Here is a 137,134-nt window from a genome sequence, read left to right on the forward strand (position 1 = left end):
TATCGGCTACGGGGATAATGGATTTCACAGGCGAGGCGGCGGCGTCGCCGTAGTCGAAGGATGCCTCGTTGCCGGTCTCTTGTACAATCCGACAATTACTTAGCGAACAAAACAGGGTTGATCGGTAGTTCGGTCTGGTAAAAAGGGGCTCTCGTCGAAGGAGCATGGTCGGCATAAAAATCGGTTCCGTGCCGCAACTGGAGAAAACGATCACGACGCATCGACTATACGTCTAAGCGGCAAGAAACGAGCGAGGATCAAAAGGCGGCTTTAAAGCACCCGCGCATTCTCTCCAGGCGCAGCGCATCCTTGCTCAACGAATGATCCTGCATCCTGCGATCATCGGGACGTCCTCGCTGGCTTGGTCCCCGCATCCGGGCGACTCCCGGATCCACCGTGACGTAAGAAAAAGTCGAGTTCTCTCTTTCTCCATATTTTTCTATCCTTTTTTCGACGAAACACTCCAACGATCTCGACCAATCATAGCGCAGCCTTCGGCTACCTTCGCCGATCAAAGCGATCGGCTATGCGTTCGGAGCACTGTTAGTGCAGTCGGTTTATCGTATCTTGTAGCTCAAAGCATGGCAGGGTCATATCCAGAAACCAGGCTCATGTTTTCACTAGTTTTCACTTACATTGCATTGTTGGACGGTGACCGCAAGATTGCCGATCGTGTCACGTGTTCACTGGTTTTTACTCTTACTTAACACTCGTCGGTATACCGAGCGAAAGAAGCTTCTCTTGATATGGATGATCCACCCACTTGCATTGCACGCTTGATTAACACCTCAAGGTTGATTTCATTCATGGTGTTCATTATCCACCGTCAATATATATATATATACCGAGCGTCGAAAATTCGGCACGATATGCCCGAATAGGAAAACTCATGCAAGGCAAATTACACAAAAGTGTATGCACATACCATGCCACATACCTACCCAGTAACCTATTGCTAAATTGTGACGTAAGATAGGCGTAATAGTCTGCAGACGCTGGAAGTTTGGCGATATAATTTCCGAGAGCAAACCCGCCGAAACTCGTGTATAAACTTTACTCGTGTGATGGTGATGGTGGTGGTGGTGGTGGTGGTGGTGGTTATAACATAGTAGGTACAGCTTGGAGGTAATTACGACGTCGCGTGTAATGCGACTGTGTCTATACTGGCAGACGTTGCAAGCCGCGTGGAAGGGTGGAGTTCCTTACGAGCGGATGATTATTATCCTGCACGGTTGAGATGCTCCGACTCTCTCGACAGCCGGGCTCAGCCTCGGCACAGTAATGTCTTCATTTCGTACCGCCCTGTGCAGTGCATAATATACACCCTGCCTGCCACGGGACTATAAGCTAGTCGGTACCATACAAGGAGCGTAAGACGCGATGCGTTTCATGCTCAGCGTTCAAAGAGTTGCAGAGTGTGAAGCTGCGGGGCCGCATAACGTGCAGTCTGCACCCCATATGAAGGACGAGAGACGCAGGCAAGTTTTTTCATTTCGACTTGTTCAGCTCCTCGACGTCGATTCCGCGGCTGAGTCTAAGAAACTAGAAACGGTCGAGACCTTTAGTTTTGTGAGACGTCGTCGGCAGTGCTGTAAAGTGAAATTGATTTACCAGGAAAAACTTATTCTTTAGTCTTGCACGCTGGTTTTGGAAACCGAATGGAATTACTTCTGCAGTGGGTGTACAGAGGGCAATATTTCACTTCTGGTTTCAATAAATTTAAGGAATCGATGTTCGTTTGAAGAGCCCGATTTCCATGCACATATAAGAGGGTTGAAACTGAGGGGTTGTGGATCGCCGTCCGTCGTCTATCGGAAATTCAACGAACCGAGTGCGCAGCGTGATTTGAAATTCGAATATAGGTATACGAGTATGTATAACCACCTGATCCCGAGTGGAATACGTGCACACCTATATACATACGTATGTACTGCACCTATATGTATATATACAATATATCTCTCTATATACATACATACATACCTATATTTATAGAGGCGAACACTGTGCGGCGTCGCTTCGGGAGCGTCGGCGGCGGCCATTCGTAACCGAATTAATTAGGCAAATCGGTGGCCGCGACGCAGTTACAATTAATCTGTGCCCACTTTTAGCGTATTATATACTAGGTATACATATATTTACGCATATACGACTTGCACATAGGTATATACATGTGTATGAACACCACGCACTCGATGCCTGTAATATATGTTATATTCCTCGTATGATATCAATGCTCGATATCGAATGTATGGTGTCGGGTTTCAATTAAAAATTTATGCAATCGTTCTTGTATTGCGTTAGATTTATTTGTTTATTTATTTATTTTGTCGCGGTACATATGTTTCAACGAGAATTAAGATATCTTTGAGCAAAACATCACAGTTAATTATTCACGTAAAAAAATTGGGTTATTTGCAATGTGACTATGGAAATTCCCCTGATTCAGAATTATTTTTATAACTAGCTCCGTTTAGTGGAATGTAAAATGTACAAAAATAGATAATAAATTATATATATATACCTATCTCAAGAAGAGGAAAAGATTTTATCTCTCTTTTGTAAACGTCATGTTTGAATGTTTGTTTGAGCTAGAGTTTAGTACAACAAGTTTAATATTATCGACGATAATCATTATGCTAATTAAATAATATTTCGTGTTATAAGGATTTAAATTAATAAAGCGATAATAATTGATGCATAATCTGCTTATCTTCGCGGCGTGACACACCGAGTGTTACATTAACAAGCGCATGTATAATACCTACACTAATAAATTCTGACATCAGATCCGCGGATCGCAGCAATCTCACATCGATAAAAGGCAAAAATGAGGGAACGCCTATACAATACAACCGTGCGAAATATTTATACATGTGGTAACAACTCACCGATGTATCCCAAATTCAGCACACGATCAAGTCGTTAGACCGGTTAACAATTAAAAATTAATAAGCAAGTCTATACTTATTATACTTACTTACGCATATATGAAGGGTTGCATTGCAGATACCGGCGCCGGAATTCGATGCACCTGCAGAACTGAATCGCAAATGTCGGCAGTTCCGGAGCAGCTTGCATACGTATAGCTGTTGCGGGGAGAATGGCTTTGTTAAGCGGCTTTCGCGGACATACCGCACGTTTTCGTGATTTGTGGCGAACTCTCAAGTCCAAATTGCTGTCAGCCAGCCAGCGTAAGTATATGCCTGTATAGTCTCTGCACAGTTCAATCAGTTCCGCTGATAAATGACGTTGTATGGCACTCTGGCACTCAAGCAACTCTGACTGAAATGACAAAATTTCGATTGATCATAGCCATGGAAACTGGGAATAATCAAAGTCGAAATTGATTAAATTTGTCAAAGTTTTTCAGTATCGAAATTTCAATTATTTTATCATGAAACTGTCATTCAGCAGTAAATCAAGCCAAGTTGAAATTAAGTTAGGTTTACATCGTAATTGTTGCGTTAAGATTATAATAACCGAAGTTTAAGTCAAGTTGATATTTGATTTATTTTTCAATCACTGCACAAAAAATTTACTGTTCACAAACAAAATCTTCCGACAAAACCCATCGATTTTATTGCAGAAAATAAAATTATCCAGCCTGACATTTCGCTCCGGTTTTATATTGCCACCTTGCAGCTCGAGCTTTACTGCAGTTACAATTGTGCTTTCGTATTTGAGCTCGAGCTTGAAAGAACACAGTTTCTAACGATGACATCGAGATGGGAAATTTCATCGACTTATAGGTTCCGGTACGTTTAATATTATTTCCGGTTCTGACGGTCAATGAGCCGTTTCAAACTCAGCCATAAATTTAAAAGTGAAAGAGCACCAAACAGGTGCAAGTGATTTCATCACATCCTGCGCGTTTGTGATTATCTGGAAAAAAATCGTATTATCCGACCAAGTCCGATATCAAATGACAAAATATTTTTATTCATAATACGCGTATAGTCTATTCCTGTAAACCTTTTCTGTGCAATTTAAAACAATGGAACAGAAAATCGTTATCAAAGGGGAAAATATTTTTCCCGAGGGTAAGGAATACTGGATTTACAGTGGAATGATCCCGATCAACCCGATCCACCTGCAGTTACGTATCCATGGATTCTCGTATTCCACTCGACGCAGTCGAAGAAAACCGAGCGATATATTTTTCTCGCGTTATATTGTGCGGGGTTATATTCAGAATCGAGTCGCCGCTTATCGAACCGTGAATTCCTTGAATCCCATTTATTCAAATCAAAGAGCTGCTGCTCCACATTTTCCCGCACCGCTTCGCGTGTATCCCCTGCACATATATTGGTGCATTTTATATATCGACGAGCTACGACTCCGAATACAATATTATATCTTCACCCGGACCCGTTATTTGGATTTTTCAACTCAAGTTCGAAAATATTGCCGACTGTGTAATGATTGTCGCGTTTTGAATTTTTCTACCTTTATTTAAAGAACTCGCAAATTATACCTAATAACAAAATTATCTTTACATCAAGTACATATTCGATGAAGAAAAATTTATTAGATCGTTTGAAAACTTTGTTATTTAATTTTCATCATTTCATTCTTTGGAACTCTTGCTCTCACGTATAGACGAAGGAAGTTTTTACTCACATAATTGAAATTGCTTACAAAATTCTACGTGTATCTGTGCAAAATTACATATTCTATTAAAATTTAAATACCCATCAACTTCAATATTGGTTTAGTTAAATTTTTTGATATCTATATCTACCTACCCACTTAAAGTTCTTTGCTTCCTTTTATACTTGGTTATCTTCTTTTTTCCCGTTTTTCTGTTTAACAAGATTTCGCTTTGAACGACCTAATTCAGAGATAATTTCAACATTAAATTTCAATTCAATGTAATCGAATGTTTATTTTTCTACTTTCCTCCCCCCCTTTTCCACAATTATCATTCAACTTTATTGACATTAATAATGAGTGACTCCGTTTAATTAGAATTCTTATAATTACGTCGCGCCCACCACCCCCATCTTATATAAAACTTATCAGTCAACATATTTGTCAGACCGTCTTCTTTCATGTAAGTACATATATTATAATATTCCTACTTGCGAAAACAAGAACACGAACCGTCGTTGATCCAGCTAGCAAACCGTCGGCCTCTGCACATTTAATACAAATCGCAAATGAAAATGTTACATACAGGAGATCAGAGTTTTTTAATTTGCCAAACAGGGCCGGAGAAATATTTTTCTCATCTACAAAAAAAAGTCATTCGTTCAACAAAGAATTGATCAGAACAATAATTAGAGTAGTTAAATGAATATCGCATTCATTTCAATATACATACAAAACATGTTCTTACATGTGTAACTTCAACAATTCTTTGTACATAGCAGCTGAAAACAGTAAGAACGAGAAAAAAAAGCAGCAAAATGAAATCGAAAAAATGGAAAACCAGACACATCATTCGATTCGAAAATAATCCAGCGCGACATTACTGGACACACTGTACCTCCTTATATTCAAGAAATGCATTACACCGTGCAAATCAATTTCCTTTTTTTCGCACCACATCCTTATCACAGGCCCTACGAACCTGAACCGTAAAGCATCGCAATCAAATTCGAGTGCATCAGTAAAATAAAGTATTTATTTCAAACAAATTTGAAACATCCAAGCCAAGCGTGCTGCAAATATAGAGTCAGTCTCATATGTGTCGTAGCTACTTGTCGCCGAAAACCGACGCCAATCGAACCTCCTTATGACATGACCTTTACCGAACAACGCAACCGACGAACGAGCTTGCAATCCTATTTTCGGAACGTAGGAGCTTAATTCAGCCACTTGCACGCTGCCGTGCCAAAGCTGTCTGCTGAACGAACGGAGTTCCTCAGCTCGATGTTCCAGCCAGAGCATCGAGTGAGCAGCTTTTGCCGGGGGGGGGGGGGGGGGGGGGGCAAAGTTCGTCAGGCGGGGGGCGGAGTCAGGGGCGCCAGCACCGCGAGCTTTTCCCAGCAGCGCTGTGACGGCCACGCCCCCTCATCCCTTCCGCCGAATCCCCTTCTCCACCCCCCCCCCCCTGCCATCTGCCCCTCGCCGTCCTCCAGGCCGCCGGCCGGGCTTTTTTTTCATCCCAATCCCACTCTCTCCGGCGTTCCTTCTCCTCCTCGTCTCATCGTCAACCGCCGCTTTGCCGCCACCACCTTTACTTTGACGATGTCTACTCTTCGCGGTCTTCGGTCTTCGGTTTTCTCCCCTTCCTTATTTCTCGTGAGTCTCCACTCCCCTCTCGCCGCTCTCCTTCTCCCCTCCTATTCTCAAGCCATTTCATTTTTATTATCGCTTTTAAAACAACTGCGCGCGGAGCCCGCGCGGCGAAGCAACGAGAGTGTGAGGGCATCAATCTATATTAGTCGCTAATTTTATATTATTACAGACGCGCGGTGAGGTGTGTTCTTGTGTAACGGGTTGCGGACAATTTGAGAAAATAAAACTTGAAAAAAACAACAAACAAAAACAAAATAAAAAAAAAAAGTTATTTTCTCGTTTCTCTCGTTTTTTCGTACCTAGTGTGTAAAATTTTCTTAACACTTTTTGTTTTTCTGGAGAACGAAAGATTCTTTTCTCCCATCGCGTTATAATGCATATTATTAATAATATATAGGTATAGTGCAGTCCTGCATCCAACTTCGTTCACCGAATTTCCTGCGTCTTCACCCCCGCCCCCGCGGCAGCCGCCACCGTTCCAACCCGAAACGAATTTCTAGCTTAACACGGCCCTCGGTAATTTAGACAAACGACCATCTAATCCTCAAGACCAAAGCTGCGCGGTTCATTATCACCGTGTGCACGCGCCTGTTGTGCAGAAATGGCAGCAAATTCGTGGGTGCTAATGTCGCTGGTAACAGGCCCGCGGGTTTACGCGATCGTGTTGATGTTCTTGTGCATTTTTTTAAAATTTTTTATTGCAGGTACGCATTATTATTATTATTATTATTGTGTACTGCAATATTTCTTTACCACCTTTTGCTGGTACGAGTCTGCGGGAACTCCATGCATGCGGCGCGGCGGCACTATATTAGATACAATATTCACAGTGTGACGCCTTTGTCGCCGATTATTGCGAAACGGACAAAGACCTAGACTTCAGAGTACTTTATTATTCACGTAACAATGTATACGATGGATATTCTTTGAAAATGTAATTATATGCGAAATGTGCATTTCTGCTTTGATCACTCGACGGTGCTTTTGAATATCCCGTATATATCTATATATCTATACGATACACCACCTTTGCTGCAAGTAATTACGATCGTTATTTATGGATTAGTTATATCGAGGGGGCTACAGCCTGTCGTAGGTACTGCAGTAAGTAGGTATCATTAACAGTGAAGGTAAATAATATAATAACATACATAGCTGTGCAATTTTCATGTACCTACGTCTCTGACATTGCTGTGAAGCTGGGACAGGTATAAGGTAGGTACACACCTTATATGTTTGATGCATAATATACCCAAAGAAAAAGCGTAAAAATATGAAACCGATAAATTGCAGGCTGCGCTATTACCACTTTGCAGTTATGGTGCAATGCCATGTAGCAGTAGGCTTTGATCGGTTCTGTTTGAATAAAACGCGTAGGTTATGGGTTTCGTTTCTTTACCTATTCTTACTGAGAATTATGGCACCCACCTACTCGGGCAATATGGTGTATCGCCTCTGGCGGTGGCGCACAAAAAGCCTCGCATCGTGGATGCAATGGATGCACTCTGCGGATATGGGTACAAACGAATCATCCTGCTCAGCATGAAGTTATGGCTGGCTCGCAAGCGTATATATACACATTAGAAGAATATCAAAAGAATTGACGATTTTTTTTTAAGATATACTGGAAATGTTGTTCTAAATGACGAAAAAAAAATTCCGTCCAATTTTTAGCTCTTAATATTAATATTTAGAGGTGCCTCATCGCGGTTTTCTATTTTCCATAAGAATAACACGGGAAAAATGATTTTTGCTCCTTCTGATTTTTTATAACCAGCCAACGACGCGTCGTAAAGAAAATTCACAGACATATTTTTGTAGGGAATCGAACGCTCTACAAAAAAGATTTCCTGTCATTTTTTGATAAATCTATTCTTCCAAAAGTTATTTGAGGTTAAAAATCAACAATCAATCATTTTTCCCGTGTTATTCTTAATGAAAAATAGCAAACCACGGTGAGACACCTCTAAATATTAATATTAGGAGCTAAAAATTGGACCACATTCTGTTTTATGTCATTTTGAACAATATTTTCAGTATAACTTAAAAAAGAAAAATCGTCAATTTTTTTGATACAGTCTAATATATATATGTATGTATACATATATTCACAGGGGTGATTCAATCCCCTGGAACGATGTCAGAACGATTTCGTTCTCGAAACTACCTATTGAATTATTGTTAATTAGTTAATTGCACCAATGTAACGATCAAAGCTTTTTCATGCGCGGGCAAACCATCAGCGACCTTTTTTTTTGCTCCAGTTGCCCGGGGCTTTTTCGATCGCTAAGAAATAGGGGTAATTAATTTACGACACGAAATTCGCCAGTCGATTAATTGCCGGATACCATTATCCATTAATCGATTTATCAGACTTGAGAACTGCTCCCCGAATTGATTCATTTTCAAACATGGTTTATTGTATGAACGCACACACAAATCGATATAAATCTATTCCGAGAATTTGATCGCACCTAAAATTTTGATTCGAATTCGTTTGTGGTTTCATATATAAATTGAAACGAGACAAAGAATATTACTCCATCTGACCGAAGATAGATTTTCTCTAATTCATTCTTATTTGCAGCCGTCGTTTAGAAAAGTATCATTGAAAATGATATTTCATCTGCAGTATATAGTTCGAAATAATTAACCATCGTAATTGACCTAAAGTAAAGTAAAGTAAAGTAATGTAAAGTAAATTGAACAGAGTAGTGTACAAAATTAGTAACATAAGAACGCAGAATCGTAGATTAGACAACAGAATCCTATATAGATTGCAGCAAAATATGTGAACCAAAAATTTCGAAACGATTTTCTTTTTTTTCCTCAGATCGGAATATTTTTCTCATTTAATTTTCTATAAATTCATGGATCATTCCAGTGTAAGATTTCAGCGGAAATGAAGAAATCATACATCCATCGATCGTTAGGAGATCGTTGCACTGCACACCGTGGGAAAGACAATTTGTTAAGAAACCAAAAAAAGAGTAAAAAAGTACGTTTCATTTGTAGTAACTCTTTCCCAATTCCCACATGCTCATCTAGTCGCACAGTTATTATTGCACATATACAAAAGCATCGAAAATTATGGTTATAAAGAGAATGGTGTAGGTACAAAACGACTTTTTCGAAAAGCCTTGCTGATGCCGCCCAAGCATGATCACCGCGGCAGAATAACGAAGGCGACAATTTTTCCACCTGTCGAAAAGCAAACTGTCCATTAAAAGCAAATAAGTCTCACCACCTAGTTGAGCTGTCTAACACCAAGTGCAGGCGGTGTCTGCGGACTGATATTCCTCTTAAATTAAGTAACACCTATACATATCGACAACCCCTGCATGGGTGTCAGTATCCACGCGGTGTTTCCATGATGGTGTGCGATGGGACTTGGGAGCCTCTGCAACCTACCCCGTTATTTCAGGCAGGGTTTCAACAGGGACCATTAAAACGAAATAAAGTTAATAAATAGTCTTTTGCCACCTCGTTTGAGCCGCCTTTAAATGTGTATGATCGTAACGACATCACGTCAGCCACCCTTTTCCAGATGTCGCGTCTCGAGGTGTGTTATTACGCCTGCATAGAGAATAGCCGCTCAGTCTTTTCCCAATTTTCCCAACCTTTTTTCTCCCTTCTCTTTTCCCTATATGCACCCGGATTTGAAAAATCCTTACCTATTCTAAAGCAGAACCGGAGTAATATCTCTTCTGCTCTTCGGCTGGTGTTGCACATTTAGAGCGTGGAGCATGGCGGCGTGGTTTATATGGGAAAATAAACGCGTTGACGGTAAAAATACAGTCGGACATATGACGAAGACGAAGGATGATGGTGAAATAAAATATGGCCGATGCACGTGCGTACGTTCCCTACGACATATATACATACACATGCATATTCATCATTGCATATAACTTGTAGGAAATGTGTAAAAGAATTCCCAAGCGAAACAAATGACGGGTTACATCACGTGACGTGTACATACAATCCAGGACATGTATTAACAAGGTGAAACGAACCGGACGTGCGTAAATACTGTAATTTAATTGCCACAAGTGTTCCCGAATAAATATATACGCGTACAGATTATACAGGTGCTTCGTATTGCGGTTGACAAATGTGACGCGGCTAACGAGGTCCGATTTCTTCACGCTTGCGGTGCATGCCGCTATATGTATAGCAATATATGTGTATATATATGCAGGCTTTTAGTTGTGATCTGTCGAGTCCGCTTAACATTCACTCTATTCACGATGAAAATCACCGCCGACTAATTATTTCATTCCGATTTACGTAGCGAACTGTATCAGATTTAAACGAAAATGAAATATATACACACACACACATATGTATTAATTCCTATAATGCAAAATATTAAAATAAAATTCTGACGGCGAGGTGAATCACTTGCGAAAAAATATAATTCTGATGCAGTAACGCTCCGCACGCATATGGCTCCGGCTTCGTATCAGCTGAATGGATATCTGAATCATAGATAGCGATCGAGAATTAGCATTTATATCACCCTGGCGAGAGATAATGGGAGCTGGGGAGGGAAAAATGGGGGGAAGGAGAGGGAATGCGGAATGCGTAGATACCTACTAGATACGCTGGATAGAATTTGCTTCTATTAGTGCGAATCGGCGTTGTGCTGCAGACGCGAGCAGCGGGGCTGCGATAACTGATAGATAAGCCCAAGACACGCGAGCAGCTGCAGCCGTGGGGCTAATTCTCGGCGATCATGAAACCGGAAGTCCTCCTTCTTGCAAAGAACGTTTCCTAAAACTTTCATTCACCTCGCTAATGGTATTTATAAAAAATAATAAACAAATATTATAACACGAGATTCAATCTTGCACTTGGTTCGAGATTTTTTATGTAATTTATAAGATTTATTAAACTTCTTTAAGTATATTTTCGCAGCTGCAACATATAATATGAATTTAGTAATGCTTAGACTTATTTATATTTTTTATATAGAAATGCAAATCGGTTACACATGAATTAATGCACTAACGTACTTATCGATCGTTTTGCGATATTATATTGCAATTCCTCAACAAACGTACCTTTTCTACACATCTCTGTGTGAGTCGAGCGCTTTTCACGAACTCAAAGAGTAGCCTTCAGCCTGTCAAAAGGTGACAAAGGAAGATAGCGATCTAGGCGCTGCAGGGTTAAATGGCTGACAAAGAGTTAGCACCGGTGTAACACAAGCGACTGAAAATGGAGTCAGCGTGGTTAGGTGGTTGAGGTAAAAAGTACAACTCACGTAGGAAATGAGGATGGCGCGTTTACAGGGCGGGAGAAAAGGGGATGGAAAAAGAACGCACAGATCGATTTATCTCTCCGGACAATCGGAAATAGAACCGGCAGCTTGCGCGACGCCGTTTCCAGGACTGCACGAGGCGTTTTACACGCACGTGCAATCGCGCCCTCTCACCTCACACACGAAGAGAAAAAGAGAGAAGGAGATAGAGTGAGAGAGAGAGAGCAGTGTTTTCGATTTTCGCGGATGCGCGCGTTAAGTAACCGTAACACGTGTCGTTGTCCAACGTCTGTAGGTCTGACACACAAGCGGCTTTGGCGAAGGAGGGTTGTTTCGTCACCGGGCACCCAGGTCCTCGGGGAGAACCAGAGGGATGCAGGATGCATCAGCGGCGCACCAAGATGGAAAGATTGATAGGGCAGATAGTCACTTGTTTTTGATCGTTCGCCATTCTGCATTACCGAACGGCACCCACGTCGTTATGATTGCTGTGTCACTCGTCACTTATTATGCCTCGTGTATATTATGCCCATTATATTCAGTAGCAGAGCCACAGTTGGTACACCAGTATACATATGTATAAAGCTGTGACGAAACCCGACCGGGGTGCGATTCTCGTTAAGCCTTTATTTTGCAGCCACCATCCACGTCGTTACTGTTGTTCCTTTCGTCAGGATATATGTTTGTTTTTCCATGCTGTTCCATGCAGGCGAAAAGCAAAATTGTATGAATTATATATACTTTTGTGCAAGTTTTTACATTTTTGATTGAGTACATCGAGGAGAATCGACGCAAGAACGAATCGTGCAGAATTTAGCACAGAGAAAATAGACGAAAAAATCTGGTACAGTTAATATTGCAAGTCCTGAGTATCCGCGTTATGCAATTTTTTTTTTTTTTTCTTTCTTTTTTTTTGTACTGCGTGATTTATCACGTATAACGTACAAAATTTTGAAAATATACTTATAATGTACCTGCATAGTTACCGGTTTTCCGAAAACACAAAGTCTGTCAAGAATTATGTGTGAATAGCTATTTTTCGACAATTTTTGTATTTCGGGTACGCCGATCGGCAAAACGACAAAATTTGCTCTCGCATGCATATGCAGTCTTATGGCGATGACGCGTTACGAAAGCGCGGGTTTAATCATCCGTAAACTTGACCATGATGGTCAAGCTCCGGAGCAGCCTCAGTATTAGCATCAGCATCAGCAGCAGCAGCAGCAGCTGAAACCGTATCAAATGGCACATCAAGCCATTAGGAATTGTTATAATAAATATGATGATGCGAGGATAAACGATCGTCGTCGAACCGAGAGAGAATAATGTTTTTAAAATGTTTCACTCGGTTGATCGGAGTCGAAGAATGAGGCCCGTTACCACGGGGCATTTCCTCTCATACAATATATCCGAAAATGAAAATCGAGGCCGGTTCTATAATCGCAGTTAAATATTTATCGGACCTGCATAAATGGGGTGCACTACCAGACGCAAAATCTGCGCCTCGAATGCACGTCTCCCCGCGAATCGCAGCTCGGGACCCTGACAGATGGCGTTTCCTGCCCTGCAGCAGGTTGGTCAGGTTGGCAACATTTCGTGGTTCATTTGCGGTGCCCAGGGGTGTCATCTATTACCGCCTAGGGTGTCTCCGCCGCCTGCCCTCGGTCCTCAGGCCTGCATTCGCTTTCTGCAACCTTGATTCTGTGCTCATGGCGTGTTATGGTGTGTGGGTATCATTGCTTGTACATACCTACGCTAACTTCGGGTCTGTAAGTAGATGCGCGGATGCTGGTATTGTTTCTTTGCAGTTGTAACGCGTTTTATACGCCTAATCACGTCTGCAAGCATTATAGGGGTGCTCCAACCTAGGTTTATACACTATATAGCATATACAGACGGTTCAATTTAGTTCGATGATTATTTTATAACGAGGTGTATTTTTTGTTGGTCACTGTGTATGCAGGTTACGAATCAATGTAGATTTTCAGGTATGTTAAAGATTCTAAACTTTATTCACTATACCTGCACAGTTTGTCTCTTATATGGAAACCAATAAACGTTTATTCGAGAGTATAATTATAACACTTGCATCTAAAAAACGCTTGCGATTGGGAGAAAATTGAGAAATGATAAATTCACGTGCTTTTCTGTTTTGTGGAAAATCAATAAACGTATGAAATAATCGAAATCCCAATAATTAGCAGCTTCAAATTTTCATTTTCAAACCTTGTGCAGTTGATTATTGTGTGAAAATTTGAAATTTTTCACTTATTTCCGCAGTGGTACATGACTTTGTTCTCAAATCCTTCTACTTCCGCCAAATGTCTCGCCGCGAATCGAACTACAATTCAGGTTCTCCACGTGACTGGTCTTTGAGTAAGACGTTTCCTACCTGTATAGGCCATTGAATAAGCCAACCTAACAAGACGTAAAAATAAATAAAAGACACACAAGATTAATGAAACAAGCGGCGAAGCCTCCTCCCGGGCAAATGAGTGGTGAGAAGGAGAGAGAGAGAGAAAGAGAGAGGGACAGAGAGATGGAAGAAGAAAATGATGGAAAGAGCGAGAAAAACGATGAGGAAGAGATATCAGAAATTAAAGGAGGCGAAGAGACGAGATGAGTGCGAAGAAATAAAACCATAATACAACTTAATAATGAAAAGTAATCTAAATAAGAGAGGGGAAAAAGTATAAAACATAAGATTAGAAAAAAATTTCAAGACACAGTGGGAACGAAATATATATAATAGGTGCTACGTATGAATGAAAAAATCGAAAACGAGGATGAATAAGATTGAAGTATAAAAAAGAAGGAAAGAAACTGCGAGCTGCTTCGGACGAATGTATAAAAAGGGCAACGAAGAGAAAACGGGGATACGAAGTAGGACTGCACCTATAAAATTTCAGCAGCCTGATCCGGGATTCGTCAGACGTCCGAGCCGAGACAACTGAATTGGCCTAATTTACTTAAATTTAATTACCGGTCTGTAATCATCTATCGCCATCTTTATCCGCTGCGGGATCCAAACTCAGCGTCTGAAGGCTGCAGGCATCACGGACATCAGCGAACCAGTTATTCAATGAAAAAACCCCGGGCAGGTATATATTCGGTATTTTTTATTCAATTTTTAATCTCGTCTTATATCCCCTTCCGCCACCCTCCTCGCAGCGTCGTCATCATCGTCATTATTATTATTATTATTATTATTATTATTCACATACACCGCACTGCACGCGAGAATATTTTAACCCGGCGGGTGAATTCGAGAGCGGATCTCAGCCATTCCTTTTCCCTCTTCATATATTTCTCGTCCCCGATTCGCCACAGCGTCCGTCCTATTAATCCTCGGCCGTATCGTAACGGCGAACGCGTTGATTCGGGCACGTGTGCGTCGGTGTTAATTAACGAAACAAATTGAACGAGCGCTGTCAACCTGCGACGGACTTGAAATAAGACTGTAAGTAATTCGAATATGGTTTCCCGTCTCCCTGACGCGATTCTATGTGGGGCAATTCACGAAGTAGCGAATAAAATCGGGAATTGATATTTCCGATTTGAACCGAATTTTTATCTGCGAAAATATTGGTCAGAAAATAGAGCTCTGATTTTTATAAAAATTTTTCAATCATCTCTATCCAACCACCCATTTTCCAAAATCTGAAAAAATTCAGAAACGTTCTAGGAATTTGTGAGAAAATTTTTGAGATTTTTTTTCTTACCTATGGCGCAAGGAACTTCCTCGTTCGTTTTAAAATGAACAATGCATTTCAGTAGTAATATTTGAAATCCAACTTTTGCTGTTGATTTCTCATATTTTCCGACAATTTTCTGATGTTTTTAGATTTTAGAAAATGGGGGGTCTTAAAATAGTATAAATATCTCAGGCACGAGTGATAGACAAAACTTGAAAAAGTCAGGACTTGGTTTTTCGACCAGCATTTTCGCAACAAACAATTTGAATCAAATCGGAAATATCAATTTCCGATCTTGATCCGTACTTCGTGGAATGCCCCATATAATTTATACAAAATAAGCGATACACCGACATCTCGGTGCGATGTCGTAGCTTGAACAGTCCGAATAAGATCGCGAATATAATTAATGTCAATGATTATTAACCCTTGGTGCTATCGTTGCATCGCTGCACTGTTCGGCGAATTAATATGTAGGTATACATATACATTATACATGTTCCGTAATGTGCAAGATACGCGGAAGGCTGCTTGAAAATTCCTCGGAAATATACATATATTCTCATTCATTCGTAATCATGTGTTGCACGATCGTCGACCGAGTTACGCCGGGGGCCAAATTTACTTCGTATAACCAACATCGACGGTATTGTGTTTAATTATAATTTATCGTCTGAATACTAGCCAAAGTTAAACCGGCAACTGAAAACACTTTACTACTTCAAAGACACGAGTGCAACTTATACTTTTGATAAAATGGCAGGGTGAAAATGAATGCTGCTGCTACGGTGAGTTTAATTTCAAGTGACAAAATCAAACGAACCACCTGAAAGCGATTCTAATATGCATATTCATAGATTTATCTTGTAATTAGATATGCTAATAAGAAAAATCGCCATGACATCGGTGCCATCCATTAATTTAGGACTATACAGTGAAAAAAGTGTATTTTTCGTTCGCGAACTAGAAACGAGGTGAAATAAATTAATCAATATTGTCAATTCATCATCGTTGTATTAATCTCGAAACTTTCGTCCAGCAAAGATCTATATAAATATTACCAGAAAGACTTTTCGAAATCCCATATAAACCAACCGTCCAGCTATAACAAATGTGTCAGAAAATATTTCAAAAATGTTTTACTGCAACCTTATTCACCCCCGTAGATAATCCACGTGAAAAGACGTTTTATAATTCGCTGCGCACATGCGGAAAAAACCGTTCCAAATTTGAAAAGAAAGATTCAGAGTCTGGGTGTATCTTCACATGCGTTATAAACACAAGCCATGTATTACTTTATCCGGGGCAGAAGAACGAGGGTGCAGGGCACGGTTAGCTAGCGTTAAATTAGAGCCATCATGGCGTCGAGAGCGAGTCGCGCGACGCTTTCGAATATTTAAACTCCGGAGCCCCCGAAATTCGGAAGTACCTCGTTTGGGGGAAACTTTCGGCGTTAAGGGAACTAAACTCAGGTGCAGGGTGAGGTTGGGTCGTGACCCATCGGGCGAAAGGGGGCGGAAGGATCTGGGCGCGGGGATTCCCGACTCAAAGGAGAAGAGTGAAACGTTAGGCCTAAGGACTGGAAGCACCCAAAGGGGACCTACGAAATTACCCAGAAATTAAAAATTAACCTTTATTCAACTTAATCTCGACGCGGCTGCTTGCCATCTTTCACTTTTCTTCCTTCCCTCTTTCCTTTTATTTTCCTGATTCTCGCGCGTATCACTGGCGATCTTGAATTACGATATACTCGAGCTATTTCCAAGTCAAGTATGTCATTTTTGCGACAGTTTTGCACAAGAGTCTGGATTTCCCCATTTTTCAAAGCTATGAAGAAAATTTCTCCACGTATCGCTTGATCGGAGCAACAGAATGAACTCAATGCTGATATTGGATAATCACTCGCTTACCGGCTTCAAATCACGTTTCAATTTTCTCCTGGAATGTACTAATACTTTAAATCCGAACACGTAGTCCACGTGCTGTTTCCGTCGCTGGAGAATTATGTGCTCACTTAATAATTTTACAGTTTTTAAATTCTTTACTTCTGCTAGGCAATCCAATTAAACTTTTTGCATGCTGTTACTCAACTCTTTTCTAACCATCCTAGGCTAAAACACAACTGTAAGTATTCCGTTTAATATAACAGAATTTGACAGTGTATAAAAGACTATGTATCTCATAAACTGATTTAAATAAATTATTATTACAATACATGAAAGAACGCGGAATTCAATGCAGTTCTCACAAACCCTCAATTTTCAATTCGAACAATCGCGTAGTTTAGAAATGTGCAAAAAACGGAATATAAATAATAAAAAATGGACACCCATGACATAGAGGTTATTTGTGGGCAGATGACAAGCTCGTCAAGTGTAGCTATAAATCTGGTTTCATTAAACCTCAAAGTGCTGAAGCCTGCAGTAGGGTTGCAGGGAGCGACGTGCAGCAGCTGTTGCATTTTTCCCGAATTGCAATTTTTTTCCTTCCAAATTCCAATATACACCAGCGCGTATATGATACGCAGGTACACCTGGGCCCGTGCAGGGGATAAAAAGCCATCAGATGTGATACATAAAAGTTGGATAGATCACTGATGGGCATGAATATTCATGCGTGTATCGAGGGGTGGTTCAGGGCTGGACGCCTACACGCACACAGCTGAAACGCTGATGCGTTTTCGCCATAAATAAAAGCTCGCGGCCAGCGCGGATAAATAAGTGATCAACGTAACTCACAATTACTAAACACGATATACCTACACGCCTGCCTTATATTCGCCAACGCGAAACATGTGTAAAAATATCTGTGCACGTGGTGCAGCGTCGATGTCACTTTTAGTCATTATTTTTCCATAGTCGATGCTCGACAAGCGAAGCGAGCCATCGTATCGTCCCCGAATTCATGCCTCGATTGCAAACTTTGATTTATTATCACGTAATTCGGCGCTGTTTTCATGTCTTTATTTTTATTACTTGATTACAGTGCATATCACATTTTCCATTTTCGAGCCACGCGGCTTTTCGAGTTGAAAATGTGAAGAACGGTGAGAATCAAACCATTCACGCTCAACTTTTGTCAGAGCTTTTTTCTAAATTTTCCGGTAATCGAATCTGGCGTTACATTCATTTCCTCTTAAAATCTTCATATTTCCAAGATAATATGAACGAGGAAAAAAATTACCACGGAAAGCACAACAGTTAAATATTACAGAATTAAAACGACTTTGCAAATTTCTTTCACTTCACTCGAATGTCTCTTATTATCATTTGTCCGTTTTCTGTGACCTGTTTTCGTAAAATCGAGTTGCACGCAAACAACCGCAACTAGATGATGAGACTACCATCGGATCGTGCTCCGTTGAACTTAAATTCAAGCCGAAAACTAAGTTTTCTCGGTGGAAAGTTGGCTAATGTATAATTCGAAGCTGCTCCCCGGGGCCGCGTTGGTGTGATATAAAATCAGTAACCCTTAGTAAATTTCGTTTAAACAATCTAGTAAACAATTTTCCGGCTACTGGCTGGCAGAGTAACGGTCCCGATGCGACCCCTCCAGCCTCGCCGGCTCTTCGACACGACGCGACGCCCCCTGCATCCCCCCTCATCCCCCAACCTGCAGGAACTCGAATTCGCGGAGCGTGGACGTTTCAAACATCCCGTAAAATGCATCGCTTGCACTACGATTAATTCTCACGAGTTTTCCGCATTTTTCAGATTATCCGTGACGGGGTGATAAAAAATGAAAAAAAAAAAAAAAAAAAACGAGGAATACAAAAGCGAAAAATAATATTCACCATAAGGCGGGTGACGCGCAATTCCGGATCCTGTAGTGCACACGTGTGCAGGTAAGATGGCGCATGCATGGCCGAGTTCGCCGACGCGTCATAATGTCGAAGGAATCACCTATAATTTGGGGTAATATATTACGGAGTATAATACGCGGCGTATATGGGTGAAGCCTCGTGTATGCATGCATACATGTACGCACGCAGGGTATTTACGCACGTATATAGACGCGCGAGATGCAATTATGAATAATAACCTCGCGTATATGGCTGCCGCGACGATCCATTCGCCACATGTCTCAACTGCCCTTATGAAACGTATCCGTGTTGTCAAGGTGTGTAGGTATACGAGTGGATGCACGGCTGTCTTATTTAATCAGCCCTTTTAATTCCAACCTGCAATTAAACTGCCGTTTGAAAATAAATTACGGTGATACTGTACCATAATTGCTTTATTTTCACTGATCACCGCTATTATTAAATGCCCACCTATACCTATAACGCAGTGTTGTTATTCCCTGACCATTATAATGACCATCGATGATCGATCTTTCGTGCCAGAGTTACGTGAGCACCGGACCTTGTCAACTGCGAGCTTGTGCATACGACCTATATCCACCCACTTGAGCCGTAATCTTCGTCGATCGTTCCAACCCTTGTGCAGACCAATTAGGAGTGGAAGGTAAAGTAAAAAAAAAAAAAAGAATCGAAAGAGGGTATATAAGAACGGAAAAGGGTGATCCGGTCGGAGCGGTTAATCAACGAACCGATGCATCTGCAGTCCTTGTGATGACGACGTAATATTACATAGACAAACAGCTACGTGGATATTTCGTTATCTGATTATTGGTTAACTCTTTCAGGTTTTTCGAATTCAATTCCACTCTGATCTTCCGCAAAATCAGTTCAAGTACTTAGGAATATAAAAAATAGCGATCGGAGTTTCAATCGCCTCGTGACTGCAGACTTCGAAGCCTGCGGAGGGTAATTCTATTAGAGAGCGGCGCAGCATCGTAAAGGGTTGTCTCTGCCGGGATGAGCGGCTAGGGGCTGAAAGGGGTCGGGGTCGGGGGCTGGGGGCCCGGGAGGCTGACGGCCCCCTGGGGCCCCCTCGCGCTAACTGGTTGGATACGCGGGTCCGCGCATGCGGGGAAAACCGACTTAATTTATGCATCATCTGAGAGTTAAGTAATTTCCCCCGGCTGAATTATTTCGCTCAGGGATGCACTAATTTCGGGGAAAAGTTCACTCCCCCCCCCCCCCCCCTCGCCCTTCTAGTTTTTCAAAACGTGAGCGTGAAAAATGAAGGATACGAGGGCGTTTCAGTTTAGTTTCGAGGAAAACTTGTGCAGCAAGACTTCGTGTTATGCTCGTATACATCGTCACGTGAAATTAACGGGGTGAGTTGGGGAGGCATCGCAGAGAGACGTTGAAATTCCTTGGCCTTTTGTTGGCAGGGAAGTTTTACTCTCCCCCTGACGGTCTTCGCGGTGAAACTAATTAAAAGGTAGGAAAGTTCGGAGGTCCGGCTCCTGGGTAGTCAAGTCCGCAGTAAATGAGTTTAAATCAGTTTGCTCGAGGTGCAGGGTGAGTCCTTCTCCGTGGTGGCTCCCTCGCGAACCGTTATTCTCTCCCCTCGTCTCTCAGTTTCCATCCCGACTCCTCTCCTCTCCACTCCTCTCCTCTCTCTTCTTTCCGTTTTACCTCTTTTCTCCTACCCCGTCTCAATTCTGTTTTAAGTAATCCGTTTTCCACCCTGCACTATTTGTAGGTATGTCCGACGTCTATCTTCGTTTAGCAGACTGAAAAAGGAGAGATCCTGATCCTCGAAGACTGGCTTTTCATCCCATAGGATAACCAGCTGGTGGAATTAATCGGCTGCGCATTCACCAAATTTGATGCCTCATCTACTCTCCTGTTACTACAACCAAACGATTCAACCCTTCTGCTCTCTCAGTTTGCCCAAGAGCGGACAAAATGGGGGTGGATTTTACCCATTCATCTCTCTCTCTCTCACTCTCTCTTTGTGGCTCGACTCTGACTCTCGTAACGTGCTTCATTACCCGCGAAATTTAATTTCTTCTAATCAAATCGAGTTGCTCTACTCTACGCAAGCTGTGAATTCGATTTAGGGATAACAGCTGTAGCTTATTTCCATTTGAAACGTTTTCTGCACTGTTTTAAGCGTACAAAATCGTGGCACGTTTTTCGAAAACTGAATTCTTCGTTTCAACCGATAAAATAGACTTTTTATCATCATTACCGTGATTTAACGCCGATGAAAAAAGGACCTCTTTGTACCTTCACTAATCCTAGTCCGCATATTAATCCTTACCGTAAGCTGCGAAGATAACATTATGCGCTGGGTCGCATCGATCTAGAACTGTGCGATTCGAGCCGGAGATCGAGTGGATCCTACGTGTGCAGGGTAAAAAGATGGAGTCTATGATCCGGCGATTTGGCCCGGCGTCATCGCAGACTGGCTAAATCCCGTGCGAAATGATGGAGCCGGAGATACCTACCCTGTGCACTCTCGGATTCGTATGATAATTTAACGCCCGCTGGATGGGGTTGGCCGGCGGGATCAAGGCAGTATATTTCATAGGGATAACAAAATATGTTCCATAATCCACGCTCACGCCCCTGTTACACCCCTAAGGGAGTTCGGATTACCATCTGATATACCGAAATTTTAACATCTTTCCCATTCCTCGTCGCGGTTTTCGGATCATATTGTTATGTATGTACAAGCGAGTGCCTCGCGGTGAGAACGTTTTCGTATTCTGCAGAATTGGTGAGAATTTTTGGAAACCGGAAATAAAATCAATTATTAAGGTAGTTTCAATTCAAAAAATGTTGATGAACGTTCTCTTTTCTATGGAAATTTCTCTGAAAAACGTCCAAATTTAACATTTAAAACTTCGATTTAATAATTATCAGATTCACTTGAAACAAATTAGGAATAGTTTACAGATTTTGGATAGTTTTCAATAAAAATGTTCACTTTGTCGATTTATTTTACAATTTTTGATACAATTTATCTCGAAAAAGATTGTATAAAGTTTTTCAAGTAAAAGCCTCTAACTGTCTCTGCTAAAATTTTCTGCCAAATTTTGGATCTTCTTATTATACCAATTAATTTTATCTCGATCACTACAAGTGCAGTGCGAGTTTGCTAATCAGGCCGAGCACTACTGCAGCGGCTAAAACTAACGACATACAGGGTTGAAAAAGATTTTCCCTTTATTCGCACTTCACAGTAATTTCACGGCGCGTTACTCGACGCAGGGAGAAAGGCAAGGCGCAGGCAGCTCCACTAAATTTCGAGACGACGCTGCGTAGCGCCACGCCAGTTCGATACTGTATCATCACTCCTAATTCGGTCTCTAAACAAACCACGAAATTGCTTTATTTTTTTCGCCAGAGCTCCCGAGTATCCAGCCAACCGACGGCGGAGCTTTCCCGAGGGGTTGCGTCTCTGCGGCCCAGTTTTTATGCGCCTACCTAACGTCTATTACACACCTCGAGTGCTGCGCGGCCGAGGGTTGCGGGCCCTAATTTCAAGCGCTACACCTCGCCGGGAAATGAGCTTTTTAAATTGGCTTATTCGGTGTCAACTGTATCGTTCGCTTTGCATAATTGAAGCTGAGCTGCTTGAATTTGAATTCCATTCCTCGCTGAATTTAGACTTGAGCGTCGATGACTGTATAGAAATTTCTTAACCCCTTTGATAAGGCGGCGGCGGCGGCGGCCTTTTGACGGAATTAATCTTGCCTTTGATCAATCCAATCGAATATCACTCGCCGTGCGAATGAATCGACCTGAGAGATACGCGCCTCGCTTCTTTGTAACAACCTGGTGACCATTGTCATCCGGTTTGATCACCGCCTGCGATAATTTCCATTGTTCAATAATTATATTTTGTAATCTAGATTAGGTACGATGGCGTCGAAAATTCTCTAACGAATCCTCGAACGTTTACCTGCAGACTTCCTGCGATAAACTCGGGCAAATGAGATCCAGTCGTTGGATGTATTCCACCGAATCGTTGACGTAGAAGCGTCTGAGCGAGTTTAGGAAACGTCGAGGACCTTTCGAGTAGGTGTTTACGTAGGTGGGAATCTCCCTTTGTTGGCTCGATGTCAGATCCTTGAGGGGAGAACTTCGTCATCCCAGCAACCCCGAGCACTCGACTCGTCGGACACTTAACTCTCGCTCTCGTTTGACTATTTCCGTTTTTGACGCGGCGGTTGTCCGTCACCGACGTCGCGACGCCCTGACGACAACAATAGGCGTTGCCACTTTGCCGCGACAATGCTGCCCACTTATAGGCACGTCCGCCGGAAGTCCAGCCTAATGTGTTTGATCAGGAGCCGAGGAGCTTCCGGGATCACGATATTGAACTTTTATTACCGATAACTTGTACGCCCATCGATTTATTCATGCTGCTGTATAATCGACAGCAACGAATCGTCGAAAGATGATTAAGGATTTAAAACTTTCAAAGCTGACATTCAGGGACATCTGTGTTGATGTATTAGTGAAAAATTTTATTCCGAGGTAATGCAAAAATTTCTGTAACTTCAAGTATATTATGTGCCGAGAGAATATAATAGATTTTCACGCTTTTCATTTACTGATGGCAGACTAACTGTTGCACACTCACTTTTTGTCTTACCATTAGTTTGAATCTCGTCAAAATATGAATACATTTATTTTTCAAGCCATAAAAATTAGTAAATGTAAAGTTGGTTATTGATCAAATTCAGGTGAATTAAAATAACGAAAATGAAATAAAATTATTCGACGTTTTACGATGTTTTCAAAAACTGTAGTAAGAAAAACTGGCAGATTTCATTGTTTCTTCCGATTGCAGAACTATGCAAATTCCGGAATAATTCGCCGATTCATTTTGTCAATATATTTTCATTTTCATGCACGTATGAAAAATGCGGTAGTAACATATACATAAGACGATCCATGGCACAGAGTTTTCGAAGTGCAGGAAAAAGGATTCGCATAAAATTGGGTTCATTCCTCTTGGCAGTGGGCAATCTCACGGGCTCTCATCTTTATCGTACACGCGGGAAAAGTTCGGGCCGTATATCAGCCCGCAATATTGTAGAAAATGTCGAGCCTCGCGGCATTTGGCCAAGCATCGAGTATCACCGAGCGACCCTGCGTGTCTGTCTCCCTTCCGCGCTCCCGGGAGCTGCTACATTCAATGTCCCGGCCATATATCTCGAAACGGAAGACACTTTAATGAAAAATCATACGGCGAATACGGGCGTATCTCGAATCCCATCCACTTTGGGCTTGATATTTTCCCGAGATGAGTTTTTGGACGGCGAGAGCAAAAAACACTCAAAACACCGGGCTGCGAGAGAAAAGAGAAGAGAAACAGCTCCGGAGGAACTTTGAACCCCGCAAGATTATTAAAAGCTCCGTAGTATCCCGTTTTTGGACTCCCTGGGGAGGATCGTCGCCTCTTCAGCGGCACATCGAGGAGCGATTAGCTTGTTTATTGGTGGACGGTGGATAGTCGGACTGAGACTGCAGCGTAAGCGATAGTGCGGGAAGCCAATTATAAATTAACCGTCCGTCGCTGCTGTGCCGCAGGTCGCTTATCGCCTACCGGGTGAGACAAAAACTCTCGTCCTAACGAGAACAATAATTCAAACCAATTAGCTCGGACATGCCTCTTGTTGTTATACAGTAATTAGCTGCGGAATTAATTACTTCATTATCTCCCTTATGCTCTCGAGATATTGTACAGCCTGACTTAACACTCCGGACTGACGCAGCCACCGCGTTACGCATTCCGGACTACCGACAATCACAGCCGTTGGCTTAGCGATTATTACGTTACAATTACGCTGTTGCGACGAGAGCTTTTCAATTGGTATTAAATTCAAAGCAGTTAATAATTCCGTAACCTTCTGTCCAGTTTCACGCCTTAAAGGTTGAAAAAAAGTCGATAAGTCTCGGTGATTCATTAGAGCAGTCGATTCTATCAAAACTGATTACGTAAAGAGTGAAGATCGAATTTTATTCAACCAACAAAAAACAACTGACGTAAAATCTTTTTCTTGATGGATAAGATTCACGCTTACAGTGCGGGATCAAGATTTAAAATTTTAGAAAAACCAATTTACAGAGGGTTGAAAATTAAAATCCTGCTTTACGTTCATTTCTACGAAATTTACAATTTCATGCCGATAATATACGTACAATTTTCAGTTAGAATTCGCGTCTTCCATCCAGATTCGAATTAAAAAGTTATCCACGAGTAGTGAAATGGTCGACAAAAGCGAAGCGCCTGCGTGTGTAAAATAATTTCCTTCAGAGGATTTCCTTTTCGGTTCATTTTCACGAATCAAAATACACGACGGGGTGGAAAGGGGAGCGGCGAGCAGTGTTTCACTTTTATTACGCGGAAAATATAATTCAAATAAAACTAAGTTCGTCCCCAGCGCCGGGGAACAAATTCAACTTGTAGAAATCCCAGCAGATTGCCTGAAGGGGCGTGAGCCAACGGATGATCCGGGGCCGGGGTTCGGCGTCGCCTGCAGGGGTGACTTTCCGGGTCTCTCTTTTTCACGGCGGTTTCCTCATAAATAAAAATAACCACAGTCGCCCCACGAGATCCATACCTAATATCGTCCGACGCCTGGTTTCATTCCTCTATCCCACAACCTTCGACCCCCGATTCGCGGACCCAGCAACACCAACCCTCAATTCGGCCCGGATTCGGGACAAACTGATCGTTCTGAATCAGAACAGGAATTAGCCACCAGATGTTACGGGCATCCCATTGTGCTCATAATAGTACGTGACACGGTATTAGCTAGTGTTCCGGCTGCATTTGCATCCAATTTCAAACTCTATCGCTCAATTATATACCGATGATACGGTAATTGCCGAAGAGACGTCGTGGCGTCGTTATTAATAACTTCTAATCGTCAAACCACATCATTTCTCACAGGTTCACAACTCACGTCGCGTGAAATAAAAACGCTATCTCGTAGTGAGGATAAAAATATAGTTGATTATTTATTTGAATCTAATGAAACTGTATTAACAATAAAATTTACTGGTCCAGGGGATTATTTTTTCTTTTTACTATGGGAGATAGAATTTTATTTCACCTCGGGTTACTTTAATTCTTTTTTCTTTCTTCTGCAAAAAAATTGCGTGCTAACAATAAGTAGATACTAATGATTTAACCTGTTAATCAATCGCTGAGTAAGTTACTGTCGAAAATACATATCATTCGTTCGTTTCTTACGAGCCGAAGTGATACCTACGACGAACACAAGTAAGAGGGTAAAAAAAAAAGAGGGCAAAGAACCAAGAGTGCCGAGGGCGAGGAAAAGTAATGGGAATTTTCCCAACAAGTAAATCCGAAACAGATTCTCGCCAGCTTAGCAAATTCGTGGCTTTACGGGAGTCTGACCGTGCGGCACATCGGTATCAGGGTGCAGATCCACCCTCGCTCCCGAAGGACTATTGCCCCTTGGTCTTCGTTCGCCGCGCGAAGTCTATTTTGTCCCCGATGTGTAACGCGCGCGGGAGTAAAACAGCCAATGCGGAATGACCGCCTGCATGCCTGCGGCCTCAAATCCCTGGTGGCCCATAAAGGGCAGCCATACCCAAGTTGCGTTATCAGCTGCATACGCGCGCAGCATATGCACCACCCTTATACTGCTGACTGCAGTCCCTGTAGAATCTGATTCGGTTTGAGACTGAAATTTTTTTCACCGCGAGACGCTTCAACGGATTTCGTGTAATAGAGCGAATCGAAAGTTACAACACAAAAGTGGACAGGAATTCACAGAACTTCTGATTATTGTAGTGAAATTAATTATCTACCAATCTTAGATATATCTGCATCAGATTCGTCGATCGATGATTACATTTTTGCTTTGATCGGATCAGTAGTCACATTTTCAAATATTCAAATAACAAAATCCAATGAAAATGATATCTTTAGAATGGATCAATCGAGTAGAATAGAAATTGGTAGCGTGAAGTTTTTTGGGTCGCTCATCACGAATCTGAGGTCGGATTTGCAAAATTTAGATTTAGCGTATTCGACAACGTGAAACAAAAAAACTATAAGCATTAGGATTTTGTTGAAAATTCGTACTCATTGGTTTGTCGGGTCGCTGATGACGAATCTAAAATCAGATGGCGAAGTCCAAAATGGCGATTCAAAAAATTTGGGGGCAAAGTGTTGAAATTCGTCAAATAACAAGGGATAAAATTAATCACCTCAACTTTGTACTAAATATGAATTATTCGGAAACCATAATTACTCGAAACATTTTATTCGGATTTTAGGCATTATTTTCTTAAGGGGCCCACTTTGCACCACCCCAACCTAATTACTCACCACATTCTTTGCAGTTCGACGTATTCATCCCTTAAAATTCTAAAAACAATATCTCGCAGAGTCTGAGTTCGTGTCGAAGGGTCCAGATCAAGCGACTCGGTTCGGTTTGACCGCATCGGTTTTGCGGTACCCGGTCAAATCGTGGGCGATGTATCTTTGGCCAGGAGGCTTAACACCCCTCGAGGGTCCCCGAATCTAGTTTGAGGGCGACCCGCTAAGCTCGCTAACGAATTGAGCGATAGATGAGGCTGTTGTCTAGAAGCGCCACGTCGCCACCCTCCGATTTCCCCACGTCACTGACGTCACTAAGACCCGCACCTTCAACGTACCAGAGGCATGTACAATCCCGCATTAGAAACGGATCAACAAGCCACCCTTCCGCGATCAACGCGTCACTCCGAACGATTATCATATATATTATGTCAGCAACTGCGGAGGTCATCTCACAAAAGGCTCGAGACTCGGCGTCATCTGTGGTGGAGAAAAAAATTTCAACAAGATACAAAAGGGGGCGAACAACTTGACGGATAAATAACTATTAATTAGTCAAATTTCTTATTGCGCATTTTTCTTTCTTGAATTTTATTCAAGAACAAAAAAAAAAAAAAATAGACCACCTGTCGAATCTTGGACTAAAATCAATTCCGAATATAAAAGAAATGATTTGAAACGGTATAAAAATTTTTACCAAGTTTTGGGAGTTTTGAAAAGTTTTTTCATTGGGGTAAGAAACTTTTTCCAGCCTAACAAGTTGGAAAGAAAAAATAAATGAACTGTTCGACGGAAAGAAGTCGTGGTAAAAAAGTCTATCCATTGCAGCTTGGCTTGATTCGATAATTATTATTTCATAGGAATTTCGGTGTCGTTATAATAATACGCCCGGGGGTGACATGTGGCTTATTTGTCGTTCCTGCACCGTTCCAGGCAGGCAGAAAGGCCCATGTGTCGCACCCTCGCCTCGCCTAGACTGCCGGTCGGATCGGAAGAGGGAATGAATCAGTACCCAAGGTGATCGTAAATTTCACCCCGTGAAACTCTGGGCAGAAACAGGACGGGGAGAGGGTTGCAGTGATGTCATAACGCGGGCAGACAAGTGGCGCTATGGCGTTCGGCCCGACGCGTAAGTGAATGCTGTGTCTTTAATCGGAAAATACGAGCTCAAATGGCGGCCGCCACCCGAGCTTCGGGCGGTATTTTTAAGCCGAGGATAGGGACTCCGCGCTCCCTTTTATGACCGAATTTGTAACTTTAAATTGGCGAGCGCAGCCCCCGATCCCGCAAAACAGGGCGCGCCGCTCTCACTCTCTTCCTCTCTCTCATTTTTTCTCCTCTCCTCCCATCTACACACAGTGAAATTTTCCACACGATTTTTATTTCGTTTTTATCGCCAATGGGGTTGTTTCTCCTCTCCACTCGACGCTCGACTTTATGAATTACGCAATTCAGGATTAATCCTGGCAATCCTGAACAACAAAGCGTCTCTTGCTTTGTCCTGTTACTCTGATATTAGCGAATATATATATAGGCGTCATGTTAAATACAGATTATTTTTTTTCTCTCGTTTCTCAAATTACTGCTGGAGACACCGAAAGTGATTTACGAAAAATAATCGAATCTCATTATTATTGTTAGTAAACCTCGTATATAACTACTTGAGAAAAATATACTTTAGATAAAATAATGCTTAAGAGCTGAATGCGATAATTTAGACTGAAAAATATAACATCAAATTCATTCCTCCAAATTGAGGTTCACCACACCTTCTGCTTTTCAGAACCGCGTGAAGTGATGCGAAATAAAAGTAACAAGAAAATGAAAAAACTCTTGCGAAACGGCCGTGGCCTGCAGCCAAAGGTACCGCGAGGTGTAGCGATGTCGGGTCTGCAGAATTCGTAAGAACTATTTCATCAGTAGCAAATTACGTACAATCGGGCCATAAAAATTAGCCCATCATTTTTGCGCTCGTAAAGCAGGAACGAAGCCAGCTCGTATAACTCGGCGTTGTGCCTTGCGCCTGGATATCAGGCTACAGGGGCAAATGGCGGCGCAGTGCGCAATTGGTAATAATACGCAGCTCTCGGAGAGTTGCAAAAACTGCAGAAAAGTGTTCGCGTCCAGCCTCCGACGCGCCAGTTTTCGCGCTTATACGTCTGCATGTACCTACACACCCACGTGCATTATGCATGTGAGGGAAAATAAAAATTGGCAGGGAGAAAGAAATGAAAAAGTACCAAATAACTCAATAAAATTCCAAAACCGTTCAAAGAGGCACGCTTTCTTACTGCCGTTTATTTTAATTTTACAATACTCAGGAAGCGGTGCTCCCATGCCCTGCCATGCCGCCATACCTGCTGCTCTCTCGCCTTTGTAATGCTGCGCGCATGCTCCTTGCACACGGCATTAAAATGTAACTCCTTTTTTATCAGTCGCCTCTCCAGGGATGTAGGCACCTGAAATTTACTCTAACTTTTCAGAAGAATATTTTATGTTATTTTATAACATCAAATGCCTGAAATTACCGGGTCAAATCTGATGTCTGTTGAAGACTTGACGAGAACTGAGAAAATTATCATTTAGTTTAGTTCACCGTATTTTTAATCGTTTCATTTCAGAATTTCCCCCCCCCCCCCCAGATTTCCTGCAATTTGCGAAATTCATTTTAGGTTTCTCTTTTCCCGGAGAAAGTCGGAACTGAATCATAAGAAGCTTTCCTCAAAATTTTTCCGCACAAGAGGGAAAAGTAACGTGGAGAATAGCGAGATCAGAATTTGGCTGATACGTCGCTGGTTCTTGAGTCCTATTTTAGCGCGCTGCATGGTGTTCAGATGCGGGCATAAAGCTACCGCCATGGTGTTGGCTGGTGTCGGCGGCCGACTCGTAACGTTTAACATTTAAGCCTTTAGAAGGTTGTAAGGTTGGCTCCCTGTAATTATCGCGAAGCGCGGCGCCCTGAGCTCTTCATTACTGCTGGATATCCTCGTTACTTTTCTGTGCCCACCTCTAACTACCCCCTGGTTCGAGTTTCCGTGCGTCCAAAACGCTGTAAAATAGAATCGAAAAAACCCGACCGCAGCTGCGATCCGCCCTACTTGGGGATATTTTCACGTTGCATAATTTGTCTTCACTTTGGTCTCTGAGAAGAAAGAAAAAATTTCGACAACTTTGAACCGAGCTTCGCAATTTTTTTACAGCGTCATCCGTCATTTTTCCGCGTTGCAACGGGGTTAGAAGAAGCAGAAGCTTGCGCTACCAGCTGCATCGTCGTTAACATTTGAACCGCGCAACGTTTCGTTTCATTAATTCCCATCGTTGATTCACTCCCGGGGAATGCAGGCTGCGCGCAAGTTCCTGGGTAAAAAACAATTCCTGGTGCATCCCCATCCTGTGGTGCAACAGCTCCGCAATCTTAACATCTCAACCAACCGTGAGTTGAAACGGGGAGAAAAAGGGAGCAAAAGGAGCAGCGTTCGCGAGAGCAAGAAGAGTTATGTTTAGCTGGAAATAATAAAGACATTTACGGGCTGGTTATTAAACCGTCTCGGTATTGGTGCCAACCAGCCATTGCCGTCGGCCCGCAACGCGTGTACACAAAGAAAACCGCAGTCGGGGCTCGCGGGCAAACCGCGAATCGCAACGCGAGTTTTGTTTCATTTAAGAATAAAAAATGAAAATTATTTTTACAGACGCCGAGTGTGGCTTCGATGAGCTAAGAAAATTTTTGAACATCATAGGAAAAAATTACTATTAGAGAAGCTGGTTTTATTTGTGCATAAGAGCTAATGTTCCGGTGCTGAATATAAAACTTTAGGCGGATATTAATTGGTCTCGCAAAAATTCGAAACTCGAAACAATTATAAGTGATTTATCAGAGGAATTGTAGTTGTAAGGATTTAAAAAAAATTGGCTTCACTTTTCTCTTTTTAATTTCTGGCTGATGTTTTTTCTCAACATTATTGGGGCAGAAAAACATGTCAAGCATAATCATAAAGTCGCAATTTTGGTTTTTATAATAATTTGAATTCCATTGATTATAAAAATCGCTCGGAGTAATGCTTCAAGCTCCTTATTTTTAAGAATCATCATTAAAGAAAACATATTTCCTGCTCTTAAGTTGCGGACAAAAACTCGACGTGTTCAAAAATCCAGCTAAAAGAGCGGAAGTTTTATCTCTACTGCAAATTGTGTTCTATACAGATGTCCGAAACAAGCCATCCGAGAAGCTTTATAAACGCGTCGTCGCTCTCTCGCGGCGCAATATCAATTCGAATAATTCACTCGAGGGTCGAGAAGCTCGGTTGAATCCACGTACACACGTCGAGATGAAGATAAGTCAAAGCCCGTCGGTCAAGATGAAAGTCAGGCGTCCCGCGGTGCCCAACACCTTGTTAGACGAGCAGCACCTCGCCGCAGCAACCCCGCGGTGGAAACAACCATTTGTTAGAAGCACCCGTCACTCGGGTTGCCCTACGGGACTGACCTCAAAGGAATTGACCAAATCCAGGACCGTTAATTGAGTAATTAAATTCATCACCCGCGCGTTATTACACCTCCAATTTTCAATGCCGATTCTACCGTCCGTTCGAAGCACCTCCGCGTAACCTGATTCATCGCCGCGGGACATCCAGCACGCGAAATGTCTTTATATGTCGCGCCTTGCTGCCACGCAATCAAATCTTGCGTAATTGAAGGTGTTGCTGTGCTTGTAATTCACCCGAAGGTCGATATTATCGTCTCAAGGAGTTTGAGTCTATTTTTAAGAAACCTGGCGATCTGTTGATCCATTTATCTACTTGTGAGACTGACACTGTTTGAGTAGAAATAGGAAAGAAAGGTGAGATAATTAGATGTAAAATGGAGAACAATCGATCCGAAGATTAATTGGACGACAACAATTACAATTAATCAGGATGGTTGAAGGTGGCGCTTGATAGTAAAAAGTACAGACGTAATACGCGTTAGGCGAGGGCGTCGTTACGCAAGTAATTGCTTGAGTCGAGACTCGCTTAAGGTTATTAGTACGAAGGTAGTGGCTGGCAAGGTAGGGATGAAGGAAGGGAGGGAGGGAGGAAGGGAGGTTGTGGCGGTGGACGAACACGCGTGTACGTCGGAGAGATGCGTTGTATAAGGCCGGCGAAATTCTAGTCCGAGGCTAGCGTGAGCCAACTGAAAATTTATGATGCCCAGTAATGAAATGATCCCCAGCAACAATGGGGGCTTGGTGTTTGAAACGCGGGGCATTGAGAGCGAGCGCCTTGCAGCTATATAGGCGAAGGACCGGGCCCGTGTATCTACAATCTCAAGGGCCATTGTCAGCGGGCGCAACTTTCATTGTTACAACTTAATTCCGAGTCTATTAACTCGTTGCCGTCGACGAAATTACAAGGAGGAAATTAATACGCGTCTCTAATTAGCCAATTAGACGAAATTGAATGCGATTACCTCTCCGTTTTGTCCGCGTTGCAACGCGGCCGGTTCTTCACAGCCGCAGAGACGAGATGAAACCGAGGCGATGGAGTAAAAGAGGTAGGAGAAAAAGCTCGAGCTCTTCACCGATGTTTGCTCAACGCCTCGATGGTCGCGACGACGGCTTTTGTGCTAAACCGCAAGACCGGAAACTCTCGGTTCCTCGACGATCCGACCGATCGGGTTTGTTAGGAGAACGAGATTTCGGTGAAAGACCACGCGGCGCATTCCAGGGTCCTTGACCACCGATATGAAGTTCGAGAAAATTCCAACGACGGGCCAATTCGAATTGTAGGTACACACGTGTGTACGTAGACCGCGCGCTGCAGATAATCCCGATGGAACGAAGTTTCAACACAAATCTTCGTAAAAGGTCTTTGTGTGGCATTGACTGGAAGGATGCGTTTCCAATCAACTATAAAATTAATTATCCCCACTGATTAAGGCCGGGAACGGTCGAGTCATCGTTTCGATCAGTGTTGAGGTGTCGATACAAGGCATTCCCTGGATTCCTTCGTTCTCGGGCTATATACAGTCTCTCTTTCATCCGTACACGCCCTTGCCCTCGAAGGACAACAATGCCAAATTGTCGAAACGAAGTCTCTTCTTCTCTCCCGATCCTCTCTTTTATTCCGACTGCCAGAATCCCAAAAGAGTTAATTCGATTTGGATTCATTTCCATTCAGATCCACCGGGCTCAATTGGGATTCTCGCATTTAAATTAGCCCTGCTTTGGAAGCCGCTCGAAATTGGAGGCAATAATTCAAAATTTGTCTACAGTCGTTGTACACATACGTGTATTTGTGTGTCGGTAACTTTTCCGAAACTCGTATAGGTAAAAAACGACGATGCTGAGCGCTTATTGAAGAAGCTGTGCCGGAGAAAAAGAGAAACGAGAGGGGAACAAAATTAGAGAAAGGATTTTTCTCAGCCCAGCCTGCATCTGTCTGCATGGTTTGTATGTTCCTCGCGTATCACGAGGTGAGAAAATTGAACTGGCATCGGAACGAATAACCTTTGCATTATATTCATTGACGTACGAGTCTAAGAAGGCTTTTACGTCGAGGAGTTGAATGTGTGGATGAAAAAGGAGACGAAAAAAAACTGGTCAACGTCAAGTAATTATCACCTGGTTACAAGACCAAGGTGAAATAATTTTTCTAAACTGCATACCCAACGAATCGTCAAAACGAATGGCAAGTTCACGCGCTGCAGGACGTGATCGTGATCACCGTCGTCGAATTGTGGGCAACGAGAGATCGTTTAACAAAAACGGAGAATCCGAACGGCCATATTTCAGTTGGAATGCGAGGGTCGCATTCGATGCCTGACTGGGGTTGCTATGACGATTAATTACCACCATCCTCCTCCCCTCCCCTTTCACCCTCTTGCCACCTCTCTCGCTCTCTCCTCGCGCGCCAGCTACACCTAACGGGTGTACGAAGAACGAATATCAACCCCTAAAGCGGCTTCAATTTTACCTCAGAACTGCCCTAAAAAAATTTCAATGCCAAATCTGTGGTAGTAGATTTTTAGTCGTTATCGATGTTTTTAAAACAACGAGGGAATGGATCAAGGAAATTGAAGCTAGTTCTCCGCTTATGGGAATAATTCGATTCAATCAAGCTTGAAGTATCCTTCTTCGCGAAAAACTACTTTTGTCAATCTTCAAGTTCGAGGCTGATTGTTTTGGTTCTCGTGTTCTGACCACCCGGTAGGTGAAAAGCGGGCAAGATACAATCCCAGCGTTTCCCGCAGCGGCCACTAGAGATAATAGTGCAACTGATAGTACTGGCTAACCGGGGATTCCCCCTCGGCACAGTTGTAGGTACCTACCGAAATACGCGCGGCGTACACTTGTGATCACCGAGCCAATGAAGCTTGCAGTCAAACAACCTGCAGCCGACCAACAACGCCGGGATGCAGAAGTGGCCATTGTTTAAATTCACCATCGAAACTATCCTCGTCCTTTCCAGGATCCGCCAGAGTTTTCGGGAACCCTTAATTATGCAATTTTCTATCTACGCTCCGCGTGATCCACCGTGCAGTCAGAATATTCGCGAAAATCACAGACATTGTACGAGTTTGTCTTCTGTGTAGGTATTTTTCAATCAAAGCTAAAAGAATCCTGTCTCTATTGACGAGTTTTTTTCTTCCTCTGAGGGATTGGCAAAAAATTCGTTTGAAATAAATGAGATTTTGTTTTATACACACTATAATAAGGAAGAGCAATTGCAAGGCATGAAATGGCCGCGTTCGATCTCCGCCTCAACGAATCGATTCAGTTTCGATTGAATTTCATTCAAATAAGACTATCCTTTCTGTGGGTCTTGATTTTATCGTAAAGGGTCACGCATGCGGCTCCACCGTCATTGTAAATAATTGAAATGTCGGTATTTATAGGTGCAGCTAGAGGAAGAATTTCTGAACAATAAATATATACACGGTCGAAGATGAACTAAAAAGAATTGAAATTATTGGACGATTCTACATTCACCGCATCGCGTTGCGGCGCGAATGAGCGACTCTCGTACGACCGAACGGACATCCCGCGGTGTTTTACCGCGGGTGGTTCAACGCGGATGCGGGATAAACGTAGTCGCGTTATTTATTAGGCCTAATATATGCCGGCGCATAATTTATCAGGTGCTAATGAGATTGGCCGATTCGAGATGCTGCAGGACATAATCTTACAGGTATAGGCGTATACCTGTAGACACAAGATTCGCAGATTGGGAGAAAAGTTTCCGAAATACATACATCCGTGCGGAAGAAATTAATCGGAGAAACGATTGCGAAACGACTGACAACGCAAAAATACAATTAATGCCGCAATTAATGTCGGGGACGTTTTTGCGCGAGTTTGCGAATCCTTTGCGAAAGCAGCCTGCGCGGATGACCGCAAATTACGTGAGTACAAAATACTGCCTGAAAAGGCAATAACTCGAAAAGAAATTGCCGTTGTGGCTTGTTGCTGAATTTATGATGATTAAACCATCACCCCCGTTGCATGGTCCGGTGCATTGCGGCCCGTGACGTCGTTGACCTACCCGCATATGATGCATCCGATACGTGCAACGCCTTTTCCAATTAGATTAGAAGCGTTATTTTTCATCCTTCTATTTACCTCTTCGTAATCTTCTTTTCATTCGCGTCCATATGTAGAATATTAAAACAGTATCGCGTATGTGCATAACTAACGATTATAATTGCCGATATAATTGCAAGGTGTTAGTCAGCATTGAAGAATTATAATTTAGAATTCACACTTGAAATGAGATCAGACTGTAGATACTTTGGGAACTAGTGAAATGGTCAAAGCGTTCCGAGAACCGAACAAACGCCCCTCGTCTCCACAGCTTCCACTCTTCACCATTTCGTTTCATTTTACTCGATTTCTTTTTCTTCGCCTCGATCCTTTTATTTGTGTGTTTTTTTCCTTCTCCTTGCTCTCCGTCTCTTTTCATTTCTCGGCTGTCGGCAGAACTCCGTTTCTCGTTCTTTAACGCGGCGTGACCGCCGGAGAATTTTTCATCGTCGTAGTGGTGAAAATTGATTTGATCTTCACGTTAGCTGCAGATACGTACACGAGGAATCCTCTGAACGTGCGTCGTACAGTTTGATTAAAAAATTCGGTTTTTTGAAAAAAAAATAAAGCTTTTCCGTCACATTCTCTGTACAGAATCGTCGAGTCGTAAACGCGCCTACGTTATACTGACGCATAAAATAGTATTTTATTAACGAGTGCTCTCAAGAGTCTTCGTGTTGGTACCCCAGTTTACTTGGTGCCCAGCTGTTTTAGGACAGTGACGATGGGCCGGCTCGTTTCGTTCATATTTATCGAAACGAAACACACACGTCTGTAATACTAAATTTTGTATTCAAATATACAATCCGAAGAATTTATCGAACCTGATCGTTTGACCGGGGCCCGATTAACGTCATTTTCATGCGTCTTTCGCGTGGCCAGAGACTATACCTACGAGGCTGCTGCATGACCGCGACGGGTGATGTAGTTAACGTCGAGGATGTTATGTAAGTGCGACGATGCCCGCCCCCCGGAATTCTCCTCTTTGAAAACAAGAATGAGAAACCGAAATTCCCGAGATCTCAACTCTCGAAGCCCGGGTGACGGAAGAAATATGTACTCGTAAACGCCTCGGCTCCCCGGAATCCAGGGAAGAGAGTAAAGCGGCCCGAAATGGACCGACTCGTCCTGGTCCCCGCGGTTATCGACGGTCCAGTGGGTCAAAGGAACGACGGGGGTTCTCCAGGTACGCGAAGACAGCCTCGAGCCGAGCGAGATTAAAAACGTCGGAGGAGCTTCATTATTGTATCGCAACTGAGGGCCGCTCGGTTTCGTGTCTTATCAGACTTCCTCGCATGGCGACTGAATGGCCTCTTCTTTTCAGCCTCCGTTAATTTCCTCTTATTATTGCTGCCGACCCGACACGATCCTCGCGTTACTCGAGCCTTAATTTTGAGCGATGATACTTTATGCAGCCGAGGAGTTAAACTGATTTCTCAAATCCCGGGGAACCGGCACTGGAACTAATTTCACTAACTAGATTGGTGCCGGCTCCAATCAGATCACAGAATCAACTCAATCTCAACCGAATTATCCCAATTCGACACGGGGAGTGACAGTGTCGCACTCTCGAGTGCCTCGAAGGAAGAGAAGGAACAACAAAAATTAAAAACAGATAAACCCACATCACCGTGTATTCACATTATGCTTGATGATGAAAAGTAACAAATCTAATGAAATTACGAGGCATGTCTGGACAGAAATCGGAGCACTTCGGTAGGTACATGACGTCAGAGGGAATCGTTTTTGGAACGAAAGGTAGGTAACCGAGAATCCTTGAAAAGATTGAATAAATTCCTCGAGGGCCCGTCAGTCATCCTCTCATTGTCAGACCGAATCTCGCGAGTTTCCAGTTTCGTTTATTGCCGCCCGTTGCCAAGTCTAGTAAGTAATAAGGCAATCCTGCGATGAATTAATGTCTCACTCCACGCCTTAAGTACGTGCGTGTCGAGTCTCGAAGTTTGAGATTGTGTGCGCGACGTGTCCGTGCGGGAATAAGTAATTTCAAACTACACTACGAGATGATAGATCCCGCAAGTAGCGACGACGAGAGGCTGCTTCACTCGGCGAACAAATCGACCGGTAATTCAGTTTGCCTTAGCGGTCCTTAAGAAAAGTGGAATAATATGGTATGGATAAAAATTCATTCCCCTCTTCCAGAGATAGCAAATTCGATTTTGATCGCAATTTTTTTATCTCCTTTCTCGCATCAAACTGTCGATACTAAAAAACGTTACGCAGGTGATTCAGTTTCACTGTGAAGATATTACGGCTTCTTTTTGGGGATTATTAAATAGCTGTTTTCTTTTTTTTTGTTAAGTAAACCTGATTTATAAAGAAATGCACGAACCTGTTATCTTCGGTTCACTCTCTTCTCATTCCAATCGCACTATTCAATACTGTCGAGATTGTTCGCTCTCAAAGGGATTCGAGTCCCTCGCTCATCTGGCCAGACCATGTCTAATATATTATTATGATTGAGTCGTTTTCTTTCGGGTGTGGGTGAACGAACGAAGAAACGAAGGAACGGATGAGCGAGCGAGACGACGAGTGAGCGAGCAAGCTGCCAGAGCCGGGTGTGCGTCGTCTGACGTCTCCATCGTCGGTAGGTATGGTTTTCGACGCCGCCGTCGCGGCGCGCACCTTGTTACATGTATTTGGGCTTAAGGAGAATGGGTGCCGAGGATCAGCCATGGATTGGAACAGTGGCGGAGCAATTAGGAAACTGGCAAGTGGAGGAACGGAGGTAAAATCTTACAGATCTTTTCGTACGAGAGAAGAATTGAAGTCAACTCCTCGTGTCACCTCGCGTCAGGATCTTCGACATGTTTGAAATCCTGAAAGTCCTGAAAGTCCACCTGTCGTCGAAAAAAAAAAAAAATACACGACGTCAGATTTTTTCTTCACTGTTTCCTCGAGGTGTGAAGTCGCCCGAGTATCCTGTTGGGCCAACACAACGCGTGGATCGAGCGTTGTATCAATCTAAATTACAAATTCCATCGCACAATAGCCAAGCTGTGGGCGAGAGATCAGACCATCCAGCCACCCTCCTGTCTCATCCACATCCAAGAAGGACGTGGCGTCAGTGAGCCTCGGGAGTTCAGGACTCACCGGAGAGTCGAGAGTTAATATAACATAGATTCGAGATTATGTTCACGGCACCACGAGCAACGAACCCGTATTAACTTAATTCACCCCAATCTCATTTCCAGTCAGCTCCGACCGTCAGACCAATGCACAGAACACATCGTTTGCCGAGACCGGAAACTCCGGAAACCAACTGATATCTGTCTAATTTTGCGAAGCGAGTTGACGCGGAGAGGCTCGAAAAAATCGAACAACTCAGGCTAATTCGGAGGAAGCTCAACCCCGGAAGGACCAAAAGTCCTTCTGCAGGGTTAAACCAGCAATTGGGAGAGTCTGTGCGACACATAACTAAGAGTGGCACCGGCTCCGGGTAGACGAGTACGTATTACAAGTCGTACAAGTAGAATTTACCCCGTGTTCAGGGTGAAAGTACACTTGGGGTGGAAATCGGAGCGGTGTGTGTGCGGGTGAGTATGCTGCCGATGACTTTTGTGATTCCAGGGTGAGCGAGCACACAGGCTCAAACCAGGCCCATAAAATAGGGGCAGCTACATCCCCGTGGCCAAAGAGAGGGAGTCGTCGCCCCTTCAGAAGGCAAGTCCACGTCCCCCAACGAGAATTATATTTGGATTACAAGCATTATCGCCACGAAATAAACTTAACTTTTATGGAGGTCAAATTGTATGGGATTTGTTGTGGTTGTTGCAGGGGTGCCACGGGGTGATTTGGTATCACGTCGAGTCCTTCGAACCGGCGACAATCATTGACGGATTCCTTGGAGCTTATCTGCTGTGGTATAAAAAACGGCGGTGTTGAAGCTGGCGGAAATTAGTCAATGTAGACATTCAACATCTATATTATGGGCACTGCGTTGTCAAATCGTAGTCGATAGAAATCCAGACGACACAGAGATTCTTCTTCGCAGTTTACTATCGACCTGGAGGATTCGATGAACGTATAAAAAAAGAAGGGTTTTCCTGCAGGAGTGAGTGAAACTCGAAGCGAGCTCCTTTGGAAGCTTCGGTTAATTTTGGCCGAGGGGATGAGGCCTCGAGGTTAACGAGGACGTTTAAGCATAACTTCTTGTCACAAAACGTAGTTAGCACGTCGGCGTTTCTACGCGGGGTGACGGCGAGGGGAGGATATATAGATGAGGAAGGTGAGGAGGGAGGCAGCGGGTGGGTGGACGTTGAGGGATGACTCGATGCCTATACTCGCCCCTTTTTCTCTTAAATCTCATTCAATGTCTTTCAATCAGGGTGATTGATGGTGCCGACTACGTGGCGCGCGTAAATGTAACTATATAGGTACGTCGGTAGGTACGAAGCCGTGTACGCGCGGTGCATTGCAACTTTTAACAGGTACGCCGCACGACCTGCGAGGTGCAAGTGCGCTCCGAAACCACTTATGATGATGAGGCTCAGCCCCGTGCGCATGACCCCTTAAAGACCCCTTCGGAGTCCCCGAGTATGGTGCTCCGCTCCTCGGAAAGTCAGAAATGAGAAATGAGAAACGAGAAACGAGAAACGAGAATCGAGGAAGTCGACAAGCCGCGGCAAAGTCAGGGGTTAACCGGCCTCACGTTTAAAGGGCTGCTAATGAGATTCTACCCGCTCTTTCACCCTTCCTGATTCTTGTTTGGATTTCAATATACGCGTTTCGTTAGTTCTTAACACAATTTTGTCATTCGTTTTTTTTTCTCTCTCTCTATTTTTTGCTTAGGTATTTTACAATAAAACATTTTTATATTGCAAGAGTAATTATCAAATTTGTACGCACGACTTATGATTAGATGCAGAATGATGTGTTTGCTATTTGAAAAATCGTTTCCTGATCAAATTACATTTTTTCAACGCACTTCGATGAGCGGATTAAAATTAAAGACTTAATTTTCTTGTTCGAATAACGAAAAATATGAATTCGATACTTGTATTTTTACAGCGTTTAAAATTTGAATTAACACGAAAACTATTCGCGTATGTACGACGATATCGATCGACGAGTATCTCACTCGATCATTTTCACACGATTGAATGCTCTAAAAGTTGGGTTAAATAAGACAAATGTTGCACGGGGCAGGGGACACGTCGACGTCCCGATCAGGCATTCTTACAGTAATGAATTCAAGAGAAGTGTCAAAGACGTTATATACGACCTGTGAAACGTTGCGTCGTCGACGAGAATGCAGGTACGTCTCGCAGGTGAGAGCTCAATGGCAGTCGGGCATTCAGAAATCGTTATTTCAAGTTATCGACAGCTCTTCTCGATTTATAAGAGCGTCAATTACGGGATCAACGGACCGAGTGCAACTCCATCAATTTCCTGGTTCTACTTTACACAAGTAAAAAGCGTTTCTATTTCTATATAATGTAGCAAACATTTCTGTCTGGAAAAATCTGGAACCCCTTCGCCTGGAAGAATTCACCGTGTATGAAAACTTGAGCGTTAGGTTACCGGAGACCAGGCGATTAGCCATCAAGATTTGAGCGAGCTCTGTTATCAGGGTAAAAATTCATTTCCCTATTATTTCGTCCCGTCGAGCATCAGATATATGAATTGGGATACAGGAATTGTTTTGGGCGAAGGCGTAAGTGCCGAGTTTATCGCGATGCGGGGAGGCTGAAGGTTCGGCCGATCTCGTGCTTCTCGGGATCGTCGAAAGATGAATGAATTGTCCTAATATCCTGAGTATGGCGCAGGGTGCGTTGGCCGCGTGGCTCGCATCTATCATCCCGCAGGATGTAAGCGGGGATTTGGAGGCGCCGATCATCGTCCTGCCCTTAAACTGTATCCCGATGCCGTTTCGTTTTTGCGCCAAAGCTCGGTATCCGGATCTTAAAAAACTCGGTAATGTTAATATTTGAACGAATTTTCAGGGGGGGTGAAAAAAAGAAGCGACAAGTGAAGACACGAACCTGGATGAATTTGAATCAAGAAGTTCTCCAAGTCTCGGCGGCGCTGCCGAGTAGGTTAATTCGGGATTAACAAGACGAATCGCGCCTCCAAGGATTACGTCTAAGAACCCATCATCGGCCTGCTAACGGATGATAATAATCACGCGTACCTACGTATGTTAATGTAGAATGGTATAACTAGACGCGATTTGAATATACGCTTATAATACCCGCGCAACTCACGGACGTGCACAGCTATTTATGCGTGTCAATATATTACATCGGGGCCACTAAAATCGCCCGTTTTATTAACCCATCCACACGTTTGTCAGTGTCTCGAGGACCGGTTGTGGCCACTGATAAAATTATGCAGATAAGTTACACGCAGGTACGTCCCTCCGGTGTATTATACGTAAAATTGTATAACGTCGTTTCTCGTATTACCGTAGCCAGAAATTCAATGCTCGAGATATCGTGAACGAACCTGCTTCCTCTCATATTTTAAATATCATCTTCATCGATCTTACTGATCCGGGCTAACAAGATTTTAATCATTACACATTATACCTGCTGCCATACGTTAAGCGGAGCAGTGGATACATCATTCCGCTGGGTTGTCAAGAAAAATTGATTGCTTAATCGAAAGAACGCAAAACTGTCGTTTTTTATCCTCAACAACTTGTGTATACGCAGTGTATGACGATGACTTTGATGTAATAATGGTTCTGCGATTTCCAGTTTCATAAACACAATCTCGTTACAAAGTTTTCTCATTTCCAAGAGAAACGGAGATTGGTGATTCTGATAAAAATTAAAAATAGTAATTATGAATATACCTAAAAGCGTTGAAAATTTAGCTTCCAAGTTATCGCTGAATCGAAATTTTGCGTTGTTTCTGCAGATACACACAGGAGTCCTCGTATAAAGTCATCAACGACGTTTTCCGGGAAGTTGAAATCGTGAATATGGTCCGAGAAACCTGTAACTGAGCGATTTTACAAGTTCTGTAAAAAAATCGGAGATGATCGAGGAGACGGAGAGAGGGAAATAGAGAGAAACGGTATGCATGACGGTCGATTAATAAATCGAGCCTGACTGCGGGCGCTTTTTTAATCGGATGGCCGGGCTGGTCCAGCGGGGTGAGAGCTGCGAGGCTGACGCAGGGCAGCCAACCGTGAGGCACGGCACCCCTGGGAGAACCGCGTGTTCGCCCACGGTGCTTGTCATTTTAAATCACTGCTGGCTGACCCTCTTCCGGTCCTTGCGTTCGCTGTCGCGTTACACGCCCTGAATGCGGTCCTCGGCGTGAATTTAGGGCCGCTAATCAACCCGCCCTTGCCTCCCTCCTCCTCGACCTTGAGGAGTTTCGCGGCCTCCGGAAGCTCGTTCGCCAACTTTCCTCCGTTCGCGATTGACACAAAGTATGTGTATCAAAAAGAATCAAAAAGGAAACGGAGAAAGAGGGCGAGAGTCGAGATGAAACAATGGACCACTGTTACAGCCGGGTGTTTATGCATCAAAGCGATAAAGCATCTTCGTTCCTTTGGACGTGTGATCTGTATATATGTATAATACAACGCATAATGTTCCTGAGTCAAGAAACGTGGGTAAAATATAATATCGACTCGAGCTAAGAATCCATGAATGGCGGGACTCGATTATACCGGGGTAAAAATTTCAATGAATGAACAAAGTCAGGGGTAGAGACTCGCGGATGTCGGTCGAGCGCTGTGTTATAAACTGCAATCGCACTCGTTGCCGCTCAAGCAGGGCGGGAGATAATATTGTACGCACAAGTATGATAATCTGGAAGCTTCCGCAAAATAGAGAAATTTATGTACTAGCTTTGTGCGTCATAAATCGAGGGAGAAATTTATTGCGAGAGGAAATATCATTCATCCTCGGTAAAATTATTATTATTGCAGCTGCAGCGCGCGGTTCATGTTATGTCCGTGCAATGGAGTATTATAATAATAATAATAATAATAATCTCTTTGACTACGTGTACCATATTTACATAATACGTGTACTACTTTACCACTCGCTTATACTCTCGCATTGCACGAGGTACTTTTATCCTCATTCATTATTATATAGCTTCAACTTCTCTTCAACGAAGGTCGATCCATTGTTCTCGAGTCATTTCTCATCTCTGATGTGTATATTAATATGAAGTAATGAATTTCAAGATATCCGGCGATCTCTTTTGTTTATTATGCGTCATCCCAATGCCGTTTTCAATCTGTTCATTTTGCCAGTTTTATCACGAGGCATTCAGCACGCAGAGAAATTGTCACATCAGGTATTCGGTAACTCAAACACTGAAATTTTGGAAGCTTGCACAACGATTGAGGAGTGAAAAGTTTAGAGACTGGTCGAATTCACTGCTTATAGAATTAAGTACAGAATATTCAAGCTTAGTTAAAATATTTAAGAGTTCTGATCTTTCAGCAAACGAACCAAACCAAAAAGCACAAAGCTTTTTTGGATAAGAAATTCGTCATCATTTTCGTGGGGAAAAATATAATCAGAAGTTAATAAATACCAAATATATACCTATTAAAAAAGCAGACGACCAGAGCTTTTCGGATCATTCGGTTCACTCACCTATACCGGAACTGCACGGGGGCTTTCAAAGGAGGACGAGGATTAGCCAGGACGATGATTCGAGTTTAGCCAGATCGGCCGGCCCGCGAGGCGGCAAAACCAGAAGCTGAACCCTCGGGCGTCGGACGCGTCCCGGGGGTGTCGTGTGTTTGCCCGTTGTCAGGGGGCCTCGGCGGGCGTCGCGACGCTCGGCGTCGAGCGGAGATATGCCCCCTCCGGCCTCTTCTGGCCCCAAAATCCAGGGAGCAGCTCTCGCGTAGCTCAGCTTGCTGGTCGACCCGGCCAGATTACATTGACGCATGACTCTTGCATACGTAACGCGATGCGCGGTGGAGCTCGTTGCTCGTTGCTCGTTGCTCGTTGCTCGTTGCTCGTTGCTCGTGCTCGTTTCGCCTGCCTGTTTTGCCTCGCGTTCTGTACACATAGCGGGGAAAACGCGGCTCGCTTTTTGCAAGACGGATGGCGTCGATTCACCGGCCCACAACCTGCCGGGCTTTCGCGCCTTGTAATTACCCTCGGCATGAGCACGCGTGCGCCCCGAGATTACCATCCCGATTACGGTGACAATCACACTCACAATTACCAACCCCGATTACTCTCACAATTAGAATTATAAATCCCGTTTACATTGGCCGCAGTCTCTCTTAACAGCCCTTCGCATTGACCGGCGCTGTAAAACTCGACTAATTCTATACGATTGCGAAGATTATCTTTTAGGCTTTTTGGTATTTTTAACGAAAATAAGGGGGGAAAGTTGACCCGGTGAATATTTCGTGGTTCGTGATTAATTGAATTTGGTTTTTCTCATTTTATTGATATATTCGAACCCCGTATACGGTGAGGCAAACTAAAAGCAGTCGATAAACCGCGATAAAGAAATTTCATCTACTCCAAGAATCCATTGAATTAAACTTGACGAAGATTTCTTCCTACCAACGTTTTACCGTAAATTTTGATATACGATTATCGCATGGGATTATCCATTTATTTATTGGACGCCGCGTGGTGAAGGAATTTCGGAGCGATTATAATGGGAATAGCTACAGCTGTAATTACAGGAAAGAGTTTATAGGATGCAGAGGATGCAGACTCGCTAGCATGCACGATCTCTTTTCTCCGATTACATCTGTCAGCTGACGGAAAATGGATCGTTCTTCGGTCAATGGAATATGATTCGAGAATCGAACTGCACGTGCGAGCCGCGAGTGATTCGTCCTCGTTAATGATTGTAAGTACAGCGAGGGTCGACCTCACTTCCTTTGATAGCGGCGTCTCATAGTCTAAAGAGTCGCTCGCTCCACATACAAGACTTTCTTACAGGTTTCTTGTTGTTTCGTTTTTTACCAACTCCCTTCACTTCGCTCGGCGCGAGTTTACTCTCATTTTCCTTCAGCCGCGCAACTTGTAATATATATATATATATATATATACATTATAAACTATCACGAGTATAAATACATTATGGGATATTAATTACGAGCGAGATAAAATTTGTAATATATGTATATGGATACATCACGATATACATATAGATATTGCGTACATATTATACGAATGGGAATGCCGACGAATTGTTAATTGGTTCATAGATACGTTTGTCGGGGCTGTATATATAACAGTTCCTGATCTCCCGTTCTCAGCATCCGTTCAGATTACGCTCAAACGACCGGAAGCACGGTTACGAAAACGACTTGAGATAATTTTAGAAAATATCGAGTTTGCCGTTGCGTGTCGCAATAGAGAGAAAAGCAGTAAAATTATAATAATTTTGGAAGAAATTTTTCCTCATTTTTTAATCCACGACTCATATAACAAATTGAAATTTTCACACCTGACTTTTATTTTCCTCGATTTATCATAAAAAAAAAAAAAAAAGTTTTGCAGGAAAAATCAGAGGGAGACTTCTTTTCGGTACGTATACGAGGTGAAAGACGAGATAGAGATAACGAGGAAGTCGGGGAAGGGGAGGGATATCGGTATGGGTGGATTTTAGAGGAGTTCGAGATAGGATCGCTGCAAACAGAGGGCTCTCGAAAAGAGCAACAAAACTGTTGCCTTTATCAACCCATCGGGAGTAATCCTATAGGTGCTTAGCGTGAAATCCCATAATCGATAGTTTGCTCAACCATCCGCCACGCGGTGCCACGTGGCCGGCTCCATTAGGGTCATCAAACACCATGGGACCAGGCAAGCACACGAGCCACCGCTACCCTGAACAGTAACACCGCGCCACCAGTACCAAGCCCATGGCTTAAAGACCGTATCTATGTTAATATGCCGCCACCCTTCGTCCGCAGCGTCTGGGACCGATGAAATTCGTCGCGAATTCGTCGCGCCTTCGCTAAATACACCTGGGACATTTTTTTTCTCTTTCTTTTTTCTTTTTATTCCCACCGCCATACAAAGTAATTGCTCTCATTGTGCGGTTGATTGTTCTGGTCATTCATTTGACCAGTTGTTGCACCGCACGCTCGAGTTAATTTAGGTACCTACGTATGCCGGCAATCATTCCACGTTCTTATTTCTCACGTCTTCCGAAACGGTTTGTTAAGTATTCGTTGTTGTTCGTTTTTTTTTTTTTTCTTTATATTTTTATTTTTATCTTGCCTAGATGTTTTACTTTCCCTTACCGATTTCACGGTTCGTCGATAACCCGACGATTTTTAGCTTAAGTTTGTTACAACGATCGCTTGGGAGCCGTTTTGAATTAGTCAAAATGACGATAGTGATTTTTTGCCTCGCGTTTATCGGACGGAGGTTTATTTATGAATTTTTAGGGGCCTCTGCTTCGCTTTCAAAACAAATATATACAAACGGGGCTAATATGCCGAGACTAATACCAGCGATTCGTTGATGACCCACAGAAAACAGTTTTCACGCCGATTTAAATCAGGGCGATTAATACCGCGCACAAAGGGTTTCCCACGACGACGGGGCTGAGGGTGCTAGCTAGGCTATACTTGCATGGGCGCTAGGCGTCGCGACGTTCGGTAACCGCGACTAATCGCGTGGGCTGCGGTACACCGAATTTGACACGGATATTTCAACTGCTAAATAATTTGGGAAAATATAGCTGGCTTCGTGATATTCTCATAGTATCGCTGCGCAGCACCTTCACCCTCCTTTTTTTTCTCTTGTTAATTTTTTGCCATGCGTATTTCACCCTCCTGCTGCGTTGCTGCATTCGAAAAATTTTTGTTCACTTTTACTTGATCGGTGAATTTCTGGATAACTCGACGTGAAAAAAAACACGATGAAGGCTGTACAGTTAATTACATACCTTCTGTACAAATGTGGGAAGTTATCGCGAGTAAATTGTTTACCTTGGATTACTTAGAACGCCTAAAATTACCATCGATTGTCCTGAAAACGCAAGCTTTTTTTTACAGAGACCTGTATATCAGCGTTCAGGTATTACACATACAAGCAATATTCATAAACTTATTCTCTCATAATCTCTCTGTGGTTCGCGGTTACCCTCGTAAAATCTTGGTGAAGGAAATAGTCGTAAGCAGAAGTTATGAATCACGAAATCTCTTTCATTTGTCAGGAAACAAAGCCTTATATAGCCAGTCAGGGGAGTTTCTCAACACGAAAAAGAGAATAAAAAAAATACGCAAGAGTTGACTACGTTGTTTACTCTTATTATTATACATTGTTTTTCGTAACTATTAATTATTTACACATTCTCTAAACGTTAAATTCTAACCATACCGTATTTTGCAACGCATATTATTTTTGCCCTGTCGTTTATTCACGTACGGCTATAAAACTGCAATATAAATCAGCAACCGTATATGTATACATATATATGTATACCTATACGTATTTTTGGCTCGATAAAATACGGCGCCGTTTTAATCACGTCGGTCTTTTAATCGGCGCCTAAACGTTTTCTGATTTAATAAATTAATTCAGTTATTGCAAGATGTAGGTACAGCCGAATTTGGCAAATAAAAATAACTCGATTCGTTTTTAATTAACGTAATCCGTTTACACTACGTTATCAAGGAAAAAAAAAACCAGTAAAATAAATTTAAAAAAAGAAAAGAAAAAACAGTCCTCGAATTTCGTTAACGCTTCGACAACTATTCACTCAGGTCACGAATTATTATTCCAGACGGAATTATTATGTGTTAATTTATAAAATCGCGCTGTCGGTCTGTAATAATGTTGCTACTTGATAATCGGTAATTAACGCCTGTTTATCTCGCCTCTCCTCAAATTTTCCTCCAATTTCATAATTCAACTCCTTTATCTTCTGGTTCTTAGCGCCGTGCCGCCGTCCAGATATAATATTACACAGATTCAATAGTTATTCATTAAAGTTGAATCGAGGAGCGCAGGATGCCGAGGTCAGCCCCTCTTCGACCCTGCGGCAAAGCTCAAAGCCCTTATCTCCAGGGCCTCGAGCTCCCATATTTCACATACAGCTTCACTTCATTACACGTCCGTATCTATAATAATATTTCTTTCAAACATCTCGTTGCGTTCTCGTCGCGTCAAAGTCAGTTTACGTAAGATCGTTATAGTTATACATGTTTAAAATTAGCCGAGCGTCAATTTCTGACGTAAGAATTCCGTCGTAAAATTTATTCACCGTCGAACAGACACGACGAGTCACTTTCCCAATCCTAGACGAAACTCGAGTGCCTGCGCGCGGAATAAAATCCGTCCGTACAAGATTTTCAAACCATCCCAGGCGCCAGTTTTTACTTTCCGTAATTTGTACGACAGAGATTTTTACACTTGAATTCCTGTTAACACTCATCGTTCACTGTAACGCGTTGAGAATCAACGACGTGTGTGTATAGTTAGTGAAAGAAAAACGGTTACCGTAAGATCACAAGATTTTATTGACCGGAGGGTACTTCACCCGAGGATAAGATACCCGACCGAGAATCGAAAAATAGGGAAATTGAAAGGTGGGAAGAAGAGGGAAAATGCCAACTTTGTTTCTCTTTTAGCTATAACATAAAACCACGATAATCGAGTAGATATGCGAAATATTCCGCGGCGCAATTAGGAATGACAGGGCAGAGTCTGCCCGGGGGTGTAATCTCGGGGAATATCGTCGTGGACGTCATCGTCGGGCTCGGTGAGACTCTCCGGGTCTGTCTAAGTATACATTTTACCTTAACGTACTCGCGATTACAGCGAGTCGGATGTGCGCGGGATGGGGGGTGGGGGTGGAGGTGGGGTGAGGGTAACAATTCCGATACCTGCGGTAACGTAATGCGATGTGTGAGCATAAGGTAAGTGGCCATCAGCCAACATAAACAATACGCCAACTAAGTATACCCTTGGACCATGTCTTCTTACCCCGGCTCCGCACCTCCGTCCGACGCCCTTAGGTTCCGAGAGGGCATTCTTTATATGCACGTCTTGTGTGCCTGCTGATCCCCCTCCTCCTCCTCCTCCTCCTCCTCCTCCGCGAAATAGTCAGCCTCGATTTTTGCGCACTCCGACGAACCATGGGAGACGATCGGCGCCGCTCTGCGGTAATAGAGCCATTACCCCCTTGGATAACTTCATCATCGTCCATTGGCGTCGACTTGCACGATTCAAGCGAAATTTTTCATTCTCTGAACGAGTTTCACCGCTGCGTACGGTGATGTTTAATAATTTCATTTTTTTTGGAATATGTATTACCAATAAGCGAAGATATTTAGATTAGTATGATTATATTTTTATTTCGAACGACGCTGATCGATAATTTAGCGATACTAATTTTTTTACCTTCTACTTTTGTAGTGAAGTGGTCTCAAAAGTCTTGGCAGAGTCATTCGTCGCATATTCTAGGATTTCTTATTTCCTGTATCATTCTCTGTGATCCTGTATGCATAAGGGTGGATTAAACTTCCTCACGATATTCAATATTATATACGAAATCATATAAATTGAGCGATATTCTCCGGCCCCTGACGTACGGCACTGCTATAGTAATCAGAGGGCAATTAAACGCGAGGGTTTGTAATTACGTCAATTTCATCCCGCGACTACTCTCGAGGCCCGGTACTTATTTAATCGTAAATTAATTCCAGCCTGGGCGGAACGCCGTCCAGGTTTCTGCGGGTAGGTATCAATTAATGGTGCAAGAGGCACGCATAATACACCGAACTGCAAGTTGCATCGCGAATCGCGAGTATTTTACTGCACTGCAACGACTCCCGCGTCGATGTCTTGAAATTCCGCTAAAAAATTTCAATTTTTCAAATACACCCTTCCTCCTTTCTTTCTCCCTTGTCTTTTACGGAATCATACGTACTATAATAGCATCGCACAAAGGTGCGACGCGTGTGTGAGAGGGATATTGATATAAACAGGGGGCGGTGCTCGATCACTCGCAAAGCGTTCACTTGTAATCACGCATCGAGCCCTCGTATTACCCTCCGCTCTGGCCAATCTTCGGCATGTATATATAAGTGGCGTGAAGAATCAACGATGTAAATTTAGCTGCACAAAACCAAGGAAAATAAAAGTAAAAAACACTTTTACACAGGTTGTATGTTATCTCAACGATATTAGATAAACGCGTGAATTAATGTTTGCATTTTCTCTTACATGCAATTACAATATATGTAATATAATTTTCGTTCGAAAGAAATTTTAATGAAAAAATTAGAGAGATTGATATAGAAAATGATGATTTTTTTCTCTCCATGCAGAGCTGGAGAAGATAAAAAATTTCGATCGAATCCACAATTTCGAGCAAACCGAGCAACCCGTATGCACATCGCACAGAAATGTGGATATGGCGGGATCATCGCATCGTCGGGTTATATTCGCTGGGTTATACAGACGTATACAGGTACCTATATACATCTATATATACATATCAAATACGCAACGATAAAATTGGAGAGCTTCGCTATCCCTTCTGATCAAATCACGAGCAATAATTTGATGCTCCAATAAAACGGTCGCGGAGGCGTCAAAATACAATCCAATCCGAGTCGGATTTACCGGGACTAAACCTTTTCCAATGTCCCGACACTATTTTCAGTACAACCCTGTGTCTTTCTTCGCCCTCCTCCTTCCCCCTCCCCCCCCTGCCGATTCCTCTCATACGTGTTCCGCGCCCAGACGTTCAGACGAGGAAACGAGGATCGGGACTCGTCGAGATGTCGAGGTATATCGAGGAAAAGGCGAGAGTCAGCAGAACCGAGGAATGGCCAATGAGCTTTCAAAGAAACAAGGGGGCGACGCGCGTCAACTGTATTGGCTATTTTATTTCCCAAGCTCGACGCCGAAGGGCCCTTAATAAAATGACCATCCGCTTCTTCTTCTCTCCATGGTCAGGGTACCGGGGTGCAGATAACACCGGAAACGGTCGACGTCAAACGGGCCGTAACCGCAGGTCGCAAGCAGAAACGTCAAGCCGTTGCTGCTGATGCTGGCTCAATTTTCTAATTTTATTATACGCTTCGGTTTATTCGCTACAGTGTTCGTGTTGTCGATCAGGATTAGGTATAAGGTAGGTAGGTAAGGTACCTACTGCGTCCCGGACCCAGCGCTCGATTTGAGTTTTTTCCACTTTCATTGCAAGTGATTTTCCAACGTGTAACACGTACGACGGGGAGACTCGAGTGATGGACGGTTTTCCAAGGAATATGATATGGTGTATACCTACCTGCGTGAGAAATCGCCATTCTGAGACGAATTATCAGGCTCTACTTATTTTTAGCACTGTAATAACTCACACGGCGTCAAGGGAGTGCAGCGCCTCATAATGCGCCGTAAGATTGGTTAATTGCAAGACAAAGCGCACGGGTGGTTGAGCAGGTTGCGGAAGAAAGAGCGATAAAATAAGGGCATAAACAGAAGAGTTGTGAAGGCATAGAGGAATATGGGGACGGAGACACGATAGTTATTATGTAAAATGAAATGGGCGTAATGGATTGGCGGCGGCGGCGGTGGCGGCGGCGGCGGTGGCGGCGGTGTGAAGTGGAGTGAAGTGAACACTGTGTACACCCATATACGCCTGCAGAAGATCTGGGTGGCGCGTTAAAGTCGACTCTTTGAATTCTCAGGGAGGGTGTTTTGCAAGTCAAATCAAGCCCATAAACAAGAGCCGGTGGAACCTCGATGTCTTTTTCACCCCTTGCCAAGGCTATAGCTTTGGCGTGCACCTTGCGGGATATCGGTGCATGGCGTACGGTAGGTAAGGCTGGCGGGAGAAGTTGGCACGCCTGCGATAAACTGCATGCTGCATGCTGCAACCGAAAGAGAAAAGACGAGAGAGACGTACGCCGGAGAACGGGGTGAGGGAAAAATAGAGGAGAGAGAGGAGAGAGGAGAGAGGAGAGAGGATGGAGGATTGAGGATTGAGGAGAGAGACGCCGGTCCACGGCTGAGATAGGAGGAGATACAAAGATGGCCGCGAAGCGGAAGACGGGCTCATTCGTTCGGTGGCTCGCACATGCCGCTCTCCGGTGCTTCTCGTCTTTTGTGTCGTTCTTCCGAATGCGGGGCACGCGGCCGCAGTTAGTTCTGATTAGCGCGGCGGCGAATGACGTAGCACTGGCGAAAGCTCGTGCTTGGAATGCCCGAGTGGACGAGCATCTCGGCACTGCCACCCTGCGCTCTTCTTCGTCTTCTTCTTCCTCCTCCTCCCCCTCCTCTTCATCCGCCTCTCTTCTCACGCCGCGCCGCCAGCTACGAGGAATCCGCACCGCCCGGCAACCCTCAGGGTTGATGGGAATTTATTTAGGGGTGGCTTGGCCCGGACCGAAAATCCGACGGCTCTGCAACGAAATACTCAACCGCCTCGCGTAAGTGTGAAAAAGGAGGGAACCGAAACGGAGAATTCATCAACCTAGTCGATCCGCGACCCTCCCGATGCCCGGAAATGCTTCTGCGAACTTATTTCGACGATTCGATTCGATCAATTTTCATACTTGCGCAGCATTGTTACACGGAGAGAAGAAAAATAGCAGAAGAGACACATATCTCAAGGTTTTTGCATGGTAAAAAAAATTCCCATGTCAACTATGTTTTTTGTACTATAAATGTAGCAGATTTTACTATGCACACTATAAATTCTGCATTTTACGAAGTATATTTTATTAAAAAACCTGATATCTCCCTCTTTTCCTAAAGTTTTGAGTAAAATCTTAATCCGGCATCCATTCCTCGAGAAAGATTCATCCATTTCGGAATATATTCTGACAATTTATGCAGTGTACAGTTAAATCGTTACATTCGATTCAAGTTACCAATTCCTGCCTTGGTTTCTGCCAAATTTAAACTCCTCCATTAATTTAGAAAGGGAATTTTTAATTGATTTTTGAAGATACAAAATTTTCAGCCAATGATCGAAATTTTATAATCCTTCAACAATGGTTTCTTTCACGAAAAAAGGAGGACAAATTTTTTCGTCTGTAAATTTTAAATCTCTCTCATCTGTTATCTATACCAGAAATTTACGAAGAGTTGTTAATAATCGATGGACATTAATCTAAACTGCTTAAATATCATACGAAAACCGAAAACGACGCTAATACTCAATAATCAATGTATATAAAATTCCCCCGAGCACTTACGCCTGAAATAAGTTATGAAGCGACACAAGACGTAAGAGATGTTAATACCCTTGTATAAAAACTTACGGCTGTTGTGCATAGTTGAAAACACGGTCTATGCAGTAAAGAAGAAAGCATCCGAGTGGGATCAAGTGACAGAGACTAGGGCGAGTACAGGTGCCTATAAGAGAAGAGAAGCGAAGAGAAGAGAAGAGAAGCCGGGGGTCGCCGTTTAAAAGTTAAGGAGGACTTAAAACAAAGCACTACCGAACAAGTGGAATACCTCCGTGGGGAAGTCGGAGGGCGTTTATCCTCCTAAATCAGCTCCGAGGAAGTAAGATGGCCGACAAGTCAGCGCGGCGGCAGCTTGAACCCCGCTTACAGATCTCGGCTCTCTGTTAGGCTCTGGGGCTCGTCGTTATCACCGTCGCTCATCTATAGACTAGGCCGAGAGTCTATGCATGTGCAGGCCACCCACACACGGCTCGAATCCCTCGACACACACGTTCCACGTCCGTTTGGCCCCTTCATACGTATACATCACGATCTCCTGACGTAGAGACACGTCAGTATCACAGACGCGGATTGCACACAACTGATCGAGAGACGTCCTCGTACCCGTTGCAACGCATTTTGTCGTCGACGCGATAGTGCGATAGCTAGGGAACCCGAGCCCTGCACACACCCGCGGGATAATATGGACTCGACTTGATTTATGGGTTAATAGTTAACCGGCCGTAAATAATGCTAATCACACTCTTATTGTACGTTCGACGGCGGGCCGTCCGGCGGCGAATGTTTTGTCCGAAAGGGTTTCGAGGAGATTGAGATTGAGATTTATGCCGGATAGCGCGGCACGACGATCATGGTAATTCCGCGATTCGCATTGCCGCTCTGCCGCTGTTACAGCCATGTGATTTTCTAATTACAACACCGCGATATAGCCGCGTAGCCGATCGTATAAATTGAACCGTTCACCCGCGAGTATCTCGATCCATCCGCTCTTCGCGCGACAACGGATCGCATTCGATCCTCGAGGCTGGATCGGTTTTTTACAGCATTCTTTTATTCGTTCACCTTCGAAGCGTAATTGAATGCTGACTGAGTTGTGTTTGTTATCGCGCGAGTCGAAGATCCGCAATATGTAGAGAATTTTACATCTGCTTCATTGCCGATATATATATATATATAGATACACCTACGCGTAGTGTCTTGGACGTTGATTGAGCGATTCGGCGAGACTCGAGCCTCGAGTTCTAGCCGGGAAACTAATCAATCCGTCTTTCGCTGCCACATGCCACACACGCCTCACTCTCACGCGAACTTTGATCTTAGCAATAAGAATATATTCGCATGTGCACAGTACGCACTGTTTCTCGCTGCTAATATACATATAATACATCAACCTGCTCGGCCAAGATGCCTCAGGCTACAATTGCACACCGCAAGAAGAAGAGATGCATATATAGTGTCTATACTTTGCGGTGTAAGTTTATATCTCGTTACTGCACAGCGTTGCAGAATCATTTCTATGGTTAAAAATACAAGGAAACCGGACGGCGATGCGATAAATTATATACTTAGGCCTGCGGAAACAATGATCAGTTGTATACAATATATACCAGGCAGTTGTAGGAATTATGTTGATTGAGGAGAACAGTTGCAAACTGGTACGAAGATATGAATTTCAAGTACAAATTGCAGCCGTTATTATCTTCGGAAAGAGCGTTAGAACTCTGGAGGCTTAGTCATCCGGAATGATAGTAGCGTTCGCCTTTTTTTTTTCACCCCTCTTTTTCGCCTCTGATGCTTCTTCCTCTCCTCGTGTAAAGTTTTCTTATTTCACTCGGAACTACTGAATTTTACTTAGAACTTGGAATTTTATTCAAATGATACGATTCACGAGTAAAAAACTTACATTTGCTGTGTAATGCATGCGGAGTAAGGAGAGAAAAACAAAATGTTCCGGCAAGTAGAAGGCGGTAATGTAGGTTTACCGATTAAAAGAACGTCGTTTTTTCCTTCCTTCTTTTTACAGCGTCGTTCCGGTAGCTCTAAATCATGGTTTACATTGGTAATCATGCCCAGTTATACCGATATAGTATTTTCCTAGTTGGCTGATTTATCGCATAGAGTAGTTCAGTCTGAGATATCTGAACAATTTTCAGCATTTCTTGCTGCTATTTAACGGCTTTGGAAACACGTACTTCGTCAACTTCCGAGTTCCAACAAAGGTGCAGTAGTAGGTTGGCACAGAAGCTCGTGCGAGCTCGAGGAGGATGGGATGAGCTGACTAGAACTAATTAAGAAGGACGTGTGGTTAATTAAAGCGACGTATATAAAGGAGCTGAAAGTTCAATCACGAGTCGCTAAATCGTGTACACGCATATAAATTACACAAACGCGAATCTAATTAGCGACTAGTATAATTAGCAGTTAGTTCGCGACATTATCGCCTATATAATACAATCATATTATGTAGAATATTTATTCACGGTTGGCCAGCTGTGAAAATATTATTTGCAAATTGTTCTACGATTTTATATACCGTCTGACAATAAATTGGACGGTGAGGCCACTCATCAATTTATGAATATAAAAGAATTATCGAAATAATTGTATTTATTAAGCCGACTTATAGCGGGTGACGAACGCCATTTTCAGAATTTTGCACAGCCTATAACGATATTCGATGCCTGTCAAGACGTGACGCGATTTTCTCTGCGACCGCGTCAATTTTTCTGTAGGTACAGTATTTATAACATATGCGTGATTATATATTAACAAGAACGGAGAGCTACAGTGCTGATACTGCTGTCTTTATTTCCCGAGAGAAGAAAGTTTTATTCCATTTTTCTACATCTTTCAGCAGCGTCGCTTCGTGATTGGCGTTAGCAGTGGAGATAACAAGGGGAGGGGATCTCGCGATATTCTGACGTCAGCTTAATTTATATTCAATTTTAATTACCACATATATGTCGAATACGCTATGTTTACAAACGATATTTTTAATCATATTAATTGCATTCGCTTTTGCGATTAATATACTTCTTATTAAATAGATAAGCAAGGATAAATACTTTTATTCGATACTTTTTTGTCCGTGTCTGTTTCGTATTTTTTTAATTCCCCCCTTCCCCCACCCCCACCCATCACTTCGTCGTCTTCATTTGCTATTGGAACTGTTAATTTCATCACTCAGACTGTGTAAGAAAACATATACATATAAGTACATGTAACTTATATAGCTATACAGCCGCATATATTATCACTTTCATGTACGTATTACGAACCATTTTGTAGAATTCCCATTGACGTGAAACGCCGATAATAATACAATTATACAAATTCCATGTCATTTTAATAATAAACAAAATGGCGAATTCTAGATGAAAAACATTACGATTATACGAATAAAGGACAATCAATTACATTTTAATTATTATCTTTATATCATCGATTCGTTGTTTTTTCTCTGATTAATCTAATCGTCGCATTCAGGGGAGAGAACAACAAGCCAGAAAAAGAGGAATAAAAAAAAAAAAGAGTAGGAAAGGAGGTTGATTCGTATCCAACGTAGTAACGGATGAAGTATTTTCCCGATACAATTTTTACGTCAGAGATTCTCGTTACGAGTCAACGGGGCTGACGACGTCACGTCCGGCATTTACGACCGTAAAGAAAACATAATATATGTATATATATATATATATATATATATATATACCGGTATACCTATCAACCTAAGTGAGATGCGAGATGGGAGATGAGAAATATATGTATATACTCGGTTGGGTGCGATCGAGATCCAGCATCGGAAACGATCGAGGACGCGTGCAGGCAGCGATCGCGAGTTCGTGAAACTAATAAAAGAAAAATTGGAACATTGATCGCAGAAGGTGATATCACTCTTGCGTTTTGTTATCGTCATTTTTGTGTTGCAGTCCGGAATAATTATACAAGCAAATATGATAAAGAAAGATTTCATTCAAGATCGGTTTCGATCAGATTTTTTCGACGAAACGAGACGAAGGGCGTGGAAATAATCGTCGCTGATTTGACAGGGTGGATCGCGAATGTCGGCTTCTCTGGCAAAACAGTCTGCATATATATATATATATATATATAGGTATAGGTATAAATAAATGTAGCGCAGAACAAGAGAGCTGAGCTGGTATAACTGAGCCCCTAATTTACACAGCCACCACATCCTCCCCACGTTCTCTGTTTTAGTGGTGGAACTTTGCCGACAATTAAAACGCTTTAGTAATTAACTGGGTCTCCTCACCTTCCGCAGTAACTGTTACCGACTCCGAGCACCCTCCCTTCCCGCCCTCAGCATCCCTTTTCGCGAGGGCAAGCCCGCGCGCTGCCCAGGCAGGTTCGTTGCTGAGAGAGACATTTAGGGCTGCTGTTTCCATGGCGACGCGGTAAGACACCCTCTTGCGCGTTGCCACGGGAACACCTCTCGGAGGGATTCAATTCGTAACAAAACGGAAGCACAGTGTCTTCCCTCCTCTCCTCTTCCCTGTGCATGTACCTACCTCTCAACCTTCGTGTGGGTGTGCGCTGCACGATTCTTCGCGTCTGCATTGATTAGCCGCATTTATTCTTACCCTGGCGGAGAACGAGGGAAGGGAGGAAGGGTGGAGGAGGAGAAAAATCCGCAGCCGGCCGCGGCTTCGCCGATAGCGAGAGTCTAATAGGCGAAATGAGGTGGGGTGCTCCTGAGGAAAGAAAATGGGCAGATCACCCTTCGTGATTGTATTTGATGGCGAGGCTGCCGACGTGCCGAGGAGGTTAAACCGTGATTAAAAATCGTTATTCCATCTACGCAGGAATCAGAATTCTCCCGATCGAAATTAACCATCACGCGGAGAGAAAGGGGAGCAGCTGATTGCAATCTGCATGGCCGATAACTCAAGGTTCGTACGATCATCACGAGAGAACGTTACCTTTTCTTATCTATTGAAAAGAGTCATTTTGGTCTTCAAGAACACTTGTACTCAATTTTGATTCTGCCTATTTTTACCCAATCTCCCAAAACTCGAAACGAAATTGATTTATACACTTTCATATCGCCAAAGAATTTTGAAAAACGAGCCGGCATCAATTTGATTGAGAATCGATACAATATCGGCGGCCAATGCAATGGTCAAACACTAGCACCCAATACCGGTTTCATCGTGGCTGTAGAATGGCGAACAATGTGCCAGTCGAGAATCGGCACGCAATACCGGTCCAACGCTGACTAAAAGCTGACCATACCGATTAGCTTAGCCAGTTAGAAGTCTGATGAATCGTTTTCAAAAACAACTGAATTGGCAATCCTGACTAAATAGGTCATCATTAATGTACTACGACATAAGTGAGGCAACAAGCGATAGAAATAATTTGGGTTAAAGCATTGTAAGGCCCGATGACGTCACAATTCCAGCTGGTCAAACCTCACCTTGCGATATTGGGCCGTTAGGGCGAAGAATGTTGAGCCAAAAGCGTGAACCAAGCTGGGTCCGTTATAGACTGGCCCAGGTTGGCGGAACTTGTCACGGTGTTGCATTACGATACTGACCCAGCATCTATTACCAAGCATATGCCGCTTATCAGATTTCTGCACGGGCATCTTTATGAAACACTGATTCGAGAATCCGAGCTTTCGTAACAAGGCAAGCTTCGCGTTAGTTGGGTAATGATTAGGTATCGTTGATATGGATCAGGCTTGAGGCATCGCAGATCGATTAATTATAAGTAGGTGGGTGGGAGGGAGGGAACGGGTGAAAATAAATTGTAGGGTGACAGAGTGTACGAGCTCCTTTTTTTCTCCTCTACTTTCATCTTGTTCGTTGTTCAGCTGCCGTGGTCTTGACCCTGCCGCCGCATTTGCTCCCTGGTATAATAATTACATTGTTTCAGGCTCGTATAGATTGAGCCTCGCGGCTCTGCTCTGTGGTCGAGCAGCCGCTATAATCAGCAGTGTTGGAAATGGTACACTGACGAAGAGAACTGAATGGTTGGTGATAGTATCCAGAGATTAGAATGAAGAAGAAGAAGAAGAAGAATAAATAAATAGGAGAAATATGGACGAGAGGGAGGGAGGGAGGGAGGGAGGGATATCGATTCACCCGATTCTCTGTACCTACAAGTGTAATACTTGAAAAACAAAGAGGATAAGAGAGAAAGAGGAGACGAAGGATAAAGGAGGCGGGAAAAAAAGTTTATGAAAAATTGATCGAGGACGATATTTCATATTTAGGTGGGAGATCCTTCTGAGGGAAGCGAAGCACGCGCGCGCCATACATCAAATTTTCCTTGACTACCTATATACGACGGCGAGCCGTGGCGGTTTAATATGAAACTCAAATGGCGATACATGACAGCCTTATACCGGAGATGAGATGTTTCCAATCTTATTAATAAATCGGTATACTGGCAAAACAGAGCAGTCGGTCTCCTCTGCAGCTCAGGCGTGGCATAAAACTCGTGAAATGAAACGCTTATGCAACGCATAAGTATACTCCAATGGAAGCGAAGAAGAAGAAGAGGAAAAGGAAAAAGAGGAAGAGGAAGAGGAAGAAGAAAGAGCTCAGCGAGATGTTGGGGTGTGCACAAGTCGTTGGCATAAATGACCTCAGCCTTTTCAAGGTGATTATCATACGGAAAGTAAGTTGGCTAACAAGGTGCCGGAGTGCTTTACTTCACCCTCTCTCGAAAGTAGGAGGACAAAAAGATCAGAGCGCCGGTAATGGCTGACTGAATGGCTGGCAGGTAGTCGAGTCGGGTTTTCTGGCTCCTCCTAAATTTTAGAATTAAGTTCCGGTGGAGGCCCCGCAGCACGGGGGCTAATTTTAATTTCCTAATTTTTCCCCACCCCGTGACGCTCGGAGTAAGGTAATTTCCTCCCCAGAAGAGAATAGAGGTAATTACTTAACAACTCCCCGCAGCACCCTGCAGCGCCTCCCACCCTCCCTCCCTCCCTCCCTTCCTGCCTCTCCTCTTATTAAAAGAGGATCGCGCCCCCGCGTCAAGGGGCGGTGGCATGGGGGTGGCCTTTCTCCCTCTCTCCATCGCGCTATCTGCACACGATTTCCGGGGCTCGTCAGCTGCAGAGGGGTGGATTCGCCTCGTGGTCGAGGGACGGCGATATATAGGCGACATGCGCGAGCTCGAATCGCCCGTCGATCGCTGAAAAAAGAGGATACAAAAAATTCCGATACTTTTTCATTCCCTTGCACCGCGTCTGCATGAGACCCGGGGGAATGATTACTGAGATTTTTAATTAATCGAATTTGTATCGCGAGCCGTCAAGGGTCAGAGCCGAAGTTTTTTATATCTACTTACTATAAACGTGTTAAGCGTGAATATATAATAAGGTATAAGGGCGGTTTATGTCTCTCCGCGTTTTTACTTCAGACTATTGTTTTTGAAGGGGTTGTAATCCGAAGCGTCTCTGACAAGGAATAAAAAATTAGAAACTTATGTCCGACAAATCATGTTCCTTCGGTATACGTACAACAGGGTTAAATGAACCTCGAGTCTATTCCAAAGTGGATTGAAAAATTATTCGCCGAAGCGAGTTGGTACAATAAATTCGAAACGAAAGCCGGTGAACCAAGGCATTGAAGCATGGCCGTGCGCACCTGCACGACTGTCTGAAGAATTGAATTACTTATTTAGACGGGCCCGGGAGACGCGATGGTGTGTGAAGACGAGTCCGAGTTTTTTTCCAACCATACCCGAGTTGTCTAAACAGTCCAATTGTCGACTCTAGCAGCTGGATCATGGGTGAAAATCGATTACACATATATCCGAAGCGGTGGTGAAAAAGCACGGTGTGAGAAATAATTGGTCCCTCGAACGTGAAACGCGCGGGGTCCGTTTGTTAAGGAGGAATAATACGCGAGGAGCGATTGCTCCAATTACGAATTGAATAAGCCTAGGGAGTTATCGGTGACGGCGGATTCGAGGGGGTGGTTTTGGTGAATAGGTGGTGGGAAGGAGCCATCTTGCGGCGGGAAGCGACCCGCGGGAGGGCTGGAGCCGTCAATTGATTCGGGCTCCACCATCCTCGGCTTCTCAAAGGGGCGGCTATTCAATTCGAGGGCAAAAAAGCATCCGGAGGGCGCGGCCTCGTCTGGTAAAAGCTCTCGCATTGGCTGCACGCTCCGACGTCGTGGGAGTGCACAAGTTCCTGAGCCAATCACCTTCCGCTGGGTGTGAGCGTCCACATCGTGCTCCGAGTAGATCCAGGGATAGAGGGGATGCAACGTTTCGGTTTCCGAGCAGATTGTCCTGTGCCGTTGACTGCTCTTGCGGTCCAGTCACACCGCCACGTTCTCCTCGAATCCATTGCCCGCCGTGTGTCTCGATCAGTTATTATTCAGGCTGGAATTCTGACGTTTGTGATACCCGAGTGATTGCCCTGACATCGATGTACCCCGACTGACAGTGAACCAGAACTCGTTTCCTGACCCCCGCGATTTTTCGTGATGTGACAAAACTGTTTTACACCACGACGTTCGTCATTCGAGCTGTATAATATTGAGAAGATTGAGAAGGAGGATCAAAATAAAAATCTAGTGGCAGTTGTTGTGCGACAAGGACAATCGTGAAGACAGTATCGTTGCTGAGTTTTTAACCTGCATCGTGATCGATATAATAATCTTCAGTCGTAGTTACAGAGGAGACAATCGGTACAGGCAAGCCGAAGTGTTGAAGAAAATAAACAGTATTTTGGAAAGACAGAAAATCGGATGTGACGCGTTAACGACCTGACGAAATCATTGAAACTCGACAGTGGCTGTAGATAATTGTAGGATAACTTTACCGATTCATTGAAATTTCGGCAATGATTAGTGGTTTCAAAATGGGAGGAAGACGTTACGGTGTTGAAAAGAACATCAATATTGTGCTACTGCAGTGATAAATTCCTCTCCGTGACGGCGATGATTCGTTTTTCTACAAAGACCGATTACCTGCAGCTAAACTGATTGAACACAAACAAACAATTGTACTTGGAACTAGTATTTCAACGGGCTGGTCAATGACCGTTGACATGTATATGGTAATCAGCATTGACAGGTGGCTTTAAATTTTTTCACACCACTCGGAACTGGAACCAGCTGGACGCTGTCCGACGGCAAACGGTTGCCTTCGACTCCTGATACAGCTTTGGGTCAAGATCGCATGAAAGCGTGGATTGAAAAGTACTCCAAAGCAACACAGAAGTCGGACATTTTCCATCGAGTGATTTTGAAGAGTCACGGATAGAACTGTGCAACATGTGAGTGAACTGTGCAAAACGGGTATAAACATCTGCAGGACGTAGCTCGCGTAGTGCGTGTCACGAAAGACGGGATGAGTACAAATTTGAAAGAAAAAAACCGCGGTCAATGGACCCAACGCTTCTAGAAGAAAGCGAACACTGCAAGACACTGTCACGGATGTCGTTAAACGAGTTGCCAAACTCTGCCAAGTGCAATTAGTCAATCGTAGAAGTAATCGTTGGAACAATTGTCACCGCGAACACAAGAGTATCTCGACTTGACTCTACACCGTGGAACGACGCTGATGATAAATGCGAGTTTTGGAAAAGTCGATAAAGTAGTGGATCTCCGTCGGAGAACAACGGCGTAAAGTTGGTGCCGAAAATGGTCCTCGAACCAGGAGGTGGTCTGTCATTCCCCCCGCCTCCTGGTGGCGGCTCTTCCGGATCCGGTGGCTCGCTGCTCGCCCCAGCCCGTCTGTTCCCGAGGGCTGCGCCCGTCTTCCCGTTCCACTTGGCGGCATGGCATCCGCACCATCCGGTCCTCGGCCAGGTCCAGACCCAGGTCCAGCAGACGATGCATCATCAGGCTGCTGCGGCCGCAGCGGCGGTCAGGTTCTTCAACCACCACCACTCCCACCATCCTCATCCTGCCCTCGGGAATCACCCTCTTGGACCCGGGATCGGGGCTCACCACGCCGGGACTCATCACCTCCACCACAACGCGGATCACGGTGACGAAGACGACGACAAGAAAGGTACAGGGTCCCTTTCTTTTCTACTTTAGACTTACGCTTGTAACGTTGAATGATATTAGGATCTGACTTATTCCCGCTGGGCGATGTAAATATATGAGTCGATGGCTTTAGCCTTTCTTCGGTATATACGCATGTACATGATATAAATCACCGCTCGTGATGGATCTTTTAATAAGATACTGGTAATTGTCGAGTGGAAAGTATGTGTAGCAACATTCAGCCGTTTTATCTCCCAACCCAGATAACAACGGTATAATGGTACAACGCGTCTAGCTCCAGTACCCATCGCGTTTGCACTCAGCTCGGTCCACTCATCTAGCCTTGAATATTTCGTATTCTCGTTATTTCCGCGTGGGTCGATATTCCGTAACGACCAATCCGAAAGGTCTGCAAGTTTTGAAAATCGAACCGCGAATCAGAGCCGAAGATTTCTTTCTCCCGGCTTCCGGATGTTTCAAAGTTGCCGGAAATAGCGTCGCCCGTTGGCGTCAGGACTTGCTCCTCCGAGGTGAATTGAATCGGGAGCAACGTGAGAAGCCTCGGAAAACCGGCCGGTATTCGACGAGGGCGCGGAGCCTAATCCCCCCGAAAGAATAAACAACGGTTAGGACCGCAAATGGGATCACGTAAAAAACAGATTTCCACCCTCCCGGTTCGCGTCTAACCTGATTCCTCCCGTCGGCGCAGGAGAGATACGGGAACCTCATTCCCTCACCCGACACCCTCGGTTAAGCGATCCCTGGGGTGGCTTCCGAACGATCTTATGATCGACCGCGTTACCATTCCTCGGGGACCATTTTCCCAAACTATTGTTCTGGTATTCCCGAAAACGGCGCCCTACCAGGCAACCAAACGCGCCGATTTCTTCGCCCACATCCCTTCCAACAAACTTTTGGATTAGTCGTCTTCGTCCGCGTTTTCAGGGGGATCGTGGTCATCGACAACCAGCTTCGTTATTTATCACCTTGCAGGTAGGAAATTCGGGAGTGCGGGATTTCAATCGTCGATTCATATCAATCAGCCTCACCCCAATTACGTGGTAGCAGCAGCTTAGAGTATACCTACGTGTAGGTACCTACCTAAACGCCTCGAGCGGATATGCTCGGCAGTTTGATTCAGACGGTTTTTTATTGGGCTTAGAAGAGCTGCTTCGATCGCTTTCCGACATAACTTGTGTTCCAATTCCCCGCGTAGACATAAGCGTGTAATTGACTTTTATATCGCTTGTTCTCTTTCTCTTTTTCCCTCTGCGTGCGATTTTTTTGCTTTTTACTTTTCTAATCGAGGTGGCCATATTGGTTTCGATTCCACGATTTCGCACCGCGTCAATTATTATTCTGCAGACGTTAATTGATACTTTTTCGGGAGAAACCCTTTCCCCGCTGAAATTGCGAACTGAAGGAAAGCTTTGGAATAATTATTGTTGCGCAACTGTGAAGTCCATATTGTATACCTACCGATATTCGTTAGTTATATACCTTCTATTAGATTTCTGCTCGACCGCGTTACTCTGGATCTCTATACAAGCCGTGACACTCGCGTCATGCCATATTTGTTTGTTTGTCGTTTTCACTATGTAGCCACAAGTATCTACCAATTTTTTATCCCTATATTAAATGTTTAATGCGATCGTTAAATAATATCAGACACTCGTCTCTCTGCAATAAACGATCTGTTTGCCCGCGTTTAAAACTTTCAGACGATAACGGTATCAACGCGTTATACGATGCGCTCGTAATTCAAGCGACTTATCCCGCTCACGCTAACGAAGTCTGTATGCCAGTAGGAATATTAAGAAGCCAGCTTGCCTTGTATATATTACACATATTTGTGTAACGGGGAATCTCGATTGAAGAACTTACCCCAGAAATCGGCCGGTCGTCCAAACAGCGTTGACAAATGAAATATCGGACCGCAGCTGTCTTCGGAGGTTTATTAATTAATCTTTTATTTCTCGTTTCTTATTTCCATTAGACGCGTTCGCCGAGCCAAGCGACGATGTAACTCGAATTCTAAGCCTTACATATGGTAGGTACATAAAGCAAGAGCTGCGCCATAGTTGGGCCGCAGTTCTACCGTGGCTAACGAGACTTTAACAGTTGAGTTAAATTGCCGTCGATGGAATAATCACGCCGACTGTCATTATCTAAGACGTGTTTTAATAACAATTTTTATAGCTTGTAGTATAAGGTACCTGCCCATTATACAAACATCTGCGGGTAGGAAAATTCAAGACGCCGAAACGATTCCGTTCCGTTTTTAAAGAAAGCCATGCCGAAGAACCCATGAATTCCTCTGCAAGTTGAAAAATGCGGCCATAAGTCATCGCGGGTCGTGTGTTGGCGTTCTTTATAAAATCTGAGGTCAACATATATTATGGACGAAAAAGAAAAAGATACGCACATAATTTCCTCATAACTGACACGAAATCGTACACACAATATGAAATAAGTACTTGGCAATTTGCGAAATATTTTAACCGAGTCATGTATATGCATTACAACCGTTCTATAAAATTAATATATATGAAAGAAAATTATACATAATTACTGCAAAACATGCGGAATCGTATGTCGTGCACTGAGGCCTGGAGGATCGCGAGTACCTACATTACGTGTTTTCACATCGCATCGAGTGTTCGGAATTGCTGTGGGGAAGAATTATATCAATATGGGTATATCATTGTGGCACGCATGCAGAAATTGTGCACACAAAGCTCGAGTCCCGCATTGAGACGTGGCATTAAATCAGCATTAATGATTGATTTCCGCCGGTGCAAATTCGCGGTATATAGATATATACAACATACAGGCGATATTCATTCAGTTACACTTATATTGCGGAGCTTGAACTTCTCAATCGTCGATCAGTACGAGCCCCGCGGCTCTCACTTTCTCGATCTACATTATACAAGCTCACTCCTCGAAATCGTTTCTGTAATTGTTACGACTTTCATGAGTTGAAAATATATCCTTATTCCCGAAGTCGTATGCCGATAAGCTATATATTGGATTCCATGAAAGGTGCACAAAACTTTATTGAATCTACCAAATCCAGCGATAGATATATATGTTGTGTTATTTCAATTGAATTATTGTTCTCTTGGGTTTTCTTCTTAGATTCAATACAGTTTGTCAAGCTAACGTGAATCTAGGGATGAATGTTGTTGAAGAAGAAGAACAAAAAAAGAAAGAACGAAAAGGAAATTTCATCTCGACGAGGAGGAAAGTTCTTCTAACGCGTATGATAATCGGTATATAATCCTCGAAGAAGCTCGATGCTCCTAATATGCGGCGGTAAACAATTACGCCGAGGAGATTAGCCCTCTTCCCTCCGTGTATGATTGGTGTCTCTGGGCCCGGCGTGGCGCATTATAAGCTCGTTGTCGGGTTCCTAGGCGTCCGGGCGTCCCTAGGAGCTGGAAAGGTGAGGCCCAGGCCCAGGTTCGCGACAAGAATAAGGCAACAAAGAAGCCGTCGCCGGTATAATAACTTAATTTAAGCTCTAAACTACAGTTTAATAATATTCCGAGCGTCGGCGAAGCCGGGGGCCCGCGATACACTCTTCCTTGTCAATCTCCATTTCCTGCATCCGTTCAAGCGTTATATCTCCGCATGCTTCGCGCACCTAGCGGCACTCTAGCCTCTGCATCGCAGGGCCAGACACCCTGGACACGAGGACTCGAAGAGCCCGCAATTTCAGAGCCGCCGTTAACTGCCTGTCGTTAGTCAAAACCCGTTTTTTTCTTCACTTTTATTTCTCTCTCTCTCTCTTTTTCTTTCTCTTTCAATCTCCTTCTCATCCCCACCCCAAAAACGTATTTTATGTGCTCGTTTTTCTCTCTCCTCTTACCTTTTTTCTTTCTCAACAACCAGCCAATTTTCGAATATCGTTCCTCCTGCGTGTCGCCCTACGTATAAACTTCTTTTGGTACAATATAAGTTATTCCTTCTCTAAGCTAAAATTGAATCCGTTTTAATGTGAGTAGCTAGGTATGTATGTAACAGTACATGGGTGACAAAGTTGGAATATTCGAACGTAATTCTTTCATTTTCAAATTGCAAAAACGATGTAATTTCATTCTACAATTCTATCAATTTATCCCGACCACCGAGTTTTTTTTTAAGTCTTCGCTACGTTCGATAATTTATTTTCATTATTTTCTCAAGTTACATTCTTGTCTTTTTCTACACACGATGGTATATGAAAATGTACGACCAAAAACTGAACGGGCCAATTAAATTTTTTTTTCTAGGTGTGTATACAACGATGCCAATTAATATTAATTATGCAAACGTGGCTGAGATGTATAATTATTATAGGATCGCGTGATAAATAACGATTCTAATTATCTGAAAATAACTAGATATGTATCTGTATGCATATATATATATATCTGTATACAATATGTACTATAATATTATACACCGTTTGTGAATAAAAAGTTGATTGATATTTCAGCCAACGTCAAACCGAGAAACAATTTGCGAGTACCTAATACCGTATATTTGCTAATGATATAAGTATAGATCGCATACAGTGTAGGTATATTAATTCTGAATCAAACTTTCGTTTCGCGTTCTATGGTTACAGTCTGGCGCATAAGCAATTCCGTATGCTCTCGGACTGAATATAATTATAAAAAAAAAAACCTCAAGCAGTCCCTTGTTATGCAAACTTTATAATAGTAATTATTTTCACAGACTTTTTCTATTCACGAAAAATATTATATTACAGACTGAATCAATCATACCGACTGCGCAAATTTCAACTTTCGATACCAATTTCCGTCAAGTTTTGATAAATTTGTCGGAGGTTCGAAATTAATAACGACGACGTTCGAAAGAAAAATTAAATGAATTAAAAATAAAAAAAAAACGAAACACCGAAGGTTGTACAAAAAAAGCAAGGAAAGAAAGAATAATGCGACTGCTGCAAATTGTCGATGCCGTGCAATACGATCGCGTAACACGTGAATCCGAAGGCGTGTCCTTTGCCCCCTGATGATTACACAGCTCTGCCTTACATTCCCTCTTTCCTGAGTTTCCTTTTTCTTCCATTTACCTCGAGAGTGTGTGTGAGAGAGAGAGAGGAGACGAAAAAAAAAATGAAATTTGTTCGAGTGAGCACCGCCAGCCAATAACCATGAGTCAATATAAATATACCAATAGAATATGAAACGAACTGAACAATGATTATTTTCGGCACGCGTTTACCGTTCCCTCTGCCATCCTCGTTTTAATAATACATATACGATTTGTATGTGTGTATAATATCTATACATACGTGCGTGATTCAAGGATCGAAATAAAAGTTGGATAAAAGTTTTAAACGTCAGGGGGACACGCGCGGTTTATTATCGCGGGGGGATGAATGAGGTGTACAGTGGGAGGGGGTGATTTGTTTTTTTGACATAGTGCAAAAAATGTCGCGTGAATTATAATCGACTTGACCGCGGCTGAGTGAGAAATTTTCGCTTGACATATCAGCGGGGGCAGAAAAAAAAAAAAAAAAAAAAACGACTGGACTGGAGCCTTTGCGTCTTTGAGTTCACACGTTCAGAGGCCCGGCGACACCTTAATTTTCACGCCAAAGGAACGGAAGTAAAAAGAAAGAGATGAAGAAGGAAAAAGAAGAAAAAAGTAAATAAAATAACGAAAAAATGAGAGTAAAAATAAGCGTAGGTAGGTACGAAAGTCACGATCAGGGTTCGCTTGATCGCCGTGGCGTGCTTCGCGGGGTAAAAGAACCTCATTGCTGTGGTCACGATATGGAATTAGGTGGAAAACAACTGAGATCGTTGCAACGCCCGTTGCAGCTGACGTAGGACGAATCTTGCGGGCAACTCGATGCAGCGCCATATCTACGTCAACGTCGACGTCCAATCTTCACGCGCATCCGACGAACTCGGTTCATTCGACTTGACGTCTCCTTTTACATCGCTGTAAATCACCATCGTCGCAACAGATAGAGAGAGAGAGAGAGAGAGAGAAAGAAAGTGCGAGAAAGAGAAAGAGAGGGACCCTTTACAACCGAAAACTGGCTCTTAATACCCTCGAATAGTACAACACATACCTACATGAGATCTGCCATTCACTGTAATCAACACAAGAAATCGTTTGCGTAGGCTTATTACTCGAGGTGTGAGCTAATCAAACCATCAATTATTGCCTTCGGGAATTTCCGAGTTCATTATTTTTTTTCATTTTTTCTTTTTTCATTTGATCTATTTCTGGTATTTCTCTACCGTTTGGAAGAAGAGATCAATCGGACAGTGTCTGGACTCGTTTACAGCTTCGTGCTTCACGCTTTGCACGCTTGGAAAAAAAGCGGAGTTTTTTGTAGGTACAGAAGTAAAATATAACAGTTGTTTATGCATGCGCATCATTATTCAATTCTAATCAAGGCTTGTATTTACGCTAACGAAAGTAGTTTGTTCTACATTCAATTTGTGGTTCATTCATTCATTCATTTAGACTTTATGTACTGGACGAAATTTAAAAGTATGAAATTAGATTTTACGAACAATGATTACACGACATTCTCATTATATTGATTTCCTTATTTGTTTATAATATAATATAAACCGCAAAGCTGTTCGTTCAACTGGAAAATAAACGTGCTTTTATGCTCTTATAATCATCTCGAATAAATGAATATTCACTTAGACGAGAAGTGAAAAGCGAAGAAAAAAAAATTTAAAAAAAAAGCAACAACAATTTAAAAAGTCGGCCGCATGAATCTGAATTTGAACAGCTTGGGATTGATCTTTCGATATTCTACATCTTCCTATATCTATATTGCGTGTGCGCAAACTGACAGAACGGGGAGCGCGATGCGTTCTTGCGAATTACCGCACATGCGCGATGCCCCGCATCAATTACTCGCTGCGGGATTGAAGGGGCGGAGTATCAGCTTGAATGTTAGATTTCACCTACTTTGATAATCAGCGATGCTTAAATCGATTGCGAGACGATATCAACATAGATATAGAGAAGGTAGGTATATTGAAAATATTGAACACCATTCATATATGGTCATTCAATAGTCGACATCTGCCCAAATATTCAATATAACACTGCGAAAATTGAACACGCAGGTATTAAACATATTGTATAAATAAATAAATAAATATATGTACACTAGGGTGGCGCAAAAAAAAAACGACTATTTTTTTTTTTTTTTCCTGAGTCTCGTGTGACAAAATGTTAGTTTTTGATGTTTTAAGAGGCCACTCCAAAGGACAGTTCAAAAAAAAAATTTGAAGAGGTCGATCCACATTTTTTAAAACGTCAGAAATCGAAAAAAATCTTTTTTTTTTTTTTTCTCGTTACGGTATAATTTTATAGACAAAAAAAAAAATAAGTTTCCGAAAGTTTCAGTTCAAGTTTGAATTTTGAAAGGTCGCTCATAATTTTTTTTCAATTTTTTGGTGTATTTCTTTAGATCTTTCCGAGCGACCTTTTAATATTCGTATTAAAATTTCATAAATTTTTTTCTTTAATTTAGTAAGAAAGAATCGATAACAATACACCACGACATGAATTGTAAATCAAACAAAATACTGAAAATATAATTTTTTTAATTTAATTTTTTGACGATTTTTGACATTTTTTAAAATTTGGAGCGACCTCTTAAAATTTTTTTCTTGAGCTGTCCTTTGGAGTGGACTCTAAAAACATCAAGAACTAACATTCTGTCACACGAGACTCGGAAAAAAAAAAAAAAAATTATATTCGGTTTTTTTGCGCCACCCTAATGTACACCTATACGTAACGTGAAACAAGTGGCATTTACAAACACACGACGTGTTCGTAAGGGGATGGAAGAAAGGAATTGTAAAGTGTTTAGTATTCGCCGCGGCACGCAAGGCAGCAGTCTTACCGCCCTCGTGGCTTGCCAGGCAGCTTCATAACTCAAACTATTTAATTAATGTTTTATCTCTGTTACTTTATCCTTCTTCTTCTTCTTCTTTCCTTTACTCTCCTCTTCTCTCTTTTCTTCCGTTACCTAGTTTTTATTCGTAGGTTTCTTTTCTTTTTCTTTCTTCTTTCTCTTATTTGTAGTTGTTGTTCATACTTTTTTCTTCCGACGTCTCACCCGCGCGATAAGCAGGGTACCAATTAGGTAACCCACCGACAAACAGGGCTGCTCTACAGTCAACTTCTCACACTGTCTATACACGTAGCAAAGAGACAAAAGATACGTCAGCTAGGGAATAGATACAGCCTTGCTCGCCGAGATAACGACGAAACGACACTCCGTTTTTTACCCTCCTTTTTACTTGGGTTTCCAGGATTTTTTCACAACAACCGAGTCCTGAAATAACGCGCGAGTGATCCAAGAATTGTGTGCGATTGGACAACAATATTGTTCTTAATCCAACGATTATAAATTCTCTGGCGAGCAGCCTTGTGATTAAAAGAAAAGTGCTAACATGGAATTTTCGCCACCCCCGTGCGAGTATATTAATCTCACTTGTCGTGCGTGAGCAAGTTCAATTCGCTTTGCGAGAGCTTTCGCCTTCGTTCGAGAGCTTTGTTCGTTTCTGTATAATGCTATCGCGTTTGACGACACGAAACTGTTTGCGCAAATTTCATCGCCGATAAGACTGGGGAGGACTTCAATTTAATTACTCGTTTCACCTTCCCACCTTATTCAGTAGGTATTACCTATATACGGCAAATTGACTCTATCGAACTCTTTCGTCCTCGCTGTCCATCCGAATCGGTTATTTTCGATATATAAATAGCAACCGCGATCCGCTCTCGTCGTGTCGAGTAATTACCATAAGAGCTTTGAATTTACATGCGTAATAATCGGCGGGACGTCGTCGTTCGACGATGTCGACAAGATTTGGGCCTGATTGGATTTCCGATTTTTTCACTCTCCTCAGATTACTCCGGCGAACTGAACGCGGATGATCGTCCTGATCATCCTCGGCGGAATTACAAGCTCTGTAGCAATAACTATGCAGGTATATACGAGCAAAAAGTTCGATTCTTCGTCGCGCAAGACGACGCTCAGCGAAAAGATTCGAGGCCCGTCCCATCCCATCGTCAAAGGCAACCCTATAAGCAGCCGAGCTTAAAGAAAAGGGAGGAAAAGGGGGTTGAGCAACGGATGACGAGGTGCCCAAGGATCGCACGCAAAGGCATTAATATATAATTAACCGACCGCGCTCGAAGATCATATCTGAAAGCCTTCTTATCGTCCCTGCACCGCAACCCAACGGCCAATATACATTTACTTACCTGCATGGTGCCCATTGCAAAACTGTAGCAGGCTGTGAACACGTGTCCGTAACGATCAACGAACCTTGGATCATTGCGTTACGACTCCGAGGGTTTCGGGTCGCACAATCATGGTGTAAACCTGCCAGAGTAGATCGGGAGTAATCGGGTTATTTTTACAGGATTTATTCGCTGATAATTTGCCTCGAAATATAAAGATTTTTCAATTGGTTTTACGTTTCACGATCCTGTTTGATCGCGCTTTCAACGCGACGCCTTTTATTGATTACTGGATCCAAACAATAACCGGTATTCATTTTCTACCGTATACAATGCGATAAATTAGGAACTCGTTGCTGCGAGCCGGTGGAATTAACCTGCAGACCTAGTCGATAAGGCTCGACAAATTTACGGTGATTTTATTGAAATGAAACGATATTCCGCATGCGTTAATTCTGTACGTATTAGTATACCTCTACACACTCGAAAGTTGTTCAACTTGTGAATTAAAAAACTATGATTTACGAGTCGACGTTAAATTGCAGAGCCGGAATTCCAACCTCGAGTTTAAATTGAACCATCATGGTACGTGAAAAAAGTGACGGTGAATTTATTAGACGATAATCAATTTCGAGATTGCCTCCGAAATTCATATTTCTAATGTCAATTGAGTAGCTGCGATTTATTCTCAACATAATTCTCCCTTCTCTCTGGATTAATATACCGATTCCGAATCAAGCTGATTTTAGAAAAATGTCCAACGTTCCGCGCGTATTATAATTGGCCGGAGAAAGATGGCGCGTGAAAGCAGCGATAAATTGTTCAAAGTATTTTGAAAAACGGTGCTGCTGCGGTCGGTTCCGCCTGGCGGCATTTATATCGGGGCCATGCCTGGACGGACGACCGGTGTGTGAGATATTTAATTCAAACTCGTATCCGATGTGAGAAGAAGAATGAAGAAAAGAAGAAGAAGAAGTAGAAGAAGAAGAAGGGCCGAGGGCGGGGCGAAGCAGTTCTCGCCAAGGGGTTGGGGTGAAAACGGGCGTCAGAAGGATTGATGGCGTCTAGATGCAAATGCAGTAAACTCGCACGCAAGCTGAACGAACCCACCTTCCGACGCCTCACACCACTTAACGCCTTACAGCTTAATAATCTCTCGCAGCCAAGTGACGTGCATATTGCTTTATTATTCAACTTGTTTCGGTAAATGCGTGTATAGAAAGAAAAAAGGCAACCCGCGCCCCGCCGCATTATCCTTAATTTGACATTTTAAGGCTATTCGAACCGCTGCCTGCACGCGCTGTCCAACTTTTCTCGAGACGAGGATGATCCTCGGTTCGCCAAAGAATCGGGAGAGTAAAATAGACCGGCGAAACGAAGAAGATAATAATAAATAAGAAAATAAAAATAAAAATATTTAACTACCGACATTATAAGACCGTTGATAATCAATTTGGCACTGCGATGCGTTGCATTGCACTTCTTAATTAAGCTCGGCTGTGATATATAATGACAGTATTATTGATGCCGGTGATTAGCGGTCGATTCTGAACACTTATTTATTAGCCGTATAGATAATAATTATATGCACACCTAGTTCGTGCCCGCGTTACATTAGCGTTGCGGTGTGTAAGGAACTGGCCCGAGGTGAACGCTGTGATCGTTTAATTAGCGCGTTCCGAGCTCGAGCGAAGAACGGTGGGGGATGTGATAATTGCGTAATTTTCTTCTCGAAATCTAGCCCGTCCTGAGAGGCAGATACTACGACTCGGTTTAGTCGAACGACCTGGTCCTCCGAGTCTTGGAGGACGACGAGCTAGAGCTCGCGCTTTCGGCGAGAACACTTAAGCGGCACTTTGCACTTCTGGCTCACACTTTATGGAGCTTAAGTCAGAGTTTAAACTCTCGCTGCTGCCACCAGCTCGCTCCATATTCCGCAGCATTTCCAACCCGCCGGGAAACCCGAACCTTGCCAAGAAAGCCATGTTTTATGCATCGTGGGACTTAATGAGCGAGCGGCATTCGCTGCAACGAAAATGTGATTTCCGGATAGCGAAACGTAGGAGCTTGCCCAGGAAAATCGGCGAATATTCAAAGGTGTTGTATCGACAGATCTCAGATTATATCTTTTCGTCTCTGCTATATATACACACGTATCGAATCACGCGCTTCCTCACTTGTACCCGCAAACGTAAAATTTTCACCCGCTGCCAGGCACTTCGCTCTGTGTAAGGTGTATAATGCCTCTTTTATTCTCTCATCTCGACGTGTCCGCAGATAATTTCACTTTAATTGTACGGTATTTTCGGTGTACGAGTCGGCTTATTAAACGCCTTGAGCTAACACGCCATCCCGTACTTTGACTATTATCCCTATACTGCGATGGTCGTATGCCCATATAACATTATATATTAAACTGAAATACGTTTCTCTCCTTCTTTAATTCTCGTTATTATTATCCGCTTCTACGTAGGTATATAATACATGATTTCACTCTACTGCGACACTAAATTACTTCACTAAGTACTTCAGGGACCAACCTATCGAGCGCTTCCAACTTACACGTAAAAAGCGAATTAAAAACTATATACACGCAATTGCACAGTCATCGCAAGAATTGATTGTATTATCGGTAAGTAAGAGTTCTTTTCTTCTTTTTCAAGTATCATCGTCTTTTTGGTTTCGTTCAAATTATGACGTTAATCATTGCCACGAAACTCTGCATAAAGATTCTACCTGTACTGTGAAAGAGAAAAAAAAATTGACGTGGCAAGAAATAATATTTTTATACATAAAAAAGAACCGATCATCGATTCATAACGCTCATTTCGAAACCTGTTACAAATGTATTATCAAAGAGAAAAAGAAATCGGAAAAATTTCAAGTACAGTGCGTTTTACCAGTTCAAAGAAACGTACGAGAACAAAGAATACGAACTACCTATATACAGCAATTGGAAATAATTACCGACACGCGTAAACAACCGGACGCATGGCAGGGAACCGAAAAATATTATCCCAGATCGTGATCGTCCGGAGGATTCATTATTTTCCCGAGGATTCATCGGTGGCTGTATCGACCGGATGTCAGTGTGAATACTTTAACCGAGTGTCTCTCGTTTGTCGCGGACGTTTATTAGAGAATATAAATTATCAATAATAACAGGCCCGATAGACGATGTCCTGCAGCGTCTGGAGTCGGGAAGCTTATACAGCCTCACTCACGTCGTACAAATTGTTTGTAATTACGCGGATTAATGTATGTACCTTCTAAATAAAGTAAAAAGATCATTTTTGCCGGAGCTCTTTTCTCTGCAAACGTGTCACGCTCATGACGTAAAGCGAAGTAGGTAAAGTACTTGAAGAACGGAGACTCCTCTTCGTACCTCGAGACACACGTGAAAGAAGCCGGAGGAGTTAATTTCGTTCGAGGTAGAGCAACTGGCAGCTGCTGCAGATGGTCAACGAGCGTATACGATCAGTTATTATACCGATTTTCCCCCATCCTGCAGAGGCGTTTCATCTCACCTAGTATCGCAGGCTACCCGGTTCATCCTTTGGAAGAATTAGTCCTCGATTTAAGCTGCAGAGGAAACCGTACGTGGATGTATGGCATGTTTATCGCGCATTTCTAGGATAATTTTTTTCAAAATTCTTCCGCATGTAGGTATAATATAATGCTGCACTGCGTGCATTACGTATGTATATGGAAATGTGTTATGTATAGAATATACACACGCGTTTCGTAAGCGACAAATATCTCCGGTTAATTTAAATAAATATCCGTTAAATAACTCCCCGTTATACGTTATATACTGCATTGGGCGAGGACCGCTGCAGCGTTCGTAACGCATTATATCGCCCGAATTCTTTTCGGGGCATATTATACGAATATACGATAATTTTCATATTTGGTATCACCTAATTAACCGTCGAACGGTCTGCTCCGTCTTTTTCCTCATTAGGCTCGGCCGATGGAATTTCTTCCCGCGACCCGAGTCGAGGAAAAACGTGCTTCTTGTGCTGCCGTATCGGTGATAAATGACAAATTTAAATGGATAGAAACGCGGGCCAGTCAGGCGAAGGGTGAAACGCCCTGTAATATCACGTATCGCGATCGTGAAGGAGAGTTGGTATCGTTTTCGAGGCAAGATTTTTCCGACATTCAATTTCTAAAAGTTGAATTAAAACAAACGAGGAAACGGTTTCACCACCCTTTGCGACCTCGCGAAAGTACCGCCTTCATGGGGTCATCCGTTTCCCCGAAATTGCTCTTTCTAAATAAAGTTCAGCTATTTCGGCCTGAAGGAAGGGAGAATTACCCCGTCAAATTCCGCGATTCGACTGCTCAAGTTGCGTTGTGTTGGACGATGGAAACTCTCGAAGTCACAGACTTTATCAAAATCATTCACTGCAAAAATTACGGCATCCTTAAATTTTTTCTCTTTTATTATTTGTCCACAGTTTTTTTTTTTTTTTTTTTTTTGTTTTCATCCAAAATTACAGTTCATTCCGCGTTACGTGTAAAATTTGCTGGACGGTATTTGGTCGGAGAGGAGAATGATTCTGATGTTTCTTTTTTTTTGTCTTTCCTTCTTGTTTTTTGTGCCTATTCTTGAGCGGCGAAAATGGGGGAGTCACGATGCTTGGTCGATACGTGGCGCGTCGCGTTCGTTCAATTCCATATATTTCCTCGAAAGAGAGAGAGATAAGCAAGCCTCCCGTCCTGCACGCGGGTCCATCATAATTCCGGATCTTTTATTCAATTCTGCAAAATAGCATTAGCATACATATAGGTCCAAAACAATCGAGAGAAGAGATTCGGCGATTGATAATGCAGAACGCAGATAGCCGCTCGTAAAATCATGAAATTCTATGTATATTCAATATCCGCCTAGCATTTGTTTCTTATCGAATAGGGTCAGGGCAAGGGAACTAATTTTATTGACAACGAGATGAGATATGCTGAGAGTCGATTCTTGTTCAGTATACCTACGTACTTCACACAATAAGAAACATCGTTTCGACAATACGTTTTTCTCTTTTTTTTCACAACAATATTTTTCCCACCTCACTAAACAATTTTCGATTAAGATTCAGACAAAAATCTGTCATAGATCGCATTAGCTATACTTTCAAAAGTACACCTACTGGATACTTTTCAACTGCAGCGTATATGATTAAAAAATTCACTTACTGCCAGTTATCTACAGTGATAGACAATTAATTGGCAGTTACGATCTTGCTAGTCTGCTTTCACTTGTAACAGCTTACTCGAAAGCTTCGTAAGCTATAACATACACTCTCGGTGAAATAATTTATAAGGATGATTGAAATTGAATTACTGTCTGGTATGCTGGTATAATGATTGTCTAAAATTCAGAAAAACTTGTGCCACAAATCATTTTGAACGTCGATTATATTTTACGTACGAATAATTGTTTTGAACTGTTAGATATTATGTAAAACGAAGGAAAAAAAAATGAGAAGCGAAGATAGAGAGTAAAAAATCTCGCGTGTGTAAATGATGTAAATCCCATATAACGCATGTCGCGAGTATTCATTACCGGATTTTTTCTTCCTGTTACAGGGTGCGACGGTGAGTCGGACGAAGGTGGAAGCAAGCGGCGAAGAAGTAGAACCAATTTTAACAGCTGGCAATTGGAGGAATTGGAAAGGGCGTTTCTGGCCAGTCATTACCCGGACGTATTTATGAGAGAAGCTCTGGCGGTGAGGCTGGACCTGAAGGAGAGTCGCGTCGCTGTAAGTCGATCCGCAATTCTCAATTTCCCAACTGCCCTCTGCGATTAAAATCATTCAAGGATTATCAGAAATGATATAATTAGCGTCGTTGGCGTGCAGAGCAGGACGAATCCACGAATTCTTCTTCCAGCGCGCGGTATTTTAATTCAGGGTCCGAGGCGGCGTGTCTCGAGGGACGTAAAGAAGAAAGGATAAAGTGGCGTTTTCGCTGCCATGTCGGATTCGCGTGCGTTCGGATTGACTTTACACATCGCGCGAGATCCCGGGAAGATCGAGAGATCAAGAGGGCCGATAGGCGTGAATTTAAAGTGACTCGGGTCCGTTAAGGGTCGACTAGTCCGCAGTGACGCCCGGCGCAGGGACCCGCGGACGCCCCGAGGGTGCGGGATAGCCGCTTTCTATAACCTTTGACCCCCGAGGCTCCCCAGTGGGCAGTTATCCCATCTGTTCTTTCGCTCTCTGAAGTTGGATGCCCGCCCGAAGAAAAACGTCGACGATTTCCTCTGAGCTATTCCCCGATTCTTCTTCCTACAAAACCGCTTCGTTCACTCTGCAGGCACATTTGTCTGACATTATGGGAGTTACTTTAACACCTACGCCGGCCATTATCGTCTTCAAACTTTTCATTATACCCGCTCTCAGATTTATTATAGTCTTCACGCTTACCGATTCGCCCGACCATCGATTATATAGAAGCATGTTTCTCGTTAACTCACGTAACTTCGATAAATTCGAATCTGCAGCTGCACTTCGTCGTCACTAATTATCTTCTCAATATTTGGAATGTTCGGAGAGTTGAAACGATGGATGGAAAATTTTGTTTCTCAATATTATATCCTCATTTTCATTCTCAAATTCTAGAGTGAAGAGCATGTTTCTTTCCATTTTTTCCACGCTATATACCACACAAAAGTAAAAATCATACTATTATTCTTCAGCGATGCCAGAATAAAAAGAAGTACACAGCTTGCAACATAACCGCGACAGAAAATCCTGGAGAAAAATAGTCGAAAATGTTTTTCACGCGATCCGGAAATCGGAGTCCTGACAGCGGGTGACATTCGAAACTCGGAGTCGGGTAGGTCCTATTAGCGTTTAGTCGGAGGATTAATTTGACGATTCGGTTGCTGACAGACACGCGCCAACTGTTGAAACGAGTCCGCAGAGTTTGCGCCGAGGTCGAAGATAAGAGCAGCGTCCTGATTATCGTCTAGGCCTGGACCCGAGGGAGAATCTGTCGATGCGAAGTCGGGAACGTTGTTTCGTTATGTCCTTATCTAATCAGCGGATCCCTAAACGATGTCACCGACTGCAGGAAACGTTATCCTGGGATCGGCATGTGTTCGTCCTGCGAGTATCCTTCGTCTGTGCGCATCACACGTATATACAGACCTAAACGGTGCGTATATGGAGTCGTACACATGCCGACTGGAGGGCGATTGAACCGTGGCGAGACTCGGGACACATGCGCCATTGTGAAAACGCATCCGAGCGCATCAATGCGCACATAAACATGTCCACGACCTCGGTCAGCTCCTGTGCCCTGTGGAACCAACCATAACCAACGAAACGTGACACGTCGCGTGTCTATGACGTGGTTTTCCAACTTTCCGGAACTTGACGGTTATCACCTGTGCCTCAACGCTTCAATTTATATTGTTCGTTGATCGGTTTCAACGAACCTGATAAACTGCATTTAGCATGGCGTTAGCAAGAGGTCTCACCTTGCTTCCAGTTTTAAAAATGATCTCGCATCACTGAAAATGCCAGTGGAAAATACGTTGACACTTGCGAAAGAACTCCGACGTGAGACTGCGTTCCAACGATGTATAATCAAAGAGTTGCGGTCACTTTGAGCACTGCAATGGTGAGGGAAATCGCTTCCGGGTTTCCGGTGTCGATTGCAAGTGTTAACATCACCTGTAAATACCCCTCTTTGGCTTTAGAGTGGCACGAGTCGACGGATTTCGTCTGGTCCTTAGGCCTTAGGTATGTCTATAGGCGTATCTATGTACGCGGTATGGTCGTCGAGGCGTGAAATTGACCAGCGCGTCACCCTCCGTTTTCTATCCAGCTCCGAATAGCTCCGGAGGAACAAGCTTTTCGACGTTACTTCATGGAGTCTTACCCTGTCACGGCGCTTACTCTCGAATCCCCAGACGCATTCGCGGTACGCGGAAAGTAATGGATAGCGAATTTCATCGATGGTCGTACGAAAGAACGGATGTTGGCACTGTGGAAAAAAGGATGGAAATAGGGTCACGTGAGAATCGGGTGGTGTCGTCGTTTCGTTTCTTCTCTCTTATACGAATCTGGGACGCCAGGTATTTCGAGTGCAAAAAAAGCACCGGTCAGTAGAGTAAAATAGTAAAATTAGCTCGGATATCAGGGCGAAGATCAACTTTAGTCCTGTTTCGGAAGCGTTGAACCGAAACAAGTGTATATTAAAAGCGAAGAATAGGCTGTACGCGGGCATGGAGTGACCGTAATGCGGCCGTACACGGCAGTCAAGAATTAAGTACCAAAAGCTCGCCGGCTAATTTCCTCCGTAATTACAATCACAACGTTTTCTCATTAGCCTGAACCACCGCTCGAGTGTTATAAAACACTCTTGGCGAGGAGCTTGCGGCCCGAGTTTCTCGCCGAGAACCGGGAACCACCGGAGTCTATTGATCTGAGCCTCGCGTGCACCAGCGCCACTTACCGCCCACGGCCACCCCCACAACTGATGTCTTCATCCCGCACGAATTTTTCCCCCACTGATACCGGGTCCCATAACCACGACTTAACGACTCTGCCCCGTCGGCCGGTTCCTGGACGCGATTCGGTGTCGATTTGCGACGTCGTTCCGGAGCTTTTCCTCGTTTTCCTCGTTTTCCAGGAGCTGCCGGGGTGGCACCTGCTCTTTGCACATCGTCGACGATTTTGATGCATCATAAACGTGTGTTTCTCGGTTTTGGTTGCAGGTGTGGTTTCAGAACCGTAGAGCTAAGTGGAGGAAGAAAGAGCACACGAAAAAGGGCCCTGGACGACCGGCCCACAATGCGCATCCCCAGAGCTGCAGCGGAGAACCGATTCCTCCGGAGGAACTTAGAAGGAAGGAGCGGGAAAGACGGCAGAAGAAATTGCTCAAGGCTCTTGAAAGGCAGCAGAGAAAACTCGCCGCCAAGGTAACGATCAATGCATTTCTCACAGAATCGAGTGGTGAAGAGAAGAGGAAAAGTTTGACGCACCTTGCGCAAGAAGACGTCAAATCCTGCTCAAGAAAAAACCGTTTGGTGCTTTATTTTCGTCGTGTACGTTGCATATACGCTTGGAGAAGCCTGTTTCAATAATCCCTTCGAAAACTGGTTCTCTCCATTGATTACGAGCCTCACTTCAGTCTTTGTACGTTTCGTCAGATCCACCTCGTCTCGTTCCCAACGTTTTTAAAGTTCTATTTGCAAATATATCGGTAATTGTATCAGAAACGAATGCCCGAGGCATAATAGTTCAGGAATTGAAAATATAAACGAAAAGATTAATTAAATACTTTCGAAGAACTTTGAATGTTAAGACACCTTGATATTATTTTCTTTTTGGTATAGAAACTTTTCTTACACACGGTAGTTTGGAAATGTAAAATTTTCAAATACCTTTTCCTCAAACGCACCTCAAGATTTCTCTGAGTAAAAATTAACATCATACTCGAATTCGTGCCATACCTGCAGGTGCGGTTCCAAAAACTCGCGAATAGCCTTGTCAGAGTAAATTCCCGGCTAATGAAACGTCCCCGACGTATTGTTCCAGGGAATCTCCGTGGACCTGTCGACTCTGAGAGCAGAATGGGAGTCCCGAAGCGCAGCAGCGTCTGCGGGAGGTTCGCTGAGCCAGATGAACGGGTCGTTCGGTCACCTCGGCAACGCTGAAGGCAGCGTTTCCGGTTCTGGGAACGACGTAAACGAGGAAATCGACGTGGTCGGAGGTCTCGACTCGTGCAGCGAGAGCGGCAGCGAGCAAGTCGATTCCACGGCTGACGGTTCGATCGACGGAGAGTGTCACTCGAGGTCCGGCGAGGTGGATTCGAGGCGACTTCACCCGGGTAGTCACGGGCAGAATCCGAACGGCCTGAACCTAAACCTGAACCTCAACCACCAGCAGGGCATCCACCATTGGGGTCTGAGTCTCCTCGAGCGAAGGCGGGAGCTGCAGGTGAACCTGGGAAACGGCGGTCTGAGTACGCCGGCGAACCACCTGCAGGATCAGGACCGAAACGGGGACGAGGAGGTGCAGAGCAGCAGCATAGATCTCTCGGTGAAGGGGCGGGAGGAGAGGAAGAGGCTGAACCCCTTTTCGATCGACAGTCTCCTTGGCAACAACAGGGTGGCAACGCCGGGAGTACAAAGTCCTCGGGTGAACTGTAACAACAATAGTAATAGTAGCAACAATTACAACAATAGCAGTAATAGCAATCACAATAAAAACAGCAGCAGCAACAACAACAACAATAATAACAGCAGCAGCAGCAGCAACAACAACGACCGTTCGATCACCCCGACGAACGGCACGTCATCCCCAATATCGCCTCTTTCCCTACCAACGTCGCCCTCGACTACGTAATAAAATGCACCTCGAGACAGGGTGGAGGACGATTTTACAGATTTAAAACGAAAGTGTAGGCAATAGGTGTAAACTATATCACTTCCAACATATCCGCATACATTTGTATTGGTCATTCACGTCGTATATAACAATATTGTATACTTGTGTAGAGAGAAGAGAGAAGAGAGAGAGAGAGAGAGAGAGAGAGAGAGAGAGAGAGAGAGAGAGAGAGAGAGAGAGTGTCTGTTTCAGCCTTGACTCAAAGGGTGGATACTCCTCTCGTTTCTCCCATGTATCGATTTCACGTAAATAGTGCGTTATTATACTGTGTATGTATGAAAAATGAATGAAAATAATATTATTACCTAGATTTAAAAAAAGGGCCGGATCTCCGAGGCTGAAGAACGAAAGACTGTGAATAAATAATCGATTCGAACGATATATTTTATGGTTCGAAACTAGTACTTTATGTTTCTATGTAACGAATTATTATTATTATTATTATTATTATTGATATCATTATTGTCATGATCATTATTAATATTATTATTATTATTTTGTATGATTGTTATAACGTACAATGTGCAATAATACGTGTTTTACCGCGATGAAGTACCTATTACTATATATATATATATTATACGCGTGATAATTCTGCCGCAGACTTATAATATGACATCTAATATGTGTATTATGATTTGAAACGTTTGCGGTGAACTGTATTTAATGTAAATAGTGTAGAAATTATATAAATATATGAAAAATACATATATATATATATATATATATATATATATATATATATATATATATATATATATATGAATATAGGTACTTAATTAACTGACCTAATGAAACTGAGGTGAACTTATGAAGAAAATGTTGGTGGTAAGAAGAGAGGAGAGAAAAGAAAAAAAAAACTCGAAAAAACGCAAAAATAGGAAATACCTAGTGTTCGAATGAAATACATTATTTAAAGCAATAGTAAAAGGGTCTCGAATTGTACATATAATACGTTTACTTATAAACATAAATGTAGGTCTATACGATATATTATAATAGAGTGGGCTAGAAAAGTATATCGACGTACTATTCTTACGCACGAAATGATTTCTGATGAAAAACTTTGGCCAATTGGCTCGCGTGCGAAAATGCCATAAATGACTTGCGCAAAAAACGAAGAAGAATAAGAATGAAGGAAAGAGAAAAAGATAAGAAAAAAATACAAAAAACCAAGTACTGTATATCCATTCTAAATATATTAATTTATTCTCAAAACTGTCTTTCGTCATTTTTTTTTTTTGGCGGTCTGTATCATGTACATCTTTTCCTAAGGAAACTCGGATTACTTGAAATTCATAGCAAGTGGATTTGAAGAAGGGGAAAGAAAAATTCTAGAAAGTAGAGAAATAGACAGATAGATAGATAGATAGATAGATAGAAGTGTTTATTCACCCTGGGACAAATTCCCTCGGGGGACTTATAGAAATACATGTAAACAAAGAATGTGTATAAGTATAAGAATACACAAAATAAAATTGAAGAAATAAAACCATCAACAAAATTAAAACTAAAGTTAAAAAATAATACAAAAGAGGGGAGATAAAAATAAATAAAAATAAATAAATAAATAAGTAAATAAATTGGTGAAAATATAAAAATAATAGGTAAAAGTAAAAATAAGATGAGTTAAGACAGGAGAATTGATAAAACAATGTTCAGGTGTAAAGAAACTAACAACGTCCGCGTACGACAAAAACAGAGAAAATGACATAAAACTCGGACATACCGCAAGTATTTCAGCACCGCAATTCAATAAACATGAATCGAATATAAATAAGTAAATAAATAGATAAATAACAAGAAACAAATAAATAATACAGCCAGGGCGAGAATTAATGACAATAGCAAAGAGAGGACTAATAAAGTACGGTTACAACAACAGCGATAAAATTAAAAAATGAAATCAAGAAAATAAAATGAATAAAATGAGTAAATACTATGAAATGAGAGAGGCGGAGAGAGAGAGAGAGAGCGAAACAAAGAAAAAGATGGAATGAAACTCGTTACCTCAGGGTGAAAATTCTCACGAGAGTAATTTTAATTCCGTAGCAAATGAGAATCGCGAAAATTGTCTATGCGGAGTAGAGAGCTTTTCTCTTTTCTAAATCTCCACAGCTTCTTCGCTGAACTAAGAAACTCACCGTCGTGTTTTTATGCTGTCCGCCATTGAAGTGCATTCGCTGCAATTTTCGCAGGGCTACACAATCACCGCGAATGAAGTCTGCTGCTTGCACGGTTTACGACGTGCTTGTTGTTAGACCCGCGTTAGTCTCGCGTAATTCCGAATCCGTGGTTAGATACGTAGACTTTTGCTCTCTTTCTGCGGAGCCAAACGACGCCAAGGTGTAGTATCGTCAAACTCGGAGAAAGACCATCGGATCATAATTCACGATCAATAACTCCGCGTTCCATGGGGCGGTATTTGAACTTGTGAACCCGAGGAAAACCTTCGGCATAGAATGGTATCAATCAATTTCAACCATCTAATATACCCGTCAGTCTGATTGTGAGCGTGCTTTCATCGAATATCAATTTGCTATCTCGCGAAAATCTTGCAAGCATAAGAAAAGAAGAACGGATTTTTCCCCGCTTCATTACGCCGAGAAAATGACGAATACAAGAAATGACTGTTCTGCAAAGGAGGTAAGGAAATGATGGGAAAACACTTTCATTGTATGAATTCCTCGTTAGGCGACTAACGGCGTTCGCAGTGAAGCCAATCGGCCTCGGTGTGTCGAATGATCGGACCGGGTTCACGTCCCGTGCAATTTACACTTGGGATTGCGATTCCGCGTCCGGAAAGGTCCGTATTTGCGTTTACGATTGCGCGTTTATGCTCCGCGCGACCATGACGCTTCAACAAAGGTCCATTGTGTCTTCGAGTCACAATAAGATCCAGCGTCTCGCTAGATGAGTCCGAAGCTGGACGGTCTCGACGGGGAGAAGACTCAATTAATGAACGATTATTTCCCGCTCCCACTCGGCCGCTTTGTCCATGAAGAATGGAGATATTAATGTTCCCGCCATTCAACTCGTGACGCGGTCAAGATTACTGCCGTGCTCAGATCCGCAAAATCGGACACTCGCCTTTTTTTTATCCTGTGATTCAATTAACTGCACCGGGAACCCGAATCACCGAAGTCACTTGCTGCTTATGTATCGCGTTTTACTTGTAGAGAGTTGCAGAATTTCACGCGGCCATCCATAACGGTAACAAAACCGTCAAGAAGCCGTTATGCTTATAGTGTTGAAACATTTTTGCCCGCTCGAAATAATTTGGCAAATCGCGACGCTAGGCTCCAGGTTCCATCCTTAAAAAGTCTTTCCTTCGTCTCGTTGCTTCCCATTTAATCATGTTTCACTTTTTCCTCATATCTTGGCCGTAATTCGTTGCTCTGATCCTCCGCACCACAACGAGACTATTGCGATTTAAGGCTCGTTATAGGAATTGGATAATTAAAAGCTTCTTAACTTTAAGTTACCAAAGACGTTGTTTTTTATGTTTTTTAATTTCTCAGTCACGTAAATTGGTTCAGGATCTGACTTATAACTACGACTTTTGTATCTTGTCTTAGCTGTTGGTTCGCAACTACGTTTTCAAAATCTGTGGAAACGATAAGAAGTTCACTGCAGGGATAAAATGAAGCTAGAAACATTTTTCGAACATGACAAAGATAAGGAACAGCTAAAAACTGAATTTGAACTTGTGTAATATACAGCATAATTAGCCGAACTTCAATGTTTAACCAAAAAAGTGAATGTAGTCTAAATTGGGGGCCTAAAAGCGATTGTACGGGCGACAATATGAGGTGATTGTGAAATGGAGAAGCGAACTAGGAAGTGTATGTATACGTGTGATATAATGACAAATCGGGTTCTTTTGTCGGTGTAAACTGATTGACGCGTATCCCAAAGGAGAGTCAGAGCTAGTAGACTCGTTGGTCGATCGGTGTGTAAGTGTAAGTGTAAGTAGAGAATCATCAAGCGGCTAAATTTGATACAGGGAACAATAGCTGGCGTTGGCCGAGCAGTGATTACGCGGGCCAAGCTTGGGTCGTTCCTGTGTACCTATAAGGAATCGAAAGGACCAAAGAGCAAGGTGTAAGTTGATCCAATCCAATAGATCAAGAGGCAGATGCTGCGCCGGTTATTACGAGGGGTCCATAGGTCAACTGCTCGCATAAACCATTTAGGGCTGATTGTTCCTCTCGATAGTCGATACCCGCGATATTTCCCAGAGGTATCGACTATCTCCTCGGCGCATCTCCCGTGGGTCCCGTCAGTCCTCCGGGCCCCTCGGTCCTCCGGAGCTGGGTCCGACCTCAGCCGACTGCCTACTCTGATCCTGCATATCCGCCTACACGCCGCGCCGCAAGGACGAGAATCTCGATTAAATATTAGCCTGCACGCTCACAAGGAAAGCACACATGCACGTACAAAGCAACGGGAAGCGGTAACGCTTTGCCAACGATATTTAAACGGGATCAGAAACAGATTCTACACCGCGATTAAAATACGTATAACCCACACCCCGTGCACATCGACCAGATCGTTCCTACGACCTGTATTTAACCCTGATCGACAGCCCAACCCGCGTTCGAACCCATTGATTGTTATTAATACCGGCCCAGGCTGCAGCTCGGAATCACGATCTCACAGAAAGTTTCTCCCCGTAACTTTCTGACACCGCGCAGCAGTCACGCAAGGATCTGTTGGTATAATGCCGATCTGGCTTCTGGTCCCACTTACGGGGCCCGTGAGTTTCCTTTCAATTTATTGTTTATGTATCCTCATCGACGGATTGTCGGAAATAAGGGTCACTTGGCGCCAAATTCCACGAAGTATTTTGCTCCTGCATACGCTTGTGATGAAGAAAAAAGCAGAGAGAGAGAGAGAGAAAGCTTTGAGCACCTCGCGATACCGCGAAATTCATGCCCGGGATGCGGAATAAATAATAATGTAAGCTAAAGCTTAATATGGGTAGACGCGTGTATGTATAATGCATAATGCGAGCACGCATGCATGCGGAGAGCGTCCTGAGCCAAGATGAAGATTTTACGGCCTCTTATAGATATTGAAAACTTCTCCTTGCCCGGAGCGGAGATCAGAGATAAAAAATTAATAGCCGCTTTTGGCAACCCTTCGGCTCGACTTAACTGGCGGGAACAAATTTTATTACCAAATTTTATTTCACGTACCTTGTATAATGCGAGGCTGAGATATACATGCGAGATATTACCGCGTATGCACAGTAGAAATAAGAAAAATAATAAAACACCACCGGCTACGTCACAATATCGAGTAGATACACAAATCTTCGCAACGTGGTTATCTCCTCCTTCGTCTGTCATAAATATCTTCCCGTTTTCTTGATCCTAATCGCAACTGCCTCGCCTAGGATGTGCGCGGAGCTAGGAATATCAGACGTCTTCGATTCCTTTTACAATTCAGCCCGCTTCGGCCGCTTAACTTGAAACGCATCATCGAACAGATCGAGTTGCGAATTGATTTCTCAGACCGCAAATCTACGTGACTGGATTAACTCTTTTTCCAACGTACTTTACACACGGCTGCTGATCAAATGCACTCTAGCTTTTTACTCACCGATTCATATCTTTCCGGCTCAATTTAGTACCCGCAAGGCTTCTAGCCGTTGCGATACAAATTTTATGACGCAAAACGTTCACTTTGGTATACCATAGCAACGTAGCTGAATGGCTGAGTCAACGTGATCTCAAGTCTTGTCTTAGCCAATCTCGGCTCAACCTATTACAGTCTCAAGACTCCTTCCGTGTACGCAATGAATCACATTTTGTGGCGTCGTTTAGTTACGGCGGCACAAACCCGCGCAAGTTTTACCCAATGATTGGCAAACACACTCTAATCTCTATATAACCTCGGTGAAAAAAAAATTTCTCCAACTATGATGGATTTGACTGTCAGAAAAATCAAACATTATACCATTTGTCGATTATCTCTTATCTGCGAATGCCGACAGGTTATAGTAAAAAGCTTTCAGACCAAAAGGGTATAAATGCCTCGCACAGTCTTCGGCAAATACGATTACAGGCAGATATTTTCGTGGAAATGGAAAGCGAAAAACTATCGGGATCACGCGTTTACTTCAACGATGGAAATCCTTCGCTCAACCGATACCAGAATCGCACTCCGGATACCACCAGTACCTACTGTTTGCTTTCTATTTAAGCCTTTCAACCTCGCTGTCATGCATCGTATAAACCTCACCGTTTCACCCACCAGATCCAGGGGTGGAACTGGATGCATGGTGGCGGCGGTAACTCAGTGGTGGATTTATGGTGAGAATATCACGACCACTCGGCAACGGCGGCTCGCAGCTTCTCCGGGATAAGTCCTGGAAACACATATACCAGCGAGCACCTCGAGGCCCCGGAGGATCCAGGAGGGCCAGGGCGCGAGGAAGAGGCGGTGCCGCCTCGTAAAACTCGGATTTACTTCATCTGGCCGGCGTGGCACGAAGTTACCTACTGCTCGCCACACATCGATGCCGAGTTATAGGCCCTCCCTCATCTCGCGGCTACACGTCGGTCAGTTCATCCCGCGTAATCTCGAGCCTCTCGCGGGATGCTTATCAAGACGATGCACCAGCGTGTGCAGTAACGATGTGTTACTAAAAAGTATCCACCTTGCCGCGATAAAATACCGAGTTTGCTGCTTTCGATTATACCTCGGCGTCTGCGATCCTCCGCACTCTCGGCAAAAAGTCTGCAAGCTCATAAATATTATACAGATAAAGGGGTAGGAATGTAAGCCTTGCACTTAATCAATCAAGTTCTTAGACAGTCAGAAGTCTTGTTGGAGCTTTCGCCGTCGTCCGATTGATAGATTTTTCTTCTACACTCCGATCATTTTAGTTTCTGGTTGTCAGTCGCAGGGAGGGATGTGGATGGTTGGTGTAGTTGAAAGTATACCGAATCCCGTAGGACATAGTAATATAGTTATTATCGGCGGGGGTCCCGCGGGGCATAAGAAAGCGACGAACCCGGCATTAAAAACCAATTTTTAGTCCCGAAAAAACCTCCGCTCCGGCATAATAACAGGCCCGGTAATCTATAGTAGGTTTTCTGTCCTGGTTCGACCTACCACCGGCCCTACGGTGAAGCGGTCTCGCCGGGTGGATAATCGGCCAAATTGATGCCCCAGCCTCCGCGGGACTTTTTTCAATTAAAATGGCGACGACGTCGAGGAGCAGGGGGAGAACAGCTGTCGAACGAGCCTCGCAATCTGAAATGTCTATATCAGGCCCAGCCGGCCGAGACTCGGCTTAATCCGGACCAAGTTATCCCACTTTGTAAATACGATCAAGCCATCGATCTCCGATCAGCGAACCAGGATCGAAAGTACAATTCGGATCCTGATCGATCGGCGAAAGCAACGAAAAGTTTGTAATACATCCGAGGAATTCGAGGCTCTGTTTTAATTTCCCGAATTCGCCGACGCCTCGCGTTGTAAATCAAACGGGCCTGATGCCCCGAGGATGGGTCTAATAGAATCCGTCCAATTATCCCGGGCAGCCCAACCCGACTCTCTTACCTCTTGCCTATTTCTATTAGGCTTGTTCTGCCCCGCGTATAAGAATACAGCCAATTACTAGTCGGGGTGGGTAAAAAATGCGACCGAATCCCGGAGCGGCGGCATCCTCGGGAAATATTAGTCCGCGTCTGCTGTTCTTGTGTATTATTATTTCATCCATTACCCACATGATTACGGACCGCAGCGGTTGACACGCGATATCCGGCTTCTTCGGGGAGTCAATTGTTTTTTCAAAATTCCTGATCGTCTTTTTTCGAAAGCGGAGCTTCCCCGATCCTGGAAAATAAGGATGAGCAAAGCTCGACGGCGAAAGGAGCAAAGGTCGAATCGGTAGGGGTGCAGTACCTACGTGTAATAAAAATCTGGGAGCAGGTTAACTCGATATAAAAGCACAGAAGCTGCTCGCGTGCCCGAGGGCATTACGGTGGTAACGGCACGCCAACTGCAGCGGGAGCGGTTTGAATTTCGAACGTTAGAGGTAATTTCATCGGCGGGGTGTTCTAATTGGTCTCTCATTACCGATGCGCGCTTGTTTCCCGCCTGTCCCACGCTGCTGCAGTTTCTGTTATGGCCCCCGTCCTCCTCCCAAAGCGTTTCTCGCATTCGGGATACCTTCGAAGGTACGTAGGTACCTACCAACGATCGCATGTGTGCGAAACACTCCGAGTATGCGCGCGAAAACGTTCAGCTGTGCGGTGCGGAACGCGGACACACACTCCGCTATTATTGGGAGTTATTATTTGCTGCGGGACCATTCCATTTAATGGTCGATTGTTTCGAACGCTTCGATTATACGCTGTTCGGTGCGCTGCGATAATGCGGAAATTTATGTTCCTGCACGCGCGGTGCTTTCGTTACGGGACACTCGAGTCCGAGGTGGGAAAACGGTTTTTGCGAATTACCGCGCGGAGACCGTTTCTGAGTTTCAGACTCTTGCTTAGGGATCAGGGAACGATCGGAATCGTTTTATCGCGGTATCCTGCTTATACTTGGAATGTAATTCTAGGTATATAAGATTTCACTTTTCTCCAGGCTGACTGTATTATATCATATGTATATACACCTATAATGCAGAGGGTTGGACGGAATTTATGGAGATTTCTCGAACGGCTGGATACCTAGATTGCAATTAAGTTGTACGATCGGAAGCACGCGAGATACCGGATTGCACCCCGTTCAGGCGTGGGTACATGATATCATACATATACGTGCCTACGTACGTGTGCTATATATGAACTGCTGCTGCTGTATGTAGGAAGTAATTAATTTGTGAGAAAAATTTCAAGGCGCACGATCGCCCACGTACGCCGTTTCACCGACCTGCAGTCTTTTATGTTGGTATATATACCTATGTATGATGCGTGCCCACAATAACACGAGGATGATTTATATTTATTAATTTTCAAATTGGATCATCAGCCTTGGTTAAACACACTTATTACGTGCATCTGCGGAGAAGCCGAAAGGACGTGAGATTTTATAAAATCGACCATCGACTACGATAAACTATAGGAAAAAGCGCAAAAGCTTGAATTTATCGCCTCGTCGTCAGCTGGGCGTTTGTCTAATTCTCTTCATGATCGAACTGATCACTTTTCGTCGATCTATAATTGCGGCTTGCTCGCAAGCGCGCTTCGACTCGGCTTCGATCGGTTTTGGTCAAATAAAATTAGGTCAGATATTGGGTTACGGGTGACGACGACGTCGTCGATTTTACCCACCCCAAAATCGAAACAAATATCACTCGCTCGCCATACCCGAGGACTAATTTCGCCTCTGCCAAGTTGACAAATTAATCCCCTCCCTCGAATTCGGCTTATACGCAGCGGGAACTAATAGGTGTTAACCTGAAACTGTGCCTAAAAATCAATCTCCTCAGCTCGGCCTCCGCGTCGACCTGCAGGAATTGATACGCGGCTGGGTCGATTACAGGGGCGTTGAAAAAAGAATCGTGATAAAAAGGCAACTGCATTCTGAGGCGAGTTTAGACGGCAGAAAAATAAGAGTAGAAAGTGAGTCGAGGATCCACATATGCGGCGAATTTCGTAGAGCGAAAAGCTGCCGTTATAGAAGAATAAACGTTAGGGGACGTCGGAAAGGAGGACAAAGAAACGGAAGATACTAGTTTTGAGAATAGATTATTATATTAGACGTGCGTATAAGATCGACGTTTCCACGAATCGGACAAAGCATCGATATAATTCAATTTCCGTTTTTACCTGCGGAGACGAGGAGGAAAAAAGGCAACGAATATCACGCAGTTCGAAAAGCGGGACAAGGTGAGAGTAAAAAAACGGGGCGATGGGACAGGGGTAAATTGAGCCGTCAAGCGGTTCGTTATTAATTTTAACACCACGCCCGCAGGACTCCACTCGGCCAATAGTCCTGCGACGGGCCTGACCAAGTCGTTTCGGCAGTTTGGCGCTTTCAGCTTAGTCATTTGAAAAATTGAATTATACGGAAAGAAACTCGGCCTTATTCCGCCGAGCCGGCGTATCGAGTCAGTCATCGACGCGACGCTGGCTAGAGTCACGGAGGATGGCAGCAGGTGACATGAAACGAAATTAATCAATTAACATCGCCGGTTAAAAATCCACCGAGTACAGTCACCGTCAGAATTTAACTCGACTTGACTTGCGGAGAGCTGCGAGAAAAATGATTGTAACTTAGCGCAATGACGATGCCAATTTTTTGCGGATTTTTCAAACTCACGACGCAAAAACTCCCGCAGTTTTGTCCCGGTATAGTCAGCAACGCCTGTGATATAATTGTCATGATTTTAAGTAGCTCTTAACGAGTTGGAAAATAAAACTACCGAAAAAGAAGAAAGAGAGACGCGCTAAATTATTCTCGCGCGGCGTGCGGAGGATTCCTCGCTGTGAAAAATGGTCGGGCGATATTGTAATTAATTACACCGTCTAGCTCGTGGAAGCTGCAGCAGCGACTATCCACGCTACTTGTTTACTAATTCTACCCACGACAGAGCGAAGAAACGACGAAACGTGTAACAAGTTGTAAACATGCAAGAACGTAAACCGCGATAAATATTGCACGTTTCACGAGTGTTAAGTCGACTTGGAAAACTCTGATTTGAATCAAGTGTCGTTGAGTGAAAATCGCCGCGTATTCTTCTAAATTAGGAAAACCACTTGGTAAACGCCTACTTTCTAACCGACGCACGTTTTTATACGTTCATTTTTTACTGACACCTCGCGACGTTGTCAAGTTCATTGACAGCGTTCTTCCTACGTAGATGCAGCGCGTAAAGAGAGCAGCATCACGGAAGCATGGAACGAAAATTGAATGAAAAGAAAACGAAGCGAGGGAAAATAAGGCAGGAGAATCACCGCGGCTACGAGCAGAGGCCTTCGCTGCACGCCTACTCCTAACGATATTTTAATTAAACCTGGTGCAGAGCGTAAGAGAAATTCAATCTCCAGATAATAAATGATTACGACCGACACCTTTCCCGTCTTACCAAGGCCCGAATCGCTGACGAGGCCCTCGCGCTGATCGTTTCAACCAACATGTCTTAATTGATGTCTGTAATTAAAAAGAGGCAAGTTGACTCTCCCTCTCTCTCTCTCTCTAAACTGTATAAGCGTACATTACAATAGCAGCGAAAAACGGACGATATTTATCCGCAGCGTTTCGGTGAAGAGGAATTACCAAGGAATTTCGGAAGAAGTATGGCGACTGATAATTACACCCGTGCAGGATGACGGAGACAGAGCTGCGGGAGAAAGGCTCGCGTTCTTTCGGCTAAGATTTAAAGACTCAAGCTTGGCAGGGTCTTATTGGAGGTGTGAATACGCGCGGAGCGGCCGAATATTCGTGCTGCCGAATGGCCGTGTAGGTTGGAGGTGGATGGAGGATGGAGGCGAGGAGGTGTGAGGCAGGGTGGCCCATCCATGCGCGAGCATGATATATGGCTGACGTGTTAATTGCCTTCCAGTCCTACGCCAACCTGGATCACCGTTCGACCGGAGCCTAGACTGCACGGGCCGTCTACGAATCGAGGGCTAACTGTTTGTTACAAGCTGATACTGACTCCGAGGGGGAGGAAAATCCTGAGGGAATTATACGTGTCGTTGAAATCATGCGCGACGGTGGGCAGCAGCCGAATTTTATTAGGGGATGACGAAAATGGTTCCTGCGAAGAATTTCGTAGTGAGTAGGTTGCAACCTACTTCGCGGTCATGCGAAAATCGAAAAATAGTCTGACCGGATGATAAAACGATCGTAGTATCGAATTTTCGAGGTCAAGATGCAGCCTGAATCCAATTTAATATCAAATTTTGAAGTATGTGGGAGTTAAAACTGTTGTAACTTAAGTATTTTCGTGTTTCGTTATAGATTAGGAAAAAATATGATTCTGGGTATAAAATGAAAATGTATTTTTATAGTTGTAATTACAAAATTTAGTACGACACGTCGCTATTCTCTATCGATATATCGTCACTTGTGCTATTTCTCCGTTTCTGAAAATTTCATATCGTGGCCATAATTCTACTCTCTGACCCCCACCCTGTAAACAATTCGTTTGACGATCAGGTAAACGCGAGCGAGTATGAAGGATAATAAGATATTGATAATTAGTCAAACTGGTTCCTGCAACGGGGCTCCGCCTACTCGCAGCTCCTTCGTCTTCTTTTTTTTTGCTTCGCCTTCCCTCGATCTTCCTCCTCTCCTCCCTCCTCTTCCCTGACTCATCACGACGACGCTGCTCTTTTGTTTCGGATCGAGAAGAGATTTCGATCATCAGTTGCAGTCGTATAACGACCGGCTAACGCAGCGTCCCGCCTCCTGCAAACGCCATGGAACCCCGCGATCATCGAGGTGCCCAGCATCCGTCCGTTTATCCTCTCCCGCCGGACGAGTGGAAGGATCGATCTAGTCTCGATCCTTACTTCTTCTGCTTTTTCTCCTTCTTTATTTTCTGGATAAATTAATTTGTGGCGATTAATTTTTAATTAAATCCTTGCCAAGGGGCCTCGGCCGGTTTTCTCGGTAGGCGAGAAACCGCACGGCGAGCATTTGTATTATACAACATATAAGGTATAACCGGCTGCATATTATATATATACATATATATATGCAAGCTGCTCAGCCGCGGCTCTCGCTCGAAAATTGTTTCGGCTCCGAAATAGGTGGGTAGAGTAAATAAATAACGGACGAAGAACTGAACCGGCCGATCGGACGGCGGCCACTCGCGCCTCGCTCATTCTTCCTTTTAATTACAGAAACGGAACACTCGTAAATCTATCTTCTCGACGCCAGTTCTCGCCATGGTTCTCGCATGTACCGTGAGCTAGGTGGACCCGGTTATTGGGGGGCAAGATAAATTACTGCAGATAAAGTGCAATCTTGGAAATAGCACCGCCGTCCGACGCCTCCGGGTCTGGTTAGCCCAAGACAAACAGCTTGACGGTGCGACTTGCTGACCATCGGGATGCGGAAGCTAAAGGAACCGGAAAAGGGCCTCAGAGATCGATGGAAATTTAGTATCACAGTATCGGTAAAGCGGAAAGTCAAAAATAATATCGTAACAATATTTCGTTCGTTTCCATTTTATGTACAAATTTTTGTCCATTGCTGATGGCGACGAAGAAGCTGAAATCATTCTAGTGGAACTGGGTTAATCGTGTTCTTAATTTTCACCCTGCAAATCGAGGTAAAAAATGATGATGCAGTGTGACTGACCATAAACCGTTCTTCCTATTTTTAGCCAAATTTGTTCCATCCCATTTCTCCGGCCCCCGCAAATTGAAAAATAATAATCGTGGTTCCTTTTTCCGCAACTCTTCGCCGTAGAATTTTATGCACTCGAACCCTGCGAGAGAGAAGCGCATCGCTGCACTTCGGCCGCGCGCATTTAGAGTATCCCCAGCATCGAGCTGCGCGCTCGGGCACGAAGACTCGCAGCAAAGGCCCGGTCGGCGGCCTTCATAAAACCCTCGTAAACCCTAAACGACTGTAAAGTTGACGCCCTAGAGTGAGACTGCATCGTTGCTTAGCTCTCGCAGGCCGAGAATTGCGCGGTTGTGCACCAGCCTGCGCTAAATCAAACCGAAACCACGCCTTCGGCCTCGCCGTGTGGTTCCTGCCGCTCAAAACTCTCGCTTGCAACTCTCGACGTAAGATGCTCCGCGTCCTTATCTTCGAGGAGAAAATACCTCGTTCAGGAATCGGATGGTCAAAAATGGGAGACGATGTTTTTCCATGAATTTTGGCATCATGTTCGGATGGAGACGAATTCAGGCCCCAGCATAAGCTGAAGAGGACATTTAAAAAATGTTGTAAGTGCTAGTTTCTTTTTAAATCCCACAAACAAATTCGAGCAAAAAATAACTTTGCAGAGAAATATAAATAGTCTCTCTCCGTTTTTTTTTTGTTTTTAATTTCAGATGCAGGTACACTCGAAGTCCTTTTTAATTCTGCTCGTCAATTTGTACCCGCAACATTTTGAATGTCCACACTCCAACGTTGAAACCAAAGATAAAGTTTGACTGTAAAGATTCTGAATTAATAAAAATATCTGAATTGATTTATTTCTAAAATATCATGAAAATGTTCCAAATTCTTACAGCGATAAACTCTCAGCTGGATTTTCCTAGACAACCGAAGGAGTTACGGGTGGCTGGAGATGAGACACGACTGCGAAGGTGCTGGGAGACTGATCTCGTAAATAATAAATTTGATCGGCGTCCTTTCATCCTGCGAAGGGATGGAGGGAGGGAGGGTGGAGGTTGACGGGACCAGATGGAACGGGACGAGCACAATCTTACGTATCAATTAGTCCCGTGTTCCCAAGCAACAGGGATAGAGAAGTTGGTACGGGGCAGCAGGAGGACCCGCCTGCCCCCCGGTAAGCCTCCACTGGCAGCCCCCCGCAGGCCTTTGACCGAGGGCCGCTCTCGAGGTGTGAGAACTTGTGCCGACCGTGTAACCGGCGAACGACTGGTGGTCCGGACGTCTTCATCCTGAGGACTCCGAGATCGAAGAACTCGAGGTGACGCGCGTTTCGACTTCTTTCTTTTTTTCTTGTCAGAAAGTTTTTAATCAGGGGAAGGGTTCTCTGGAATTGAGTCAAAAATTTACTGAGGATTCGTCATTTTATGTAAAGAAAATATGGTGCATGTGTCGTTGGTCGGAAATTGAAGCTTGGTTTAAGGCTTGACGTATCGAAAAAAAGAGAAATTAAGTTCTAATCAATTTGGAATTGCTAATATCTTGATCGCCTAAAATCAAGGTTCAGAACAATTTTTCACACATTTTGCTTCTAGTGTATCAAAAAGTTATGATTGATATCAAACCTATACAGTTTGGGGTCTCTGATGAAAATTACAAGTGTTTTTAAGAATAATGTTTTCTACGCGTCATTAGAAACTGCTTTTTTTTAGGCAGTGACGATTTTGATCGTTTTTGGAGATCGTATTCGACGAAAGACACTTGCAATCAGTCCCAAGAACGAAATTCAGTCGCGTTTGGAGAAAACGGTGAGTCAGTCCAGTCCTGCAGCGATTAATCGTTGAAGGTAGACGAATCGCGAGGCGGAGCCTCGGGGGCAAGTTGGAAAGGGTTGGAAGGAGTGGAGGTACGGTAGACAAGTTAATAGCGCGCAAAGTCGAGTCTGACCCTTTACACCACTTGACAAGTGCGCAGCAGCAGCAGCAGCAACAGCAACAGCAACAGCAGCAGTAACACATACTTACACACGTAAACTCTGGGACTCGGGGACTCTGGAGAGCTTCGGGCGAGTTGGTGAGATTGTGGCGACGATTACGCTTCTGACAGCTCATTATGCTAATTACGGTGAACGACGAGCGTTGCGCACACCGCGATCACTCTACTCACTGCACTGCACGAGTCTATTGCATGCGATCAATTAACGATGATTCGTCGGGTGGCTGCATTCGGATTGAATGTACTTTACAATTATATCGAAAGTTTAAAGAGTTTTTGGGGGAGTCGAAAGGGCTTCGGAATCTTGGGAAGATTGATTTCAAGGATCGCAGACGAAGCTGGAACCCATTCGTCAATGATTTATGCTCGTGTAATCATCCGCATTTCAAGTCATACTTCTCACGTGAACGATAGCCTCAGGTTTCTACTCAAATTGCTATCTTTCAGCCTGCAATTCGCGTAGTGTAAGAATATTTATGTGTGAACGCGGAATCGGCAGTCAAATGCAGAAACTTGATATGGTTCTCCATATCTGGCGTAAATCGCTACACAGCAACTTGCCAGAATAATACAAAAAGCCGAAACATTTGTTCGAATTCCGCAAAACCTTTTGATGTGAATTCACTGTACACGTAATATACATTTTATACGCTGGAATTTTTATCTCAAATAAATTGACAAGTCGTATGTATTCTAAATTCTTACAGAAGCCAGCTGTGGCCATTCCTCGAATTGACAAGTTTATACACATACACCGATCATTAGACTCATGCTTTACCGATTCTCTTCTCTTTTGGCCAAGATTTCTTCGATTTGCGACTTGAACTCGAGACCGTTCAGTAACGACCCCTTCGCCGTTGGTCTCTCAATCCGGCGTGCGTGCGTGCAATTTGATGAAACAGCCGGGATAGATTCCAATCAGTTTCTTCGTACGGTATATAATAGTACATAATAGTAGAGCCAAATAGATTAGGCGCTGGCCGTTCGCTAGGTGTTACAACGGGCGACCCCCTGCCGGCAGCGCCGGGTTTTGGTGGGTGTTAAGTAATATATTATCCCGCAAACACCTGGCCCCCAGACCTCAGCGGGTGCGGGCCTCCCGAGAACATAAAGCGATGTATTCTTTATTCTTTCACCGGAGAATGATGATGACTTGTTAACACCCCACCCCTCGAACCGGAGTGAAAAAACTACCCACACCCCCAGAGAAATGGAGATAAAAAAAGACACAGGAAAATCGAGATTCGGTCAAAGATTAAATATATATATATATACCTATATTCACCTGTTCACATGCCACAATTTCGATTATTAAAAAATCTGGAATAAACAGCATCATGTATCTACGGAAGAAATTTATACATGAAACAATAATTTTTTTCTTTCTTTGCCCGTAACACGGACTGCCATGAGAGTTATTACACATCGATCACGGCGTGGGTTTGCGTTAATTGAAATATCTCTCTCCTTGGCCCCCTTTTCCTCATACTCTTGGCCGCAGCTCAAATCCGAAGCGTAAAGAGAGGAATCGTATCCCTCTAGTCCTGGTGGCGGAGCTTTTCGAAGCGGGTAACGAATTCGGATGGGCCCGTTCACACCTTCGCTGATGAGGTTGAACATAATTTCCTCCGGCGAGCCCGGATCGGACCCATCGCTCGGGCCGCGCCTTTGGCCAGGGCTTTCTGGCAGCTAAACGCCGCCGAGGAAGGCGTCGGTCAATAGTTTATCCGTCGTCCGGGGCTCCGGCAGCGCCGCTTGACGTCTTAATGCACGTCTAGAATAATCTCACCGCCAATTTATTACACTACACCCTTTCTCGTTTTTCCTCTCTTCTGCGCCGCTCGCACTCGCCCCTACCGATCAACCCTCTTCCCTTCGTTATGCATGCACCCGTTATTTATTTATCTTTCACAAAGTTATTCCTTCTCTTCTCTTCTCTTCTCTATCTCTTCCCCTTCATTTTTACCTCTTTTTACCTCAGATGCCGCCACATGCGTAGCCCCCTCGCTCACACCTAATAGAATACCCACGTAATTTGAATTTTTGAATTATACATACCGAAGCCTCATTTTCACTGCGTAGACAGCCGCAGCAACTGCCCGATAAATTTATTAAGTTTATGGGATTTTCAAATTGCCGTTTCGGCCCACGATATCTCCTCGATCCACACAATATAACAACTTACGTATACTTATACCCTGCTTATGTGCGTCCACGGTGTGGGACTTTGAACAGTTCAAGATACTCCGGGTGAATTCTTCTCCGCCTCTATCTGTGCATGTGTACCTATCCTACCTACGCTACGGAGGTATATTACACCCTCTAAATCTCCATTGTAAACTCGAAGCCAACCGCGGACGTCGAGAGAATCCGAAATCGTCTCCTCCTTTCAGGACGAAGAATTACTGGGTCAGGAAGGGGCGATTTGAAACCAAACGTTGACACTCTGAAAATTTACGATGCAGCGTGTGATAAAATTGTAATACATCTGTTCGCTAATCGAGCAATTCACTTCTCGCTCTATTTTTTCATTCGTTATTTCAATCTTTTTATCCCGACAAAAATCCCGAGGCGAGAAACATTCTCAGTTGAAATTTATCCGAAAATCCGAACAAGTTCATCATATCGACGTCACGTGACCGGAAGTGCTGATCAGCTCATCTGACTCCGCGGGGTTTCGCGCCCCCTTAAAATAAGAAGATGCGCCCCACGTGCCGCCGCGCTAATTTAAGCTATTAGCGAGTCGATCGAGCCGCTAATCTCGAAACAAGTCTCGGCAAATTGAGACGTTTTAAACCGCAGGCCGCAAACGGTTCGCGGCTACCGGTGTCTAGCGTTCAATGTCGGAATTTTGTAATTGTTTAAAGATAATTAAAAAGCGTTCTGCGAGGACTTCCATGCAAGGTTGCGACGCCATTTCCACGTCGCCGAGCCGATCCGTGCCAAGGTGAGGTAAGTCGTGTCGGCATAGACGAAAAGTGCCATCATTCAAAGAGTTAACGACACGAAGCCCTCCCGGACCCTAAGTATTTCTTAATCCAGAGATGGTTATTTATTGACTTAAGACGGCTCCGGTCCCTTGTACTTTTCCTCTATACGTAGAGCTGCGAGAGAGGAAGAAGTTCGTTCTTTCGGCTGACCGCATACCTGCAGCCCTGCTGCACGCGGAGACCCCTGAAGATCACGGTGTTATTAAATTATTATACTACGGTAAGATTTACCGCTTCTTTCGACACTCGAGTATCATCTGGTGGATTAATTCGTTTCCCTTCCTATACCTCGGCTCACTTACTTCCCTCATTGTTCCCGACTCTCCCACATGCCAGACCGGCATAAAGGACGATAATTACCTCTTAATCTTCCTTATTTTTCTCTCAACGTTTTTTTTCTTTTATTATCTTCGAGTTGCATGTTTGGAATTCCAAAATGTTTACGACAGTGGTGCGGCTCATTGGCACTATGTGCCTCACAATTGTGACATTTTTTGCCGATAATTTTTATGCTCGTTTGTTTCTTTCTTCATCATGGATTATAGATGTACCTAACTCTGACATTTCCATGTGTCAACAATATTCAATGTCTGATATTATAATTTCTGAACGTGATTGTCGCATGAAAATTTTCGCTCTGAGAAATTAAATTAAAAAACATTCTTCACTTTAAACTCTATACATTTATTGATTTTTCAAGTCACTTTAGAGTCGAGATTTTCATCTTTTGGAACATTAGAATCGTCCAAAGGATTAACCATGACGATATAAACAACTTAGAATATCCGACTTGAACAAAAACAAAAAAACGGCGTATCAATGGAGTATTAAAAAAAAATCGTAAATATTTCCGTCGAGCCAAAATGGAGCTTTACTGGTAAATAAATTATTCAGAATAGTGGAATTGAGAAATAAGCCGAGAGTGAATAGCAGTGGTTAGAGAGAATAATGAAAATTCGTAATTTTCATCATTCGGATCATCGGCGATATTCGCTGTCAAAATAATCTCGCTTCGGGCCCAAAGATTTCGGGGTTTGGGATTCCGGGTACGGGCGAGAAGCTAGGCTGAGACAAGCTGCTCGTAAATACAGCGATTAACGTTCGTATTTATTAAATCCGAAGGACGGCTGTCTCTGCCGAGGTGCGCGAGGAGTTATAGGCCGCGGTGTTATTCTTTTGGTCTTATTTCGGCTCTGCTCCTTTACGATCCTCGGATGCTAATTTCACGCGAGTCTTCGGCGCATCTCGGTCCAACTCCGGGGCCTCCGGAGGACCAAAGTCCGCATCTTCCCAGTGCGAATGAAGGCTGGTCCGTCGGTTCCTTCGTCGAGTCTCGACCGGCTGCGGTGGGCCTTGGACCATGGAGCCCATGGGGAACGACCGCCGCTGATGACGAGATGATCACTTAATTTGGCCAACAGCTGCCGCTTTCTGGGCCCCATCCTTCTCTCACTTATTACACTTCTTCTCCGAGCCTTCTCCCTCGTCCTTTCCCTCTTCTTCTTGTTATTCTTCTTCTTCTTTTTCCTTCGCTGCAGTTCGTTCTCCTGCATGGAACGGCATGCTGGCATGCATGGCGGCGCGGCTCCTTCTTCCTCCTCCTCCTCCTCCTCCTCTTCCTCTTCTTCTTCTTCGGAACTTTCTATTTCTTCTTTTTCATCTTCTTCATCATTTCGCAAATTGAAGACCTTTAAATCGGACCTGATCTTTGCATACAATAGCCTTCAATCGTACGAAGATATAAGGAAAGCGCGAGAGCCGAACGAGACGGAGAAGCATGGGCCATTCGAAACTGCAATGCTATTCAATTATTGTTCCCTGGGTATAATACAGCTCGAGCACGCAACGCATTCATGCCCAAGTACCCGCAGCATACCTACTTCCAGTATAACCTGTGCCGATGATGCCTCCTTCCACCAGGGATGCTCATGGCCGAAGGAATTCGGGCTTCCGTTTTTTCTTTGCGTCGACTTACATTCATATATATGTAGAAAGAGAGAGAGAGAAAGGAAAAGGAAGAGCAAGACGAACTGCCGGGTCCCGTTTGAGAGGAGAGCGACTCGAACTCCCCTTCGCATAATTTCACCTTCAAAAGTTACACAGAGGTTGCAAAGTCGCGGTTCGCGGTATCCATGGAAACGCTGCCTGCACGTCTAAATCCAGCAGCTACCCCTCCCCCCCGCACCATCCTCTTCGCCTTCTATTTCGACGTCGCTGCGCGGGGGTCGCGAAGGGTGCGTCAAGGGGTGCTGGGCGTTAAGCCCTGAGATTTGCACGGGGCTTCGCGGTTGGTCGGTTCATTGTTTCAACGCCACTTCTCGAACAAACGTGAATGCATTACCATTCGGGGCCTCGAGTCACCCCGAGTCACCCCGTGCACGCACCTCGGGTATCGGATTCCATTCGAATGCCAAATCAACCCCGCCGCTGAACGGTGTGACAACGATGCGACCGTTCGATGTGAATTACATTTCTACTTATGTGCATTATATCTACGTATGTACGTATATTCAAGTACAGACTCGAAGAGACATAAATTTCGTAACTGGGTTTGTTCGAAAGAGCGGGGAAATCGAGTCGAGGAAAAATCACCCCCACTTACGAGCTCGAGTTCGCGGATGGTGCAGGGTGGGTTTTTCTAGAAGATCGCGATAGCAAGAGACCGCCTTTGAAAGAGTGAACAAAGTGGACCCTCGCGACTCGCTTGATCGTCTTATTTTTTGTCCGAATCCATTCGAAGCCCCCGCTTACCTTTATACACGCTTTAGTTTGTCACCCTCGTGGCACTAACACAGACCGGTCAGTTTGTCCTTGTGTGGGGGGGGGGGGGGGGGGAGGGGGGGGTCAGACAGGCAGGACACGGGAACAGGAACGGGAACGGGGAACGAGGAGCGATATCCCTGCACCTTTACTTCCAACCCCCGAAGTGTCGCCCTGTGGTAGGGGGTGAATTTGTCAACCAATTCCCAGGGATCAGTGTAGAAACCCCGATCGAACGACTTTCAAATCGAATTAGGTCTTTTTGTCACCATTCGCGAACCCGGAATAAACTCACCGCACGAGATTCGATCCCTCGAAGTTATTATATCAGCGCTGAGTTAGTTCTTCCGCAAATTTTGCATCATGACATCATAATATGCGGAATAAATTTATCACCAGGCTACAATCAATTGCGTGTCTGTATTTTCTTTAGAAAAACCGAGAGAAAGAGAGACGATTATTATTATTACACGGATTATAATTTCATGTAAGAAATAAAGAAAGTAAATTATATTATACAACTACAGTTAAATGCAACGATGCAAAAGCTTCGCGATAAGCGGTTTACCGGTGGGGTGGAAAAAAAAAGCTAGGATATGAGGAAAAAATAAAGTGCATAAAAAAATCTAGCAAAATACAGGCGAAATGAGAACGTTGGAGATATTTGGTGGAAATTGGTGAAAATTTTTGTGTGCGTGTGTAGGCGAGTGTTTGTCGGAGGTCGGTATATGGGCGAGATAGAAACATCAGGCCGAATGCCCGAGGGTAGCTGGTAGAGGCGCGCAGTCCTGCCAAATGAAATTATCCCTGAAACCCGAAATGATCTCCCCGGTTAATTCGAGGCCCGAGCGGCCGGGCGGCTGCAGGGTTTGCTGTTTGTTACGTTGGTATCACTGGAACGCTCGCCCCGGGCTGACCATAATTTAATACCTACCGCTAATATGTTTTCCCTCTGATAAGAGGAGCTCGAGCCGCGAGTACACTCAACCATAACGGGTTGAACAAGCTTTAATTTACTTCTGCCAGAACCGCCTCATCCGGCTGCCTCCAGACTCCCTCACTCAATTCACCGACGCCTCCAAATTATTGCCAGCCTTGTCAGTCGGCTCCGGTGGGATAAACTATCCCGCGAATATTAACATCATCCCACGGGACTCAATAACGCGGAAGATGAGTCCAGCTTTTTCAGTTTTACGATGCTTTTTAACCGTGGAAAAAAACGCTTCGAAACTTGGCTTGGACTTCGGAGCATAAAGCGTGCTCGAATTTCTAATAATTTTTGGATAACAATGAAAAGTCGTTTTCATCCCCTCGCATCTTCGCTACATCCGTCCTTGTTTCAAACTGGCAAGCCAGGACGAACTCGTTTCTCTTCCCTGGCGGTTTGTGAGCAGCGGGCGGGCAGGAGGGGACGAAAAGCGAAGGAGGAGACGACGAGGAGTTGGAGGAAGAGGTGGAGGCCTTTCGTCCTCCACTCCACGACGACGACGACGACGACGACGACGACGACGCGCTTGATCCCAGCCATCTATCATCATGGAGGCTAGTTAGGCGATTCTATCTTCCCGTCTTTTTCACCCGCTGGCCTCGCGCTCTTCTTTTGTTACCTTGTTTAATAACTTGTGATGAATGTACTCCATCCACCGTCCCTCCCAGCACCCTCGTGGCAAGACGACGAGGAAGACGAGGACGAGGACCAGGACGAGGCTCCCACCGAACCAGCGGCGCCTCCGGCAGCTCGCCCGTGCTCTCCGGATGTCCCCGTGTAAATTATTATGTACATATATCTTTTATTTATACAGGGAGAAAGAAGGAAGGACGGAGAGAAGGGAGGAAATATTACCGCATCACCTCTAGTCTCGTGTCTTACTCGAAAAGTAAAAAACACCTTCGTGTCTTCTTCTCTTGTAATTAGATTTCACCGCACCAATGCAGCAGTTATTCAAGTTAGATGCTGACTGATTGTTCGTACTCACGAACTGACAACTCCGGACTTGAGTACTTGGGCCAATTTCCCTGATGATCTAATATTATTGCGCGATAGTATAAACAGAGGTTGATTTTAGGGAAACCGCTTTTATATACCTGACCAATCAACTGGATTCAAATCCAGCCTTTCAGACTGAAATTCACCCGAAAATGCTGTTTGAAAATAATGCAACTTTCTCGACGCGTAGTCGATCGGTATTTTCAGTTGAAACAAAACAGTCAAAGGAAGAATAAAATCCGACATTTTGATCTATGACTTTTGTAATATCATCGTTCAATATTATCTGAATCCAAATTTTTTATGCGGCAAAAAATTACTCGGCCATTTATAGTTTAGTTAAATAATGTTGAAACTTGAAATTGATCTCCACTCGTGTCTCGGCCGTCTTCACCTGATACAAACAACCTTTTTCAGTGAACCATAAAACCTCATCAGGATCGAAAATTTCAATAATCCAATTTCCGATGCGGACATGTTTCGATTTGCATTGTACGATTTTAAAATTTCAAATGTCAAGTTCCAAAAAAAAAAAGACGCGGTTAAATTTAAACCCCGTTCAACAGTTTCTGAGGAATCTTTTATGGATGAAAATGAGATGAGAAAAAAGTAAGGAAAAAATCTCGAAAATATAACTGAATAACCAATACGTGATCCGAGATACAAGGATGTCTGACTGCTGCAACGAGTCTTGCAATCTGGACGTGGATAACGGCGACAAGGTAATTATAACTCGTTAATTCGAGCTTTTCATCTCGTCACCGCGCGGTCGGTCGGTATTTTTACTGAAACTATTTTAACGCAATCCCCGTCGGCTTTATCAAGGCAGCGAGGAGGGAGCCATGCTCGCTCGGGACTTTCTGTCTCCCTCTAATCCAATTAAAAACCCGCGAAGAAGATCGCGCGAAACAGCCGCGGCGCATCGACCGACCGCGGCGGGAAACCCGTCACGCCGACAAATTTTAATTGATCCTATACGCGAAGCGCGACAGTCGAACTCCTATCAACGTAAGGTCACGCCTCGGTGCTTCGCTGGCAGATCCTGCAATTGGACGCATTGCATAGACATAACGGTTTATTTTGGCGGTAAAAAAAAATCATTTTGCGATTCGGGATTTCGGTATGATGCATCTGAATTGCAACAAGCGAACGCGATTCAATTTTCAATTTGTTTGAATTTTTTTACACCATTACTGAATCGTAAACAAGAACCTCTTTGACGTAACGTGAGTTAATTTTTCAACTAATTCGAGCCGTAAATAACAAGAAATTCATTTCAATTATTTACAAATTCAAATTTTTTTTTTCTTTGATCAAAGGGAAATTCTCTGCGTCGTAACGAATTGATAAAAATTCATTCGTCACGCGATCGGTCAAATCATTCGAATTTCTTTTCAGGGCGTAGCTTATTGATCTATGCGATTCCATCTATGTCGAAATATCGGAATTCGAATAGAATTAGAAGACCACGCGACGATCGGGAGGGATCAAAATACTCGCCATCCGCGAATGCAAGGTTCAATATTCAAAACACGCGGAATTAATTATGTATTCAATAAATTTTAACCACATTAAAATGAATTCAAATTGCCGATCAATATTAAACGACGTAGACTAATTGGCTCGGCAATTACGTGACGTTGATTAAACATTAGAGACGCAATTAGTTTTGCTCACCGTATCCCTCACGCATCGCCATCTACACAACGCGAAGAGAAAACGCCTCGCTTTCCAGCCAGTCTCACTGCCGGCTTTCACAAAAATCACATCGCTGGTACATCGCCGATCTGTTTTATTCATTAACGCAAGAAATAGTCAGGAAAAAAATTCAAATCGTCACGCCCGCGAATACCGATCATCGAGAACACGCGACTAATCGACTTTTGGTTCAGAACTCTGGATGTTACAGAAGTTGCTAGACTCAACAGGCTAGCTCCCAATGTTGCCTGCAGTTTTACCGTCAGTCGGTATCGCTCAGATACAAGGAATCACGGCTGTAGCTTAAGATTTTACCGTGCATTGCTACTCAACGATAGTTCAACGTGGTGAGCCAGCGGAGCGCAAATTTTATCGACCAGAACAAGTTTCCAACTGAATTTACGTTAAGTAACATGTGTCAGGTACCATTTACCAGCGTACGGAATTTGAGAAAGCTATTCTGTCGGTTGTAAGCTTTGATATTTTCTATATTTCGGTATTGTATTATTATTATATTTTTTCATTGCTAACAGTATGTATAAAAATATCTATCGATGATTTGAAATACCAATGAATGCAGTTGAATCGATTATCAACCGCCAGAGCCACTGCAGAAGATCCGTTTATAGACCAATTTAGACCGACTGTAGCTCTACAGCTTGCGACGGACGAAGAGCTTGCGACTAGAATAATTCGTTAAACGGTCACAGCGTTACTTGTACGTAAAACTAGCTGCATATAATACGGCGTAAAACCAAATAGATTTGTGCTGAACGGAAAATGACAGATAATTTCCGTGAAAATGGATTTTTTAAATTCGTAAGAACATAGCGACGGTTGTCATTGAACACAGCATCTGAAATTAACGTGGAATTCAATATTCTGCGCTGGAAGAACAAGAAAGTACGTTCCAAATGAATTTTGATTATGGAACGTTAGGTGACGCTACCAATACGGTTCTTAGATCTTACGGCCGTGATCTTGAAACGGTAAAAGAAAATTAGAATGAATTATTTTCAGCTGATAAAAAAATTAAGTTTAATTTTCAGACAGCTGGATTTTCACAATCCATCTACGAATACGTGCGTCAAGTTTGAAGTCGCGAAAAAGCGTGTAATTCTGAGAATAAAAAAGGAGATACGTTATATGATAATTTTATGCTGCGATACCTACGCAGTGGGTAAAGCGTATAATAACTTCATTTTTTTTATACAGTACAGACACATTAGCATGGTAATGATCCGTAGAGAGAAGTTATTCCGCTCTCGCAAGTTTAACGACGAAACTATGATGGGAAGACGGTGTGGTATATAGCAATCATAAGGTAATTAGACTGTGAAATTTCGATCTCGTTAATCTCGAATCGTGTATGAATTAGACCTACGGAATGCAGTGAAACATTTGCACGGAGCCATCATTTCTCTTTATTGCAAATTAGATGACGCACCTTGCACACCGCGCATTGGTTAAACAATAACAATCAAGTTTTCGCTAATATGCAGAATTCTGCTAGTGCGCTTCATCGTCTATGACTATAATAGTTATAGCGCCATTGTTCATCTGTGCAGAACAAGGCGCTGAGGTCTCCCGCAAATTGCGGCGTGTAGAATTTGCCGAGACTGGGATCATCTGCCAACAAAAACGTATTACAGATCTGCCGGAAGTATCGTCACGGCAGATGCCCTCAATTCGTGGTTTCCCTTTCGGCTTGATCGTCCCAGATTAACCGACGCGACGGTCTTCTTCAGCTGACTTTTCCACCCACCGCGAAAGATCCTTCATACAGAAATCTCGCACAAGAAACAAAACTGCGATCCTTTTACAAATGATGACGATCGACGGGGGAAAATCTTTTTGTTCAAATCGCATTAATTTCCCGTCATCTGTGACTGAAGTAAGCAACCCAAAGCTCGTAAATAAAACTAGAATGTACTGCAAGGATCTTTGAGGACTTTCCTATCCGCTTCGATAAACCGTAGACTTCAGGACGACGAAGTCGACTGAACTATCTTACAACTAAAGAATTCTCTTTCGTAGCTGTTTAGGCATATGAAAAAGAGGACTCTTACATGGACTACTTTTCTTACTTCAAAAAACGGTCAAAACAGAAATGGAAGAGATCAATATTTGGTAGTCAGAGGGACTACAAAATGATGGTAGAATTTGAAATTCCCTGACTTTTCCAGCTCTCCAAGAATGTCAGTTTTCCAGTCACGCTAACAATATTCCATCGATTCCCAATTATTTTATAACCTCCCAATGCTGCCTTTCCAACTGTCTTCTCATCCCAAATCAGCACAATCTCTAAAAATCTTGCGACAGTAGATGATTCTATGAAGCGCAGTTTAAAAGTTAAGGAACATACGCGGACCACGCCGTCTTCTCGAGTAGCTGCTTCGAGAGCTCGTAAAGGATAATAAATGACAGCGATTCGATCACAGTGTCAACAGAACCAACCAACGGTGGACGACGACGGTATCGCTCCGCGTACCAAAAGGCAATGGATGGACGTCTGGCCTTAGACAAGGTCTATTCGTCTGAATTGCTTGTGCTAGTAGAAGTCTGCAGTTCATATATACACACCTCGAAGCGGACGATGCACTGTAGACACGTGCACACATGCACACATGCATATAGACACACAGTCCGCCTGACGAGAGAAATTTCTTTCGCCCCTTTCGCCTTCGTCTTTGTCATTTCCAACCCAGCACTCCGTCCGAGTTTCACCCTCGATGCGACATGCGCGCCGCTGCCATCCGGCTGAATGTAAACCCATCGCCGTTCGGGGCGGGATCCGAACCTTCCCCAGCAGTCACGTGGAGATCTTCAGTTCGCGCGGACCGCTGACGGAAATTCGAAATCCGAATCGTAGGCACGATTTTACGAGTGAAACGCGCGGCCCTCGATCGGTCTCCCTGCAAATCTTGGCCAATTTTATTGCCCGCCGAATTTTCCCAAGTTTTATTACTCCCAAGTGCACCGAACTCTGTCACCGATTTTTGCCAGCCGCGAAAAACTTCCAGTTCAACGTCTTGCAGCAGCTATTTCCGAACATCGGACTGCCTGTGCGCGGCTGTTAAACTTCGCCGGATGGTCGACTGCCTTCGTTAGTCAACTTCCAACTCCGATTGGACCAAAGGGCTTCCGGTGACTGGAGAGTCGGTAAATTACATCTTCACGAAACTCTTTACCTTCGATTTCTTTTTCTTCCTTTCCTTGTATACACGTTCGTTGTTTTCTTACATTTTTTGGTTGTTATTTTCTGCTTAATATACGCACTTGGAGAATCAATAACGAAACGAAACATTATCCTGCAATTTGTGTAATGCTTTCGCTTCGGAATTTCGTAGTGTTTGAAAGAGAGAGAATAATCCGGAGTCGTTTAATTACGGCGCGTAATTAAAATGCCCGTCTACTGCAGAAATCCGGTTACCTGATCTACGTATAAATATGCATTTCTTCATTTATTTCCTTTCTTGATTTCTCGCCAAAGTGAACGATTAATACCGATTGATAGCAGGATGGATGAAACCTCGCGGGTATCGTGAATCGGCGATTCGCTAGAAGATCGGAGAAGAGAGTCATCAAACGGTTATCGCCGCACCCGTTTTGTGGCTGCATTTGTCACTGTGTATGGGTTACCCCTTTTATTTTTCATAGTCGGTTGATAACCTCCGCTGGCGAACGTTAAAACGGTTAACGCTTAGTCGTGAAACGGGAATGCGATATATTTCTGTAGGTACAACAGATCGACCCGTCGAATGCGGCATCGTTTCTCATTTTATTGCACCACCAGATCTCGCAGAGAAATACAGAGGTAGGCAATATATAATCCTAGCCTCGGCTTTTGCCAATTCCGAAATGATCTCACCGAGATAATTTTAGTTTTGCACAATCGAGTCAATTCGATAAGGAGATATGCAAACGACCCAGTCAGAGTTTACACAACTCTGATTTCATTCACCCTTGTACGTGCACACAAATCCACTCCAAATTATCTTTCGAATATTGTTCAGATGCGGCCCCCTTCTGTTCGCAATTAACAAAGTTACGTAGTCGGTGGGACGTATTTCTGCAAGCTCCGCTCGAATTCTCGGCCTAAGGTAAATACGATTGCGTGAATGGAGATTCGCCACGCCAATATAAACGTGCCAACCGTAAATCCAGATGCTGCTCAAGTTCGACGGTCGAAGTTTCTCAACTTCGGTACAAAACCGACCGCGACGAATTTACAATACCATAACCTGTCCATCGACATTCTCTCCAGGGTGAAATTTTTCACCCTTGCGGATATTAAATTCAGCCAGATTCGACTACTGCGAATTTAATACCGCTACATTGAATACAAATCACGTTACGCTTAGCTGCTTTTATAGTATACGTGGAACATATGTTGCAAGGTCGACTTAAACTCGGTAATCGCGAAGCTGCCTGTCGGCTGCTTGCAGCTCTTGAACAGCGGCCAATAAGTCAAGCGTATTTCGGTACAAAGTGCCGATAAATACGAAGCCGATTAATCATCAAGTGCACGTGAAAGTTGGAGGGTTAATTTTCAACAACGCCAATTCACAAGCGTTTTGCATCTTCTTCCGAACATTCGCTTCCTGGTGCGTTTACCTTGAAGATTTCAGGTAAGTTTCTGCCGAAGGTGGAACTTGATCTCAAAAAATGGGTAAAAATTATGTAGGTATAATTGACGAATTCAAGTTTCCATCGATTCACCGTGGAGCGTTTATTTCATGCTAAACCCTCAATTAAAGCCTCTCGTATAGGTACAAGTCACGTGATCGTTAAGCCCCAGGAAGTCAAACACCGCGACGAAACACGAGCGCATGAGCCTTCGTTTTCTAAATATTTTCACAAGGTACATAATCGGCCGTGTGCAACGGTGGTGAAAAAGCTTTTCCGCCGAACAACGGATCGTCTGTTTCGATTCGACTCTCCTTAATTTAAACCACCGCGGTACCTTAAAACCCGCGCATTTATGCCGCGCTCCTCGTTCGTTCCGAAACGCTCTCGTCTTGCCAGCGGCTTTACCCACTATCTGGTGTATGTGGTGCGGTCTATTCTCGGCTATGTAATTCTTGAACATGGTTCAAAAAACGACCCACTATTCGGATACATACCGGCGTAGACGTCAAGGTTTTTGTACCACGCTTTGATTATTCACACGTCACGTCTGACCCGGTCAAACTGTTAAACGTTTTAGAGTGCTGCCTGCACCAATCCAGGCTAAATAGAAACTAGACTTTCCTATACTTATACCTTTGCATCGGGTTTGAGTATTTCCACTCTGCATTTTTTACTTCACCCTGGGAAGGTGATCCCATCTTGCCGAAGCTCGCATCGTTTGGTTCCATTTTTCCAATCAACTCGTCGAATCTTATGGAAGAATTTATCAGCTACCAAATATATAGACGAGCAAAAACCGTTTCGTCAAAAGCTTAAGTTCATTTGATACTGTGGTCTCACATTTATTCGCTCAAATACGTTTTGCTAATATAGAAGACCGTTTTGGGATTTCATTCATTTTAAAACAAGCCAAGTATAAAATAAAATTTTTCCAACCTTACCAAGTATGGCGATAAAAAATGGTGGAAGAAATTTGATTTTGACTGAAAATAATGTTGAAATATTGAAAAAGACCTTCGAGACAATGGCGCCGATGAAGAAGACCTGAATCTGACGGATTCGAGAGATATCGGAGACACGTTACGAGGTCTCATGACAAATATACGCGGAGATATATCATCGAGACTAGCTTGCATGCAGAAAGTCGACGCCGCGAATAGCGATAAGTAAACACAATACAGCTTTTCGGATGATTAAATTCTTTCCCCAAGGGAGATCGTTGTTCGGGGTGGGAATTTGTTTTGCGTCGCAATCTTCGCGTCCGCGTCGTCAGAGCGAATCTCGCCTCCCGGACCTGGCTCAAATTATATTTCAGTTAATCAACTCGGGCCGCCATTTTTGATTCTGTATTGTTTCGGCAAAATCGCGAGTCTTGTTATTCCATCCGACAGTCGCCGCGAATCCCGCGGCTCGTAGGTTTAGATTATATATACGGATTAGCTATTTGAAGCTTTTTTCCTCTCTCTCTTCCCTTCATTCTCCTCCGAGCTGAGCGGAGATACGGCTGCAGGGTAATCGGGGGTGAAAATGCCTAATTGTAGAGTTTCCCTTATCAAAATTATACCCACCTCTGTTCTTCCCCTTAACTCGACTCCCTAGGGAGAAGATAGGACTTTCTTTAACCTGGCTTACCAAGTCGAATAAGCGAGGCAGCAAACCGAATTACTCCTCGCAAGCTCAACAATAGCCACCATTGTTGCAGCTAATTTTGTTTTTGCTCCGTGTATTTGTGCGTTCACGAAGTCGCAAGAGACCGATTCTGGTAGATTATACGTACTCAACGTTCAGTTTCCGGTGGAGCCAAATTCTCGTTTCGACGCCCTGCATTTGGGACTTCTTAATTCGAAAAAAAGGCGGATTCTCGTGTATTGGATAAGCACGTCGTTACCAAAGCAAAAAATCCGTCGCGAAGAGAATAAACAAGCGCACTGATATTACATCCGACATACCAAATAGGAGGCAAGGGATAAGGGTTCTACCCTTTTAACTTTGAGGATATGTTCCGTTGGTCTGGCCGAACCAGGGCTGAGTGGTCGATGCGAAATACTAGCTTATGCATTATGCTACATCCACTGATCGATATTCCATCGATCGGCTAAAAATAATGAACGCTAAACTTCGCCGGGACTTGATTCAGCCAGTACTGCCGTGTACTTATATCCGGCGAAGAACACATATTAGTTTTCGCTACTCCTTAATTTGTAGGATCGAGGCAGTACATAATTTAATAGACGGAGTGCCATCTCGTCGGCGTGGCCGCAAAACCGCGGGTTGAAAACGAAAATTAAGAGGAAAAAATCAGAGACTCAGAGAGCTTGCATATACATATACGAGTACGAGCTTGCCGAGCTTTTTCTGTATCAAAGGGTCACGTGTGAGCTATACAAAAAGGCAGAGAAAAACCGCCTACCCATCTCTCACATCTCGCACGCGTTATATACGTGTACTAATTCACACGCGATCTATCCGTTGATCAAAGATCGCGATAAAAGAGAGCGGAGATAATTTTTTTCAGGGGTAGGTAATCCCGCGAGCGTATTCAACGTCCATCGCTCTTTCCGTCGGGAAAAATCCCGCCGGGAACGAGGGAAGATTCTTCAGAGCTACGCGTGAGTATGCGTGCGTGTATGCGAGATGCCGAGGATCGAGGGAAGGCCGGAATTCGCATTACCGAGTGCATTTTGTCCCCGAGAAAAGCTTTGCCGGCGCGGAAATTGAAGGCCGACCCGAAAGCCTATCTCGGTACGTGTAATAAATGAGACATCTCGTCACCTTCCGGCCTTCGTCCACTTTATACTTTTCCAAGGCGAGGATGAGGAGCGCCAACTTTCTCGAGTGGAAAAAAGAAAACAGGCTTTTTTCCGCCGAAGAGGATCCCTGACGATGGCGGGCGAGTCGCTCTCAAAAAAGCTGAAACCCCTTCTCAGCGACGATGCTTGCTTGCCTACACACGAAAGCCTTCGCTGGTCCGGGACTTCCGGTTAATCGAGACACCTGCCACGCCCCTTAAACCTGTCGGGGTGCTGATCCGATTAAAAGTTTGATCGGATTAGTAGACGCGGCGATCGGCGAAGCGCGAGGGTAAAATCTGTGTTTCGGGAAACTGTGCTGCAGAAGGGAATTACAACGCGAAGTTGCCAGTTTGACAATGCGGGGGAGAAAGGGTTCGATGTTATTCCTGACCGAAAATTTTGACCCGGCTGTTTTTTGCCTGATGGGAAATTTCGACAAAAACATTTCGACTCAGTTTCGCACATACTTTGTTCAGCCAATTTCTGCAACGAGTTGTAGTATGAATTCTTGTACGAGTTGCGACATATATAGGTACGTACGAAAATGACACGCGAAACAAATTCAAAGATTCTATTTTTTCCCCCGTATTATAGGGAAACGTGAGCTCTGGGCGAATAGAGAAGAATAATGAGGTGGGAGATTCTGTCTGTCAAAATAAATGAAACAGATTTGAAAAGAATAATAAACTAGACGGTCGGGATTATTTTCTCATTTTATACCCTTTCTTCACTGTATCAACGCGCGATGTTTTATTATACTAACTAAATCAGCTGTGGTATTTCCGAAAATACCGTCGACTGAGAAGTTCTCCATTCACAAATGTAACGGAAATTCAACCTTAATATAATTTTTTGCTCGATAGAGCCCCTCACGCTTGACTGAAAGGGAATTTTCAATACCGTCGCGTCGAGGTCAAAGGTAAAGCTGGTATAGAACGTACAGTTGAACATAAAATCCGAATCGGAAGTCGATGAGGCCGAATGATGAGTTTGCGTCAGATTCGCGTGCTTTTGCAGCAACAACGAGTGTCGATAAAGCCAAATAAAAAGCGTCCGATGGCCCATCACGCAGCAGCGAAACCATCGAAAGCATCATCCATTGGTTTGAGGGTCAAAAAGGAATTTTATATCGGGCAAAAGCGAGATTCGAGGCGAGTATAAAGAAACAAACACAATTACGTCTATATTTAAACAAAAAAACGTTACAAATAATAGTTGAATCACTTAGTTGCTGGGCAAGCGACTATCGTTGTAAAAAAACTTTAGAACATCCATATTTCTTGAATATACAATTTTTCCACGTATTTTCTGTATTTTGCTGTATTTCCTTTATCATCGGACAACCCGTTTAGTTTCTTGTAACCCAAGTTACAATGCCTAAATTCAGTTGGCGGAGAACCGCTAAGTGTCTGCAAACAGAGCAGAGTTTGCTCTTGAACCACGTGCAAGCGCAGCTTACAGGTTCACTTTGCGGATAGTAAGTGCATTCCAAGCGTCTACAGACAACGCCGCAGTTAACGCAGAGTGGAAAACGGAGGACACACATAGCTAGGCCTGGACTGATCAATTTGCCATTCCCTATTCCACGCCTCTGATCCCGCTAACATAATCCACCTGGGATATTCTCCACTCTCGATTACATGCTGCCTGGATGCTCACCAGTCGTGTACACACGTGTATAGATATGTGCTGAAATACCATCGAGAAATAATCGAATCCCGCAGCTGATTAGTCGAGGTCACCGACACACTTGCGATTTCGTTGGGTTACTCGATGAAATTAAACAGAGCGAAAGGTACGAAAATATCTGGCTTTTTCGGGTATTTCTCTTTCGCGGAAAGCGAAAAACGGCGTTATCATAACCGAGGATCGTCCTTGTGGTCAAGTGAGTGAAAAACTTTACCGAAATTCTGTATAAAATCAGTCTTCTTAAGGAGTTCCATCGTGGTTCGAATCAACTCTGGAAACACTGTTATTTCAATTTGTATCATTCGCCACCATATTTATAATTCAAACGACAGATTGGGGGCTTCGAAAAATGAGACCCAACCTCTTTATTAAAAGCTCGAATTTTTAACATGCCGCAATAGCCGTTAATCGTACAGTCAAATCTAATTACATTCAGCATAAAGAGAATATATCCCCGAGTAAATAAGTGATGTAATTATAGTACAGAACCGAGATTGTATTTTCGTCTAGTTTCTATTTACTGACATTTCTTGTTTAAGAAATTCACTGTTCAATTATGGATGCAATAACATCGGCACACGAACCATTATTACCATTCGTAGTTAAATTTATAATTAAACAAGATATCGCTGGTTCCTCAAGGTGCCAATGACCCTTTTTGCCCAGCAACCATCGATCACTGTGGATTTTCTTCCGTGAAAACACAGGATGAATCTTGGGCAGGCAGGTCTTGAATAAACCGCGCTGATTCGTGATCTCTGATCGTGCGGACGGCGAAATTACACACAATCATCGACCGAGCAAACCGCTGAGCCAGCCAAGATTCGGATCTTCGGATAAGGCAGATCCGCTGACACGTTTCGCGCCGGGTATACTAGGTGTAAAAAGTTTCTTTACTGGATCGTAAACCGACTTACTTATAACAGCTGTATGCAAAGTTATTATACATAATAAATATTCGCTGGGCACTTTGTCTAATATAAGCTCCGTATACAGGCGAACTTTTCCACGTACCGTAATAATACTGATTCGTTATCATCTCGCCGAGAAACTTCACCTCCACGCTTCGCAGGTGTTAAATAATCGAAGTGAATGATGAATGAATAGCTCTTTGGCCTAGTATTTTTTCTTCTTCGATATACTTTAACAAGTATGAACACGAGATATATCTGGAAAGTTTTGACAATATCAAAGTTTCCCTGACAAAAATTTTCAGCAATAAATATAAATATGACCGGTTAAATAAAAAAAAATCTGAAACAATTCATGGTACTAGGTATCTCAGAATTGGGACAATTGCATAAAAAATTTTAAACCAAATCAAAAATGTTAAAAATCAGACGTTGGTCGAGTTTGCACGGAATTCCGATCAAAAAGAATGCTCAGGAAATACAAGAATTATATCCGTCTTCTGATTATTTCAGGACAAAATCACTGAAGATAATATCAATCTTTTCTTAATTTCTTGTCTCTATTGTCGTCAGTTTTTTCCCCTACTTGTACCCATTAAAGACATTCGCTAATTAGTGAATAAAACACACGTGTTGTTGCCGAGGATGTTGAGTAGACACGAAAGTGGTAAACAACATGTTGCATAAGCTCAGGTAACGTAACCGCGAGCTTATAACAATCGGAAAAGATTACACGTATGTAACGGCAGTAAATCTGCATCATACAGGAGGTATAACGTTGCAATGATATCCATACGTAACTGAATCCTCGTAACCGCTCGGTGCGGGATGAATATGACAACCGAAAGAAACGAAAACACCGTGTAAAAACCGAGGGTGCATTCGCAGCTGGCTTTTGCGGGTGAAATTTTCCCAGAGCAAATATGCACGTGCTCAGGTAATCCTCAAAGAATTCATCACGCGCAGGTTTTGCAAGTCAAATAAAAATCCCATACATCACCACCGTCCGCATGTTTTTGAATATAAACACTAAAGTGGCGCAAAAAAACTGACTGTTTTTTTTTTTTTTTTTTTTTTGAGTTCCGTGTGACGAAATGTTAGTTTTTTATGTTTTAAGAGCCCACTCCAAAGGACAGCTCAAAAAAAAAAAAAATTTAAGAGGTCACTCCAAATTTTTAAAAATGTCAAAATTCGTCAGAAGATTAAATTAAAAAAATTGTATTTTCAGTATTTTGTTTGATTTTTAATTCATGTCCTGGTGTATTGTTATCGATACTTTCTTACTAAATTAACGAAAAAAAAATTTATGAAATTTTAAAATGAATATTAAAAGGTCGCTCGAAAAGATCTAAAGAAATGCACCAAAAAATTGAAAAAAAATTATGAGCGACCTTTCAAAATTCAAATTTTGAACTGAAACTTTCGGAAACTTATTTTTTTTTTTTTGTTCGCACGGTTTGTTGTTCTATCGATCATCGAGTTCCGAGAATGAAATTGAACCACAAGGGCCACTCGACGTGACGACCTCGCGGAATTTCACCGGGTTAAGTAAAGCTCCTACCACCATTAGCCAAGCTCGGGTTTAACCGAGAATTTCTGGACCTTCCGCAGGACCTTCCCTACGTCGTTTGGCGAACAGCGGTGGTTTACATCCCCGTAAACCCGGGGGTGGAAGACACTCTGTTACCCTCGATCACTGTTTGGAATCCCAAGTGCCAGACGCACGATGTGCGTTCATAGTTATTATTTAGAGAGCGGAACCGCAATGATCGTCGGGGGGTGAAGCAGTCGCTGCAGGCTTCCTTGTGTAACTGACAAGGGAGCTTCGCTGATCGTCCGCTTCGGATTTGATCAGGTTTTTTTTCCATTCAAACAATCAGAATCGGTGATGATTCACCGAGTAGATTTAACGTTTCAATCCATTACGATAACTCGATTTAAGTTGCAAGAGACAATCAAGAACTAAACTAGTTTATTCGAATTAAAAGAAACATTTAACTTTCTTCCTCGGAATGAAGGGTTGACTTAACACGAATTTTCAACCCCTGAATTATTTCTATCCGTTTATCCGGTTTCGAGACGAATCAATATAAAAACAAAAAAAAAGTTTTAAATATTATATAGAGTTGTATAAAGAAGAGACTGTGTTAAAAACTAAATGAGAAGGGTTCGAAAGTGATTTGGGGGTCGTGAACCTTACCCAGTGAATCACATCGTATGAGAAGTGTGGAGGATGTGGAACGAGGATCGTGCCGTCTCTAGGAAAACTATCGAACTTCTGGGGCGAGAAAAAGGCGAGAAAAGACGATTCGATTCGCGTTTCGTGCGTGATTTCTTCTTTGTCAGTCGGGTAAAGGCAAAGTTTTTGCAGGACAGTCTGAAGGCGGCTATCGAGTTGAAGAGATCGCGTTGATGAGGCTGAGGCTGAGAGAAAGGGATTTTCCTTTTCTCTTCCTGCGAAATTAGTACCGACATAAACCATCATCAGGTTGGTTGGCAAGAAGTTAAGCAGAATTTAAGGGCAGTTACTCGTTAACACGATGCCCTGACGTGGCTCTGCGCAATATCGCGAGTAGCTCGAGGACCTTCAAGGAAGGGTGCGCCCGAAGGGCTAATTATTTGAGAATTAACCCAATCATATTAATCGCTCGTGTCACATTCGGAGGCCATTTACGGCGGCTCAAAGAAGCCTCGGCCAACTTCAAGCGGTGTGGAATCAAATTTGCCTCGATTAGCATTCCTTGGTTTATTGGAAAGCGATGTTATGGAGGTTGATGAAATGATCCTGCTATCAGGAGTTGAGCCCGTACTGGGTTATTCAATCTTCACCCTTAGTTCCGCCATTCTATTGTTGTGATACGACGAATCATGTTCCTCTGAAAAGTTTAGGAACAAGAAACGTTCATTCGTTAAACTCCACGCTCACGAAATTTCTCGTCTATTGTTACAAGGCCTGTTATTTTGCATGCTGTTTCAAACGTACTTCGAATTCAGATCACAAACCGACTCCTTTCAAAGGCTTTGCATCGTCGCCCTGGTCACGTGGGCATGGAATGATCTCATTGCAGGCAGGCTTGCAGGTTTAATCGTGATATATAGCGTATGGGATTATGCAGCGCCATGTTCAATCTGGTATGAAATTGGCACAGAATGGAAAAGCCAATTTTGAAACCGCGCAGCGCTTCCGAAGGCGCGGACACAATCTGCTGATGTTGGGTTATTAAGAAAAATGAGATGTGCGTGTTGATTAATTTTTTACCTTTTCTCATGAAAGAAAAATCAGCTTCCAAGAATTTTTCCCGACTCTGATATAGAGACACGCGGCTCGTTTTGTGGCAACGACGCAAATCTGTCTGGTCGAGGAACGTTGCGAGAAGAATTCTCGGTATACAAAAAAAATAATACTTCTACTGAGTTGGTCTGTCAAAGAAATGAATTAAGTTTTTTCCCTACAGTGCTGAAAAAAGAATTTGATGCTGGTATAAAAGTTGGTTCATTGTACGTAGGTGTACTTATGTTATAATATTCAGTGCGGGATTCAAGAGCAGAAAACTTTTTTTCCATTTCAGTTTTACAAGTCTGCGATTGGAATTGAAAACTTTGTAAACAAAAATTAAAATCAACTTGCTAAACATTGTGAAAAATTCTACACTGTAATGAAATATTAAACAGAGACGGTTCGATCGTCGTTGACACATCAGAGCACCGAAAAAACGTCCGAATTCCTACTTTCAATATGGTTGCACCAATACTTATACTTGCCTAATTACATCTTCGGAACGTTTAGTACAATATTTTGATCTAAATTGCGATAATATCTAGTAATATCTTCACAGCATTGAATATTTCCTCTGAGTTGCCTGCAGGTACTTAGACAGCGCTCAAGATGAAACGTTGTTTCAAACAAGTATCATTTTTTTTTCGATTATCATCGCCGCAATTCTTCTAGCGAACATACCCATATATCTGTCAGTATATGTATATATAATAACGATTTGGTATTTTAGCCGTGCGAAATCGGACGTTAAATTCCCTTTGATCCAACGCACGCCCGAAAAACAAGCACAAAGGGATTTTCCCAATTAAACTATATTTGATGTCCTGACCCTTCCGACTCAGGACTACGTAACAACAATTGCTCGCATCCCCTGGTATGTTGGAGGATTATAATAATCACCTGGGGGAGTCCTGAGTGGGGATTATTCACGAGAAGACTCGTCGTCCAGGTGGGATCGGATATGTTATACCTACATATCTACACATGCATGTACAAATATTCGTTGTCCTGATGATATGTGGAGCTTTTTCCTCGCAGGCCGAAGCTTACGTGCCGCGAGGTAAAAGGTTCTTTCTCGGGTTTACTTATCGTTATATCTTTCGTCGTATTTTTATAGTCTACCCCATCCCGTATTCCTCTTCTCCGACGCTGAGCGAGCTATTCCTCATGTAAATCGGGTCGCATGATCCTTCCTTGAATATTTCCTCCCACGTGAAACGCGTATAATAATGTATATATATATATATACATAAACACTTTACTAGTTTCCGTGAACTTTGTCCGCTATGGAGTGAATAAAACTCTCTTTTTTCGGATTTTTTACATATTTCCAGGGTGGAATTTGGAGTTCTTGGAATCCTTAAGACGGACGGACTCTTCAGCCGATATAGTAACTGCTTGTCGTAACGTTTACCGTAACTATAATTCTGGATTACCTTACGGATACTCAACTCACCCCTTTAAACCTGCTTTTAGAGAGTGCAAACGTGGTTCTCAGATCGCGTTTACCCGGCATGGTTTACACTCGGCAACGTAACCATTCGTTAAACTTTTATTTGAAAACACGTGGAAAATCCCCTCAAGCGAGCGCCGCAACAGAAGGCACAATTTGCTTTCTGTAACATACATAATATGTGTGTACACATTGTGGACCAGCGCGTCGAATGAATTGAAACACCGTAGAGTGTTGATCGTTAGAAAACATGACCGCACGTTCATTTAGGGGTTGATTCAAAGAGCGATGTGCTTTTATGGAAATAAAACATTCTACACGGGGAAGAAGAAATATTAACGTCTTGTTTCATGAAACATATATACCTACTCGCTTTGGAAATGTCTGCAAAATGTGAGGAAATTGTTCGTAACTTTTCTTTATAAATCGAGGGAAAAGAACACGAGAAATCATGAAACGAATCTCGGTGAGTTCAAAGACATCCAATTAGATCTCAGTGAAAAAAACGGCTCAACTAACTCCGCAGATTCAGGGCTCCGGGGGAAAAAATTCTCAAACCTGCTTGACAAAAGTCTGCATCGTATTTCGTATTCTGCGAGCATTGGGTGGCTTTGATTTTCGGTTAAAAATTGAAAGTCGTCTAAACCGACCCAGAAGACCGTCTCTGTAAGTTCACGAGGTAATTGAGTAGTTTATCGATAAACGGGTGACTCGAGGGTGACTCTGACAGGCTAAAAGCCAGCGGCTTAAAACCGTTTGCAACTTACCACGAGTTTTTCTTGCAGAAGGGTTTTGGACATTCGTCAAGGGGGATACCTCGAGCAAAAGGAGCGGGACGCCAAACTCGCCAGCGTCGTCGTTTCCAGATCGCTTTTTCACCCTTGGACAGTTCTCGGTCCAAGTATAAACATAATTGAGAAGAAGGCGGCGCCGCAATTAGCGATGAGCTTTTGAGACCCCCTGAGTAATTTGGCCGTCACCGGTTGATCTACGCGAGTCAGAGGGCTGAGAAATGTCGGCAATTTGTTTAAACCCTTCGCAATCCGAGTTCACGGGTCGGCTTCTTTCTCCTCTGAATAAAAATTTCACTCCAGGTTCGTACGTGCAGCGCATAATTGCTTTATCAGCGTCGAGATAGCCGCGACAATATCTACGGTTGATCGGCTTCGGAACAACAGATGGCCGGAGCTGGTTCAACACGAGGGTTCGACTATGTTTGATTACCGCTTTGTAATTGTTGAATGAATTTGGGATTAAGGTCGGGCTGATATTAGTCGGATTAGGAGCACCTGCTGCCGCCTAAATTTTGTTTCATCATCTCGCCGCAGCCCCCGTCTTTTGAATTAGAATTATATTTCACCGTGTCGACTCCGCTTCAGCGGCACTCACCCAATTTCTAATTTCCTAATTAGTCTGAATGTATCCCGTTTTCTTTTTGCAGACGCAAAACCGCGCCCATCTGCTTCATCGTGGACGGCTCGAACCTCCCGACGAACCGACGACATGACCCGGGATTTCAGAGAGACGACAAAACGGCTGACGGTGAGTCTTTATGTATCGCTACGCCATTTTGATTTCGCGCCGCATCGAAAGAAATTTAAAAAAAATCAAAAAATTAAAAAATCGATCGATTTCGCCGGTAGGGTCATCCAGTTTTCGATATTAATGATCGCTTGAATTTCTGTGCATCAAATTTTTTTACCATATTTCCTGAAAGATGACGTGACGAAAATCGAAGTGGAACTGGAAGAGGCCCCGTTCGAAATGGACGGCCGAGTTCCGCCGATTATCGTGGGCCCAATGCCGGACCCAGACGCGAGCCCAACGCCAGAAGTGAACGCGACTTACCCTGGGGGTGAGTTACTCGTTTTATAGCGGAACTATCGAGGGGTGATTGTGCGAATCGATTCGACGTGTTTCAGAGAAGTCAACAACATTAATAAATTTTCGTGTACGTATAACGAATATGCGAATCGAATTATCACCTGCCGTTTGTAAATCGGATGTTTTCCGTCTTCCTTAGTGCTGAAAAATTCGAATTCAGAGTACGTGATACAAATTGACGTAATGAATAACGAAGAAAATTAAAACCGAGTACTAAAATTTCTCCGAATTGAAATATTGTTGGTTAATTTTACGCACGTGCAGCGATTATTGTTTCATAAACGTGCAACGACTTGGGGATTTTCAGCTTGTTTAAAACAGTTGTTTCAAGTTAACGTTAAACGAACCGTGCGTTAATTTCTCCTACATTTTTCATTCAATTTTTTTCTTAATCAACTTACGAGACGTGAATGTTTAAACGTGACACGTTTTATGCAGTTAGACATTTTAGCCCAAGGATTTAATTTTAACCCATTCGTATATGAAGCACGACGCCTTGTCAACGATAACTTATAAATCGATTATCCCTTGGCATATCTGCGATAATTTTTTACCCCGCATCAATATTTAGTACCTCATGTAACGGCTGGGCGACGGATAAAACGTCGATGTTAGAATTTACGACGAGGCGTGAGGCGATAAGCTGCCGTACTTTCGCTAATTCAAATTGGAAAAAGGGGAGATCAATTCCTTTTCACGATCGCAATGCGCGCAAGATCCAATCATTCTTTAAAACTGTCGTCAATATTTCCAAAGTGAAAAAAAAATTTCGGTAAAAATAATCTCTGCCGTGAAGGCTGCTGCGGTACTGAATTGCTTATTTCACACTCTTTCGCCTTTATTCTTTCGTTCGCTAAATAAACCGTGGCAGAGCGTCGTTTTTCCTTTCTCGACAGCTGCTCGTGCGGCCAAGTAAAAAGCCAAAATAAAATTCTAAAACTATTTTTTCTCCCTTAAGAACTCAATTTTCCCAGATATTGAACTAATTTGTGAAAGTCACTTTCTTATACGAAACGAGTATTTTAACTGACAGAGGAAAAGTGCGTGTTCTCGATACAGGTGAGCAATATATTTTAACGACTGTTTCCAGTTGCTTATATTATTATATTGTCGAGTACTCGGTATAAAAAAAAAAGAAAGAAAGAAAGAAAATAATGACCGTGGCTGGAAAATATACGTGAAGTCATTTCGGTCGAATATTCTCTTGGTGAAAAACTTTTCGATGTTGATTATAGCTGCTTAATTGACTAAAATACTCAGAGATAGTGTAGGTAAACGATTGTTCTGAAAGAAAAAAATTAATCCAGACCGAGTGAATAGCCGAGTTATTATAATACCATTTACCTCCGTCTAGGATACGTAAACACGTTTACCTAATCGACGACATTTTCGCGCGAAGAAAAATAGGAGAGAAAAAAAATTAATACATCGATTTAGCGACATACATCGTGGCGAAGAGTTCGAGCGAATTGAACACTATCGCGAATGAATAGCCACCGTACCTACACGTGTAGCTTCGATCGCCTCGGGGTGAATGAAATTGGGGAAAACCCACGAGGAAAGACTTGACGAAAACACGGCAAGAGGCAGATTCTACGGATTTTGAATTTCTAAGGTACAGTCGAGCCGGGAGGAGTCGTCGTGAGGGCTGAAGAAGCTCTTATCGTCATACTGGTGCTGGTGCTCTGGGTCGCAGCGATCGCGCTCTTCTTCAACAGATGGGGAAAGATCCGAATGCTGGAACCGTATCAGCCCAAGTTCCAGCAGCAGCACAGACAGAGCTGTGCGATGATCGATCCAAACCCAGTCCAGGTAATAAGGGTGACCAAAAGTAATCGATTTTCAATGAAGTAGATTATTTTTTCCCAATTCATCGAGCATGATCGATTATTTTTTCTTACAATCGGTTTTTGTTTTTTACTCCCATGAACGACGCAATGCAATATCAATTTATGTAAATGAAGTATCAATTATTATCATTGTTTTGCTTACTAAGTACCTGTTCGATATAATAAGTGAAAGATAAACGAATAATTTCACATGAAATTGAAAAATATTTTGAATGAAACAATAAATTACCAACAAACTTTTTGGCTTTTAACACTACGTAGGTAGGTACTGGAATTCACGACACTTTGGTTTTATATGCAGCGTTTCGAAAAAATAAGAAATAATCCTTTAATTTCTAGCCATTCAATCGAGTCGCGTTCGATTATTTTTTTTTTTTGAGTGGATTAATCTATGCATCGATTATTCTCAGCTTAGTGGCCATCGCTATCAGGTAAATCGGCCGCGTACAATCGGTTGTTTAAATTTCTATCCGACAGAGTTTTACTTGCTAATTTGAAAGGTTCCCGCGGACTGCGAATATATTATAATCAACGTGTCGTCGAGACGAATTTCCGCGAGCCGCATTATCTAATTGAGGGGAATTCAATTTCCGAATCAGTGAGTAACAAAGAAGCTCGAACATTCTGTTCACCGCGAATCATGTTCTACGGTTCGCAGAAGGGATCGGATCAGTAATCCTGTTGCCTTTTACTCTTCGTCGCATCACGTTATATATCTTGTATAAATATCATATCTATTACATCCGTTTCCATGGCTCGATAAAGAGTCGCGATTAACTTGGGAGAAAAAGAATGAAACACGTTTCCATAGCGCGTCGACGATGTCGCACGGGAGTTAATAGAAATGCAAATTTTTTCATTGCCAAACGATTACGTATAACACGCAGAGCGAAATGTATTCCAAATTTTGGATTATAATACCAGCGTAATTTCACTTCCCCTGCTAAAGTCTACGAGTCTGAAGAAACGAAAGGTGATTTTCATGCAAATTATCCAGCGCATCGCATCTCTTGGATAGATTAATCGCGGATGGCGAAATGTTCGGAAGGATTCTCCGCAAGTGCTCGACCGTTTCTTATTATTATTGTACCCACTTTATCACCCGGTCGATATAAATCGAAGCGTTGGTATTTCGAGAGGCACGTAAAGTGTCGCCTGTTAGGTATTTTTCATCAAATCCTTCAATCCCGGCTTCCGGCAGGGGTGAAAAAAAGTATCGCAGAAGATTCAGCAGCGAGCGGAGAATCGGGTATCGATTCTCTTCTTCGATTCATTTGTCGTAAAATAAATCCCGACCTTCACGGTGACCGCCTCATTACTTTCATGTCGACATCCTTTTCCGTTCCATTTCCACCCCGTATAGGTTATTGCTTTATTCGCTGGTGAAAATCGACGAGATATAAAATATTCACAAATGTGTAGCAGCCCTTCGCGACTGCGTAAATTTCCCTGCGATATGTGCCTCTCAAAAATGATTCCAAAAGTTTCGAAAGGTCCGGTCCTACTTCTAAATGCGCGCGGATGACACTGTCACGTAAAAAAGATGCAATTACAAAATCCATTTGTTCACGGTGCGGGTATCCTCCGGGATATCAGGGAGCGAACGACAAATGGAATACGTGACAAGGGTTGACTCTCGACCCTGGTGAGTTAATCTTCGCAAATTAGATCCGGTGGAATGTGGGGGTGGCAAAGTGAATTGAAATTCGTACCTTTCGAATATCGCACCGTATTATTTTCCCTTTTTCGATCCTCGGTGGATTTACTTTTACCGCTTCGACTTGATGCGAAAAACGAAGTGAAAAAATAAAAAATTTAAAAATTGATGGCTGTTGTGAAAATGCTGTGAAGCTGCGATTTTTAATGCTTTTTTCCCGCGCATTTCGCTTTACGATTAAATGCAATTTGCGTCGCTTTTGGTTATTCTTCGTGTAATTCCCGTCTATTTTTGGAAACGGTTTTCATCGACGAGAAGGATATACGCCTCGTACGAATCAATCCACGCCTCCGGCTCTGATCTCCAGTCGTCTGGGTCTGGATAATGTAGCATATTATATTGTGAAAATATGGAGTAAGTAAAGTGATAGGGATCCACCTTTGTCCGTAGGATTGAATATTCCAGAACGGCAGACGATTCTCCTTGCGCAAGGTAATATCGCTGCTTGAAATCGCTGCAAAAAATTCTATCGTGAATTTTTCAGCGACGCGCAACGGCATCTCCGAAACAAATTTCTCGCGTCTCGAATCAAGCTTGGATAAAATTGGATGATGGAAGCATAGACGGATGGAAAAAAGTTGAAAGGCAACATTGGGTTCTCAAATTTCGTGCCAGACCCGCAGTGCCACTGCAGTAATCCACCCCTTTTCTTTTCGTTGTGGACGTGTTCACGTAGATGTTATGCGGTAGACTAGCCGCTGCGTGCGAATCGTATTTCCTCGCGGGGTTATAAATCTTAAAGAGTTGAAAAATGAATAGGTGGAATCTTGCCAAACTTACAGCTGCGGTAGGTACGCGTGTATCATTGCAAGGTTAATTATTCGTTTGCATTAAATGGAGGGAAATTTCACACTAAGACAAATTTTCAGAGGAACATTCGCCCCGGAGTTATGGCGTTGATAATAAATGGGAGTTTCGAATTGTACAATTATTCAAAATGCCAACAACTCAGCCGCGGTACCGTTTCCAATTTCGTTTTGCGGAAGTGAGATCCGTTTAAACAATTATATGGATTTACGTCGAGCGGAACTCAAGACCCGATTTCAGTCTAATGGGGATATTCTGAAAAATTCATCCCCTCGTCAGTCTTCGAATTCCGAATTATTCAACCTCTGGTGTATGTGGAATATACATGTCCGGATGCGATATACTCAGAAACGTATACGACAAAAATTGAAAAATTTGTGATACATTTTATCGGAATAAAATTCGAAGAGTTCAAAGCCTTCGGGCCAATTCGATCGGCTGTGAAAAGTTTCTATAAAACGAGAAGAAACGTTTTGAACTTTTATTCGCATCGAGATTACACGAAACCGCAAATTTCATGGAAAGAACTACGCTGCGGTCCGTGTTTGCGATCAACATCAAGGTTGGGTTAGAAGGTTACATGCAGCTATAATTTTTTCAAAATTTTAATCTCACTAACAAGACTCTATTATTCAGAAATTTGAACCTACTATCTTACGCCTTCATATTTTGCACCCCTTAATTTAACCGAGATCGTTCCAAGGTCCCTGTTATATGTTAGACAAAACTTTAGACTATCTCAATTCGTTGAAGTAAGTTGAAAGACAAGAAGAATTTTCTTTTTCCATCAAATGCCAAAGATCTGTATATCTTATCCGCTCTATTTTTCAACCTCCTATTTCTCTCGTCGTACGAAAACAATAAACATTAAACTCCGAAGAAACCCCTCGAGCGGATGATTGAAACACATTATTGACAATAAATTTTCCAGACGACCACTAGTTTCCGATATATACCACGGATGCATGTAAGCTACACTATATACGATATTGAATCGCGTCATAAAAACGGTTCGACGATTAACAAGAAAGAAAGTATAGGTAAGAAAAGAAAATCGCAGCACTACGTCGAGCATGGAATAGCCGGCAATGGGCGGGTGTAAAATTTCACGTCAAAAATTGTGAGGGTCCGGTGGAAATAAACTCCATTTTCTCCTCGAAAGGCTCGGGTCACGTCGCATCAAGACAAGGCTGCTAAACTGGCCACTACATTTCTCCGAGCGAGGAAAATCCGTCGTATATAGTATAAAGGCAGCCAGGGGGTGGATCTCACTTGTCATCCCCAGCCCAGCGCCCCGGGTCCCGAAGGAATACGGTTCGTTTCCCTTAAATCAACCCGTGTAACGCGCGGCGAACCTGCAGGACGCGGCTTTCCGAAGCGATCATTTGCGGCAGATAGGACCGGTTTGCCTCGGATAAGCGGGAATCGGGCAAAGCTATCTCTGCGGGGGCGCATATTGCACGATTTGGGAAAAAAGGGATTCGACGGGTGAATGAAATCACCTTAGAGCGAGAGCCGCTTGACCTTCCCCAACGCTGCGGAGGGTGAAAAAGAAAATTTAGTGATTTTTGTATGTATCTTTAATTGCCACGCAGGATCGCAATGATAAAAATGCATGTTGATATAGTATTGCGCTGATTGGAGTTGATCCAATTTATCTTCTTCTTTGATTTCTCGCGGTGACAATGGAACTCATAATCTTCGAATTATACTAATGATTTTACGACTTTCGTTTTTTGTTTCATTGATTATAATAATTGAGTGAGCTGCTTGGTCGGAAATCGATATTGTTTAACAATTTGATCACGAGATAGTCGTACATTGAGTATTTATCAAATCGTTGCATACTCAGAAACTTGGAAGATCTTTTTTTTCAATACCACAATGAAAGAATCAACAAAAACTTCAAGATTGTTAAAAGATCTAGTAGATTGGTTCGATTTCACTCTACGAGGGCTGATTTCATTAAGAAAATTATTTTCCAAAACATTCTCCGAACCCCTAAACGTCTTCTTTTTGACAACGTTTACTTCGTTAAATATATTCAATTTTGTACAACATTGCAACGATATTGGATCATGATCAAATGATGCCAATATTGAGTTGGCTATAAGAGAAAAGAGAAAAAAAACTAACACCTGTTTCACACTGTGTAGAAAATAGTCACAAGACAAAACGAATCGTTTTATATTTTCTTAAGTGATCTTCGTACCTGCCGATTGCGATAATTCGACGACTACTCAGTGCACGAATTGAGGAAAAGCATCGATTTTTGGCGAAGCAATCTCCTCAACATCCGCCAATTTCTTGTTCTGGTCCCCTCGAGGAGGGTGAAAAGTGGTAAAAACCACCTCGAGACGTGGGATACCTACAGGTGTGTTTTGTGTGGCTGTTTCAGCACCGGGCGTGCTCGAAGTTCAACATCCATTGTCTGGAGCACCCGATCGTCTACCCTACGGGTTGCGGATCGAGCCTGTCGAGGCCGCGGCAAAACAGCGTCTTCGTGGGGTCCAGCATGTCGCTTTTGCCACCGCAGAACGCGCCTCGACGTGCGAAGAGCGCCTTTGATATTCAGACCCTGGTGATGGCGGAAGGCGGGCCGCAAAATGTCGCGGGTGAATTCGGCGAAGCGCCAAAACGCGCGGGGAGGGAATCGGCAAAAATTTTTTGCGAATCTTTGAGGCTCCCGGACCTTCCGCGCTCCTCGAACTCCCTGCTCCAGCGGCAGCGCGGGATGAGCATCTGCCACTTCGATCGCACCGACGTACTAGCGAGGCCTTTGATGCGCGAGAGGGGGATGAGCATCTGCCATTTTGACAGGGGTGATAGTGTCGGGAAACCGGCTGCTGTGCAGCGCGAGAGGGGGATGTCGATATGCCAATTCGACAAGCAAATGCCATCGTGCAGCAAAACACCGGACTCTGTTCACGCCTACAGAGCGACGTGCGTTTAATACACTTACTCTACAGATGCAATGTCAGTATTGCACGACGGAAGTTAGTCGGAAGGATTTCTGCAACATCGATGATACCGATCGGTTCATCGTTGGCGGGATTTGTGTTTTGCAAATTCGTTTCGGTTTCGGTTTGTGCGATTTTCGTTTTGTACCCTTTTTTTCTTTTTCTGTTTTGAAAAATTATACCTATTGTTATATCCGGTGAAGAGAAAATCCGCGGAAGAATTGTTAATTGAAAAATGAATTATGGTGGGAACGTTGAGGGAAAGAAAAATATTATCTTCTCTTTTAAATCAGATTCATTAATCGAAAACCCTGATGTGGATGCGAAAACAGGGACGAATTCTGTTCACAGTTAATTTTTTAATTTGACAATGGATTCACGGTTCAGAATATAAATAATTACGACATCATGTACAAGCTTGTGTGAACATAGGGGGCGATGAAATCTTTACACTCCAACCTTTGAAAGCTGTGACATGAAATCCGTGATAAAATAAAACAGCTCTTATATTACCGTACTGTCAGTTCGTGGAAACTCAATTTCGCGTGTTGTACGAAACAGCGACGACGATGCGGATGTTCGTTTCAAGGTAGAAGTTTAATCTCAGGGAAAAGGTATAGGTTCACCTTGTTGTTTAAAGTAATTCTTTTCTGAAGACTCTTTTTCGGTTTCTGAACGCAGCATATGAACTTAAAATATGATTTAACGTAAGTAGAAGTCGATTTACAGTATTTACAGTTAGGGTTATAAATTTGTTTCCGCATCCCGAGGGTGATTGGTTATTCGTCGATCAATGAATATGACGATGTGTATAAAAGAGTGAGAAACTGTAGGGAACGAAAGAAATAAGAATACAGACGACGAAGAGAATAACGCAAAATAAGCCTTTTATACACGCTAAAACTTCAAAATTATTAAAGTATAAAATCTATACATGTTACTATTTATAATAATATAACACAAAAATACTACCTGAATTCTATATAACGACTTAACTTTGTATACAGAATTTTTTAATAGCGGTATTTTTCCTACATTCCGGGTTGCTGAAATAAGAGAAAGAACGAAAAAACTGAGCAAATTGGAAAAACCAAGCATCGTACCGTCAATTCACCGTTACTATAATATACGATCAGTCTTCGAGCTCGGTACAAAAAATAAATATAACTTACACACCGGGTAAGCCATCTAGGCTCTGAAAATTTATGAACTCTGTTCGGATATACGAAAAAGTAAAAGAAGAAGAAAAATAATAAGAAGAAAAAAAAAAAAAAAACCAAAAACAAGCATGGAATAAGGTTATAATTGAGAAACACAACCCTACACTAAAATCGCAGAATATATACCTATATTGATATAATAATGTTGTATAAAAATAATCTATAATAACGTGAATATATTTTTTCAATAAAATAGCCTATCAAGAAGTATAATAGACAAAGAGGAGGGTGATCAGCTTGACAAATAAATCAGACTGCGGTGTAGTATGATATTACAATGGCGGGTAGATTCGCAAGCTACCTTCACACCGTCGCCAAGCATCTTATCTCAGGTTGCAGGCCGCTTGGTGAGTATAACCTGCAGAGCTGAGCTTGGAGGCAAGTAAAGGTTGTTTCGCCGGGCGAAGGAAGGTAGGCAAATATTTCGCGAGCCAAAATGTGTATAGGCACGCACTCACACACACACATTCACACTGTAGCCCTGAAGCCGACCCATACCATCGACAAAACACTCGGTGCGCAATTGCCCTTCGCGTTCAGACGCCAGATTATTATAGGCATCCACCCTACACGCGTCATTTACACGTCGCTGGAAATTCTTGGGTCGACGAATTGAAATATATAGGGGTGAATTAGCGTTCGATATACAAAGAAAAATCCATTATTTACCATTACTACTACTATTACTACTACTACTACTACTACTACTACGATGTAACATAAAAGAAAATTTTAACGCACTTATTATATAATAGAGAATCGTTATATTGTTACGTACGATAACGTCCATCCAGCCACAAAAAACGTGGCGCAGAAACTGTTATTTTTACAACAAAAAGAGCGAAACTAAAAATAGGAATTAGAAGAAGAGGAAATCAAACAAGTACGAAAGCTTTAAAACTATCCAGTCGGACGTCTGGATCTCGTTTTCTCCTTTTCTCTCTCACTTTCTCTCTCTCTCTCTCTTTCTCTCTTACTCTCTCTTTCTTCTGAATATCTTAATATCACGGTAATTAAGCTTTTCTCTTTTTCTCCCTCCCTCTCTCTTCACTCCGCCCCCGAACGGTGTGTCTTTGAGCTAGACGATTCCACCCCCATTCAGTTTACAATTAACGCACTTTATATCCACCACTTCGCTCAAAGTCTTTTCTTCGGACATCCAACGCGAGTTAGATAATATTTTTGTATAAGAAATTGATTACGATATATTTCTGTACGAACCCACCGACAGCTGCATTCTCTATGAATCCCGTGCCAAATGGAGTATGTGAAATCGATAGCATTGGCGCTCGTAAAAATCGCATTTACTACAAAACACGTGGAATTCTATCGAAATCCGGGAATTCTGCGGTAGCTTCTGCAATTTTTAACCCGCTCTTCTCGGGTGGGAGGAAGGATACGTATTTTCAATATATTTACGAAACCGCCGCCGTGTAACGCTTTGCAATCTCCCCCCCCCCCCCCCCCTCGTTTTCAAAGACACAAAAGTGAATGCGTCTTTCCAATTTCGCTGAGCGAATCGAACGCCTTTAATGTAATTGGTAGTAAAAAAATTATAAGAACAAAAATAAAATCAAACGTATATCGACGAACGAAGCTTCAGAAAATGCTAAAAGTGGTTCAGCTTGGGCGGGGGTTTAATTAAAAACATAAATTTTTGGCGTATCAACGAAACTCGCTTTGATTTTGTGCATTAGAATCGTTATATCGTTTTCTAACGAAGATACGTGAGATCTTCAAGCTGTGGGTTTCTAGTAAACATTGCGGATTGAATGAGATATGTATAGTATGCATTGTTTAAGTCAATAATTGAGACCAACAACTTTAGACTGTCTAAATCTGTAGCATATATTATAACTATAGTATATCTGTAGATATATAGAGTAATAGAATGTAACATATTATTCTATTAGGATAAACATTAAACATATATCGACGCTGAAATGGTAATCTTGGGACCTTTGATCAAATTCATAGTATGTAAGCTGAATAACATGTATAGAGAATGAAAAAAAAAAACCATCCAATCACCCATACGCTATACACGTGCAATTAGATCGTTACAGTTAGGTCTATTAAATATTATTTACGTGCGTCTGTATACACGAGGGTATAACAAAATTTCAAACCAAATTACAAGACTGTCAGTCTTGCTGTGAAAACTGTCGAGACCAGAAATCTGAAAAGACAGGAGTTAAAAAGAACAACAGTAATGGCTTCGACGTTTGAGCATTGATGAGACATGCAACAAAAAGAGTTTGGTCGTTAAAAAGTATTACGTCTATCGTTCTGCATCAACGTCATCGAAGAGATTTGTTTTCAACAAATCATGTCTGATTCGCGATAAACACTGTCACATTTGAGGTGATCAATTTCCATGACTAGCACGACTAGTGATTTAGGAAATATTGGAAATTTCATTCCATCCCACGCATTGCACGCTTGTAACGCAAATAATTGAACTTTCGCGTATCAGGTGTAGAATTAAAAACATTCGTTATGATTGATCGCCGGCATTGTCGTTGCGTGTTCTCGAAAAATAATGATGATAATAATAATAATAATAATAACAACAATAATAATAATAATAATAATGATGATAATGATAACGACGACGGTAAGAAAAGGCAATGCGAATACCATGTACTGTTAGTGAAAGAATTTTACATTCGTTATTCATCATGCATATATGTATAAGTTATATCATATACTTGTGTATTGTTATACATATAATTTATTTATATGATGAATCAAAAATGGTTGTAAAAATTTAGAGAGATTTGCAAAATTGAAGATATATAATAATAATATTAATAAACAATGTTGTCAATGTATAGAATGGGAAAAAAATCAAGAGTATTTAATCGCGTGTGTAAAGGAAGAATACAAAGTAAAGTAAGTAAACGATCATCTTGAGCCAAATAAATTATGTAAGTTTGGCAATGTAAAGGAAAGAAAAGTTAATAGCTCAAAAGTAGAAACTGTATTATTAGACGTGAGGAGTATGGATGAGGGGCAGGGGGATGAAAATAAAGAAAATACGGTCCAATACAATATCACTGCTCGTCATTTTTCGACGGTTTCCTCAATTATATTCCCGTCATCAGGTATCATCCCCGATCTCTGAAGCCTATACCAGACTGTGTAAATTTCACTCTCAAAACGTTGCGTTCGACGTGACATTTTTCAAACACGACGACGAAAATGTCTACCGGTGATAAATTTCAATATCGATATCGATTTACATCACATCTTTCAACAACAACGGCTTTTACACCGTGCGAGATATAATGCGGATGAAAATAAAAAAAAAAAAAAAAAAAGAAGACGAGGGTGAGTAAAGCTGCTCGCGTTCATTGTACACCTCTCCAGGTGAAGTGCCAAAGGATGTAACAGAAGAGGGGTTTTGTTTTTTGGCACGTCGAAAAAGCTCGGGAGGATCGCGTCGATTATTTGTGCGTGAACTTTCACCCCTCGTTGCGTAATTCATCGATAGGCACAATTTGGGACAAGGGGAGGATCGAAAATTCTCCGCATGCAT

The 137,134-nt window shown here is 43.1% G+C and overlaps 2 protein-coding genes and 1 long non-coding RNA gene across 6 annotated transcripts; 2 read left to right on the top strand and 1 right to left on the bottom strand.

Moving 5' to 3' along the window:
• Positions 1-29,112: 29,112 nt before the first annotated feature.
• LOC124405821 lies at positions 29,113-53,621 on the bottom strand. Its single transcript, XR_006929142.1, has 3 exons — positions 53,562-53,621; positions 38,845-38,850; positions 29,113-29,123 (listed from the first exon to the last, which is right to left on the bottom strand). It is a non-coding gene; the product is annotated as an uncharacterized LOC124405821 (long non-coding RNA).
• A 9,640-nt stretch (positions 53,622-63,261) lies between these two features.
• On the top strand, positions 63,262-84,659 carry LOC124405807 (homeobox protein unc-4 homolog). 2 transcript variants are annotated; one of them, XM_046881024.1, is made up of 4 exons: positions 63,262-64,069; positions 78,892-79,064; positions 82,031-82,234; positions 82,854-84,659. In XM_046881024.1, the coding sequence occupies exons 1-4, from the start codon at positions 63,697-63,699 to the stop codon at positions 83,661-83,663; spliced, it is 1,560 nt and encodes a 519-aa protein (XP_046736980.1). In that variant the 5' UTR covers positions 63,262-63,696; the 3' UTR covers positions 83,664-84,659. The 2 variants fall into 2 exon arrangements, with proteins under 2 accessions (XP_046736980.1, XP_046736981.1); XM_046881025.1 differs by lacking the exon at positions 82,031-82,234.
• Positions 84,660-111,225: 26,566 nt separating this feature from the next.
• Positions 111,226-132,432, top strand: LOC124405812. Of its 3 annotated transcripts, none has more exons than XM_046881031.1 (5): positions 111,226-111,563; positions 124,597-124,697; positions 124,873-125,010; positions 126,655-126,851; positions 131,812-132,432. In XM_046881031.1, exons 3-5 carry the CDS (start codon positions 124,920-124,922, stop codon positions 132,364-132,366), a joined length of 843 nt encoding a protein of 280 aa, XP_046736987.1. In that variant the 5' UTR covers positions 111,226-111,563; positions 124,597-124,697; positions 124,873-124,919; the 3' UTR covers positions 132,367-132,432. The 3 variants fall into 3 exon arrangements, with proteins under 3 accessions (XP_046736987.1, XP_046736989.1, XP_046736988.1); XM_046881033.1 differs by having other exon boundaries at positions 126,661-126,851; XM_046881032.1 differs by lacking the exon at positions 111,226-111,563 and adding an exon at positions 122,727-122,762.
• Positions 132,433-137,134: the final 4,702 nt, after the last annotated feature.

Source organism: Diprion similis, chromosome 4 (genome assembly GCF_021155765.1).
Source record: "Diprion similis isolate iyDipSimi1 chromosome 4, iyDipSimi1.1, whole genome shotgun sequence".
NCBI classification, from domain to species: domain Eukaryota; kingdom Metazoa; phylum Arthropoda; class Insecta; order Hymenoptera; family Diprionidae; genus Diprion; species Diprion similis.

Excerpts from the sequence above, each read along its gene's own strand:
- LOC124405807 (XM_046881024.1), top strand. The coding sequence starts at position 63,697 with ATGGTCCTCGAACCAGGAGGTGGTCTGTCATTCCCCCCGCCTCCTGGT. Across the intron at positions 79,065-82,030 it reads TGAAGGAGAGTCGCGTCGCT|GTGTGGTTTCAGAACCGTAG; the intron begins GTAAGTCGATCC and ends TTTTGGTTGCAG. Across the intron at positions 82,235-82,853 it reads AGAGAAAACTCGCCGCCAAG|GGAATCTCCGTGGACCTGTC; the intron begins GTAACGATCAAT and ends GTATTGTTCCAG.
- LOC124405812 (XM_046881031.1), top strand. The coding sequence starts at position 124,920 with ATGGACGGCCGAGTTCCGCCGATTATCGTGGGCCCAATGCCGGACCCA. Across the intron at positions 125,011-126,654 it reads GAACGCGACTTACCCTGGGG|GTACAGTCGAGCCGGGAGGA; the intron begins GTGAGTTACTCG and ends TGAATTTCTAAG. Across the intron at positions 126,852-131,811 it reads TCGATCCAAACCCAGTCCAG|CACCGGGCGTGCTCGAAGTT; the intron begins GTAATAAGGGTG and ends TGGCTGTTTCAG.